This window comes from Dipteris shenzhenensis, chromosome 6 (genome assembly GCF_047967505.1).
Source record: "Dipteris shenzhenensis isolate YYH24624 ecotype China chromosome 6, Dip_SZ_1.0, whole genome shotgun sequence".
Lineage (NCBI taxonomy): Eukaryota > Viridiplantae > Streptophyta > Polypodiopsida > Gleicheniales > Dipteridaceae > Dipteris > Dipteris shenzhenensis.
Window position 1 is genome coordinate 58,100,928 of NC_141601.1, and position 144,179 is coordinate 58,245,106.

At 43.2% G+C, this 144,179-nt stretch overlaps 2 protein-coding genes across 2 annotated transcripts; both read right to left on the reverse strand.

The window, feature by feature from the left end:
• Positions 1–26,655: 26,655 nt before the first annotated feature.
• PDE334 (ATPase, F0 complex, subunit B/B', bacterial/chloroplast) lies at positions 26,656–27,613 on the reverse strand. The gene has a single exon (XM_087375986.1). It carries the CDS (start codon positions 27,537–27,539, stop codon positions 26,826–26,828), a length of 714 nt encoding a protein of 237 aa, XP_087232112.1. The 5' UTR covers positions 27,540–27,613; the 3' UTR covers positions 26,656–26,825.
• A 28,964-nt stretch (positions 27,614–56,577) lies between these two features.
• Positions 56,578–109,666, reverse strand: ILP1 (GC-rich sequence DNA-binding factor-like protein). Its single transcript, XM_087375797.1, has 6 exons — positions 108,191–109,666; positions 96,908–97,075; positions 95,899–96,587; positions 95,496–95,778; positions 87,676–87,959; positions 56,578–56,965 (listed from the first exon to the last, which is right to left on the reverse strand). Exons 1-6 carry the CDS (start codon positions 109,526–109,528, stop codon positions 56,773–56,775), a joined length of 2,955 nt encoding a protein of 984 aa, XP_087231923.1. The 5' UTR covers positions 109,529–109,666; the 3' UTR covers positions 56,578–56,772.
• Positions 109,667–144,179: the final 34,513 nt, after the last annotated feature.

Consider the following 144,179-nt stretch of genomic DNA (forward strand, 5'->3'; position numbering starts at 1 on the left):
AAATTATTTTTGGCAATCCATATAAACCAGATTGCATGTGCCCTAGTTTGAAGACAAATGTCTCTTTTAACTTTGGTAGCATCCCTAGCAGAACAACTTTCCAATTTAAGGGTTCTCCCGTGAGCATGTGGACTAGTTCCTAAACCTTTCGAGCATAAGGACAAGCTACAAAAAGATGGAAGCCGGAGGGGGATTTGCAAGGGGCAACTTATGATGTCATGTGAGTGTACAACAGGTTTTTTTTTATAAGATGAAGCTTAAGATTATACATTAGGGGTAGGGGCCCTTTGTACTTTTTCCCAATCTTAAATTTAAGTTGGGGGGGCTGCATGCCGTTTAGAGAGGGGGGGGGAGTGGGGGTGATGTTTAGAGGGAACTATTAACTTTTACCTTAAAGATTAGAAAAGCATGAAAAGAATACACAAATACACTTTTGAGTAGTTAAAATTGGTCATGTACCAAGTGTATGCATGAACTAAGCCCGAACTATGGCTGGTTTTAGGCCATGGTGGGGCAAAAAATAATTGCAAATATTTGAAGGTGGTCAATATATAAATCAATGAGATGTTATTAGATTTAAGGAAAGGGGGAACATAGTAGACTTTTGGTGGTACCCTTAGAAGCTTAGATAGGGTGTTTTACCATCCAACATGGACCATACATAGGGGGTTTTCTTGAAGTACATGCACACAGGTGAGATCCCCCTTTTATTAAGAGCGAATCCCCCGGGGATGGAAGATGTCTTCTCTAACTTCTAGCATCTCTTACATTGACCATCCCCCTTTTCCTATTCTTATTAGTCCAAACTGCAATATGTAGAATCAGTCAGAGCAGAGTGTTTTTCTGAGATATCTTTTGTCCAGATAATCTCAAATTTGCTCTTCGAACTCTTTGCACTTTCTCTAAGCTTCCATCTTTTGTTAGGTTCTCTATAAAACTCCTCTATTGTGTGGAGTTTGGTGTGGGGATTGGGAAGAAAAGAGAGTTGCCTACCCAAGTGAACTCTCTTGTAGACCACCTAATTTTCCTCCTTCCATTGAGTCCCACCTTGCCAAAGAGCTATCATGTTCATGATTAATTCTTGTTGGTTGTTGGCTAGGGCAAATTCTCTTCTAATTTCAAGCCAGCTCTTCCACTTTAAATTAGTCTCGTCCCACAATTGACCCCAGCTTTGTAGCCCCTTCTTACATAGAAGACTGGCTTTGATAAACTCTTCATCACTCAAAGGGCTCTCTTTGAAAATTAATGAAAGCCATATCAAATCTAAAGCCATAAATGCCCCTTTGCTAGAGAGTCTATTAAGCTGTTATATTCTTCAAAAGCAGTCCAGAGAGATTTCCACAACGGGCTCCCTTTGGTGCTGCATGGTTCCAGGCAACACAAGCTGAGAGTAAAGGGTATCTCCTCCATCTGGGAGCCCTGATGGGTTGGATGCTGCCCTGATGGGTTGGATATGCTCATCATTTTTGGAGCTGGGCCCAATCTTCCAAAGGGTTCAAGACCCAAGAGGTAGAAAGTTTGTGGGAAGCTTGTTCAATGTCCACTACCCCCAGTCTACTCTCTCCTTTGGGTTTGGTACATAAAGTCCATCTCACTTTAGAGATTCTTGAGGGCCCTCCCCACAAAAAGATCTACATAATTTGACAAAATTTTCAAGGCCAGCAGTCCTTAAAGGTGACCAATATGAAAGATACAAAATGGCCACATGGTATAAGTAATGATTTAGCACAAGCTTTCTCCCATCAAGGTTATCTTGATAGCCCCCCCACCTATCAAGATTTTTCTTAAACTTGCAAAGGAACCATTCCCACCTTTGTTTCATAGTAATGTTGAACCCCATTGGTTCCCAAGAGATGAAAAAATGAGTCATTGGGTATTCTGATCCAAGATCTTTTAAAACCTCCTACTCTATGGCACTTAGTCTTGCATAGCCTATTTTTGAGTGATTAATTATAGTCCCAAAGGCCACACAGAATACATTAAGGCATTCAATAACTCTTTATCGACTGTTTCTTAGTGTGAAGTTTGTATCATCTACAAACTGTTGACATATACGTTGTTTGCCTGAGGGAAGCTCTATGCCTGTAAGTGCACCAATCTTCACCTCATTGTGTATGAGCCAACCTAAAGAATCCATAGCAATTGCAAAAAGGAGGAAAGCCTAAGGGAAACCCTATCTTATAGACCTTTTCAAGGCAAAGGGTTACTGATCTCGCCATTTACACAAACTTTAGCTGAAGCATTAGAGAGAAGTAATCTCACAAAAGAAACAAAAGTGGGGGAAAAACCCATATCCAGCAAGGATTGAATTATGAAATCCCAATCTAAGCGGTCATAAGCTTTATCAAAGTCAACCTTTAGGAAATAAATATCTTGTTTAGTTTCCTTTACAAACTCATAGCATTCCCAAATGTTGATAATCACCTCCACTAAGTGCCTTCCTTTGATGAACCCCTTTTATTCTTTCAGCATCCAAGAGTCCACTTTAATCTGAATTTTGAGGGAGAGGGCCTTTGCAAAAAATTTATAGCTACAATTGAGCTGGTGAGTACCCTCCTATTTCTAAGTTCATCCCCAGGTCCCTCCTTAAAAATAAGTTTGTTAATTCAACCATTTATATGAGCAGGGAGGGAGGAAGAGTTGATCCAAATCTGTAGTAATAGACAGGGGCCAACACTTTCCCAAAAGGATTTATAGAACTCCATGTGGGGGTTAAAGGCCACTTTGCCTTAACCCCAGTTATGTGCAATACTCAAACACACATATATATATGGATGACATAGAAGATTAGGGTGTTCTGCACCCACCAAAACTTGTGTGGATCTCTTTTGGCTCTCCCTCTCTCTCACCCTCTTTCGTTCCACTTTTGTTGAGGGCACCCTCAACTGGTATCAGAGCGCGGGTGGTCTATCTGATACTTGTGGGTGGTCTAGCTAAGCTCGTGTGTGTCTCAGAAGCCTAGAGTCTGCTACTGCTACAGCTCTGTGGGAGGACAAGACCACGTTTGTGGGTGCTTGTTTGAGCTACCCAGGTGGTATTGGAACGCTGTAGAATCCTACAATTGGTTTCTAGAAGTCTCTGAGTGGTTTTTTTGCAAGCTTGCAGTGGTTTTGGAGCAAAAAGATGTTTTTTACCGATTCCATTGTTCCTTTCGATGAGACTGAGAGTCCGGAATGAGTTACAGAGGCAACCATTGCCTCCTTTTGGTGTCCATTGCACTTTGGGAGTTTGAAAACCCCTTCATTCTTGAATTTGGGATCATTTTGTTGGATTTCTAACTCACTGTCTCTGCTTCAACGTTTTTCTCCCAGTGTGTTGGAACTCAAGTTTGAAGTGACCATTTGCAGATCTATTAGTTTTGGTGGACTCAAGAGCTCCTAAAACTTCTGTGATGCTCATCATTCACACTCCGATGGTGTTTACAAATAGATTGGTTTGCTGAAACATTTTTCAATCCATGTGTTGAACAAAGGTGATTGGGGCCACGGTTTCTGAAACCGTCTATTCCATTGCATTCCAGAGGCCTAAAAACCCCTCTCTGTCAGCTCTTGCACGATTCGTTGAAGATTTGGAGAATTTTTGTCTCTTTGAGACATCAAATCGTATGTTTCTCTGTCAAAAATTCATTCAAAGATTCAATCCTTTGATTTTTTGACACGTAGCAATTTTTTATTGAACCTTAGGCTTCCAAGGTTTCATTTACAAGCCAATTGCAAGTTTTGACTTGGGTTTACTTCACATCCAGAGTGATTTTTTGAAGTATTCTTCCAGATGCGGAAAGTGTATGTCATGTCATTGATGCTACATATGCAAAGATTGCAGTGGTTTTGAGGCATCTCAAGTTTTATTTATTATTGGCATTGGGCTTGCCATTGTTTTGTCATTGTTTATACTCTTCAAAATCTTTTCTATTACACAATACTTCTATCGAGCCTGATTTTCCTTATTTTGCTAGCCTGATGGGATTCTTTATTTTGAGCCTTAATCCCCTCAACAACCACACCTTTTTAATTCCATCTGAGTAGCATCCAAGATTTTCTACATCTTTGAGGAGCCTTTGTAAATTTGCTGACCAACTACAACCTATTCTACTGGCACCATTTCAACTATATCCCCTTCAGTCTTATTTCTCAACCTTTTTCTTGCCCTCTGAGGGAAGTCCTAGATAAAATGACCCCCCATCCCACATTGAAAGCATGAATTAGGATGCTTTTTAAAGATATATATTGTATCATGACAACCTTGCCCCCTCTCCCCCCCCCCTTTTCTGATCTTCTAATACCAAATCCCCTAGAGGACCTACAATGAGGTCCATGAGCACACAAGCTTGCGACTTACCCCAAGGACTTATAAATCTTATCCATTCAACTCCCAAAATTTGTCTTAAGCCTAGCGCGCAAGGACTCTAATAGTGGGAATATGGCTAAAGGCAAATTCAAAATTTCTTCCCATATGGGAGCCTTAGAGAGGAGAGGTATGTCTAGGGAGAATTCCATATCCCACATGTGCATAAAAGGTGGCTGGTCTCTAATGGTCCATGTGTTGAAGGGAAATGCTATGAAACCATAGAAAAATCTTTATCACATTTCATTACTTCTTGACCTAGTTCAAATAAACCCAACTCTCCAAAAAAGCTACCAGGGGACATCAACCGTGGATGTAGCTAACCACCGCATATGAGTTCAATCACTTTGACAATGGTTTCTTCTCGTAAACTAGTATTAACTCGCATAGTCAGAAGCCTACCTAATATCTTTGCTCAATCTCCTCCATGAGACTAACTAGCTGGTTTGTAGGGGCAATGTCCTCCTTCACCACTTCCTCCCTCTGAATTTATATATCTAAACTAGCGCCTAATCCTTGGAATGCATGTATATTGTTTGCTTTGCACTTTGGTGCATGAGGAACTCTACAGAGAGACTTGGCATAGCTCTCTTGATACTGTTTGTGAGTGCACACCTTGCATGGTGTCCACTCATCCAATGATAGCCTACATTAAGTGAAAATTTTCTCTTTTCGCCTAGGAGCCATTTTGAGCCAGCTTAGAAGATGATGCAGTATTCTGTTATTCACCAGAGTAGGGAAGGAAGCACCACTAAGGGGCTTGGTAATGTGGCTAGTTCACTAGCCTTTCTTGTCTCATCCAAGAAGAAAACGAGTGACTCATGTGAACCATTACTTCTTTTAGTCCTACAACTGAGCCCCAATGCATGTAGCTTAGCCCCACTCCTATACTAAAGTATGCATGTCATTGTCTCCAATCCCATCTCAAAGATCTAGTATCTTGAAAGCTCTTATCTCCACTTAAATGAGGGGCCATCCTTTGCCTTTTTAAATTCATGAGAAGTTATTTTGGGTTATAAAATGAGATACTTGAGTTTTACATTTTAAAATTCAATTCAAAGGATATTTCACATTGCCAATATTTTTATGCTTATGCATAGAAGATCCATAGTCAATTACTTTACTTATCATAGAAATCATGAGGTTATATCGACTCATTTGTAAAAAATGTTTAGGTTATGTTAATGAAGATTTATTTCAAGTTATAATTGTACCATAGAAAGCATGAGATAGTTGAGTCTTGTTTTGAAAAGTTTCATTTGGTATTGCACATTACCTATTTCATGGCTTGTGAAATTATGCCCTTAAATAGCATATTTTTTCCTTGAGTTGTAATTTTATTTTAGTAAATATGAGATAACTAAGACTTTCGTTTGATATCAATTTGACATTGCGAATTGTACAAATTTTCTCATACTATCATTTTAATGTCAATTTCACATTGTACATTATGTTTTTATTCTTTATACATTTGACAATTCACGTTGACATTATTTTATGTTGTTCTTGGAAATAGATAAAATTTCATTTCAGACTCTCTTAATATTCTTTTGGTATATGGAAGAAATAAAATAGTGTTATTTAATAGAATCAAGATAATTCACTACAAGGTATTGGTCGATTTCTGACACTAATATCGATGGAAATAACACCTTTTTTTTAGGTGCAATGCGCCAAAAAATCATCGTTATATGTGTCGATAGATGAGTGTTGGTATATACCGACACTAATAAGCATCAATATATACTGACACTGATAAGGCATCGTTACATACTGACACTTTAGAGAAGCTTAAAAAATATTTACGGGGTAGAATAGGGCTTGTTTCAACCCCATCCTATCCCACTATTGTATGCATTTTTTTAAAGGTTAAGAGTTACAACATGCCTAGGAAAATTTGACTAAAACTCTCAAATCATGATGTCTTATTACAAAATGTCCCTTTCAAGAGGGTAGTACAAAATTTAAAGATGAGATACAAAATGGCGAAATTGCCGAAGGTATGCTAAATACAAATGGTAAAATTTCCAAAGATATGCTAAATGCAAAATGCCAAAACTACTACTAATCAAACTCTAAACTACTAGAGTCGACCCCGCCTCTACCTAATCCCTCAGCCTCTCCATCGCTACCTAATCCCTCGGCCTCTTCACCTCACCTCCTCTCTCTCCCTTAAGTCTCCACCTACAAGCTCCTCCTCCTCTATGTTGCTTGGGGTTTCCAAATTGCCACCCTAAGAATGAAACAATTTAAAAAAAAGATTATAGCTTGGTTGTAAAATCAATGGTGTGATCAAACATGCTCGAGAACAAGTCTGTGTGTTCCTCTCAGGCTCTCACTCTCTCTTGTATTTCGATTCTGTTGTGAGGTCACAACTGGTATCAGAGCACCACGGCATTGGGCCTATGGTGTGTGCGTGGGAGAGGAGCTTCGGATGGAGGTGCTTCTTGAGGTGTACGGGGCTACCATTGCCACATGATAGAGATTGAGCTTGGATCGAATATCAGACGAGCTTTCCTGGTGTGTGAATCCCCTCTTATCCACCACAAGAGGGAGAGCCATTCTTAAATCTGTGAGCTATCTTTGAGGTGAAGAAGCTTCTCTGTAGAAGTCATGCAGAAATGGCAGCTTGACAGTCCTTCACAATGTTTACGGTAACTTTTGCATTCGATATCGGATTTGGGATTTCTAGTGCTCTAATCAAAGAGCACATCAAGCTCTACACACCCAAGTACTTATATTACGCATTCTATAACGTTCACAAGTCTTTGTTTTGTACACAACAAAGTTGATTTGTTTTGGGACAGCAAGTCCAAATTTAATGGAACTTCAGTTTGAAGCACTCATTCATAGATCTGTCAGTTCTGGTGGAGTCAAGACATCCTAAAATCTCTATATTGCTCATCATTTACATTTCAGTGGTGTTTACAAATAGATCTATTTGCTAAAATATTTGTTGATCTGTGTGTTGGACCCGGTGATTAGGACCACGGTTTCTAATTCTCTCTTTAAGACGTCAAATCATCTTCTTTTTTCTCTAGGTCAGAAAACCATTCAAAGTTTCAATTTCAAGTCAACTACAAGGCTTGACTGGCTTTTGCTCCCTCATTAGATAAGATTTTGGAGTTGCGGTAGGAAGGAGAAATATGAAAATTGCATTACTGGGTCTGGATATGTAGTAAGATTCATGTTTTAAGGGATCTCATGATTTTATTTTGCAACATTGATCATTCCTATAAGACCGTGATTTTGGGCATACCTTATGCAAATCACTCTGGTTGCAGTTTGACTCATTCATGGTTTGCATTAGGTCATAGTGGATGCTTTACAGGCCAGTTGGATGGATTGTGATCCTTGTTGGATGCGATGATAGGCCCAAATTGCCTTGTGGGATGCTATTTTGATGGACACTTTGCACATGGACACTATTTTATGCTGAGGGATAGCTTTGACACATTGCAATCGATGTGCTAATAGTGCTATGCTCTCTCGGGGAGATCATTAGGAAATATGTAAGATAGCACATGTGATAAACGGAAGGGTTTTAATATTTCTATGGAGTTACAGAAAATTATAGAAAATATACATACATAATGGGTTTAATAATTCAAAAAGTGAAAGTTTTCATACATAAAGGATACTTTAATCATCTCAAAATTTACAAAAGGGGTGTATATAGGTTATAAAAATCCATTGATAGGGGGTTTTTTTAATTTCCCTTGATCGCACGTACTATCTGGGGCTTTTACATAATGCCCCTGGTGTGCTCTCTTGGATGAGATATTATTGATGCATATGCCCATGGACAGTGTTTATGCTTGAGACATTTGGCACTTATTGGCATTTGGATTACCATTACAATTGGCATTTTCTTTTGGACCACATTTGCTCATATGGATGCATAGTATATGCACATGAGATAGTTGCATTTTGATGCTTTGAGCTTTGAGTGGCATACACATTTGGGTCCACACCTTGTATTTGGTGTGATTCTTTCTTGCAGGCACTAGCATTTGGGATTTTGCTTTATTTGCATCATGGCATTCTTTTCCATGTATGAAAAGGAGTTTTTAGCATTGAAAAGTTTGATGGGACAAACTTTTCTCTGTGGAAAGAATAGATAAGGGACGTGCTTATTCAAAAGAAGTAGATAAATCCCTTGGAAGGGATTGCAGCTAAGCCTACAGCTATGTCTAAGGATGATTGGAATGAGGTGGATGCATGAGCAAAGTTGCAGATAAAGGAACCCATTGCTTCTCACTTGAATGAATTCAATATTATTTTCAACCACCTTCAGGCTCTAAAGCTAAATTTTGATACAAGGACTAAGGCAATATTCCTCTTGTGTTCATTGCCATCCACATTGGATACCTTCCGTACAGCTATCAGCAACTCTGCACCTAGTAGAGTACTGAAGTTTGATGATATTGTGGGTAGCTTATTGACCGAGGAGATTAGACAGAAGTCTATGGATGGCAACAAGCAAGATGCAGCCTTAAATGTGCAAAGGGGTAGATGATAGTTCAGGGGTAAGTCCCAAGAAAGAGGGAAGTCTCACAGCAAATCCAAGGCACAGAACATTGAGTGTTACCATTATGGCAAGAAGGGCAATATGAAAAAGGATTGCTACAAGCTAAAAAGAGAGCAGAAGGATAAGGAAAAGAATGCAAATTTGGGTGCAAATAAGAAGGAAGAGAGTCAAAGGGAGGACAAAGGAAAAGTGAAGATCGAGGAGATCAATGCAGTCACTAAATATAGTGACAATGACATACTCTTCATATCTACTCTACCTGCAAAAAGTTGCTTACCACTTCAGATAATGCATATTCCCAGGATTGAATTTTGGATTACAGTGCTTCATTCCATGTTACTCCACATAGGGAATGGTATTAAATTACATGGCGCAGCAGAACAAAAACTGAATAGGTGAGCTGGGGAGGTTGCCTCTTTATAGCTATGAGGGCAGTAGTCAGATCAACATAGTCAGTGGAGTCGACCTAGTCGGTGGACCCGACCAGTCAACATAGTCGGTGGAACTGACTAGTCGTCCATGGAATATTCAAGGAAGATTCCCTATACCGTCGCCTCAAGGGCTCTCGCCCCTGAACCCCTACCAAAGGGGCCGCTAGTCCCCCTGGGACCCCCCAAGCCCCAGCAAGAATAAGGGGCTCCCACACAATCACCTTTCTACCATCAATAGTCTCATTGATAGACCTCATCTGACATGCAAGTCAGGATCCATCCAGTGTCCCAGGCTCACACATGGCCCTGAAGCTGATCCTTCCCGAGTACCTTGGTGAAGATATCTACTCCATTATATGTTCTGTGCACACATGAAACACTGGATTTTTAGCAATGGCGATGCAACTTTGATTGTCACACCTCAGCACAGTTGCCTCATCCTCTTGCTCTCCCATATGCCATAAGATCCTCCTCATCCACACTCCTTCACATGCAACAAAACCTGCTGCCTTGTACTCAGCCTCGATAGAAGACAATGCCACTGTTGATTGTTTCTTACTGATCCAAGAGAAGATGCCTGAACCTAAAGAGAAATAATATCCAAAAACTGATTTCCTAAAATCAACATCTCCAGCCCAATCTAAGTCACAATGACCAGCCAAGGAAGTGACCGTACCATAGGTGATGCCATAATCAAGAGTGCCCTTCACATACCTAAGCACCCGCATCCCTGCATTCCAATTATTCTCCCAGGGCTTATTGGAGAACTTGCTCAAAACACCAACAGCAAAACGGATATGCAGTCTAGTGTTGCAAAGATAGATGAGACTGTCGATCAACTTTCTGCACCTCTTGATGTTTGCTGGTGGTGAGGGATCCTCCATAGACAACCTCACATTTACCTCCATAGGTGTAGCTATCTCCTTGTACTCAGACATACCAAATGCCTTCAAGATCTCCCTTGCATATTTTTGCTGAGAGATGAAGATCTTGCCTGACTTCAATCCCCAAATAGTAGTGCATCAAGCCTAAGTCTATCATCTCAAACTTAGTGCTCAACGCCTTTCTTGTCTGTTGGATCATGTCTTCATAGTCACCTATAATAAGGAGATCATCCACATATAGAACAATAATAGCAAATTTTTCACCTTTCCTGTACACATACAAGTTAACATCTGAGGCACATCTTTTGAAGTTTAATTTATGAAAGAATTTGTCTATCCATTGGTACCATGCTTTTGGGACCTATTTCAGCCTGTACAGAGCCTTCTTTAGCTTACATACCTTGTTCTCAGAATGGGCGGCCTTAAACCCAGGTGGTTGAGCCACGTACACCTCCTCCTTGAGGTCACCATTCAAGAATGTTGATTTAACATCCATTTGATAAACTGGCCACTTTTTATGAGCAACCACTGATAGTACTATGCGAATAGTGGTCATTCTAGCAGTCGGAGTGAAAGATTCCTAAAAATCAAACCCTTCAACTTACGAAAATCCTTGTGCAACCAATCTGGCTTTGTACTTTACCAAAGTCCCATCAGCCTTGTACTTTACCTTCCAAACCCACTTGGTGCCAATAACCTTTCTGTTAGGTGGTCGATCTACCAGCTCCCAAGTTTCATTCTTCATGATGCTGTCATATTCTACTTGCATAGCATTTTTCCTACCTCGGTCTGCAAGTGCTTCCTCCAAACTTGCAGGCTCCTTTACTTCTACAATTATTTCAGCTATCAAGGCCATATCGACTATGTAAGTAGAAGCCCTCCTTTGCTCCTCGATTCTCTGAGACCACCTTGGTCCATCTGCGTGCTGCTCAACAGACATAGGCATCTGGTTATCATGGTCATAGACCTGCCTTACCCATCGCAACAATGGATTTTCCGATGGTGTAACAATAGGTTGGTGACTTATACATTCATCATCTGATATTTTCTCCTCCTTTATAGCTCATGCAACACATCCATAGTGAATTACCTCTTTGCTTGATGATAAAGTGGAAGAGCTCTTCTCTGCCTCCACTGCATGTGGCTGCTCCCTGAACACCACATCGCGGCTCGCTATGATCTTCTTTGCCCCTCGGTCATACAACTTATAGGCTTTCTTCTCATCACAATAGCCTAAGAAAATATCTTTGGTGCTTTTTGGTTATAGCTTGTTTCTCTCTTTGTCTGGTACATGCACATAGCATTCACACTCAAACGTTCTGAAGTGGGAGAGAGATGGCTTCCGCTGTAAGCCTCATGTGGTGTTTTACCTTTGAGTGCCTTTATATAGCTATGATTAAGGATGTAAACTGCAGTATTGACAACCTTAGCCTAAAAGTGGTTTGGCAGTTCGGCACCTTTTAACATACACCTCCCCATCTCCACAATGGTCCGCATTCGGCATTCAACAACCGAATTTTGCTGAGGCGTATGTGGTGTCATCTCGTTTGTCACTTGATCCCTTTGCTCTTGCAAAAATCTCCAAACTCTGTAGAAACAAACTCACTATCACCATCCGATTTGATTTTCTTCACTTTTCTCCCTGTTTCATTTTCAACAAGTTGTAGCCATTCTTTTAATTTACCAAAAGCTTGAGCCTTTTCGCAAAGAAAGTACACCCACTTCTTCCTACTATAGTTGTCAACATTCAATAAAACATAGAAAGATCCCTCCAAGGCCTATGTAGGCATCTTACCACACAAGTCAACATGCACCAACTCTAGAGGAGCGTTTGCTCTATTCTTGCTTTCTTATGGGAATGCCTTTCTCTGTTGCTTGCCCATCATGCAAGCTTCACACGGTTCTTTGATTTCTGCTACTGCAGGTAAGTGAGCAACCATACCTTGATTCTGCATCTCCTTCAGCACTGTAAATCCGATGTGGCCAAATCTTTCATGCCAAAGTCTGCTTGTGCCCACTCCAGCAGTGGCTATAAGAGCACTTAGCTCATACATGTTGTTCCTCCTTACTCCTGTGCCAACAAGATTGCCTGCACTATCTAAAATTTTTGCTCATGTCTTGTTGAACCTCACCTCATGGTCAAGGTCAGTTATGGAAGCAACTAATAGCAGATTTCTCTTGATTTGTGGAACATATAGCACATTAGATAGTTTCTTAACATCTCCATTTACAGAAACAAATGAAACTGTATCTGTACCCTCAACAGGGAATTTTGCATGATTTCAACCGTCACGGTGATGGGTTCCTATAGAGGCTGCATGGAACAATATAGACCCTTCTTGTAGGTCATGTGACGGGAGGCACCACTATCCAACGCCCATGAATCAGTGGTTGAGGCTTCTTGAACTGAGGAACACTCTTTCTCAATGGCCAGAAATAGATCCACTCTACTTTCGCTGTGTTAGCTGTCTCTTTCCCCTTATCTGTCTTCTTCAGGGTACCATTCTTTTCATCTACTTTCTTGACCCGGCAATATGCAATCACATGGCCCTTCTTCTTGTAGTAGAAGCATTCTCCCTGAAACTTCTTCTTGCTGCCCTTCTTCTTTTTGTCACCACTAGTAGAGGACTCACCTTTGGTGGAGGAACCACCTTTGCCTTTCGCAGTTGGCAGAGAACGTAGCATCCCCATTGCCACCTCCATCTCGAGCTTTAAGTCTCATTTCCTCCTCCATAAGTAAAGCACAGAACTCCTCAAATGACAATGGTTGGGGTCTCACATGAGTGTTAAGCGCTGTTACTAGTCCATCAAACCTTGGTGGACATATTCGGAGACACTGCCGAGCTAGCTCTTCACTAGTCTTTTGTATCCCAGCACCAGCCATCTAGTCATAGATTTTTTATTCAGGTTATGAATATCTCCGCTCTCTCCTTCATTAAACTTCTCAACTGCAAGCTTATTCTCCAGGTTCTGGATCCTTGTCTGATTTTCCGCATCTCATACTGACTCTTTAATATGTTCAAAGCCACAATTGCCTTAGATGTATGCTGAATCAAGGTCAAAATACTATCAGTAGTACTTGTAACCAGGGTACACAGAGCATCTGCATTCCTGCGTTTCCAAGCTCATAGAAGGTTGGCATTAGGAGGTATCGTACTCCCCGGATTTACTGAGTCGGGGGTTCCTTGTGGTTCTGGGTCAATCCCCAGTACTGTCTCCGAAAGCGCAGTACTGTCTCCAAAAGCTCATATGAATTCAGAATAGCAATAATTTTAAACTTCCACAAAATGTAGTTCATACCATCTAGCTTGCCTTCAGTGAAGGCTGGTGGGTGAATCCTCAACGCCTGGATTGTTGGTGCAGCAACAATTGCTGAACTCGAGCTACTTCCTGTTGAGCCGCTTCCTGTTGCCATCACTCCATATGCCATTGAAGCCCTCGCCTCTCTTCTATTCTTCGATCCCTAGAGTCGCTTGGGCTCTGATACCATGTTAAATTACACGGTGCAGCGAAATAGAAACTGAACAAAGAATAGAGAGTACACAGCAAACTGGAGACGAATAAAATTTTCCTTCAATACTGATGTAGTACAGATGATGGCTCCGTCCACTCGTGCATTCCCACAATGGAGCTTAGATGGCCATCTAGACAGATACTAGGTGAAGAACTACTAGCTAGAAGATCTGATCTGATCTTATCTGAATTGATCTGATACTAGGTGAAGAGCTACTAGCTAGAAGATCTGATCTACTATAGCTATGAGGACAGTAGTCGGATCAACATAGTCGGTGGAGTCCACCAGTCGACCTCGTCAGTGGAGCCAACCAGTTAACCTAGTCGGTGGAACCGACTAGTCATTCATGGAATATTCAGGAAATATTTCCTATACTGTCGCCTCAGGAGCTCTCATTCTCGAACCCCCCCCAACTGGGGGCCAACTAGCCCCCAGGCCCCAGCAAGAATAAGGGACTCCCACACAATCACCTTTCTACCATCAACATGTAAGAACAATACAACGTCTATGCTCAACAGATAACAGGATCTCGTACGCAAGAGAGAAAAGTAGATAGTATAGAGAATCAAAATTTTGATTACTGTAGAACTGATATAATAGATGGTGCTGCCTCCCAGGCGTGCACTCCTATGAGAGAAGCTTCGATGGCATGCTAGAAATAGTAGAGGATGGAGGCTGGATGCTAAGGAATCAGGGTTCCTATAGCCAGTGATAAAATGGGCTTCACGGGCTTGCTCTTATATAGGCCACCAACCACACGATAGAACCGGTGCACAAAATAGAGCAACTAACCTATGGTTTTCTGTTTGGCCCATAGCCATCCGGGATCATCTGGGGCTCCAAATGGGCCTTACAATCCAAGAGTGGGCTGCCTCAAGAAATGCCCTGTCTACCCTCAGTGCGATCAGTCATGGGATGCCTTCCCGTACTTGCATATAGCCTAGTTGGCAGTGTGCCAACTCCGTCCCAGCCATCAGGCCACACATGGCCCCTATCTGGTGTCTAAACCAAGACCTACCGGATAACCGAGCTACTCAAATGCCTTCTCCTCATATGGAGGGCTTATAAGTAGAGTTAGCTGGTTCCCGTGTAGTTACACGAGAGTGGAGCATTGATATCTAACACCCCCCCTCAATGTCCACCCATAAGTGAACTTACTTTTTCGGGCCAATGCCAAGTCGATGAAGATGCCTCTCCAGCAAGTCTCTTCCAAGAGCCTTCGTGAAGATGTCCGTAGCATTCTCTGTAGTCGGACAGTACACCAAGTCAACCTCTCCTTTTATGATGAGCTCGCGTACAAAGTGATATTGAATCTCAATGTGTTTTGTGTGAGCATGGAACACAGGCTTCTTTGCAATTGCCATGCAACTCTAATTGTCACATGATAATTACGTAGGCTTGTTCTGCACTGCACCCATGTCTCCTAAAATCCTCCTTAACCACACTACCTCGCAAGAAGCAAAGCATGCTGATTTGTACTCAGCCTCTATAGAAGAAAGAGCAACTGTAGGTTGCTTCTTGCTGACCCATGACACAGCTCCAGATCCAAGTGAGAAACAGTAACCTGTCACTGATCTCCTGCTGTCCACGTCTCCTGCCCAATTCGAGTCACAGAATCTGGTCAAGATATGTTGCCCTTGGTATAGGTGATGCCATAATCAAGTGTGCCTTTGATGTATTTCAGCACCCGCATCCCTACCCTCCAATGGTTCTCCCAGGGCTTATTGGAAAACCTACTTAATACACCAGTTGCAAAGCTGATGTCTGACCGCATGTTGCACAAGTAAATCAAGTTGCCCACAAGCCTTCTGTACTTCGCTTCGTCCACCAGTGGTGATGAATCCTCATTTGAGAGCTTCACGTCAACCTCCATGAGGGTGCCAACTGTCTCGCACTCAGCCATACCAAATGCCTTCAATATCTCTCCAGCATACTTCAACTGTGAGATGAAGATCTGTTTTGGCTCTTGCAAAATTCAATCCACAAACAGAAATGCATCAGTTCGAGGTCTGTCATTTCAAACTCTCTTCCTAGCAAATGCTTTGTCTGCGAGATCTTCTCTTCATGGTCCCCTGTTATAACAAGGTCATCCACATAAAGGATCACGATCATACACCTGCCTTCTTCTCTGAAGATATACAAATTTGCATCAGATGGGCTCCTCCTGAACCCATTTTGCAGAAAGTACGCATCAATCCGTTGGTACCACGCTCGTGGGACCTGTTTCAGCCCGTAAAGTACCTTCTTCAGTTTACAGACTTTACCTTCTGAACCAAGGATCACAAAACCTAGTGGTTGTTCCACGTATACCTCCTCCTTGAGATCTCCATTCAGAAAGGTGGATTTTACATCCATCTGAAACACGAGCCAACTTCCCTGGGCTGCTAAAGCCAAAACACTGCGAATTGTGGTTAGTCGAGCTGTGGGAGCAAAAGTATCATGATAATCAAAACCATGTACCTGTGTGAATCCTTTTGCCATGAGCCGAGCCTTGTACTTATCCAACGTGTCATCGGACTTGTACTTGGTCTTGTACACCCACTTGGTGCCGATTACCTTGCGTTTTGGTGGTCGATCCACAAGGTCTCAAGTATTATTCTTCATTATGGAGCCATACTATGACTGCATAGCCTCCATCCACCTATTATCACCCTGTGCCTCTTTAAGACACTTGGGTTCATCAGCATGGATCACCTTTGTCATCAAAGCATAATTGACCAAGTATTCCAGCATCCTTCTTCGCTCCTCTAATCTCTTGGACCGGCGGTGTTTGGATGGTTCCTCCTCAATGGCTGGAGGTTCTCTGCCATCCAAAAGCTGCTTTACCCACTTCGGGAATGGCCGTTGCCATTGTGGTTCTGTAGGCTCTTCTTCATCTTCTTTATCTTGAATCCTCCCAAGCACCATTGGGGGAGTTCGGTCTGTTGTTGGTGGCTATACTGGATGGATATCCTGGTCTTGGTCATCTGGGAAGGAAGCATTCTCCTCCAATTGATGCGGCTGTTCTGAGAAGACCACATCATGACTTACTATTACCTTCTTAGTAACAGGGTTATAGAGATGGTAACCCTTCGCCTCTTCACCTTCGCCTCTTCACTGTAGTCCAAGAAAATACACTTTCGGCTCTTCGGTTCCCATTTGGTCCTGTTAGCATCAAAGACATGCACAAAACAGTTACATCTAAAAACTTTGAAATGTACAGCTGAAGGTTTCTTACCAGAAAGGCCTGCAGTGGAGTCATCCCGTCCACAACCTTCGTGTAGCTATGATTCAGAATGTAAACTGTCGTGTTACATGCTTCAGTCCAAAAATTCTTTGGCAAATCTTTCCCTTTCATCATACGCCTGCCCATTTCACAGATGACGTCATCTTGCGTTCTGCTACTCCATTTGCTGTGATATATGTGGCGAGGGTTTCTGCCTCTTGATCCCGTGACTTTTGCAATAACTTTCGAATTCACTTGATGTGAACTCACCACCTCTGTCTGATCTCAACTTCTTCACCTTCCTCCCCGTTTCTTTCTCGACCATTACGTGCCATTCTTTGAACTTACTAAAAGCCTTGTCTTTAGTCTTCAGGAAGTATATCCATATCCTTCTACTGTAGTCGTCGATCAGCATCATGAAGTAGTAGGGACCACCCAAAGCTTCCGTCTCCATCTTTTTGTAGAGGTTCGTGTGAATGAGCTCTAGAGGAGCCTTTGCCCTACTAGCCTCTTTAGGAAAGGGCTGCCGATGCTGCTTGCCCATCATGCAAGCTTCACATACATCGGGTAGATCTGTAATTTTTGGTAGGTCTACAATCATTCCACTTTTATGCATCTCCTTTAAAGAACTAAGGTTTAGATGACCAAACCTCTCATGCCATAGCTTAGTGTTCTTCACATCCGCTCGAGCACTGAAAGAAGCTGAGAGTTCGTAGATGTTGTGCCGTGTACCTTTACCAACGACCATCCCTTGAAGATCCAAAATCTGTGCACCACTCTTATCGAATTGAACTTTGAGGTCTCGATCCGTGATCGAAGATACGGACAACAAGTTCCTCTTGATATCTGGCACATAAAGAACATCGGACAACTATTTTACAACTCTATCTGACTTGAGAGCAATCGTACCTTTTCCTTTTGCTCGACATTTTGCATCATTGCCGATTGCTACTAGGACGTCATTCCCTACCGGCTGTAGAGAGGTATACCAATCCTTCTGACTGGTCATGTGGCGCGATGCACCACTATCAATAATCCAAGGTTCATCTGCAGGTACATGAACTGCCTCCGTGCAAATCTCCTCAATTGCTACGAATAGCTCTACTGGTACTGCCTGCGTGCTGTTGCTGGATTCTTTCTTTACTCTGTTCTTCTCATCTGCAACCTTCTTCCGGCACTCATTCTGCTTGTGCCCTACCCTATTGCAATAGAAGCACTTGATCTTCTTCTTTCTCTTTTTATCATCAGAAGAAGATGGGTTACTAGAGTCCTTATCCTTACCTTTCTTTGATCCAGCATAGAAAGCCGAATCTTCTCCAGTCCTCGTCTTTTGACGCATCTCCTCCAAAAGCATTGCACTGAAATCCTTAAAGTTGAGGGTCGGATTTCTGTTCTGCGTATTCAGCGTCGTAACAAGACCATCGTACTTTGGTGCAAGAATCCGTATGCACCTTCCTGCTAGATTCTCGCTAGTGATGGTGATGCCAATCGCACTCATCTGATCATGCAGATTCTTCACCCTGGTGATGAACTTCTCTGCTGCTTCAGACTCAGACAGTTTCTCATTCACGAGTTGAGTCTCCAGATTCTGAATCCGCATCTGATTCATGGTCTCATATCTATTTTTCAAGACCGTCAATGCCTCCTCTGCTGTGGTGACATGTTGAATTGATGCCATGACGGAATCACTTACACTGCAGACAATAGAATACAGTGCATCTGCATTTCTTCTTATCCATGCGAGAATCTCATCCGCAGTTGGTACTCTCTGCTGTCTTGCATTAGCTAGATCCGGTCTCGCAACCGGCTTCACATCCACCCCAGTAGCAGTATCCCAAAGCTCGTATGTGCTTAGGATGGTCTTCATCTTAAACTTCCAGAGTGGATACTTAGTGCCGTCCAACTTTTTGCTTTCGTTGAACGGTGGGATTCGCAGTCTTGCGGGCTGGGCCATCTCTCACAATCTGCTCGCAAACAGAAATACACTACCAAATCTTCTTGCTAGAGTCCAGGCTCTGATACCATGTAAGAAAACAATACAATGTCTATGCTCAATAGATAACAAAATCTCGTACGCAAGAGAGAAAAGCAGATAGTATGGAGAATCAAAAATTTGATTACTGTAGAACTGATACAATAGATGGTACTGCCTCCCAGCCATGAACTCCTGTGAGAGAAGCTTCGATGGCATGCTAGAGACAGTAGAGGACGGAGGCTGGATGCTAAGGAATCAGGGTTGCTGTAGCCAATGATAAAATGGGCTTCACGGGCTTACTCTTATATAGCTACCACTAGTAGTCGGTTAGACCCAATTGGGTGATGATCCAGTCCGTCCAAAACGGTCGACTGGAGGTCGGTCCCGAAATAGGCCACCGACCACACGATAGAACCGGTGCGCAAAATAGAGCAACTAACCTATGGTCTCCATTCGACCCACAACCATCCAAGATCAATCTGGGGCTCCAAACGGGCCCTGCAACTCAAGAGTGGACTGCTTTGGGAAATGCTTCGTCTACCCTCAATGCGATCAGTCATGGGATGCCTTCCCGCACTTGCATGTAGCCTAGTTAGCAGTGTGCCAACTCCGTCCAATCATCAGGCCACACATGGCTCCCATCTGATATCCAAACCAGGACCTACCAGATAACCAAACTACTCAAATGCCTTCTCCTCATATGGGGAGCTTACAAGTAGAGTTAGCTGGTTCCTACGTAGTTACATGAGAGTGGAGCATTGATATCTAACACAATAGTCTCATTGATAGACCTAATCTGACATACAAGTCAAGATCCATCTAGTGTCCCAAGCTCACACATGGCTTCTCATATGGGGGCCTTACAACTTGAGCACCTTGGACCAGTAGTGATTACCAGGAGGGTGGGACATTAAGCATAAATGGTTCTCCACTTATGACAGTGGAAAGACAAGTTGTGTGCATCTTGGAAATAACTATGCATGTGGCATAGTGGAAGTAGGTGACATAAAGTTTTCTTTTGCAAATGGATCTGCTTTTGTTTTGAAAAATGTGAGACATGTGCCTAAGCTGACCAAGAGTCTCATTTCAATGGGTCAGCTAGATGATGCTAGTTTTCATACCATCTTTAGTTTTGGGAGTTGAAAATTTTAAAAGAGCTCTATGCTTTTAGCCAGGAGTGCTAAGTGTGGAACTTTGTATCCCTTACATGTATTAGGGATGCTTGATCATGTTGTTACAAGAACCAAGCAACCAAGTACTTTTTGTGGCATTGCCAGTTAGACTATATGAGCCAAAATGAAATGAAACTCTTATGATGTTTGGGTTATGTACCGCATTTGAGTTTTTCTAACTTTGAATTTTATGAGCATTGTCTCTATGGGAAGCAGACTAAATCAGCCCATAAAAGAAGGGGAAAGAAAGAGATTAAAAAGCTTGATTTGGTACATTCAAATGTATGTAGTCCCATGCTTACACGGTCATTAAGCGGGACGAAATACTATGTGACATTCATTGATGATGCAACTAGGAAAGTGTGGGCTTATGCTATGGCTTAGAAGAGTGATGTGTTTCAAGTACTTCAGAATTAGCTGGCTTACAAGTGTACCGACATTGCATAATCATTCCATGAGTACTATTCAGCTAGCACAGAATTTGGTCTTTCATGCAAATACCAAACACATTGCGGTCAAGTACCATTTCATCAAGGAGGTACTTGAGGACAAGCGCATAGAGCTTGTCAAGATTCTTACAAATGATAACCCTATAGATATGCTGATAACAAAGAGTCCACGTAGTCAGCGATTTAAGTATTATCGTGTCTTGATGAACATTGGATAGTAGGAATTAGTAAAACTTAGAAAGAGAGAGAGAGAGAGAGAGTGAAGACTTGACAAAACCCCATTTCATAGTGAAATGAAAGCAATTTTGGTAATGGACACAAGAGAAAACTACTGTGAAGCATTACAAAAGAATTATGAGGTATACAATTTACAAAAAGTTTACACAATGCTTAACTAAACAAATAAGTTTTGATTTGATAGTCACTTTTGTTGAAGAGGGGAGTCTGCTTACCTACCACCATCCTGTAGGAAAAACGTGTTGAGAACCAGCATAACTTTAGTTGGAAAGACAGGTGTCATAAACATCCCTTCCTCGCTTTATCGAAGTAACATTAAAAATAATCACTTAACTACAAACTTAATATGCAATTGTGAAAGTGATTGGAGTGAGTAAGTGCTTAGGGAAAGGGTATTATAAAAAGGCAAAGAATCTTGGAGCATTATAGAGATAAATTTATGAAAAAGACCTAATTGTGAAATTTTAATAAATGAAAGGTTAATGGTACTAAATGTAAGGAGGTGCGGGAGAGGTATATAGTGTTTGGATCATAAAAGGTGGGGACAGTAAGAAAGAATAAGTGTTCATAATTAATGAGATAAGGGTGAATTAAAAGGGGTTTTAAAAATAAAGATCAAGGGGAAGAGAAAAAAATAAAAGGTATTGAAGAAGAGAAAATAACAAAGGAAAAAAATTAGTTTTAAAGAAAGCGGAATAGAAAAATATAAAGCTAGGATAAAATATAGCCAAAACAGCCAAGAAGCAAGGAGTTTTTTAAGGTGAGTTGGGGGTATTAAATAAAGGGAAGTCAAAGTAGGAGAGGGGACCAAAGATAACAAAAGATGAACAGTCAAGGGATAGTCGAGGGAATGGGGCGGGTTTGGGAGAGAAGTTTAGAGGAGCAGGGGGAGGGGAGAGCAGAAAGAGATGACTAGAGAGAAAAATTAAAGTAGAGATGGGGTTAAGAAAAAATAACTAATGAGAGAAGGTTATTTTTAAGAAAAATAAATTGAGAGGAGTTGCAAAGAGAGAGAGGGGATTGGGACGTGAGTTAAGAAAGGAGAAAAGGGGAGGAGATAAGAGTAGAAAGAGATGACTAGAGAGAAAAATCAAGGTAGAGAGAAGGTTAAGAGAGAATAACTAATAAGAGGATTTTTTTTAAGGAAAATAAATTGAGAGAGAGGTTGGAAAGAGAGAGGGGACTGGGAGGTGAGTTAAGGAAGGGGGGAGGGAAGTAGAGAGAGAGGAGAAGGTAAAGAGGAATGGGAGGGAGAGAGAGAGAAGTAGAGAGAGAGGAAGAGTAGAGAGAGAAGAAGTAGAGAGAGGAAGATAAGAGAGAGAATGAGGTAAAGAGAGATGGTAAACGATCAAGAGGAAGATATTAGGAAAATTATAGAAATTAGACAAAAAATAAAAATAGGAAAACAAGGAAGAAAATAGGAAAAAAAGAGAAAATAAGAAGCATCTAGATAGAATTAAGAAAAATTAGAAAGAATTAGAAGAAATTAGACATAATTAAATAAAATTAAGAGATTATAAAAATTAAGAACAAATAGACAAAAAAATAAGAAGAATAGAAAAAATATGAAGGAATTAGAAAAAATGATACAAATTTTAGGCAAAAAATAGAGAGAAATTAGGAAAAAAGAAGGAAGAGAGGAAAATTAAGAAGGCTTAAATTGAGAGAAGGAATACAACAGAGATCAGGGATAGTCGTTTCAAAAAAACTAAAAAGTTATTTTTAACGCAAAAGAAGAGAGGAATGTATGTGTGTGTGTGTGTTTTTAGATTAAAAAGTCCCATCAATAATTGAGTCATACAATTAATTCCATCAATTGGATAAAAATTTTATTTTAAAAAAACAATGAAAATATATTTAAGACATCTAAGTTATGCAACAACTAAAGTTCGTAAAAAATTTCACCAAAATAAAGAATTTATAATAATATTGAGTTTGACAAACATAATATTGAAAAAAGATGTGGAGTCCTCAGACAATCCAAGTGCCGAGGTCAAGGTCCACTAACCAGACACCATCCAAACAAACAAAGTGTCAAAACACCATAGTTACGTTTGGGTAGACAAGTAATCTCTCTTTTCCCCGGCTTGTTATCGCTTTACCTAAGAATATAGGCAATCATAGAGATTCTTAGATAATTTTTTAAAAAAAGTTAAGTCACAAGTGGAGTAAGAAGCGAATTAGTACATTGATTGAGAAGGGATTAGTAGAGATATGTGAGGATCAGTGTGCTTATATAGGGTGGTTGAAAAGAGAGTGTAGAGGGGAGATTTCACACGGGGTACATAAAAGAATAATTCATAGTTGAAAAAGTCCCACATAACCCAGAATCAGATTAAGTGTTCTAGCATTGGGGTAACCTCAAATCCCAAATAACCCCAAATAACACTCCAAGCTGAGGTAAGAGACTACACCTCAATCTGGTCACAACTCCAAGGCTAAACTGCACCTCAAAATATGTCAAATAGAAGCTGAACTGCACCTCCAAATGTATGCCAAATATGGCTGGACACTGCTCCACTGAATTAATGAGACCAGGGCCAAATGACTATTATAGGGGGACCTGGCAGTAAATTGGTCGACCAGACCAGGTGATCTGCCCGACTGACCTGACCAGGCCTGGTTGGCTGACCCGACCAGGTCTAATTGGCTGACCCGACCTGGCCTGGTCAGGCTGATGCGACCCTGGCTAGGTAGGCGGACCTGACCTGGTCAGGGTCACTTTTGGCTCCAAATCAGCCTGAACCGTCGGCTCTTACAAGGCCTAAATCAGGCGTACTTGCTTGGCTGAATGCCTAACTTACCTGCATAAATACGCTGAGAAAGGACACTATTACAACTCTCTCTGCAGGCACACCCACATAGAGGCCCTGTCTCTCTGATGTACAGATAATAAATTACTAGCTTTTAACAGACTGATGATGCATACCACCTCACCTTACAGAAGGCATACCCCACAAGAGGGTAGGGAGGAGGGTACAACTCATTCTAGAAGACATGCCAGACAGGCAAGGGTTGCACATTGTGCCATCTTGATTATCATGCCTTATTCCATTTTTTCAAGAACTCTGCGCGACACCTTATGTGTAAACCTAGTACACAATAGGCAGATGGAATCCTCAGCCCCTTTCTCAAAGGCTAAAACAACTATCCAACAAGAAAGACCATCAATATATCCACATAGGGCCAGATATACCCTTTAAACTCATTTAAAGATATCTACAGATTTCAACCACTCTATAATCACAGGCGCCTGAAACGTTGCTCTAACAGGCACTCAGCCCCTTTTTCTCCAGGATTCAGCAACAACCAACAAGGGTGACCATACATACATCTGTCCAGTACATAGCTAAGCAAAACACACACATCAGTTTGTAAGCAGTCAGCTTATTTCTCAAAGATACCACAACCACCACAGATTTACTTCACGTTTTCTGAGAGAAGCAGAAGACTTTGTTAGACTCGAGCAACATCAAGGTTCACTCATGCACAAGCATAAACTTGAAGGAAATACTCAGATCTGGAATAGTACACACAACAAATGAGACAGCAGATATATTGCACCAAATGGACCAATCTCTTTACAGAACAGATGCACCCTTTGAGTACCGATGCCTGCAGCTCCTGCTGCTTTCTATGCACCTCAGAGAGCTGCTGATGCTTCACGAATATCTGCCTCTCCTCCTACTCCACCATGTGCCTTTGGCTGGCTGTGGCTCTGCTGTTTGAGGAGACTAAGGCACAAGGTAGCCTTTGTATAGGGGAGAGGCTGGCCTGCTCACTTCCGTAGATGGCCAACTGGGCCTTAAACTGCGCTGACCACAGTTTATAATATGCCGACCTGTCAGAATTGGCCGACCAGGTATCTGGCCCCCATCAACCCCACCTTGTACTGGCTGACTGCTCCTGCAGGCTGAACAGATATAAAGCCCCCCACAAGCCTCCATTTGGCACTTTGCTAAGCACTCCTCAGCCCCAGCCTAGGGGCTACTTTATGCCACAGTTCCCCTTGTAGGCCTTGATCCAGTCCATTTATGCTTACCCAGCCCTCCTTGCTGGGCCTAGGATATAGCTCCATAGAAAGCACACATGGCTGATCAACATGCAACCCATGTAGCAGCCAAGCTGCTGCCCACATGGCAGCCCATGTAGACTATTCTTTCCACCTAGATCTGCCCATGTGGCACCAAGATCCTGTACCAACATGGTAGCCTCTCTCAGAACTATACATTCTACGGGTATCCAGCCCCTGCCTCCCCCCATTTGGAGAGTACAGGTGGGTACTGACCGTTCTACCCCAACAAGAAACTTGTGGTTTCAGCCTACGCTTCCACTTCTATTTCAGTGATTCATCATATGGGAGTGATGTGATCGGCTGTGCACACTTACTGTGCTGCTTCAAAGAAAGTCCGACAACAAACATGACCACAATTAATATCATGCCTAGTATGACTTCTCCATGGAGTTTGAGATCCTTCCTCTATAAGCTGATTGATTACATCGAATAGCACATGGCTGCAAAGAAAGAAGCATTATCTTTAATATATCCAATACTTATATAACCAGAGGTCTACAGAGATAAGGTGGTAACAGATGGAATATTAAAATGAAACAACCACCTAGTTCTACAACATCAATTGCTGTGGTTGCGTAGGAGCTTCAAGCTGCATCCTGTGAAACAATCAATTTTCAAACTGAAAAATGCTTCTACTTACATCCTGCTGCTATATCATTCAACGCATTTCTTATCTGACTTTCCCTTTGTCACATTAATTCCAGGAGCCTTCACCACGAGAAAATTCAAACCAGACTTCATCTCTCTACGTGTGATAAGCACTTTCACACAATGCCATAATGATATATGCTTATGCTTAAAATGTTGATATGCCATTTTAACACAGTTTCCATCCCTTTGTTAAAAAATGGTACCACTCCTCATTCCACCAAGACATGCTCCGTTTCCCTCATCAAATCATCCAACTACCCTTTAAGAAACGCTGCAGTTAAAATGGTCAGAATCCAAAAACATTAAAGTAACACCGTGGAAGTACCTGAATCATTCAAACCCAATAAGCTAGTTTTTGGCCCTCATCTTACATAGATCAAGGGAAATCGTTTCGTTGTAATCTGGATATAAGTTCTTCAATCTCCCACGTGAAGAGTATGTAACAGGAGCCTACAATTCAGTTAATACATAAACGTCACAACCAAAGACAATGCCCATCTCAAACCTCTAAAAAATGTGCTTCAAGAATATCTTATAGAGGGAAAAACAACTGATCTTAAAAGTTCATACCTCAGAGTGAAGTGCAGCTTTTCTCATTTGAAGAGATACGTATACTGGAAAGATTTGAAGGGCTAACAGCCAGAATTTAGACGCATATCATACATGCATGCTGCACAACGGACCAATCGATCATGGCATCACGACATCCCAGGACACGGTAGCTTCCTCGACGGATCCATAACAAAGAAAAATACAACATGATTAACGCTCGAGCGTAGGAAACTGGCTGTTCGGAGCTTGAATTTCAAACCGTGAGGCAGATTTCGCAAAGGGTTTTAAAAATGTAGAACAGCCGTCAATGCAATAGCTGCAGCGAAGAGACGTACTGTCACCTCGCTTGACAAACCAAGGTCAATTATAAAGTGTATGAGTCGACTGAGGACATACACGGGCAGAATCTAATAGTCAGACGGCACGTGCATTCCAATCTCGAAACGAGCACCAAAGACCATCTAAAACCACTCACGTATGAGAGAATTAGGGAGGCAGTACAATATCATGCAGATTCAAAAATGCCACCACAGAACTGAAATCTTCAATCAAAGACGCGCAAAACAATCCTGTTCACGTAAGCGAAAAGAATTCATCAACAGACCCGACGAGCTTATGAGCCGCAAATAAGAAGATAAAGAAAAGCCACATCAATCCCACTCAGATACCAGACGCCGTTTGGCAGTTTACAGAGAGGAGCCTCAAATTGGCAAGAATACTTTATGTTGAAGAACAGGCTGTCATTTCCAGAAGAGCGAACCGGTGTCTATTATCGCCATATCATGATTTAATGACGTCAATTCTCTTAAATCTTGAACGGGATGACTTTCGCGATGATTTGTTCACTCAACTCCTGCACTTGCGTATCCAGACTCTTCAACGTTTCTTCCTTCTGCACTTCCAGATTGGCCAGGGCGTCCGCTAATTCCTTCTCGATCCTTTCTCTGGACTCCTGAAGCTTTGCATCCAGTGCGGCAGCGGTCTCTCTCTTCATGTTGTTCAGCTCAGCAGTGGTCTCCGCTCTTGCAGCCCTGATGACAGCTTCAGCCTCCTCTTGGAGCTGCTTAATCTCCCCCGAATTATCTCGAACTCCCAGCAGTTTTTGCCTGATGGCTTCATCCCGCTCATCCATAACCTTGCCCACGGGCTTGAACCAAATGTTGTCAAGCGCAAGCATAAGCAGGAGGAACTCCGCAGCGATGATAGGCAGAGTGAGGTTGAAGTCGAAGATCTTACCTTTCTCCTCAGCCTCCGCGACCTCCGCAGCGAGGGAGGGAAGGGCGAGGAGGGCGTTCATGGCGAAGAAAGCGGCATGACGGAGGGGTGGGCTGTGGGTGATTGTGGAGGAGAAGCGGCGGAAGGAGTGATGCAAGGATGCGAAGATGGGGGGAGAAGAGAGGTGGTGGTGGAGCTTGAGGGGGGGGGGGGCAAGGCGAGGGCGAGGGCGAGGGGCGGAGGGGGGGGAAGTGAAGGAAGAGCAGAGGGATGCGGGAGCTGGCAAGCTGGCGATTGTGTCCATGGAGGATGAGGAAGAGGAAGAGGAAGAAGACGCAACAGTGGCTATTCCTTCAACACAAACAAATATTTAGCATCCAAGAATGAATGAATGGCTGTGGTATTTCTATTGCTGCACTGCACTATCCCTTTTTCAAAGGATAAGACCTTATACCTTTGGACTAGTCCCCCCACACACTCTTCCTTTTAGGACCCCCCCCTTTTCCCCCACACTTGCATTCATGATTTTGAATGGAGGCAAAGTACTGGAATGATGAAGAAGAAAAAGAAGAAGAAGGCACTCAACAAGTAAGCAAACAAGATACTTGGAAGAAGAAGGTGAGGGGGAAGAAGAATGAGCAGCTCTGGTAATAAGGGACTATCCTCTGCTGCCTCTCTTGCAAAGGATAAGACAAGGTGGACAAACACAACCAGCTATTTCTTAATAAGGCCCTTAACTATGTCAAAAGAAGGTGCAAGGGAAATTTTTTGAGGTGACGATGGTTCCATTGGGGGAAGGTCTTCCTGAAGATTGACATATTATTTTGTATTTTTTGGATGGATTTGCTCAGTGTAATAGAACTATTGGTCCATGTTGGTCGTCACACATGGCTCTAAAACCACAACCCTGTAGTCATGCAATCTTCTTGCATAATTTTGATAACAGAATGCTTTAGCATGATCTAATTGTGGATGCTTGCATGCAATTGACGGGCTAATCTACGAAATGGATTGAAGGCGCCTCTTTTTGCAATAAACCCTTAAGCGAATTGCTTAGACTCTATCATGAGTGGAAATGATTTGTCTCGTGATTCTAAGTGCTTTATGATACATGAAAATCAGTAGAGATTTAGTAAGGATATCCTTGAATGATACACATGAGCACATGCATGCAAACTCCATATAACAGCTATTAAAGCCAGATCTTACATTGTTTGTAATGTCTGCAACAACAAATCGCTTTGCTAGTGTTGTACTTCAGAAGTTATGGCAGGACGTGGGAATTTGGCTAGCTCCATGGGCAGAAGAGCAGTAACGTTAAATGAGGTTCCTTATCCTTGGAATCTGCTTGATAACTTCTATTTCTTTCAATTCATTTGCGTACTTTTTTTTCTAACTTCATACTTCGTACAGAGCAAGCAAAGACTTGTGGAAAGCACATGGATGGATGTATGGATGAAAGTGATTCATTGATTAATAGTATCTACATTTTCTTTGATTCACTTATAAGTTAGATGCTACAATTTTGCATGCATGCTACATTACCCAGCATGAAAGATTTTTGCCTCTCTATGCATACTCATCGACTCGGTTGTTTGTTTTCATGCTATACATGCAACGATTTTTTGGTATGTAGTGAAAGTGAAAGGCAAAAAGACAGAGAAAATGAGATGCAAAGAGGGGATTCGATTATTTACGAGTTTGCTATTCTAACTTGGCTTTATTGTAGATCTTTCCAAATGGATTACTTCTCCATTGAAGGGCAAAGCAAGTTTGGTTCAAGGCAGCCTGCATCGTCCAACACCCCTATCCTTCTCACAATGTCTACAAAGGTACCGAAAGACGGGCGAACTCTTGAAACACATATCACATAGAATGGTTTCAAAACCTTAGTGAATTTATTGTACATTTACTGTGAATACATGCTTGAAAACGTATGTGTTCTCATGCAACAGTCCCAATGTGTCTAATCATACAACGTTTTGTAGTTGAAGGATGGCTAGGTTTTGTAGTATCACTTGAGCCTATTGACATTGATTATTGAAGGGAATTGGAAAGTGCATAATGTCAAGTTAGTACATATTGTATGCTTATGATAAAACTACACATGACGTTGAACCCTATGTGGTTTTAATATACATTGTATTATGAATGCATGCTTGAAAAGGTATGGATCCGCTCACGAAACAATCCCCGTGTGTGTAATTTTGCAAGGTTTATTTAGTTGGAGGGTGGGTAGACTTCATAGTATCACTTGATTTTATTTCCATTAATCATTGAAGTGAATTGGGAACCATCCAAGGTCTCCAAAAGTACTACATTGATAGGAGTTATCTTTTTCCCTTCGTATGTTAAATCCTTGTTTGAGGTATTTTAGTTTTCCTCTGCATGCCTTACTGTTGTACAACAATACTAGGTTGCCCCATTATATCTCCTTATCCTAAAAATTTAACTTTCTTATCAAATCATTCTTACCATCTTGTCTTTTGCGTTGTCGTAGCATGATAGGCCCTATGCCTTGTTGGTATGTCTTTCTCTATGCCATTTGTAATGCCTTGCATAGAGTTCATACATTGAAGAGAACACTCTTTTGTTCAAGAATTGTTCTACCTTTGAGCAAGTAGTGAATTGTGCACTTGAATTCCATTGTCCATTGTTCTTCCTTCCATGAATGTACTACATATTGAAGGGTTGTGAGAATTCCTAGTCCATGACTCACTAAATGAATGCTTTTGATAGGCATCTCCAAATAGCTATAGTACTTCCAAAAAATCCAACGTGCAGACATTCAAAATCTATGTCCAAAAAAATTCAATCTACATGTTACAAGCACATGATACATAGCTAACATTTTGCTTATCCTGTTAGGAGTGTCTACATCAAATATGCCAATGAAGATGGAGGATGAAAGAATGGCAAAGAAACCCTGAGATAGATGAAGGAGCATGTTGGTAGGAAGGTGATGCTATCAACAAATTCTAGAAAAGATACAATTCTACATCAGTGCCAAGGTATAGTAAGTGGTAATGCAAATTCTAGAAAATATACAATTCTTGGTATGGTCTTTGTAGCTACTTTGCAATAAAGTATTGCATTAGTTTAAATTTGGTTCTTACATATTCTCATTGCATATGTGCTTGTAGTGGTAGATCTAGATTTCATAATTGGTATCAGAGATGTTATCTTAACCTGACGGCTGAGAATTTTCAAGCATGGCAACTTGTAGTGCCCCTATACTTCATGGAGAAAGGACTCTAATCTATTGTTTTGGGCACTGAGAAAAAACCCATGGGAAAGACAAAGCAAGAAACGTCTGACATAATAAGTAAATGGGAGAATAAAAATTAGAAGGTATCCAAAATTCTTGGTAGAGCTTTGGAAAGTAAGTATAATCATCACTTGGATTTTGGAAAGTCAGTACATGACAATTGGGTCGAGACGTTGTTTGGCTCATGCTAAAAAAATTTGAAAGTTGTGCTTAAACAGCAATTCTTCAATCTGTCCATGAAGCAAGGAAGAACTAGGGGTAAGTGAGAGTGCTCTCAACGGAAGCAAGAACGGAAGAAGGAGAGAGAGAGACAGAGAGCCATACAAGTTTGGTGGGTGCAGAACCACCCTAATGTTCTTTTTCATTCATTTATATATGTGTTTGAGTATTGTACATAACCGGGGTTAAGGCACAGTGACCTTTAACCCCCACAACCTCCCACTTAAAGGACAATGTGTCTTTAAGGGAGAATAACTAGTGAGCATACTATCCAATGCCCATCAATACACGACAATACTCAAACTGCTGACTAGGTAGACTCTTCGTCAGCATATCTGCAGGGTTATCATCTGTATGAACCTTGACAAGCTCTATGCGCTTGTCCTCAAGTACCTCCCTGATGAAATGGTACCTGACCTCAATGTGTTTGGTCTTTGCATGAAAGACCGGATTCCGTGCTAGCTGAATAGCACTCATGGAATCACTATGCAATGTCGGTACACCTGTATGAATCCCCAAATCTCCCACTAGCGGATCAAGCCATATAGCCTCCTTGCAACCCTTTGTGGCTGCAACATACTGAGCCTCTGTGGTAGACAAAGCAACGCACTTCTGTGCACGAGACATCCACGACACTGCACCACCTGCAAAGGTGAACACAAAACCAAAAGTGGATCTCCTACTATCCACATGCCCTGCATAGTCTGAATCTGTGTACCCAAGTACACGCATGTCTCCTTTACCAAACCAAATGCACATCTCCTTGGTACCCTTCATGTACCTCATGATGCACTTAACTGCCTCCCAATGCCTTTTTCCTGGATTAGCCATACACCGGCTAACAACGCCCACTGCAAATGCAATGTCTGGTCTAGTAGTTATCATAGCATACATAAGACTCCCAACCGCTGATGCATAAGGAACCTTAGCCATCATGGCCCTCTCCTCTTCTGATTTGGGACTATCTATATGACTCAGTTTCACATATGGAGGCAATGGAGTACTCACTGCCTTCCCCCCCTCCATATTGAAACGCTGCAATACTTTTGTAACATACTCTTTTTGTGAAAGCCAAAGGAGTTTCCTACTCCGATCACGCGTGATGCGCATACCAAGAATATGACTTGCAAATCCCAAATCCTTCGTATCAAAGGCCTCATGCAACTTGGCCTTTAATGCATCTAGCTCATAAGTATTCTTGCTAGCCAATAGCATATCATCCACATATAGTGCCAAGATTATCAGGCTATTATCCTTAGCCCTTTTAGTGTAGAGGCAGTGATCAATTTCACTCCTTCTAAAACCCTGGGACCGAATGAAAGCATCAAACTTCTGATACCATTCTCTAGGCGCTTGCTTAAGACCATAGAGACTCTTCTTTAGCTTGCAAACTAAATGCTCTTTGCCCTTTTCTTCAAAGCCTTCCGGCTGCACCATGTAAATTTCCTCATGCAAATCCCCATGCAAGAAAGCTGTCTTGACATCCATCTGCATAAGCTCCATATCCTCTGATGCCACTAGTCCAAGCATGCATCTAAGTGTGGTCATCTTCACAACCGGAGAGAATATCTCATCAAAGTCCACACCCTTCTCTTACTTGAACCCTTTAGCAACCAAACGGGCCTTGTACCTAGGCACATCATCACCTGTGACCTTCATTTTGTAGACCCATTTACATGGCAATGCTTTCTTTCCATGTGGCAAAGAAACCAAGTCCCAAGTCTTATTCTTCATAAGTGAACTCATCTCTGATTGCATAGCATACTCCCACTTGCATTGATCCTCACGCATCATAGCCTCTTTGTAGCAAGAAGGCTCCCCGCAATCAGTAAGCATCACATAGTCTACCTCTGGAACAAACCTATCAGGCGGTCTAGACACTCTAGATGATCTTCCCAATGGCATTTCAGCTTGTTGTCCCACCTGCATATCAGCCACATTTGGCTCATCATTTCCACCAATAGATGATCCATCATCTACCCTTGATTGTATATTTGTGGGAGTACTTGGTGGTACCATTTCTTGCACATTTGGTGCATGGACAGCTTGCTGTCTATCAACATATGCAGGTGGATTCACATCCTGGAAAGATTCTCCTCATTTCCACATCCCTCATGGGTGCCTTATGCATCTTCTTCTCATTGAAGACCACATCATGGCTGCATATGATCTTCTTTGCTTCTGGATCCCAGAGACGATAGCCCATCTCTCCACTTTCACCATAACCTAGAAAGATGCATTTCCTAGACTTAGGATCTAGCTTCTTTCGAAGCTCTTTTGGCACATGTGCATATGCCTCACACCCAAATATACGCAAATGAGAGTAAGAGGGCTTCTTTCCACTCCATGCCTCTTCAAGAATACCACCATCCAAACTCTTACTAGGTGATCTATTGATCACATGCACTGCAGTCTTCATTGCCTCAGCCCAAAAACCACCAGAAAGACTTGCATTGGAAAGCATGCATTGCAACCTTTCTTGAATGGTACGGTTCATCTTTTCTGCAACTGGATTTTGCTCTAGAGTACGAGGGGATGTGAGCTCCCTCTTAATCCCACGTGTATCACAGAAATGCTGAAAATCATGAGAGAGATACTCTCCACCATTGTCAGTCCGTAGGCATTTAAGCGTTCTACCTGACTGATTCTCAACCAAGGCCAGCCATTTCTGAAATACCTAGAACACATCACTCTTCCGAGCTATAGCATAAGCCCACACTTTCCTAGTTGCATCATCAATGAATGTCACATAGTATTCAGCCCCGCCTAATGACTGTGTAGGCATGGGACCACATACATCTGAATGCACCAAATCAAGCATTTCAAACTCTTTCTTTCCCCTTCTTTTATGGGCTGATTTAGTCTGCTTCCCATAGAGACAGTGCTCACAAAATTCAAAATCAGAGAAACTCAAATGCGGTACATAACCCAAACGGCATAAGAGTTTCATTCCATTCTGGCTCATGTGCCCCAACCTGCAATGCCACAAAGAAGTGCTTGGCTGCTCGGTTATTGCAACAACATGATCAAATACCCCTGATACATGTAAGGGATACAAAGTCCCACACTTGGCACCCCTAGCCAAAAGCATAGAGCCCTTTTGAATTTTCCAACTTTGAAAGCCAAAAGTGGTGTGAAAACCAGCATCATCTAGCTGACCCACTGAAATAAGACTCTTGGTCAACTTAGGCACATGTCTCACATGTTTCAAAACAAATGCAGACCCATTTGCAAAAGAAAACTTTATGTCACCTGCTCCCACTATGTCACATGCATAGTCATTTCCAAGATGCACACAACCTGTCTTTCCACTATCATAAGTGGAGAACCATTCCCTATGGGGAGTAACATGGAATGAAGCACCAGAATCCAAAATCCAATCCTGGGAATATGCATCATCTGAAGTGGTAAGCAACTCTGCAGATAAACTAGACATGAAGAGAACATCATTGTCACTATCATGTGTGACTGCATTGATCTCCTCGATCTTCACTTTTCCTTTGTCCTCCCTTGGACTCTCTTCCTTTTGATTTGCACTCCAATTTGCATTCTTTTTCTTATCCTTTTGCTCTCTTTTCAGCTTGTAGCAATCCTTTTTCATATGGCCCTTCTTGCCACAATGGTAACACTCAATGTTCTGTGCCCTGGATTTGCTACGAGACTTCCCTCTTTCTTGGGACTTCCCCCTGAACTGTGATCTACCCCTTTGCACATTTAAGGCTGCATCCTGCTTGTTGCCATCCATAGACTTCCGTCTAATCTCCTCGGCCAACAAGCTACCCACAACATCATCAAATTTCAGTACTCCACCAGGTGCAAAGTTACTGACAGCTGTACGGAAGGTATCCCATGAGGATGGCAATGAACATAAGAGAAATATTGCCTTAGTCTCCGCATCAAAATTCATTTTCTGAGCCTGAAGCTGGCTGAAAATAATATTGAATTCATTCAAGTGAGAAGCAATGGAGACCCCTTCCTTCATCTGCAGCTCAAACAACCTCTTCATGAGGTAAACTTTATTAGAGGCAGTTTCCTTCTCATAAGTGGCACACAGTTTCTTCCACAAATCTTCCGTAGTCTGCTCATTTACTACTGTGAAATAAACTGACTCTGCAAGATGAAGTCTAATAGTAGACTTTGCTAATGCATCCAACTCATTCCAATCATCCTCAGACATATCCGCAGGCTTAGCTTCAATCCCTGCCAAGGGTTTAATCTGCTTCTTTTGAATAAGCACATCCCTTATTTGTTCTTTCCACAAAGAAAAGTTTGTCCCATCAAACTTTTTAATGCTGAAAAACTCCTTTTCAGACATGGAAGAGGATGCCATGATGCAAATAAAGCAAAATCCCAAATGCTAGTGCCTGTAAGAGAGAATCACAACAAATACCAGGTGCACCCAAATGTGTATGCCACAATAGCGTGAAATATCACCAAAACTCAAAGCTCAAAGCATCTGACTCATGTACATATACTATGCATCCATATGAGCAAATCTGGCCCAAAAGAAAATGCCAATAAGTGTCAAATGACTCAAGCATAAACACCGTCCACTGGCATATGCATCAATAATATCTCATCCAAGAGAGCATAGCACTATCAGTGCATAACCTGCAATGTGTCAAAGCTGTCCCTCAGCTTAAAATAGCATCCATGTGCAAAGCGTCCATAAAAAATAGCATCCCACAAGGCAATTTGGGCCTATCAGCGCATCCAACAAGGACCGCAATGCATCCAAATGGCCTATAAATCATCCACTGCAACCCAATGCATACCACAAATGAGCGCACACTGCTCAAACTGCAACCAGAGTGATCTGCATAAGGTATGCTCAAGAAATCATAGTCCCACGGTAATGAGCGCTATTGAAAATAGAACCTCAGATGCCTCAAAACATGGGCGCCATCGCATAATTGGACTCGGCAAGAAAATCTGCAAATATCTCTCTTCTGCCAAAACTCCAAAATCCCAACCGATGAGTGAGAAATGGGAGTCAATACTTATCCACTGCCATGTGGCATAAATCTAAGGTTTCAAAACCTTAGAATGAAAAATGCATAACAGAGAGACGAAATCGAATACACAGAGATCTATAACTCTGAGAATGAAAAATGCATAACAGAGAGACGAAATCGAATACACAAAGATCTATACCTCTGAAAATCCTCCACCGAATCGTGCAAGAACTGACAGGTAGGGGTTTTTGGGCGTCCGGAACGCAATGGGACAGACGGTTTTGGAAACCGTGGTCTCAATCACTGGGTCCAACACACAGACTGAAAAACGTTTTTGGAAACAGAGCTGTTTGTAAACTCAACCGGAGTGCGAATGATGAGCAACATAGAAGTTTTAGGACCTCCTGAGTCCACCGGAACTGACAGATCTGCAAATGGTTGCTCCAAACTTGAGTTCCAACACCCGGGCAAAAAACGCAGGAACTGACACAGTGAGTCAGAAATCCAATGAAATGATCCCAGATTCAAGAATGAAGGTGTTTCCAAGCTCTTGAAGTGAAGTGGATACCAAAAGCAAGCAATAGTTGCCTCTACAAGTCAATACGGAGTCTCTGTCATCGAACGGAACAGGGAAAAGCTCAAAAAACGACTTTTTCTTTGAAAGCTCTTAACAGGCTCTCAAAACCACTTCGCAAAGCCAAAGTGACTTTTCCAAAGGTTCCTTCAAGGTCTCTGCACACTCGGATGCAAGTAAAGTCGCCCACAAAGCTTCCCACAGAGCTTCTGCTTCCTCTCACAGAGCTGCTGAGCTTCAAGCATTCACGCACGCTCAGCTAGATCACCCGAGCTCTGATACTAGTTGAGAGTGCTCTCAACGGAAGCAAGAACGGAAGAAGGAGAGAGAGAGACAGAGAGCCACACAAGTTTGGTGGGTGCAGAACCACCCTAATCTTCTTTTTCATTCATTTATATATGTGTTTGAGTATTGTACATAACTGGGGTTAAGGCACAGTGACCTTTAACCCCCACAGTAAGCATCTGAATTGCATGCATTCAATTCTTCACCAAATATCTAATCTAGGTGTTAGGGTTGATGGCGATTCAAAAGCAATTCTATTATCAAGCTAACCTCCAATTTATAATGACGTAGTTAAAATCCTTCGGGTGAACGCAAACATGTGTTCGGATGAGATGATACCTACCTTACTAGATGAAGAGTGTTGCCAAGTATCATATGTGGAAGAAGAACGTGCATATTCTATAACAGATAAAAAGAAAGGTTCAAAGAAAGGTGAGTGGAGGAAACTACAGACTAGGCCAGACCTGAAGACTTATGATACAAGACACATGACCATGTAGCTTCCAAGAAAAAGGTCAACAAGGAGACTGTGCATACTGTAGGTGACATTGCAGGTCTGTGCATTGATAGCTCAAGCTCAATCGATGATGACGAATGGGCCTTTTAGGTTGTGTTTGCAGTTTGATTTTGAATAAGAGACTCTTGGAAATCCTTGCAATAGTCTTGATTATCCTTGGACTTTGGTTTTGGGTGTTTCTCCTTCTATGACAATAAATGCCAAATTTTCATGACTTTTTAATGACTCGACTCTCATTTGCTTTTGTTTGGGGGGGGGGGATCTCTTTTTGGGTCTTTTATGCTTTTCTTTTAGCAAGATCACTTTGTTTTGTGATACCTCAGATTTGGTAAAGGTTTTTTAATCAAAGTTTGTCTATCTTTTGCCCCCAACTTCAATTTGAGGGGGTTGTTGGAAATACAACCCTTGCATGGTGCCTATCCTTTACATGGAGGGCAACATTTTGTTGGTGAGATCAACGACACATTATAGTGCAACATTTTTCATGGAGGTGTGCCTAGCTCTAGTATTTCACCTTCATTCCACCAAAATCTTTGGGTTGACAGAGTTGTAATCGGAAAATGCGGGTGGATTATATACATGGCTCATTGCATGGTTCATCTAGAACATCTCGGTAGTGGTGTCTATGTGTGTGTTGTTTTTCCTTGTAATGCTTTCTTTGTAAGCTTTAGGTCCTCCAACAAGTGCCATAGGGATGAGGAGGACCAGGATGGTCTTTGTAGCTAAAGTTCTCTACTTGCAATAAAGTGTTTTATTAGTATAAGTTTGGTTCTATCTTCTTACATATTCTCATTGTAGTGGTAGATCTAGATTTCATAGAAGATGTTCTCAAAATGCAAAGAGACTTGAATCTCCCTCAACCCATACAAATGTGTATTTTGTGTCATTGTAGAAGTTTTGTCAATGGCCATATAGTTTCAGATACATGCCTAACGTCTACTTTAAATGGAAGTAAATATAATTTCTTTCAAATATTTCATTTAGATTTGAAATATAACAAGATATTATGAAGTAACTAGCCTCATTTAAATGTTTTGTAGAAAGCAACATGAAGAAAATAAGAGACTTGTCATTGTAAGCTGAGAGAGAGAGAGAGAGAGAGAGAGAGAGATATGAAGTGCTTGTATTAAAGTCCACAAGACACCCATATGCATACACAAGACTAGGAAAGTATTCAAGGATTAATAACAAAATCTAGAGAGTTCTATACACAACTCACCTAGACATAGAAAGTAAGACAATTAGCAAACTACGTATCTAAACTTACACAAGATCAGTTTAAAGCTACTGAGATACTAGAAAATGTTATAAAGACTTCCATATATCTAAAATGAGGAACCAAAGAATGAGAGGAATGTACTAAAACAAATGAGGACAATATACATTTTTTTGTCTTTCCTTACATTAAAGAGGATTCTATTTTTGAGAGAAAAGTTCTTCCCCTTCCAGAGGTAGCATCCTAGTTTCTATTAACAATATAGGGTAAGGAGTTTTCACTCTTACCCCGAGCTCTTCTACCAAAAAACTTTTTTTTATTCTTTCAATTTCTTTTCCACATTTCCTTTTCCAAATTAGTGCCCTACATTGAACATCCATATAAAAATCTTCAGCATCTAAACTCTTTTGCCTGAGCGAACAACAGCTTCTACAATGCCTTCAGCCAACTCTTCATACTTTGTGTGCCAATCCTCCCCAGTAGGTATCGGCCCAAAAACTGTTTGCATCTGAGGACCACTTTGCAGTCTAGAGCCCACACCAGCACCCATATCACCATCTATTTTGGGTCGGCGTTGCTGTGAAACTATCTCCTGACATGTTTGCAAAACCATTGCATCGCGCCAGCCTGCCAATTGCCTATCCTATTCCACATGAACATCCCCTTGGAGAGCATCCAGGAGAAAACCCATCTGCTCCATATTGACACTGACTGTGCCAGGAAATGCCCGCAAATACTCAGCCAGTCCATCGGTAGAATGTCAGTGTAACAATTCCTTCTGAATGTCAGAAACATACTCTGAATGTAACTATTGAGTGGCCTCCAAGTGTGCTTCTGCAACCTGAACCTATGCTTCCAGGACCACAACTCTTCGAGTTGCTGCATCCATGCTTGCTAACTCCGTAGGGCTTCATTCTCATTCCATAACTGAATGACTTCAGATTCCAAACTCGCAACTCTTTAAGAATTGGTCCCTGTAGAACATAGTCAAGGCAAGCGAGAAAGTGCGCACAAAACTGCAGTTGCACATGCATTGGTTGCAAACTAAAGGAAATCCCAGTTGAGGGTGTTGAAAAGACCACCCCAGGCTCAGATACCACCGCAAGATCTTATGTTATTTACACTCAAATTGCTTCAGTCATGGCTCCCACCATAGTGGAGGTTGCCATTGTGGCAGCTACTATGCGCTAAAGTTGCTCCAACCATCTCTGAGTGAGTGAGCCACCAACTAGCAGACTTTCTCCAAAAATACCCATCTCGGTGGACATAGGTGCTACCGACACCATCACATGTTCTGCTATTACCAGTGGGGGAGGCGGATGCATTACACTGATCTAGGTTGAAGACACCTCATTGTGGAACAATCTCTCCATCCCACTTCCATGAGAAGGAGTAAGGGAAGCAAGAGAAGAAACTACTCCTTGCATGATACGAGGCCCTTAACACTTTTGCTTCTTGGACGCTTGACCAGATGAACCTTTAGCCTCATCCTGCAGAGGTCCTTTGGGCTTAAGAGTAAGAATTAATGTAGTATTCCGTTGAGGTGCAGTAGACTCAAGCTGTAAAGGGAATAAAATCTCCAAATTTTGGCCAATCTTTGAGTTCACGGCTTGCTTCTTATCTACTGTCGTTGCCATCCTCTGAGCCTCTGCATGTATGCACTCCTTCAAAACACATGCCCAAGGCACTGCTCATTGCTCAGCTACCACAATCATCCCTGGAGACCTGGAGTGATCGCGTAGGTCTCTGCTTGTACAAACAAACTAACTCAAGGATCCAATGATATAGGTCCCAAACTTAAACATCCTTGCATGAACTAAGCTTGTACTCTCCTCTAGAAGGATTTCCAAACTCAGCCATCATCGCCTCTGCTGAACAAGCCGGTTGCACAAACAAGCCGCCATCCATCGATAAATACAATCGTTGATAAATCAACTGAATGGTCAACTCCCGATGCTCACCCAAAAACTCCACAACTGATCCCATCACCAGCTATGCTGCTACTGGTGACAGAGCACTAACGCTGCTAGGTGAATGTTCACCCTCTACCAATCGATGCTGCTAAAGCTTTGGATTCGCAGACATTGGAGACGTGCATCGATGGATTGAGAATCAATGTAAACCAACAGAATGCCAAAGGACACCAAGAGAAATGAGAGTGCGATGAGGAATACTAAGTAGGCAACTGGTACATGCAAAGAAATGACCAAGGATTGCAATCTAAATTGCCAATACCCTGCCTTGACAATAGGTTGTTGCATGGTGGCAGCTGGGATAGGACCTTGCAGAAGGTGGTTGTCATCATGCATCTTACCCTTATGCCACATGTCCTCATGTGATTGCTCCACCACCTCCACCTCAACCCAGGAAAGTTGCGCATCATTATATATCGAAAAGGGGCACTAAAGACTACCATCATGATGATATGGACGCAGCTAAAAACCATTTAACTAGATGTGGAAGTACACTCCCTTGCAAGTCCGCAAGATAGAATAATGTAGACCCGCAGTCATGAAAGATCTAGAATGGACGCGACCATTGCAACTTCAGCTTTCCTAGCATCCGCCCTAAACGAGTGTTGAACAACAGCACCAATTGCCCACACTCAAACGATTTTTTCTTCAAAGCCAAATCCACCCTCTGCTTCAGCCCTGCTTGAACCTCCAGAGTCAGATAGTATCTCTCCAACTGCATATCATCCAAGTGGAACACCATGGACTCCAGTGGAAGAAGCATGTCCTCCACCGCAATCTGCAAACTAGGAACTATATGCTCGATTGGTGTAATTTCTTCTAGCCCAAATGCCAACTTGAAAGGAGTAAACCAAGTTGCCACCTTGAAAGATATGCAGTAAGCCCATAATGCTGCCAGCAACTTATCATCCCAATCCGTGTGGTGCTCATTCACTAACAGCGAAATAATCTGCTTGAATGTATGATTTGTTAATTCAGCCAACCCATTAGCCTGCAGATAGTAGGGAGAAGACTTCTTGTGAATCACTATATAAAAAGAATTCATCTGCTTAATGACTTTGTTGACAAAGTGGGTACCCCTGCCACTGATGATTCCAATTGGGCAACCAAACCGGGTGAACACATCTCGGTATAGGCATTTTGCAACCAAATTTGCGGTATTATCCCCTAAAGCCTAGCCTTCCACCCATTTGGTATAGTAATCAATTGCTATCAACACGTAACAATTCCATGTGCAGGTAGCCTCGCTGGCCTAAATGGATCCATGAAGTCTAAACCCCACTTCTGAAATGGCTCTAGTGGGGTAAGATGGGGTTGAGCGGCATTCGATCGCAATCTGTGGGTTGGCCCAACAGTTGGTAGAGGTTGCAACTCTTTGCAAACCACCTACCATCCTTCTGCATGGTTGGCCACCATAAGCTTGCTTGTAGAATTTTCTTTGCTGTTATTTCCCCCGCAAAATGACCACCGGCAACCCCTCAATGGTCTTCCATCAACATTGCCTCCTGCTCATGAGGCTGAACATACCGCAATAAGGCCTCCGTCAGATGCCGTCAATACAACTAGCCTAATACTACTTCAAAAGATCGGCTCCGCAGTGCCAATCACTTCCTTTGGTCTCGATTCATGTACTTGGTCATTATGCCAGTAGTCAGGAATGAGAGCATCTTATCATACCATGACCACGGACCTTCCGAAACCACTTCTGACTCCACCTTGATCGGATCCACCCTGAAAATAGCCACCAGCTTTGCATCAAAAAATTCATCTTCCACTCCCATTGGCAGCTCCCTAGACGCTAGTTGAGATATGTAATCTGCTACCGCATGCTGCAAGCTCAGCCACCGATGAATAACATCAAAGTCATATTCTTATAGGTAACAACACCCAATGTGCCAATCAACCCGTAAGACTTTGCTGTTTTACTAAGTACAACGATGCGGAATGATCAACATGGAACACAAATGGTTGGCCCAACAAGTAATGCCAAAATTTTTTGACTAAATAAGTCATGCCCAATCCTTCTCTTTCTGTGACAGAGTTATTCTTTTCAGTAGTCGAGAGCTAGTACCATGGGATCTTGTACCGTGGCCACATTCAACTGCTGGCAGTAATCCACACAAATCTATAATTTCTTATTCTTCTTTGGCACAATGACAATAGGTGAAATCCATTCTAGATTCTTGATCGGTGCTATGAATCCCACCCATAGTAAGCGCTCTAGCTCCTCTCGCACTTACTTGGCTGCATGCGGATTCATGTGATAGCATTGTATCTTTGTCAGAGTCGCATCTGGCTTCAGATTAACCCAATACTAGCAAAATTTTGGATTCAATCCTTTCATGTCCGCATAGTCCCACGCGAACACATCGGAGAAATCCCTGAGCAGAGTTATTAGTTCGCTTCGGAATCCGGCCATCAGCAACAACGTGCTTTTTTTTTTTTTTGGACAAAGAAAAGTTGATTATATTCTAATCATATGCTTTGTACAATGGTGTCAAAATTTGACAAGATGTTCTCCTCTAGAGAGGAATGACTATCATGCATACTAGAAATCCACTGTCTAAAAGTGGAAGGCATCAAAACTAGTGCCAAAATAATATATGAGCCTAAAATCAAATTGACAGCTTTCAACAGTAAAATCTGCTCAAGTGTTGATATGCTTGTTGAAGGCTAGCTGTGCCACATAATCCGAACCTAGGCCGCAACTTTGTCTATCCAAAAAAAAGACAGTGTGCTACAGTTGACTTTATCCTCCACAAAACTGCTACTGTTCTGGCAACTAGGAGGGTTGCAGCACTCCTGGTATCCAACATTAGTGCAGAAGACCTTGGAAGAGAGAGAAAACAGATGAGCAATAACATAAACACAATAGCCAGTAGAGGAACTCTTATCAGCAAGTTATAATTTAACTGGGAAGAGGGATGGAAGGAGTTGAGCTTGCATATCCAATCGTGAGTTGGAGCATCTCCTTGCCTCCTGTATGTGTTCTTCCAGCTCTGCCTAGAGTTGAGATAATTGGTCATTATAATTGTGATATTCTTGGTCCAATAAAAATTTGACTTGGACCACAGCACATATTGATAAGTTAGTAAGAACATAGCATTCGTACCAATTAGCAAAGATCTGTTCAGCATGCATAACCTCATCATTAAATTGAAAGGCATTTTTGGATATCCAAATAAACCATAGTGCATAAGCCTTGATGAGTGCCCATGTAGCATAAGGTATTTTGAGAGCATATCCCAAGAGAATAGACTTCCAATTTATAGGTTCACTTATTCCTAATTACACATATTTCCAAATTTTTCTTGCTCTGGGGCACACTATAAAAAGATGGAAGATGTCTTCCTTAGTGCCCACACATTGTTTGGAAGTGCCATCTCCCTTACCAATGCTGAAACTTCTGCAGTTGGTCTAGACAGCCTTGTGTAGAATTAACCATAACAATGTGGACATTTTCTCAGGAATTCTTCTGTCCCAAATCAGCTCAAGTCTGATAACCCATTTTCTGTCATTGACAGAATTGTTCCACTTGTAGTTAAGTTTAGCAACAATCTCCTCTATGCCTTCTGATGGAGTGGGTATAGGTAAGAAGGTTGAGCTGCCTACCAATCCAAACTCTCTATTGAAGTTAAGAATTCTTCCCCCTTTCCAAGTGATGTCCCCCTCCCACAGCTGAATTCTGCCCATTATCAACTCTTGGTCTACATTGTAGAGTCTTAATTTTCTTCTTATCTCCAACCAATTCTTCCATCTGAGATTTCTTATCCCATAAATCACCCCAACAAGAAGTGCCATGCCCTCAAAAATTCATTGTCACTTAGCTGTTGTTTTGTGAAAAAGGTAGAAACCCAGATTGAATCTAACGCCATATAGCTTCCTTTCCTAGAGAGAGTGATGTGGCTTTTTATCTATTCAAAGGCCACCCATAGGGTTTTCCACAGCTGGCTCACTTTAGTGGTGCAAGGTTTTGGGTTCCCAATAACTACTAAAAGGGGATAATCCTTTCATTTAGGAGCTCTGTGAGGCCTTACATGCTTGAAGTTCCTGAGAAGGAGGTTAGCCCAATCACTTTCAAGAGTAGTGAAGGCTTTAATTATCCACGTAGCTACTAATTTATAGGTTGCCAGTTGTATATTTATGACACCCAAGCCTTCTTCCTTCCTTGGTCTAGTGCAGAAAGCCCATTTAACCTTAGCTATCCTTCTCCTAGTGTCACTCGCACCCCATAAGAAGGATCTGCAGAGCCTTATGAACTTTTCTAGACTTGCTCTAGAAGGACACCAGCATGAGAGATAAATTATGGCAATTGGATAAATGCAGTGGTTTAGTACTACCCTTCTTCCTGCCAAGTTTGCCTACAATCTCCTAAGATTGTCTATTTTCTTTTTGAACTTTTTTAGGAACCGCTCCCATATGTCTATCATCTTAACATTGAAACCCATTGGAATACCTAGCAATCTGAATATATGCCCATGGGGAGTTTTCTTATAACCAAGCTGGTTCAGAAGGATTTGGTTGTCACCAGATAATAATCCATACCCTGTTTTGGTGTGATTTATTTTTGACCCAAATGAATTACAGAATATATCCATATAATCCATAGCTCTTTGTATGTCTACATCACACAGAAATGTAGGAGATAGAGAACTGTCTCTCGACCACTTGGCTAGTCCCTGACTCCTCCAAGGGTCAGTTAGTCCACATACATTAAGAGTAAGAAAAGTGAATGGTTTATTTACCATTCTTACTCTTCCCCTTTTTAGCCTTGGGGGTTGGGCTTTTGGGTGGGGCACTCTAACCCTTTACTTGGGAGATCCTTCTCTTAATTAGAGTAGTGACTTGAGATTGGGCAGGGGGGGCAGTAGGAGTACTCTATTTTTGAGCCAAGGGGAGCTCTTCCTCTGAGTTTCCGAACTTTGATTCACTCATACTGGCATCTACTTGATTCACATCTTCCTCAAACTCTCTAGACCACCCACATTTGATTTCATCTTCATCCATTTATGCATCTTGTATCCACTTCTCAGTTTCTTGGTCAATAAGGGCCTCAAAAGTGTTTTTGGTTGCCAGAGGGAATGCTACCCTCTCCTTTTCTTGATGTATAACAGGCTTCTTCTAGTCATCTCTGAATTGATATCTTCCACTGTTTCTGCAATTTTTCCCAAGTCCTAGTTTTTTGGCCTGCCTTTGACAGTCCACTTTGGTTTAGGAGGGAGATTGGTCTACTATTTAGAACCATTTCTCTTTAGAGCATAGCTTTTGACTATGTGAGTTGATAACCCACACAAAAAACATGAGGTAGGAAGTTTCTTGTATACCAGGGGCCGTTCCATATAAACACTCCCATTCCTGCTGAATATCACCAGAGTCTCTAGGAGCTCCTCAACAACATCCAATCTCACATACACCTAGGGGTGGCCTCTAGGATTAATGAATTGCTCCTTTTCCACATCTATCACTTGCCCTAAGCTTTTGTAGAGATTAGGAGCTTGGTTTACTAGAGAAAAGGGAAGATCAGGGAGCTCCACCCAAACAGGTACAAAGATGGATCTGGGCTTATCAGGGTTGAAGTCTTGGGACCAAAACTCTAGATATAGAGGTTGATGCCTTATGGTCCAAAGGGCATGGTGAAGAGCCTTCCAGACCATATCCTCAATTTCAAAAAGGAAAAAGAAGAGCCCTCTTCTTAAGAATCTAACACTAGTGACCACTAGCCCTTTCCTTATCTAGTTGTTTATAAGCCATCCCGCTAGAAAAGCAGCTAGAGGTCTAGGACCAAAAAGATATCCTATTAAGGCATGGGATTCAAGCTAGTCTATAGATTGTTCAAGCCTGTCCTTGTCAAGAAAAGCAGCCACTTCACCTTTAGGAGGTGGCTTCTCCTCAACTTTAGGCTATTGAGTCTCCGATTGATGTTATCATGTGTTTTCTGGTGCAACGCCTTCAGCTTCTCTTCTGTGGTCTAGTGTCTTGGTTCCTCCACTTGTGTTTGCTCCCTTGGTGCCTCTACCTGCTCCATCCTTGGGTTGAGAGTTGGGTGTCCTACCTCTTGCATCTCTGTCTGTTGTAAAGGGCCCATCCATGAAGCGGGGAGGGGAGCTCTTGATGGGTGCCTATAGATTCTCTTTTTTTTGGCTGGAAGGATCCTAGCACCCATTGCATCGGTATCAAGATTTCCTGCCCTTCGTTCAAAGATTCCTCTTGGTTCACCTGCAGATCCTCCATCATCTCCATTGCATGCACTTCATAGTCTGGGGGAGCTATGAGCTTCTCTTGATCTTTCATGTTCGTCTTTGTAAATGGATTGATAGAGCTTAAAATCTTATAAAGAGATGCATCAATGTACAACCCATTCAAGAACAACAGAGAGATATGATGTATTTAAAGAAATTTAATACAAAATTCAAAGTTTACTATCTTTTGTCATAGTCCTTTGTATCAATCGAAAATACAGCAGCAGTAGTAAATATTTACTCTTTTGCTTCTTTCTCATCGATTTGCCATCCTATCCATTTAGCCTTTGGAGTTCAAACTGACTCTCTAAACCTTATAAGATGGTGCTTCCCATAACCATCGAGATGTATAGGATTTTTAATTCCATGTGCTAGAGCATACACCGTGTAGGTCAAAAAGTAACTTGCCCTTGAGCAAATTGGCCTAGACAGTACCCAAAAATATCCAAGGCATATAACTTCTCAATTGATATCAATTGGGCTTTTTTCCAGTTCACCTGGTAGCCACCAAGAAACGTTGACAAATATTTGAAAAATAGACAACAGCCTCTCCATCGTTGCTTAACTATCTATAGTAAATTAAAATCTTGGTAGAAGACATCTTTTTGATATAGTGTGAAGGGAATACAATTGTCCTAGTCCCCTTTCTCTACTCCCCATCGATCTTTAAAGAAAATTGTAATCTTCAATGTACAGATACAATATCAAACAAACAATAATGAGAACAAAATGATTTAGCAAAGAAAAGAGTGATAGTGTAACTTAATATTCTCATCATCCTCCGAAATTTTATCTTTTCGAAGATTCGTGCTTCTTTCCAAGCTACTCTCTACTTTTCTCTATTCTTGTACCTTTGGATGAATATTCATCTGTGTTTTGACTTGATTAAAGGTCTCATCATCTATCTCATTGAATATTCATATGCTTTTTGACCTGATTAAAGGTCTCATCATCTATCTCATCGATATCTGTGGCTTTTGAAAAACACATGGATAGGACTCCCTTGGGGTTAAATTTATCTTCAAGAATCATCAATTCATCATCCTCAATTCCAACCTCTTTGTCTAAACTACAAGCTCGAGCAATCAATGCAATGGCATAATCTTCTCTCAAGTCAAAGAGAATGAGTATGTCTAACAAACAGTAGTTAATACTCTTGATCTTGAATAGTAAAGGATGGAAGCATGGGGATAGTAGGACTACATGTCTCAAAATCAAAGTATTTCTAAATTCAAAGCTATAAGATCCAAAGATGCAGCCTCTTTGCTCTCTTCTTCAAGATTAATATGTTGCTCTTCTAATTCATGTGCCTCTTCAATGCTCTCTTGCTCTTCTAATTCATGTGCCCCTTCAATGCGATAGTCTTTTTCTTCAAAAAATGTTTCTTCCTGAGCATCTTCCTTAGCCTCTTCTGGTATGTCTTCAAGACCTCCATAATAAACATGTAGGAACATAACAAAAGAAAGACTCTCTTCTAAGAGCGTGCATCTTTTAGCATGATCGGTGCAATTGGCCTTGTATATTTGGGGTAGGGTATCAAATCCCTTATTCACAGGGAATCTAATATTTTGTTCCTTTAATAGATCCTTTACATGAATGTAATCCTTGTCCTCTATGACTACCCTACCGTTCTTTTAAGTTTTGCTAGCTCTTCTGCTAAAAAATCTATGTGCATCTCCAATATGGCAACATAATCTAGCTCTTTGTTCCACATCTCATAGAAAAGATCAAAATCTTGTTGAGCATCAAACTTCTTTAGAAATTCAAAAAGCATCAAATCTCATGGCTTCTGAGTCCTTTTCTTAAAATGGGATTGTCTTTTTTGCAAAAGGCATCCCTTTCATACTTGCTTTCTGCTTTTCATCTTTCATCTCTTTCATGCATGTACTTTGCTCTCTTTGTTTCTACAATCCCCTCTTCTTTAACAGAATTTGGGATCTTTCTTCTAACACTTTGCATCAACAATTGAAATGCTTCATCTACACCTTGCATTAAGAATTGAAATGCTGCTCTCTCTCTCTCTCTCTCTCTCTCTCTCTCTCTCTCTCTCTCTCTCTCTCTCTCTCTCTCTCTCTCTCTCTCTCTCTCTCTCTCTCTCTCTCTCTCTCTCTCTCTCGTGCGTGCGCACGTGCCTATGCTAATGTTTTTAGCCCTTCCTTGGACAACAGAAAATCAGTAAAATTTTAAAATTTTATGATCGCACATAATGCCCCTCCCCCCCCCTCTCTCTCTCTCTCTCTCTCTCTCTCTCTCTCATGCTTTAATCCCTTCCTTGGACAACCAAAGTTCAGCAAAAAAGAAAATTTTATGATCCCATAGAATGCCCCTCTCTCTCTCTCTCTCTCTCTCTCTCTCTCTCTCTCTCTCTCTCTCTCTCTCTATGTATGTATGTATGTATGGCATCCCTATGGCATCTTACTATCAAAAAAGCTTTGAAGAATCCTTGCATCCAAATTAGGCACTAAAAGAAATTGAGCAACAAAATGTGATTTAGAGGGTTGATAAGTTCCCATTCCTCCAAATTGCATTCAATTGCACACTTTTATGGTTGGTTGCAACAATTAAAACCCACGGTTGGTAAGAGAGAGAGAGAGAGAGAGAGAGAGAGAGAGAGAGAGAGAGAGAGAGCATATAGTCTAGGCATTGAGAAAGCACAATTAAACAAAAGACTCCTCACAATGAAAATTCCCATCTGAATTTTAGGAAATGTAAACAGAGAGTAAATCCCATGTGAATTTCAAGAAATGTAAACATAGAGTAAATCCATGAATCTGGAAAGAAACAAAGACTATACGTGAACTAAGAAGCACTAATTAGAATGAATGAAGATGAATGCTAAGGCAAATCAGTGAATATGTACATAACAAAGACTATGGATAAATAGAGCACGATTATGATGTCAATGAACTTCCGATTCCTCAACTAAGTATCTCTCTCTCTCTCTCTCTCTCTCTCTCTCTCTCTCTCTCTCGCTTTCAACTCCATTCTAACTATTCTTGACCCACCAAATTTGCAGTAAACTAATTGTGCACCAGAATGCAATTTGGAGGATTGGGAATTTCCAACCCTCCAAATCACATTCTAGTGCTGTACAATTCTTTAATTGTATATTTGGAAGGCAAGGAGTAGCCAAAAGGGAGTTGAAAGCATGAGAGAGAGAGAGAGGGAGATTGGTATAAATTTATATTTGCTTGTATTTTCAGCTCTTCAAGCCCACTTGCTAATTCTAGTTTTTCTCCCCCCTTCTTATGATGACACATAAGGGAGGGTAAGGCTCAATTCCTAATTCTAATTTTTTCTCTTCCCTTCAACTCTATCTCTCTCTCTCTCTCTCTCTCTCTCTCTCTCTCTCTCTCTCTCTCTCTCTCTCTCTCTCTCTCTCTCTCTCTCTCCAACCATGCCCTCACTAAGATAAAATTAAAAAAATGTGTAGAAGAATGCGATTTTGAGAGTTCGAAAATTCCCAACTTTTAAAATCGCATTCTACTGTACATTTCCCAATCTATTGGATTAGGGGGGTGCATGCATGCTTGCGTCTGCATGTGTGTGTGTGTGTGTGTGTGTGTGTGAGAGAGAGAGAGAGAGAGAGAGCATGCAATAACGATAAGAGAGGTTAGCATAAAAATAGGGGTCAGTGTCAAAATGAATGAGAGAGAGAGAGAGAGAGAGAGAGAGAGAGAGAGAGAGAGAGAGAGAGCACTAAAAATAAGAGAGGTTAGCAAAAAAATAGGGGGCAATGTCAAAATGAGAGAGAGAGAGAGAAAGAGAGAGAGAGAGAGCAATAATAGTAAAAGGGGTTAGCACAAAAATAGGGTCACTGTCAATATGTGAGAGAGAGAGAGAGAGAGAGAGAGAGAGAGAGAGAGAGAGAGAGAGAGAGAGAGAGAGAGGGAGGGAGGGGGGGAGAGAGAGAGAGAGCACTAACAATAAGAGAGGTTAGCACAAAAAAAGGGGGCTGTGTTAAAAATGGAGAGAGAGAGAGCACTAACGGAAAGAGAGTTAGCACAAAAATAGGGGGAAATGTACAAAACATACACATGGCCTACATCATAAGGTGACCAGAGGTGTTTACGAAACACACAAAACACAATAGTTTATTTTCATTCATTTTGGAGGACTATCCAGGCTGAGTACCTTGATATAAAAGGAGAGATCTGGAGCATACATAGAGATGATTTAAAATGCATAATCTTCAAAGGATGCCTCATCTTGTGGAGGCTCATTCACTGTAAGTAGATTTGCATTTTCTGTCTTTGCTTTGGCTCTGCAAAACTTCTCACTATGGTTGTTTTTGCCACAGTGCTTGCATGGATTGGTTGTTTTTGCCACAGTGCTTGCATGGATTTACTTTGAAGCAGTCCTTTGAAAGGTGATTTGTCTTTCCACAGTGATTGCAAGGAGTATACTTGCCCTTCTGGAATTTCATAACATAAGCAGTGTCATTGCCTTTCCTTAGCTCCATATGTCTTTCTTCTTCTTGGAGAGCTGAGATGATGCCTTCAAGGTTAGGATTGGGAAGATTCTTCAAAGTGCTTACAATGTGATCAAAACTTTCAGGCATACTCTTAAGTAACACTGCCATAGCATCATCAGGGGTGATAGGAGAGTTGATAGAAGCTAATTGAGTCATAAGACTCCACATATAGTTGACATGAGCAGCTAAAGTAGTATCACTTGCCATCTTTAATTCAAAGAAAGAGATTTTAAGTGATAGTTTAGATATGTGAGAGCTTGTACCAAAAATCAAGTCTAGCTTCTGCCAAGCTTCCGAAGGAGAAACCAAGTCAGATATATGATGTATGTAATCATCACCCAAAGCTAAAGCAATTATACCATATGCTTTTTCTTCTCTTGCTGGATCCCTTGTCGGTCGTGTCGGAGTTGAAGATTGTCCAGCATGTGAGGCCGTAGAAGAAGCGGTAGGAGTAGGTTTGACAAGTCCCCATAAGTTCTCCCGCATCAATGCAAATTTCACCTTCATTTGCCATGTATGGAAGCCCTTTCCATTGAACTTCTCAAGATTATATAAGGTAGCCATGAGAGGGTCTAACCCAGATATTGGGCAGTGTCTATCTCTCTTACAAGGCAAAAATAACTGAAATACTTTCAAAGTATGAGCACTTGATGTAGCAAATAGTAGTGACTAGATTTCAAACAATGATGCTTCTTTTTACATGCTTCATAGAAGTGGATGAAATAAACACTTTCCAATCACAACCAGGTCTAGCAAGTCAAAACAAAACTGAAGCAACACTTGTAGTGAAGTTATTGAAAACTTCAAAAGACCAGAAATGCTAGAGTAGCATTTTATGTAGCATCATTTTCAAAAGCATGTCAAAACTGTCAAAACTAGAGAGCTGAACTTGGAGGGCTCATAGCACACTCTTCAAAGCAAAAGAAAGGGGGCTTTCTGAGGCAAAAGAAAGCTGGTATACCACAGTAGATCCTCTGGGAAGAAGAGGCGAAAAAACGCGTCAGGTCGCCTTCACCTTCTTGAACAAAGTCGACTGGTTTTTCTCTGTTTTCTCCTTCAATATGCAGCCATTGCTGCTCAGATTTCAGCACAAGGTAGCTCTAGGTATGAGAAGCTTGCCCTGAAAGGAATTAGACAAAGATGGAGCAGGCGCAGAGAAATCGCAGGAAGAAGAATCGACGACTTTCGTGCAATGGCGACCAGCAGTGTGCGTAGTTCTTCAATTGCTTGCAGCCCGAAATTCGCCCCAACAAGAGGGATCTCCAGCAGAAAGGGCGTGGGAAATGGGTGAGAATCGACGGAGGAGAACAAGCTCAAGCAAATTTTTGGAAGAAGAGGGAGAGATGGTGAAGAAGAAGAAGAGGAAGAAGATGATGATGTGGCAGAAATGGGCTCAAGGGGGATCAAATGGCTCTGATACCATGTTGGAACACTAAAAGGAAAGAGTAGAGTGGACACAAAATCAGAATACTTGCTTATAGAATGAAGAAGAAAGAGGTCCTTAAGTAGGCACCTCATACAAGGTCACTGACATCACTGATGACCTCAAAGCTCCACAATCATCTCCTCAATCTGCTCCTAGATTCACTCAATCATCCTATGTGGCTTTTCCACCACCTAACTGTGCTTGTGGACACCTAACTATGCCTCTAGCGCTCACACATAGAAACATAAGGTGTGCCTAAGGCATACACCTTGAGATATCCCAACAAGAAGTATGTACGGACGGTAGAGTAAGTAGGTGAGTGATCGCGATCAAAGCGTATATCATAGTAGGTGAAGTAAGAACTCAGCGGGGTGGAAAGTGCTACGCAACGGGGAGTAGAAATGCTAAAGAAAAGATAGGTATGATCAGCCCCTAGAGGGAGAGGTGCTACAGTAAAGTCAATGATACGAGATGTGAAGGCAGAGGATCCCATGAGGTAGTCCACAACATTGGAGCCTCCCCCATGTGGAAAGCACATGAAACCACCTGATGCGGGCCATCTGTCAAGACCATTATAAATAATGAGATCATGCATCCTACCAAGGTCTAATAGGGCTTGCCCATAGATGTGAACGGTCCTCGTCTATTAGCCGAAACCCGTAGCATACCTACCTCCTCAAGGTCAATGTCTAGCAGTAGAGTGGAATCATCCCTGAAGTCAAGGAGTGGTGCCTGACGAGCGCTGCCTGACGAGCGCCTGTCCTCGTGTTGAAGTCCCCAACTAGGAGGACTTCTCTGTGACTAGAGAAATCAACAATGGTGGACAGATAAAGAGCAGTAAATGGAGATGTCTCATGAAGGTTTCAGGGGGGAAGTAGCAAACTACAATAAACAGATCCCAGCTTTCTATGTGCCGAATCCGGATCCAAAGAAACCTAGAATGTGCATCTCTCTGCTCCATTGAGATGACCCCAAAAGTGTGAATTTGTAAAGGATTGTGACTCCTCTTGACCCTCGAACCCCTCCTATATCCCTCGTCTCATCTCTGTAGGCAGACTCCCATGTATACCCGTTGACTACTGGTAGTGGGCGCTTTAGACTCGAATGTGTCTGTATAAAAGACTATGTCGTGACCTGTATAGGATTCCGAGAACTTCCTTGGTTGTACCATAAGGTACCATTGCAGTTCCAGATGGTACAGGATAGGGTCTCGAATATCTGAGTCTCATAGAACCCGCCCCCTATGTGGGAGGGGAGGTGGGTGCCCGACGGGGGCTTATAAGGAGTCGTCCATCTCGTACTACTACCCACTTCCCCTCCTTGTGGACCTGATCCTGCTGCTGCAACTAAAAACCTCTCCTCGACCTGTTCTGGAGTGAGGTCCCCATCCATGGAGATCATTAACTGGTCTCGTAAGGCTGACCTATGACGTAAAGCCGAAAGTCGTGCCTGAGCATCATGGAACCGTATGATAAGAGGCTGCTCTCGGTTGGGGTCCCTCCCTACCCGCCATGCTCTCTCAACAGTCGCCCCTAGAGTAGTGGCCACGAAGGCCGTCACATCTACCATCGGTGTAGCCTCAATGCATGGGATCCCACATACTCTGATGTTGAGAGCCTTACTGGCTCTCTACTCTTGCTTCAGGAGGGTAACCGAAACGGTTACCCCTGCAGGTTCCCGTTTGGCTACGTCGACCCATCTGGATGTCTCCTCGATAACAGATAGCATGCTCGCAATCTGTGCCTCCACAACTGGGGTGCTCCTTGGGACAGTACGTATAGCAGAGACCTCCTGTCGGAGTTGTGAGATCTCCTATCTGAGTCTCTAAATAAGATCAGCCTGATCTCGGATAGCCTGAGCCTGCTCCTGTATGAGACACGCTTGCTCGTGGGTGAAGCGTGTCTACTCCTATGCGAAGCGTGACAACTCCATCTCTCGCTCTCGAATGCTATGTACCTCCATGAGCAAGTTCTGTGGCATAAAAGTGGGGGTGAGACTGGAGGCTGGGTGATGACTGGGTGAGATGGGTGCGATATGGAGATGATAGTGGCCTGGAGGAGTCGATCCCAGCAGGGTGTGGGAACGTGGGCTGACTGAGAGGCAGAGGGGAGAGAAAGGTCGAGGCATAGTGCGGAACAGTGTATGACCCCTCCAAAGTAGGTGTCATAATCGAAGAGAAACTTGTAGCAGGAGAAGGAGAGATAGAAGCGATGATGCCAGTGAAGATTAGAGCAATCGATGTCATGGGTAGGGGTATATCAGTGCCAGTAGCTGTAGCTGTGGATGTAGAGGCTGTTGATGGAAGTGGAGCTAAAACTAAAACCGAGGTTGACGCTAAGACTAAAGCTGAGGCTGGTGTTGAAGCTGAGGATGAGGAGAGCTGAGACTTAATCTGAAACCTAAGCTGAAGTTGAAGCTGAGGCTGTGGACCCCGCCTTTGCTTTGTTGGTCAACTCCGAGTTCACTGCGGTTGTAGCATGTATTCACATCCTCGAGTTTCAGTTGTGTTTGTTTCTTGGTTTTGTTGTCGTCTTTCTTGGCGGCTTTATCTGTATCTTTGCCACCTTTCCCCTTCTTTTAGATGATCCCGTGTTTGGTGCAGGTCTTACTGCATGAGCGGAAGCGGGAACGGGAGCGGGAGGGGAGCCCCCCCCCCTCCCATGGCGAGAGGCACACCCCGTCCTGGGGACTAAAAATGACGGGGAGCGAGAGAGCTCGATGCAGGGGGCTGAAGGGGGACTGAAGGCGGGGCCGTAGGTCAGAACGAAGGAGAATGGATGAGGGTGGAGGAGAATGGAGGAGTGGCACAGGTGCCACGATGGGGAGGGGACAGCCAAGTGACGCAACGAGATAAGATAGGGCGGGGAGGGCTAAGGAGTGGTGAAGCTAGACTGAGGGTAGGCAGAGGAGGGCTAAGGGGTAACGAGGCTAGGCTAAGGGTAGGCGAGAGGGTGGCGTTACACGGGCAAAGAGGTGGAACCATCGACGAGAGGGAGGAGCTCCCGAGGTGATGGAGACAACAGGAGGATAGAGCAACCAACGAGAGGGAGAAACTACGAGGAGCTGCGAGAGGCGAGGGGCTGCGAGGACGAAGCAACCAAAGAGATAGCGGACCAACCAACGGGAAGCAACAAGAGGACAGAACAACCAACAAGATAGCGGAGCAACCAACGGAAGGCAACGAGAGAACGAAACAATGAGGGATGCAACGGGAAACAGTGGGCTAGGCAACGGGAGAGAGCCAACGCGGAGAGAGAGAGAGAGAGAGAGAGATGAGTAAAATCCTGTGAGGATCTCGAAAAGATTTTTTTATTTATAAGTGAGTTGTTTATGCATAAAATAATATTTCTTGTTCTAACATTACCTAATTTCTTGTCTTTTTTCTAATTTTCTCAACATAACGTTAGCCCTCTTGTCATTGGTTGAGAGCTATTTTTCATTTTTTGCCAAGATGCCCCAAAATGAGCTCCCTTTTTTCCTAATACACGCAATTTCCAAAAGAAAGTCTAGGAGAGAAATTGGTGATCACTAACTACATTTTTCTTGTCCATATCTCAAGAAATGTTGATGAACCACAAAGGCCTAGAAATGTGTATGGATATTAAAGGCCTCACAATGCAACAAGTAATTTTTGCATTGGTTGACCACCATTTTCACAAAAACATGTGGCACAACCAAGGTCTCTTCTTGCTTAAAAATATAACTTCATAAGACTAGAATATAACCAATCTTACAAATTATAATTTTTAATAAAACAAGCGAGTGAACAAAGGAGAAGAAGGGAGTTTGCAAGCAGCAAATGAGCAAAAAAAATAAAGAAAGAAAAATAAACAATTACAATAAGAATAAAATAAAAATAGAAAGTAAAAAACAATAAAAATGATTTAGTGAGTAAAGATCCGCTTATGTTCTTGTAGTACCCAAGCATACGCTGCCTCTTCTTGCTTAAAGAGACTAGACACCATATCTAGAATGCCAATTTTGGAAGCATTGCGTCTTTGCTAGATGAGTCAAATGCCAACGATCCTGCTGCTGCATCTTTCTTTGCAAGCACAAGAGAGATGAAAATTATTTCACTTTTTATACTTTCAACATATTCATCTGAACTCAATCTCTAAGTTTGTGCATACATAGAAAAAAATCGACCACTATATATTATTTCCAACATAAAGCACCAATTTTTCTCGTCGGCAATTAGCAATTTGACATTAATATTTTTAAGAATTGCACATATGATATCAGAGATCTTGAGCTTTTGTATTGTAACTCAGCTTTTTGTTGGTCCACAATGCAATTTCTATTTTGATAACAAATAAAGATACAGACAGTACTAGTTAGAACTTGGTTTCTAAATTTTGGAAACTACTGCTCACTTTGCCAGTCAAAAATAGCTACAATGCCTCTTTCAGCTGGAAAGTCTTTGATAACCATCTAGCTTTGTCATATTCATTAAGTTCAACCAACATGCGCTTCAGACGCCTTGCAAGCCCTAGAACATCATCTACACTAGCTCCTCCTCCTCTTCGTTTTTCAACCGTTCTCCCAATACTCATCAGCAAATCCACCAAAGGTTCAAGCTTTGGCCTACAAATCCACACACAAGAAGAAACACTCAGCAATCTAAAAACCAATATCTAGCCACTTGAAACCTTCTGTGGCAGCTTTTATCGTTCACATTGGAAACCAACTGTATTCAACAACCAAAGTTATTTGTACGTCGGAGAAACTCATGGAGTGCAGTCCAGAGCATTATGAAAATTTCAATATTTGGTTTGTCACAGAAATAACTCATGTAAATGGGGGGGAAAGGGTTACTGCATCCAAAAAAGTTTTCCATGCCTCATAAGTGCAAAAAAATGAATCAAGTATATTTTCTGCTTCTGCACAGAAGTTGAAGAGTGCCTGAAGCTTGACCAGCTACAAGGTACAAAACTCTCATTGAATTATACAACCTTATGAGCCGAGCTTCCTTAAGATTTGAAGCACCAGTTCCAGGTTCTTGAAAGCTTTCAAGTAATCTACCTATTCTGGAAAGTAAAACATGAGAAGATCCTTCTGATGAATCCTTATCTCGAAGAAACTCCCACAGAGATGCCCTCGCTGAGGGGGGGGAGGAACTTCAATGTGGTAGCCCACTGTACGCTAAAATTAGGCTAGATCTGATCTTTGTGACATAGCTATTGCAAAAAAAGAAAATCCATGAAGAGTTCACCTTGCTCCAGTAGGAAAGGTAGTAGTGTCTGCTGAAAATAGTTGAGATGCACCTAGAGGTATGTGCCTAGGGGCAAGCGTTAGTTTAATGAATTACCGAAGACCCGAAAAAGTCTTAATTAATTAAATGCACGGGGGAAGGTACTAAGGCTTAGCAAGCATCTTAAGTTAGTAACGAGTCTTCTAGGGAACTCGGGGTATGAGCCTATAGAGTGCCTGAGGTTACGTGAGAAATTGAGATACCCAAGCGGGGTGATTTTGTACTTGTAACTTTTAATTTAGATTTCGATGTCCCTGTATGCTTTCCGCCTATATGTTGCATTAACTTCTGAGGGAAATTGTATGAGACTCATACATTTGGCTGGGTAGAGAGTTTTCTCTTGAACACTTGTGGGTTCTTTGCAAGGGAAAAACTTGTGGGTGAATGAATCAGCCCAGAAATTGTGGCCACCGAAGTGGCTGAATGACCGCTCGCACCTCCATCAAATTGCACGCATGAACCCTCAAGGTGGTGAAATGGGCACCTGGGTGCTCGCACTTCACCCTTGCGGAAACAAGCCCTAAGAGAGGAAAAGCAAGGTAGAAATGAAAGTCATCCGTTGTGAATGACTGACATACGCATGGAACCACGTACAAATTCCAGTGTGCGGATTTGTATGTGCGCAAAATACGTACATACGGAATCATTGACCCACTATTAAAGGCGCTCTCCTCTATTCCACTCAATCACACCATTTCATCTCTTTTACTTGGACCTCTGCTGCGGATCATCCACAGTTTTCTCACTTTCATGGCTTCCAAGCACATCTTGAAGGAGCTCAAGGACCTCCAAAAGGATCCCCCCACATCTTGCAATGCAGGTAGTGGCCCGCACTCTCTCAATTCATTTTTCTGTGAGCTGTAAGGGCACGGAAAACCCGCAGATTTTGCACACAGGATGACCATCGCCCAAGCCCTTGCTTGTGCTCCGAACCTGTATGCACTACACCTCCCAAAATTGAATGGTTACTTCCATTAACATTCGAAAGCAGCTTCTGAATGACTCTCGGAGAATGGAATTCGTCAAGGAAATTTTATGAAAAGGCCTGGATCCGTTTCCAAACAGAACTTGCCCAAGCAAACATCGTTTTTTAACATGCTTAGCACTAAGGTGGTTGTGACAGTCAAGGAATTGTCATCTGTCTGTGATTAGCGCTTGTGAAGGGGCCTTGCAACGTGTTGCCGTCTAGGGTTAGTTTGAGACTCAGCTCATCTTGTGGTGCTTTCTGGAAATGCTCCTCGGAAAGACGGTATTTTGTATCTTATATCTTCTTGTTCTATACAACAATAGTTTATGTCAATCACAGATTGAAGCTCTAAGGTAGAAGAGTGTTTGTTCTTACACTTACTGGAACTTTCTCAACACTTTCCATAACCGTTTTGCATTGACAAATTGGCTTCTGATGTGAGGCACGATGTCAACTTAACTTCTTGTGAGATGGAGGAACTAGACTTTTGTCCTGTGCATTTGCAGTTCTAGAAACAGGTAAATTTTGTCTAGACAAACATGACTAGCCATGAGATGATAGGGCGGTTTTTTACTAGTACTCCGGTGTTTTTCATCTGAAATGGATCCTTTGATTAGAAACATTGAGTGAATGGGCAGCTCTCGTATGACTGGACATATAACTTTTGAAAGCTTAGCAAAGCTTCATAGAAAATTGATCGTGTATGGGTTGCCACATGTGACTAAAAATTCGTCAACCCTGTTCTTACGCCAACAACATAGAGATCACCTTTCCAGAGGATCAAGCACACAGAAAAAGACGTCCTTGAATCAGTGCATACAGATTTGGGATGCATTGAGGTCAATCTCTAGATGGTGCTCAATACTTCATAAACCTCTCAACAAAAGAGGGTGGCTGAAAGAAGAGGACTATACTGGAATCTGTTAGAGCTTTGCTACATCCAAAGATCCTGAGATGTTATAACTGTTGGTTTCCTTCCTGTGAAAGCCTCTTCAGGAATCAAATTTGTGACAATTTGACTAGGTGATGTATTCGGTAGATACACAGCTGTATTTAAAACCTTTTGCTCATGTTCGAGATGAGAAGAGGAGACAGATGCTAAATCAGTCAAATGCATCATTTGGTTGGTTATGAAGATGAATGGAATGCAATAGGCTGTATGAGATGCAAGTCAGGAACCTGATAATCAAGGATGTCATTGTTTAAGCCTGGTATACAGCAGCAAAAGCAGCAGCCAATTACTTTGGATGCTGACGAGGAAGAAAGATAGCAAGAGATTTTCCAACAGCCTAAACAGCCTGACAAGGATAAAGTCAAGCCAGTAGAAACGGAAGAACAGCTTGGCAAGGCTAAGCAAAATAAGGTTGAGGAGGAACTTCCCCTGCTACTCAAGAAAGAAGCTTGCAAATTGGACCTTAATAAAACATTCTGAAATACAGGAAACTCCAGAGAACACCATCAGAGAAGATCTCAGAGAGTGAAAAAGCTCATTGAGAGATATTCTAGCTTTTACAGATGAGATGCAGCATGCATCATTTGTGGGAGAGATGTGATTGGACAGGCAAGAACCAGTGTCTTTTATAGAAGCTGCCAAAAGCTAAGAATGGCAGGATGCCATGGAACCTGAATATAACTCCATCATGAAGAATCAAACATGGGAGTTTTGTGAGTTACAACATGGTAAATCAGCAATAGGCAGTAAAAGGGTTTACAGGTTCAAGAGGGATTCTGATGCTAAAATACAAAAATACAGAGCAAGGCTTGCTGCAAAGGTTACAAACTAGTTGAAGGTATTAATTATTCACAAAGCTTTCACATGTGGCAAAACTCACTACCATCCATGGGAGAGGTCAGCGACGACTGAACTCTCTGTGTAGTGGGATCCTCCTTAAAATATAGGATCTCTACCTGCATGTCACCAGTCCTAGCATTAAAATCCCATGAGTAGGACCTCTTTGTGCTTGTACCACTGGATGTCCTCATAGAGAGTCAAAAATGGTCGGGTCAGCCCACTCCAAGAGGGCCAAAAAGGTCATTATTGGTGGCAGTTTCCCTAAAGGAACGGTAAGGGGCCCAGTAACCAGTTGGCCAATGTTACCACCACGACAATGTACACTCCAGCCTTCTAGTAGCACACGGCAAGATGTGCTGCTGGACGGCTTTCTGGATCCAGACTGAGGATCACCTGCTTGTTTGTGGCAGTGGTAGCTACCAGACAGGTGCAAGGGAAAGGGAGTCATTCATCGAGGCATGATTTCAGGCAGGAGCTCGAGCCACGAGGAGTTGTTCCGGCTAACTCAGGTGGCAGTTTGTTCTCAGTATGTATTTTGTTTGGGCATTACGACCTAGCAAATCCAGAGCGGGTCTCCTAGTGTTCTACTGAAGCTCTTGTCTAATGAGCTGCTGGAGATCCGGATGGGTCGACCGATTGCTAGTGTGGGAATCCAAACACAGTTGATTGATCCTTGTGAGCTGTTATATGCCATAGTCATTGAAGCACTGAAGTTCATCGATCTGGCAACAGTGTACCAGTTTGGACTTGAGAGAGGCCTTTAGAGGGGGCTATCTAGCTTTGCAATACAGGTGCCCATGCAAGGAAGCAGACCTTGCACCGGTGGCAGTATCAGGCGGATTATTGCTTGAGTACCTGTTGTTGGAGTGATGTGCCAGTACAAACAGTTGGATTGTTGAAACAGATGAACCATTGTACCAGTACTATACCAAAGGAGTGTACCTAGCACCTGTGGCCTAGGAGCAACAGTTCTAGGTTTCCAGTGATCGTGCAGAGGCAGTTCACGCCAAGAGGGGACTTCTCTGACAGTACTTCTAGCGGTCTTCAGCAATGAAGTATCACACGGTGGATTCCTCCAGTTGTTCCAGCAGCACACCCAGCTCCCTAGCGTCTTGTTCCATCTAGAAGCTGAGAGGAGATGTTGGAGTCATCTCCTGATGTCACCTAGAGAGAGAGGGCCTTGCTTGTGGATGTGCCCACCCAGTGTGAGGCTAGGGTAGATGAGTGAGGGCCTATGTTGTAGGTGTTCCTGTCCCCTACGAGGGTAGTGTAGATAGGCCACTGTGACAGGTCCTTTTGAGGCACCCTGGTCAAGCCTGTGTAGGGAGCTTGTATCCCCACCCTTTGGTCCTGCTGTCCCACCCTTGGCACGCTGCTTGAGGCAAGAGGTAAGCCCTTATAGGGCTGTGTGCTCAGCCTCTCAAAGGGTATGTCAAGGCGGCCCTGTAGTGGGAGATAGACTATCCTCACTCTCTCTCCTGCCCAATACTAACTGCAACTATAAGATGATGCACTCAATACACAAAGTGAGCTGTGGATGTGAGTGAGAGAATCAGAGCGAGAGAATGTAGTGGACCTCCGAAGAGGAAAATAGATACAACTAAATAATGAATGCCCAAAGGGCTGAATACAACTGTATGGAGGGGCTGAAACCCTCACTGCAAAACTAGAAGACTAGACTACCAAGAGGAGGTGAATCCTCACTAGATCCCTGAAGAGGCTGAGGCCACCCTGCTGGTCTGCTGCAGGGAGGCCTGACTCTTGCTGCTCTGAAGGCCTGAAGGCCTGAGGAGTGGATGAAGAATGCGGGCCAAAGGCTGCCCTTTTATAGACTGATAGGTCAGCCTGGCCGGCTTGGTCAACGCCGACCGTTGACCTGGCCGGTGAAAAAGTCAACGCGTTGACTTTTGGCAAAAAGTCAACTATGTGTTCTTTGACCTGCGATGACATGGCGCTGACTGCCTGTTGACTGTGGTGATTGCTGATTGCACAGGGCTGCCTGAATGATTGTACGGACGTCTATGTGGCCGTTGACTTGGATGCCTGCACTGGCACTAGCTAGCATGGCCACAGGCGTGTGGATGCTCGTGACAAGCCCATATAGGGCAAGGGTTCGGCCACTAATGGCTTCAAGTCGGCCCTGTAGGCAGGTAGGTACAACCCCCTTGAGAGGCCATGGGCAGTCCTTTATAAGGCAAGGCCTAGAGATGGGTCGGCCCACCCTCCATGCTGGTCGGTTGCATAGGGAAAGGAGTTGGCCATAGGCCTCCCTCTTGGTGGGCTGGAGCGCAAAGGGCACAGCCCTCCTTATAGGGCTTGTGCACCCTCTTATGTAGGGCAGAGAGGGGTTGGCCCCTACGGCTATTGCTCAACCCAAAGTGCAGGCTAGTTGGCCTTGCTAGTTGTCAACCGACTAGGGGGACAAGGGCTATATATAGGCCAATTTCTCTCCTTTCTTCTTTGGTGTGTGAGGTTGGCTCTCTCTCTCTCTCTCTCTCTCTCTCTCTCTCTCTCTCTCTCTCTCACACACACATTCAGTTCTCTTGCACTTCTCACAGTTCTCTCTCTAGCAAACTGTCACCAGGGGATGAAGGTGAAAGGGAAGAAGTAAAGGTGCGAGGGTTGGAGCGCTAATACCAATGTAGAAAAGGGGGTAGGGGGCTGATTAGAGAAAGGGCAATAGAACAACGAAATGGAGAGAGGAGGGGGAGAAGAAAGGAGAAGGGGTAGAAGAGAAAAACAAAGAAAGAAAGATGTATTAACGTCCACGAGAGGCCTCACGGGCTTATGGGACAAAGTGCAAAAAAAAAGACTCATACAAGCCTCAATGAGCTGGAGCGGGGCCCTTGCTGAGAATAATCTATGCTGATCTACTTAGCTCAAGAGCTCTAGCATAATCACAACTGATCAAATCACTGTGAGCTGGACTCAGTAACCAAAGCCCAGCACAGTGGTGGCTCTCGGTGAGCTGTGAAGATATCTCGGACGTGCATCTATCAAGCTGTCTCACACTGTGGCAGGGGATGCGGTCTCTTCAATCTCTGAACCCGCTAAGCTATGTCCAGAGTGACCCCTCGTCTCTGTTGGTCTCCCTTGAGGAAAACTGTGATAGATCGGACCTCAATAGAATGTGCTCTAGGGCTCTCTGTCTCGTGCGTGGTCTCTGCATCCCTCTCTCGATGACACCGTGCCAGCTCTCTCTGCTAATCCAAGGCTGCCCACATATCAGCTAACTCCTCTACTCCACTGTGTCCTAGAGCTGAATCACATGTATAGAGGTATGTGACGTGTCGCTGTGTCCGGTCAGCCTCTATATCATGTGGCCTAGTCGCCTCCAATTGCTCTCAGCCCTGTCGTAGTAGTGTCAACGCATCTCCATCAAATAGAGCCCAATGCTGACCTGGTCAAGGAAGTGGATCAGTCACGAGAGAGGGCCAAAGCCGCTCCCCTCCAAGTAGACAGCGGTAGCATCCCCAAATTTCGTAGTAGCTTGGGCAGGCACAAAGAAAAGGCTCCTCTGTCTCAATCACCCCCAATGTGCATAACATGCAAGGTATACCTGTGGCTCTCCTCGCCTCAATCCTCAACTGATGGGACGAAACCCACATCTGTCCAAAGGCAATTCTCAGTGCATGTGAGACTCCTCCGTCCTCGAGATACTGGGGTCTAATGATGAATCCCTCCTGGCCGCATAGAACTAGATCTTGGTGGGAGCCCCGGGCTCCTCCCCAAGTCTGAGATGTATGGAGCTAGAGAAGATCTAACCGTATGATATGGTTGATCTCATCTCATGGGATCGACTCAGGTGACGCATCCATGCTATACTAAAAGGGGGAAGGCCTGTCCATCTGGATACTGTACATGGCAAGCCATGCGGATATACATGCATACCATGTATCTGCCCTGCTCTCTGCTAGTCGTCTGGATGACTCCAGGGCCAACCTCGGAAGTCTCCACTGAGGTAAGTCCCAACCTCTGTGGATGAATGTCACTATCTAAAAGATGGCATCAACCTAGAGAGGTGTCATGGCGAACTCTTCTTGTACTATCTCATGTGGGACTCAGGGCTTACTTTGAATCATCCTAGATAACATAGTCACATGTAGCCGCTCGAATCTCCTTCACTCTGTCCTCGAGAGATCACCCCCCAGAAGGGTGCTACATAAATGGCAGTGGGCCACACTAAAGTGTCGAAGAGCCAGCCCTTCATCTGTGGATCCTGAATATGTCCCTGGAAACACAGTCTCTCTAGATGGGCCAAAGCACTCTGCTCCCGTGTGAGTCATGGTGTGGCTGCCTGAGTCATCGTGAAGATGGGTCCTATGAAGACTGCTCCCAAGTATGTGTAGGACTGCACTATCTCCACTAGCTCACCTCAGTAAGTGAAGCTATGTCGGTGAAGGACTGCACGTGAGGTGTTGGGGATCATAGCCTTGGTCTTCCCAAGGTTGATTGTCAGGTCTCTCTCTGCAGAAAACCTTTAAGGCCTCCAATGCCTCTGCAATCCCTCCACTAAAGATTATATGAGGACTATGCCATCAGTATCTATATCATGAAGTCAGCCAGTAGTGACCCCTCGCCCCATAGGTGGTCTACGAAAGATGTGATCTCATCAATGTAGAGTCCAAAAAGAGTCGGTGAGAGGGAGCAGCCCTATTTCACCCCTTTCATGCTCACAACCTGGAGCACGAACTCTCCTCTAACGAACTCATATAGACTCGTCACACCCCAAATCAAAGTCTCTGATCTACATCTCTTGACCATGGGATCACTGTTCCGAAGGGCTACAAAGCAAGCGTAGACTTTCTAGTATCTGGACTTCGCCTCCTTAATGATGGCCCTCAAAGTGAAGATGTAATCTAGAGTGGGATCCTGCCTCTGGAATCCTGCTTGCCCTAGTGCCCGCTGCCCCCGTGCCTGTAAATTGGCACTCGAAAATATGTACACCTCTAGAGATACGTGTTGGAGCTGTGGAAGTTGAATCACCAATTAGATAGAGTACAGGAAGAGAAGGATAAGGAGCAAAACACAGCACTAGGGCCCAGAAATAAGGGCTGGACCCCCCTGAAGGTCTTTATTGCAATACAATAATCTTTGTACAACTAGATCTTGAAAGAGCATAGAACTAAGTACAATTTGGGAGGCCAAAGGCCTTTCTTTTATAGACTAGGCCTAGCAAAAAGCTAGGGCCTACTTTCTAAAAGCTACTTTTTCATTAAGGCTAAGCTTTCAGGCTTTTCTTCCTAAATTGGAAGCTTTAGGTGCCTTTTTAGTCTTGTGGTCCCTCTTTTAAAGAGGTGCCCCCTTGTCCTTGCTTACGAGCCTTGTGGGACCTGATTTTTGTGTTTTTCTCCCCAATCTTGAGTCCTTTTTGCACTCTCTTTGGTCCTACACATTGCACAAACACATTCCAACACTTTAACCCATTAGAGGTTAGCGAAATGCATGCATTCCTAGTTCTTGGACTATTCCTAGTCCTTTGTGGGCGTCCACACACTTCTCTTTTTACCAATGCAGGGCAAAAGAACAATAAAACTTATTCCTAGTTAACCAACTACACCATTCTTTGACCAAAGTCAATTCTAATAAAGATTACTCTTTATTTTCTTAGGAGAAGTCCCAAATGGTGACATCCCCTCAGCTTCTAAACAGTTGTCCTCAACTGAAAAGCTTCTTGATACAACTGTAAAACTTGAGGATACTCTGAGAAGAATTCCTCATCTACCCACTAGATATCAAGTGCCGAAAATTCTTAAAACTTGACTAGGTATCTATGGATAACCTTGCCTCTAGGTCCTTTCTTCTCTGTATGATATACAATTTGTTAGGTTAAAGGATCTCCTCCATCTCTTCTACCTCAGGTTGCTCTTCTTGAACTAAATCTGTGGATTTTGGTCCTTGATTCCTCTTTAGAAGACTCACATGAAAAGCACTGCGAATCTTCCAAGTCAGCTCTAGTCAAAAAGCGACTTCATTTATGGCCTCACTAACTCTGAATGGTCCATAATACCTAGGAGACAACTTTGGGTATACTTTCTCTTTTCCTTTCATCTTTCTGAGTCGTGCTTTTTCAAACTTTAGTAACACCCACTCTCCTTCTTAGAGATTTATCTCCCTCCAGTGCTTGTCTACTGCCTTCTTTTGCTTTTGTTGAGATCTTTCAATTGCTGTCCGTACTTGAGAGAAAGTTGGATCTAAGTCTCCGACATACTGGTCGGCTGCAAATATCTCGTCCTTTGTTCTGAGAATAGGTGGTAGAATCGCCTTTCCATAAATAACTTCGAATGGGGCTTTTCGTATGGAGCTATGAACAGTGTTATTGTATGCAAATTCCACAAGAGGAAGATCCTTTTCCCATTCGACCTTCTGCTCGGACGCATAACACTTGAGAAGATCCAATACTGTGGAATTGGCATTCTCACCTTGTCTGTCTGACTAAGGATGAAAAAAAGATGAAAAGTCCAGCTTCATCCGCACATTATCAAATAATGCTCTCCAGAATAAACTAGTCATCCTGGGGTCTCAATCACTAACAATCGACTTAGGCATCCCATGGTGCTTGAAGATCTATGAACAAAACAATCGGGTCATGTAATCTACCTTAATAGTTTTTCTCACTGGAATGAAATGGGCCTGCTTGTTGAACCTGTCAATGATGGTCCATATCCCATCATTCCCGTATCTGGATCTAGGAAGATCAACGATGAAATCCATGGCGATGCTTTCCCATGGTCCTTGCGGTATGGGCAACGGCATGAGAAGTCCTGGGGTCTTGTGCCTATCATACTTTTCCTTTGGGCGCGTAAGACATTCAGTTACAAACTTGTGAATGTCTTTCCGCATCCCTAGCCAAAAGAAATATCTCTCAATGGCATGTGTAGTAGATAGAATACCTCGATGCCCTGCATAAGGAGGAGCATGACATTCTTCCAAAACTTTGGCTCGCATGTCTTGGGTCACACAAAGATGATCATCTTTCATGAGAAATCAATCTTTCAGTGTATACTAGCTAGATGATACTCCCTATTGAATATTTATCATGGTCTCTCCGAAATCTGGATCCTGTAAATAAAGCTCTGCCATGGCCTCCAAGTCCCGATGATATGCTATGGTGACATTATTCACTTTAAGCCTTCTAGATAAAGCATCTGCAACCTTGTTCCGAGCTCCTAGAGTATAAACAATTTGAAAATGAAACATGGACAGGAAATTTGCCCACTTCATCTACTTTTCAGAGATCTTGGTCTGAGTCAAGAAATACTTGAGACTCTAGTGGTCAGTCTTGACTTTAAGGTCAGCTCCAAGAAGATAATGCTTCCAAGTATTTAAAGCATGAATAACTGCTAGCATCTCTTTCTCATAAACACCCAAAAGCATCTTGGCATCACGTAGCCTCCTGCTTTCATAAGCTATAACCCAACCTTCTTCATGGAGGGCAGCTCCTACACACTCTCCACATGCATCACAATCCACATCAAACGGTTTCTGTAAATCTTGAACAATAAGAATAGGCTCGGTCCTTAGCTTTTCTTTGAGGGCATTAAAAGCTGTCCTTTGTCCTTCTCCCCACCTAAAAACTACATTTTTCTTGGTCGTCATGTAAGGGGGCTGCTATATCAGCAAAGTGTCGGATGAGGCGTCTGTAATAGGAACAAAGCCCAAGAAAGCTGCATACTTCATGTACCGAGATGAGCTCTGGCCATTCCTGTATAGCTTGAATCTTGGCTGGATCCATCCTAATCCCATCCTTGGAAATAGTGTGTCCAAGATAATGAATCTCGTCAAGTAAGAATTCAATCTTTTTGGCATTGATAAAAAGTTTATGATTTCTTAGTTCTTGAAACACAGTAGCCAAGTGCTCTTTGTGCTCTTCTTCTGTCTTAGAAAAGACCAAAATATCATCAAAGAAAGTGCCTGTAGGATCTGAAAATTCTGTCCATCATACAATTGAAAGTGGCTGGTGCATTGGTAAGCCCAAAAGGCATCACCAAAAACTCAAAGTCCAAAAGTGGTCCAAAAAGCTGTCGACATCTTGTGGGTAGATCCTTATTTGATGATATCCACTTTTTAAATAAATACGGCTGAAAATCGTGGCCCCTTTCAATCTATCCAAAATATCATCTATGTGAGGGATTGGAAACATGTTCTTGACTGTCATTCTATTAAGAGCTCTATAATCCACACACATACGATAAGAGCCATCCTTCTTTTGAACTAAGACCATTGGTGAACAAAAGGGTGAGGAACTGGGCCTAAGAGAAAATCATGTACCTATGCCATAATTTCTTCAGTCTGGGCTGCGCTCACATGATAAGGTGGTCGATTCAGGGGCTCAGTTCCTAGAAGGAGCTTTATAACATGATCTTCACGTCGTTTTGGAGGAAGCTCTCCTAGTAGAGAATCGGAAAAACAATCTTTGAAAGATTCTAGAAACTGAAATTTTTCTTTTCTAAAGGACTTATTCCCACTTGAGGTTCACCCTCTTTCTCTTTAACAAAGACCATAAATAAATAAGGCAGCCCACAGCTTGCTAATAAAGGGTGGCATCAAAGGGTGCACTCGAAACTAGCTTGCAATCTTCAATCTGGAAGCAGGCTAAGGACTATCCAATGTACTTGGACTGGCTCATCATCATAAACCCTTAACATATGCAAAACTGGATGCCCAAGTAATAGTGCAACCAGGCCATGTTTGTCATTGCAAATGATTTCTGCAAATCAGCTTTGAAATCTGCAGTTTTGTCCATATCTGATCTAGCCCAATAGCAAGCACGTCATCCACATAAAGAATGAGAAATAAAAATTATGCAGCATTGTTTCAGACATCAAGAGTTGCTTCTATACGGCTGTTGTGAAAGCCACGGGCTTTCAAATATGCATGTATCTTGGCATACCATGCCCGGGGTGCCTACTTCAATCCATAAAGGACCTTAATGAGCCAGCAAACCTGATTTTCAGAACCTTTTTTTTCAAAGCCAGGAGGCTGAGTGACATAGACCTCTTCCTGTAAATCACCATGAAGGAAGGCGGTCTTAATGTCCAACTAATGCACCTCCCAATGGGGATGCAAGAGCAATGATGCACTGTATGGTCGTGATGCTTGAGGTGGGAGCAAAGGTCTCTTCAAAATCAATGCCATGTTGATGTGCATAACCCTTTGCAACAAGATGAGCTTTGAAGTCGTCAACGCTGCCATCAGCTTTCCGTTTGACCTTGTAAACCCATTTTGTGCCTATAGCACGCTTGCTTGCAGGCAAGTCACACAATTCTTAAGTGCTTTTTGCATGAATGGACTCAAGTTCAGCATTCATAGCATCCATCCATTCTTTGCTGTCAAAAGCATCCTTATGACATAGTGGCTCTTCATTACAGGCAGTGGCAATCAAAACTACAGCCAAAAAATTGCCTTGCATCTGTTTGTGCGCACCTCTAGAGCAGGAAAGCAAAGGCTCAGCCTGCTTGTTGTCCCTGAGGGTATTCAAAAAGCCAACAAGGGACTGATTTTTGCTGTCTCATGACAGCCCTCTCCTCTTGAACTGCTTGCTCGATAGCATGGCCATCTGGCGGTTAAAAATCAGGCTGAGCAAGAGCAACGGGCATGGTTGTAAGACACGTTAAGACACAACACGTTAGACACGCTTGAGACATGAGTGTCTAAAGTGTCTTAAAGGTTATGCCTCAACCGACAGGGTACATGCACATACGCAAGAGACCCAAACACCCGCATGTGAGAAATGAAAGGCTTACAACCTGTCCATGCTTCATAGGGAGTCATGGTCTTCAATGCCCAAGTGGGTGCTCGGTTGAGCACATAGTTGGCACACATTATTGCATCCAACCAGAATTTATCGGGCAAAGACTTTCCCTTAAGCATGCACCGGCCCATTTCTGTTTCTATTCTATTTTTCTGCTCTACAAGCCCATTCTGTTGCACAGTGTATGGCACTGTGCACTGATGAATGATACCTCGGGCTGCTAAAAAATCAGAAAATTATAGGGACATGTACTCACCCCCCTGTCAGTGTGGAAGGTCAAGAGTTTCTCCCTTATTCTCTGCCAAGGCAGTCCAATGCTTGAAGCAAGAGAAGACATCTGCCTTCAGCTGCATGGGATATATCCAAGTGAACCTGGTGAGTACCCCCCATAACAGTAGCCTAACACGCACAAGCAATCTGCCCCTGGCTGATGTACCTGGCTACTCCCGCTGCCCCCCTCCTGCCATCTCCTCCTTCCCGCAGCCCCTTCCGCCTCGCTCCCCCTCGCCGCCTCCTCCCTCGACCTCCACCTCTCCGCCCCCCCCTTCCCGTCTCCCCTCGCCTACCCTCCCCGCTTCTCCCGCCTCATCTCCCCATGCTGCCCCCCCACCTCCCCTCTCCACTTCCCCGCTCCCCCTCCTCCCCTCCCCGCTGCTGCTCCTGCCTCCCCCGCTGCCCCCTCCCGCGTCCTTCAGCCGCCTCTACCACCTCCCCCCTCCCCCACCTCCGCCTCCTGCCACCCCCACCTCCGCCTTCTGCCGCCCCCACCTCCTCCCTCCTCTGCCTTCTCCGCCTCCTTCTCTCCTCCCCCCCCCCTGCCGGCTTCCTTCTCCCGCCTCCTCTTCACCTCTTGCCCTTGCCTTCTCTCCCTCCTCGCCTTCTCGTCCCCCCCCCCTCCTCCTTCTCCGCCTTCCGTCCTCCTTGCCTTCCTCTTTCCTCTTCCCTCCTTACCCCCCCTCACTTTGCCTCATCTACGCCTCCCCCTCTGACGCTTTTTCCCCCTTTCTCTTCTTCCTCCTTGCAGCAGGAGCATCTGCGCTTGTTAAGGCGAAAGAAACCTTGGTGGTGACCCTTGGTCTGGCCAGAGGGGCTCTATGGCAGCACCCTCGAATCCCACGACCGTTAAGGTTCTTCTTTCCCCAGCTGACAAGCAATAGGTACAGCAGGCAGTTCAGTCCCTCCAAGACAAGGCGCTTGTGGGTAGAATTGTGGGCCTCATGCCTACACGGAGACAGGTGCGAGAGTGGATCCAAGCGAGCTTGGCATTAGAAGGAGACCACATCCAAGAGGTCACCATCTATGGACGAGGTGTTTTCCTCATTCATCTAAGCTCCCCCGACACTGCCTCGACACTTGTGGAGCAGAGCCCCATCCTCCTCAGCCCACATCTTGTTTACCTCTTTCCTTGGTATCATGGGTTCACAGTGGAGGACATGGATACGACACCATGTTCCACGTTTCCTGATTACACTTCCCTTCCCAAGGCTCCCTAAGGAGTATCGAGCCATCCTCCCTTCCATTGGTCGGCATTTGGCACAGTGCTCGAGTCCCCGCCAGAGTCGGCCGCCTCAGTTTTAGCAGATGATTGAGTCCCCAAGATCAGAGACTTGTGGTTGAGAGCCCAGAGTCCCTCCCAAAGTTGATCCTTCTCGAGACCCTTGAAGAGGGCACACTTTGCCAGAGGGTGGAGATTTCGGGGTTACCAGGCCAGTGTCTTCAGTGCAGACAGATGGGTCACCTCACTAGAGATTGCCCCCATGGCCTCCCTCGTGCGCCTCTCCCCCCCCCCCTTCGCAAAGTAGACAGAGTCAACAGACCTGAGCCCAACGGCCTCTCAGGCAGGAGCAACAGGAGTCCTAGACCCCTTGGGTTAACCCCTCAGAAGGGGAATGGACCCAAGTTTTTAAAAAAAAGAAAACAAGCAAGCAAGTCCGCAAGCACCGCAAGCAGAGGGCCAATCGTAGAGAGAGGGACAGGATTGACCGAAAGGCCTCGAAGGAGGAACAGCAGGAGCCACCTCCTCCAACGGCAAGGGCCACCACCCATCCAGACGATCCTTCAGCCTTGGAGGTTCAGCCTCCGAATCCACCCTTGCAGCAGTAGTGAGCCCCAGAAGCCCCAGATGCGGCGATGGCAGAAGCCGCAGACGCTAGCCCGATGGGGGCTGCAGAGGAGCTGATTCAGAGCCCCGGCAAGCATGATCAACAGAGGGACCCTGTGTTCCTCGTCCCTCCTCCTCCCCCTCCCCCCTAGACCCTTCCCCCTCTTCCTCCTCACTTCCCCCTCCCCCTCCAGGGTTCCCCCCGCCCCCTCCCCCCCCCCTCAACCCCCCCTCCTATGGTCACCCTCACCACCCACACCCCTCCCTCTATCCCCCGCGCCCCTACCACTCCCTCTCTTGCTGCCCCCCTCTCCACTTCAGCAGCAGGTTCTTCCACTTTGAAACCCTTACCAGCTAGCAGGGGAACGATAACGCCCCCTTCTACTTCCTCATCGCAGCAACAGGTTCGCTTAGGGAGGGATCTTGAGAAACAAGGCTCGTCTTCCCAGTCAGCGGCTCCCAACATCCCTTACCATGGAATTCTAGAGGTTAGGACCCTGGAACTATCTGGAGATTCCAAACTCTTAACCTCTACCATTGGAGGTAACACCCATGGTCCTTTAGCCCCGAAAAGGGGGTTTAATCAGTGCAACAGGTTCGCTCAGGGAGGGATCCTGAGAAACAAGGCTCATCTTCCCAGTCAACGGCTCCCAACCTTCGGCCTGGGCGTCCCTTACCATGGAATTCTAGAGGTTAGGACCCTGGAACTATCTGGAGACTCCAAACTCTTAACCTCTACCATTGGAGGTAACACCCATGGTCCTTCAGCCCCGAAAAGGGGGTTTGATCAGTGCAGTGGGATCTCCAACACACCCCGTTTGGAGATTTCCGTTTGCCTCCACAGGGTTGGAGAAATGGTCCCCAGAGGTGTTTGATGCCATTTTGGGGAATCAGATTACACTCATGATGGATGAGTGAATGGGGCCACATGGACTGGACCTTTGGTACGCCCATGGTGCGGCGGTGAACTTTCAGTTGAGCTTCACGCGCAAGGAGCCGGTGTGTGGTTTGGCGGCATGAGTTATCAGATTGCCGCTAGAGGCAAAGGTGGAGCAGGCACACTTTTGGCCCCTCCAGAAGTATGCGGAGCTGTTCGGGGTGGAAGCCTCCTTCATGATGAAGTGGGCACGGAAAATCGGCATTGAGCTGGTATCCACACTAGTACGGCGTCGCACAAATACTGACTACTCGCCCTCTAAACGCCCAGTAAAATCACACAAAGCAGTCTTTCTGGGACAGCAGGCACCCACTCACAGGAGAGCCTTGTTCCCGACTCCCCCATCATGAGCTCGACCATAGTGAGTTGGAACGTACACGGGCTCCACGACCGTGTTCATAGCCAATCGAACTACCTGATACTCCGACAGGAGTTGCAAAGGGCAGTGGTAGGGTGCGCAGTGGGCATCCTTATGATTCAGGAGCACATGTTTTCAACTTTAGACATCAGAGGACGTCATCACCTTCTCCCAGGGAGAGGTCCAGAGGAGTGGTCCCCTGCGGTAGAACGGAGTGGGGGGGTCTACATCTCAGTCTCACAAACTTTGGCCCCAAAAGTCTACGATCACGGCGAACTCATTCCAGGATGGGCAATTTGGATGGGAGTTCGGAAGGGAGAGTCCAAGATCGGGATCTTGAACGTGTATGCCCCAACGTGTAGACAGCACCGCCCACCTTTTGGAGGAGGCTGTCAGAGTGTCGTCCGGATGTAGACTCTTGGATTGTTGGAGGTGACTTCAACAACCTAGAGTTTGGAGAAGACAAGCAGGGCAGAGCCTCTTTTTCTGAGATGCCAGCAGTAGAGCGTAGCACCTGGAAGTAGTTCATTTTCATGATCAGTGGCAGAGACCCGTGGAGAGAGACAAATTTCAGCATAACACCTGGCAACCTTCTCTTCTCCTTTGGACACAGGAGACAATGGTTTGCTAGAGAGACTAGAGCGTTTCTATGTTGGGGACTGGGCATTACACAGAGGCGGATCTACCGAGATTCTGGCAGGAACCACGATGTCAGACTACTCTCCAGTGGTACTTCACTTGGATCAGCCCCGCTGAGGTCTTCCCCAGAAGGAGGTCCGCATTCCAGAGGACCTCCTGCAAGACGAGGAGATTCAACAAGTCATGGCAAGGATTTGGGAGCAGTCAAAGACAGCAACGTGTGAGGGCTGGGCTGCGTGGGTGGCCAATGCGATTCAGAGGAGCAGTGAGGAGCTACAAGCTCATGCCCTTAGGCGAACGAGTACCCTTCAGGAGCGTGAGCGGGCTTTGAGGAGAGACCTCGCCTCCATCGAGAGGCTCAGGGAGCAGGACCCAGTGTCTCAAAGGCTTAGCGACACATTCGATAGCACTCGTCTCGAGCTCCAGGACACGAAGGTGCGACGGGCTGAGTTCTCCTATCATTCCTCCCTGGCCCGATGGGTGCAACAGGGGGACAGGATGACGAAGCAATTCTTTCAAACCACTGGGCCCCGATCGGTAGGCACACAGCTACAGCGTCTCCGGGACTCGCAGAGCATCATCCACACTGACCCGCGGGAGATTCTAGACATGACCACCGGCTTTTACAGCCAGCTCTTTCAGACGGAGAGGATGACCCTAACTGGTCTTGTGGCCCAAGAGCTAGTTTGGGATCACGTTCCTAAAGTAGTCTCGCAAGACTTGTGCAGCAGACTTGAGGAGCCTTTCACAGATGAGAAGCTCTAGGAAGCCCTCAAAACTCTCCCAACCCAGAAGTGTCCAAGTGAGGATGACTTGACTCCGGCCTTCTTCCGGAACTTCTGGGAGATTATCTCCACCCCTTTTCGTCTAGCTTGCCAAAAGATTTTTGACACAGGCTTTCTCCCTAAGTCTTTGAGCAGGGGGTGGATTTGTTTGATCCCGAAAGGGGGAGATAAGTCACACATCCGACAGTGGAGGCCGATCACTCTGCTTGATACTGCATACAAGATCCTCGCCAAGGTCTTGAGTTTGCGGTTACGGCCCCATCTTACCGACATCATCCATGACACACAGACTGGATTTGTCCAGGAACGTAGCATCCTGGACAACATCTTCACGTTCTGGGAGGCAGTGAATTGGTCCAAGGAGGAGTCACAGCCATTGGCCGTCCTTCTCTTGGACTTTGAGAAGGCCTACGACAAGGTGGAGTGGTCTTTCTTGGAGGGCACTATGAGGAGATTGGGTTTCTCAGACAGATAGGTCAAAGGAGTTTTAGCACTATATGCAAGGAGCTCTAGCCAGATGCTTATCGGGGTACACATAGGCGAGGCCTTTCCTCTCTCTCGCTCAGTCCGCCAAGGCTGCCCACTCGCTCTCGCTTCCTTCCTCTTCCTGTTTGTGGCAGAGGCTTTAGGCTACTATTTGAGATCACAGGTGGCAGGTCTCACAGGGCTGAAGCTCCCAATCAGACAGGAGGAGCTACTTGGCTCGGAGTTTGCAAACTACACGGCCTTGTATGTTGAGGGCACCACACCGAGTCTGGAGAGAGTCAGGGGTGCCCTGGCTATTTATTGTGAGGCCTCGGGGACACGGAGCAACTGGACGAAATCTATAGGTTTCTTCACTGGCTTTGTGGAGACACAGGAGATGCGTGAGTGGGGGAGTGACTTTGGCTTCAAATGGATACCGCGAGGCCAGACAGCAGGATATCTCAAATGCCAGGTGGGTATTGACATTACAACAGATCAGCAGATTGCTCCAGTCCTTGAGAGTGTTCGGCGCAAGCTTCTCTATTGGAGCTCGGCCAAACTCTCCCTAGTAGGTCACGCCTTAGTGGCAAACCAAGTCCTTCTTGCCAAGGCCTGGGGATATCGCCTCTTGTTGGTGCTTTCATAGAGGTTGCATTGGGCAGCTCCGACAGTTGGTACGAAACTTCATGTGGGCAGGTTCAGATGGCACGAGGAACACTAGGGCTCGAGTAGCTTGGCAGATAGTGATCATGCCGCAGGCACTGGGTGTCATTGATCTGGAACACCCCTCGCACTGGAGGACACTGGCAGCCTTCACATCGACGGATCTTCTCAGAGGCCCCCTTTACGGGGAAGGCCTCCCACTGATGAGGAGTCCTCACAGGTATGGCAGAGACTGACAGGGGGTCTCACCCAAGATGCAGAGAGGAGTTTGAGCACCAGCCCCTTATGTGGCACCCAGAGATCAAAGATCAGGAGGGCCATATGCTCGGACAGCGGACTCACATTGGTTGGGCACAGTGGGACAGTGGTCCAGCAGGGTCCTTTGGCCGTTGGAGCAGACTACCTATAGAGACAGAGGCGAGGCTTGATGCCCTAGCACATCTGCGAGGGGCAGGGCAGCGGATGGGCGAGATTGACTTAGCCATTCCGAAGTCCTCGTGGGAAGGACTTCACGTGTGGAGAGTTTTCCTGTACGGGTGTTCCCTTGCGGATGTTGATGCAGCGCGGCAGCACACACCCCGGCTTCTTCCGTGTAGTACCTGGAGGCCTACTTCAGCCACTCACTGAGAGTGACCCTAAGATGGATGGGAGTCTTGATGGGATACACTGGCAGATGATCAGAGTGGTGGGACGTTTAGGCAAGGAGTGGCACATTGACCCTTCCAGTATTCAGAGCAGGACACCTCTAAATGGCGCCTTTGGCTGTGGGAGGGTAGACCCCTGAAGGAGGTCCAGTGGGATCCGAGAGAGTGGTTCTGGCCCTCCAAGGGTGGCCTAGCTGAGCAGGTGGATGAGGTGCCCTTCTTTTCCTACACCACACGGATTGGCAGGAGGCTTCAGATGGACTCGTCGAGGTGGACCCCTTCGAGGGAGAGACATTGGGTGACCCAAAGAGTGCCCGAGGATGTGTGCTCTAGGTTTTGGACACGGTTGTGGTCCAGCTTGCAGCCGAGAAAGATCTCTTACTTCTTCTAGCTAGCCGCCCATGGAGGCTTTCCCATCGGACCGTGGTTGGAGCAGATGCGAGTGGACAGGTAGTGCCATTGTTGCTCCGATGGTGTCCTGGAGACTATCCCGCATTGCCTGTGGAGCTGTCGTAGTGTAGTGAGGATCTGGATGGGAGCCCTTAGGATCATGACACGTATGCAAAGTCTTCATAGAGACTACACTTGGGGGATGGTGGCTTGGTTGACAGAGGAAGGACACGTGTTTCATATATCCCCAGCCTATCGGATACAGGGTTAGAGCATCCCGAGGATCGCACTCCACGAGGCAATCCCCCTTGACAATCTAGCTCCTCCTCCTCCTCCTAAGGAGGAGACAGTGTTTGGGAGGTAGAAGCCAGCATCACGGCTTGGAACATTTGGGTGGCTCGCTGCAGTCTTGTGATAGGTGAGCACCCGGTTCCACATGCAGCTACCCTAGTTGCCATATGGCAGGATATCGTCTACACTCTACGGTCCACCTAGGAGCGCAAAACTCTAGGCTCCAAGGCGACTATCGACAGGCATGCTCGTTTCTGCAAGGCTTGGCTTGCAGGTGTTTTCTACATCTTCACTCCGTGAGAGATTTGCTGGCTGTATAGTCCCCCCCACTTGGCTGTTAGCCCCAGTTCCAGAGATCCCCTAGGCAATGAGCTGAGGTTTCTCAGGAATAGGCCGGTTTTTCTTTCAGCCTTTTCCGGTTTGTTCCATACTCAGCACCTTAGGGGCTGCTGTCTTGTATGAACTCTTTCAAGCATTAATAGAAGATTCCTTTCTTTGGGGAAAAAAAAAAAAGAGTACCCCCCCCCATGTGATGCTGTCCGCATCGGTTTGCACACATCACTATGTACACGATGCAACTTCTTGGATACACCAAGAGTCACGTCATTGGGAAATGGGATGTCCCAATTTCTCATGCATCAGAAATTACAGATTCAGCCACGGTATTAGCTTCTATAGCATCCTGTTGTGCATATATGTCAAGATGATATAGCCCTCTATCAAGTGTTCCAATAAGCACAATATAGTTATCATACCGATTATCATTAACGGCACAGCAATAACCATAAAAAAGAACTCTGAAGCCATGTGTGGAGATGGCTGAGATAGAAATCAGATTCTTTTTTATACCTGAAACATATAAATCTTTGCACTAGTGACAGTGCCCCCTTTTGGTATGCCACTCAATGTGTGAAAGAGATTTTTGCAGGAATTGATGTGCTTTGAAGCACCAATATCAAGGTCCAGTCTGAGGCAGAATCTGAGGCTGCAAAAGCTGAATCATGCAGAGTAGGAATATAATGACATGCCACAATTAATGCCCACTCATCATGAGCAAGATTGGCTGCCTCTATATTTGTGACATTAGTAGCTGGAGCATGAAGTAACTCAAAGGAAGACATGATGAGATCAACAATGAAGGAGAAAGTGTAATCTATTCATGAGATGAAGTACCAATATATAGGCTAGTGATACATTGTATGTGAGCTCAAGAGAGAGCATCATAGATCCACAAATCACTCCACTGATCTCTCCATGAATCTCTCAATCATACACTAGAACCTTCCACACTCACACCTACTGACTGACACATCATCAATCACACCTACTAACACCTATCCAGGCACACCATGTGTTCACACTCACAACCTTAGACCTTAGGACTCTAGGTATGATCCCATTACATCAATTTGTCCTTCATTCCCCCCCACAAATTGATGACCTCAACCCTAGTAGTACTCCATGGGAAACTTCATGGTTTGCCCACCTCTAGTGGCAACACACATGATCCACAACCTAGTACTCAACTCTAGTTGCATCAGCACTAGACTCATTTGGGCATCCTCATCCCAACATGATCTTACTCTGACTTTGGTTTGTTGGTTTACAATTGGGAGATAGACAACGACTATGCATGGGAATACTCTTGGGTCCAACAAGGTAACCCATAAGCCTAACAATCATTTGAGGGAGACATCCCAAGGCACAGAACCCTTATTGACCACACACACAAAAATTCTAAATTGAAGATGTGGGGAAATACCCCCCTCTGATGGCATGTCTTGTCCATTTCCTTCTTCTCTTCCAAGCTACCATAGTGTGGGGTACATTGTCATTGGAGAGGTTCATGGTATAGCCAATCTTGTAACTCCTTTGCTCTTTGTCCTTCTCTACACTCTTTGATGTATCTTGTCCATATTCTGCAATACAAGATCCTTGTAGTTCTTCACCTTCTTTGAGTGTCCAAGCCTTAAAAACATTTTGTGAATCATATGGACTGAAGAGGGTCTTACCACTTGTCATGCAAGGGCAGTGTCTACTCTTGTAGTGGTCATCATCGTATGGCAAGGTATAGTCATTCAAATACAAGTACATTTCATACATCATGAAAGATACTGAAACCATAACTAAGGCATCTTCAACAATCATCTTGGTCTTCAGATATTTCCCTTGATTTGTGAGTAATGAAACCAATAATGGATTACCTCCAACAATCATAGGGAAGGTCTTACCTTTGTAGGCAGTGTCTACTCCCTTTACAAGTGGCACAAATGCCATGATTATGTCATCCATATAATGACATTCATTTCAAGCAACAATGGAAAATGATCAAAGAAACATTCATTTAAGATAGTCATGAGGACAAACTTGATTCTAGTTTGCCAATCTACAAGTGTCCAAGCTACAAGTGTCCCTCTCTCTAACTTATCAAGTTTTGAGTAGAAGTATCTTGAACATAATGATGATTCTAGACTTGTCATGCATCAACAATTGCTTCAGGCAACACAAATACTCAGTACACTTCTAGAAAACAGTAAAAGCCCCAATTTTTGTTGACTAGTCAACACCTTTTGCAACAGATTTTGACCAAAATCAGAGAAGAAATTGTAGGAGTCCTTACACCATGAGATTCGACCTGATGGAGCAAGATCCCAGAGGGCTTTTGCAGCAGAAATAAGTTCTAGGGGTCGCCTATCAGCAGCTACAAGCAGAGGCGAAATTCTTGCACAGGTCGTCAGATTGAAGCAATAGAAGGCCGAGACAAAAAACGGCCAGATCTCTTCGAATACTCCAGCATTGCTCACCAAAACTGACAGGGAGGCTCCTTGTGATGTTGTCCAGCTGATCCTAGAAGGGTTTTGCAAGATAGACTTCCATCGGAGAGAACTAAGACAAAGTGGCGAAATTTCGGCGACTTTTGAGAGACAATGTCGGGCAAAATACGTCGAATTAGGCTGAGCCCTTCGTGGTGTGGATTCGCCCTAATATGAAGTATCTCCAGCTGAAAGGATGGAGCAAACGAAGCTGTGGATGAGGAGAACTAAGCTTAAAGAAAAATGGCATAAGAGAGAAGAAGATGAAGGTGAGTTTGAAGAAAATGAAGGAGATGATGACACGTGGCATCTAACTAGGCTCATGGTGGATCATATGGCTCTAATACCAAATGAAGTAACTCAAAGGAAGACATGATGAGATCAACAATGAAGGAGAAAGTGTAATCTATTCATGAGATGAAGTACCAATATATAGGCTAGTGATACATTGTATGTGAGCTCAAGAGAGAGCATCATAGATCCACAAATCACTCCACTGATCTCTCCATGACTATGTGCGTGACTGACTGAGGAGAACCTTCCACACTCACACCTACTGACTGACACATCATCAATCACACCTACTAACACCTATCTAGGCACACCATGTGTTCACACACTCACAACCTTAGACCTTAGGACTCTGGGTATGATCCCATTACATCAATTTGTCCTTCAAAGCATTTGTGACAACAAGACCTTGCTGTCCTAGCTGTCCCTGCTGCTTCTCCTCGGAAGCAATATGCTTCCGGCACTCAAAGATATCATGACCTGGTTTCCTGCAATAATTGCAGCGTTTCTTCTTCTTCCCATCAGCAGGAGAGGAAGAGGATGAGGTACCAAATGTAGGTATGGGCTTGCTGTAAACCCCCCCCCCCCTTCCCCCCTTTTCCTTTGCCCCTATGATCAGTAGCAAAGGCTTGATCTGCATGAGTAAAAGCTTGAAATCATAAGCGCATTTGACAATCGTTGCATCTAACCCTATTTAGGGCTTTTGGTCGACCTTGCTTCACCTTTGCACCCCATTCGCTCACATTTGCGGGTTTGCAGTTATATTGTCAAGGACAGTTGAAATATGGGGCTTTTGTGTCACATTTGCAGGTTTTGCAGTGACATTTGCTCCTTTGATCACATTTTGGGGCTCTTTGCAGTACTAGTTCTTTTGGATCACCAAAATTGGGGATTTTGGGTCTATTGCAAGCTACCTTCACATTTGCAGGTTAGTTTGTCACATTTGCACATATTGTAGTGACATTTGGTGCTTTGATCTGAAATTGGGGGTTTCTCATTGACATTCGCTTGAAATTGCCGTACATTGAGTCACATTTGCAAGTTGCAGCAGAATTTGGGGCTTTTTCCAATTTACCCTCTTTTTGGCATATTTGCCCTCTCAAAAATTGGGCTTTTGCCAGATTTTCTGTCAGTAGCACTGACATTTGCTTGGTACAGCTCAATTTGGGATACTCTTGCACTTGCCCTTTGATTTGGGCTGCTCATTTGCAAAACAGCTATTTGCAGCGGGATCCTTTGATTGGACAGACATTTTCTTGTGGGTTATTTTTGGGGATAAGTTGTGCATTTTGCTCAGTGTTCGAGCAGCCATCTTGGCACTCAAAGGTTGTGTCTACCACACTCGATGGACTCCCTGACTCATATGAGGGATCTGCTACAACACTTAGACTAGTGGCCATGGGTAACCCCAACCACTATTATTTTGATCGGCTTGTTTCCCTACTGTACTACAAATTTGTGAGGACAACGCAAATCATACGATGGAATTTTGCAAGTTGTACGACACTACGCAAGTTGTACAGATGAATGCCCAAATCTGACACAAGTTGTACGGTAAATTTCTTGATGCTGATGCAAGTTGTATGGAAGACAGAACGAACAAGTCGTACGATTACCGCGTAACCTGACACAGATTGTACGAATAAGACCGTACAGTCGATGTTGTTGCGTGGGTACTGTATGCTTGAGGACATACTGATGACGCTAATTACGTTGTTGCACGCTGTTATGCATAGGACGCTGAAGCAAACCTGCAAACAGCACTGTAGGACGCTGCAACTGGCGTTGATCGTTGCTGCTGAAACTTCACCAACAAAGGGCAACACAATAGGGTGAACGGCAGAAGTGCAAGTCAGGGAAGCAGTCCGAAGCAAGAACTTGCTCTGATACTACTGTTGGGTGCGGGAAGCTATGGAATGAGATTGAGTGCAAGGGAGCAAACAACAAGCTGAAGGAACACAGACTACTTATGTCATACCCGGCCTGATCTTCAGTATGCTGTCTCAGGTACATGCACATGCCTAGTACATAGCATTGGCAAGCAGTGAAGCGGGTCTCCCGTTACTTTAAGGCCACACAAAATTTGGGACTGTTCTATGGTGATGAGTCTCCACTATCTTGCATGCTTTCACGGACAATGACTGGGCAAGTTGTTATGACATGAGAGCATCTCACAATGGCAACTATTTCATGATTTGATCTTCATGCATTTCATGGTTCAGCAAGAAGCATCCTATAGTTGCTACTTCCAGTTGTGAAGCTGACTACAGGTCAGCTTCACAACTATAGTAGAGTGTGTCTGGCTGGCTCCGTAAGCTACTCGCAATTCTTGACATCAGCCAGCCAGCTTCTACTACCATCTACACTAATAAGCCAGAGTGCTTTGGCTATTGCGAGAAACCCAGTGTTTCAAGCACGCACAAAGCACATTGAGGTTCATTATCATTATGTTCGAGAGCGACTGTCAGCTGGAGACATACAATTGTCCCATGTTCCCACGGAGGACAACTTAGTAGATCTCTTCATGAAGGCTCTACCACGGCCCAAGTTTGAGGCTTTTTGGCATGCCTTACACTTGGCTCCATTTGTTACGTGATGTTGATCTCCTTGTACTGTCATAGGTTGCTATATCCCATCTTGGACCAATATGTGTATACTTGAGATTATCAAGGATACTTCATCCATATACCATGGAGGGGAGGTTGTTAGCACTTAGCCATGGTATGGCTTTGTAGACTTGCCTTTGGACTCAATCAACCCTTAGGTTGACTTCACTGGTCAACCATATGGTTGACTTTGGGGCCATATAGTACTTTCTCATTATCCATTTGCAAGTACTTCGTGTTCATTCAGCTTGTTGTTTGCTCCCTTGCACTCCACTCCCATTCCATAGCTTCCTGCACCAAACATTGATATAGTCTCCCTCCACTATCTCCTTTTTGCCCCTCTCTAGGCCTAAACATCCCCTAGCCGAACTAGGCCTAACCATCACAAACCTGGCCCAATCCTAGCCTTCATTACATGGTATACTTCCCATTCACCCTTTTCCCTTTCCTCCATAACCCTCTTGATGCCCTCCTTCCTTTGCTCAATTTGTATGTGAGTGAGATCCTCATTGATGAAGATGGCAGTCCCTTTCAAGGTTGGCCCTCTCAACTTTCACGCTATCTTTATTGGGCTAATATGGGAGTCCCTTTCAAGTCTTGCCCTTTCATGAGGACATTTCGTCTTGCTTTGGCATCTCTAAACTCGTTGATGAGTGGCTTCTCATGTGATTCATCTTTATGCATTCTCAACATTGGATTGCTCCGACACAAACTTTTCAACTTTCAGGCTGTCTCTAGTGGGCTAAAGGTTTCTTCTTTCACTCCCAACATCTTGAGGTTAAGAACCTTGTCTCTCCATCTACTTTCCTCATCACAAGTTTCCTGAATAACTTTCAAGAGTTTATGCCCTTTCACATGTGTAACCATAGTTAGGCATCCTTGGCATGCACCTCCCCCCTGGCCTCAATCTTCCTAGATTCGGCGCACAAAGACTAAGTCCCTCGTAGCTCAAGAAAAGAAACCCTTGGCTGATGTTGCATGAACTTTTCTTCCACTTTGGTTTAGTCTTAGCACTACTGATTCATTAGCTATGGAGTAGAAATAGGCCCTCCTAGCCCTTTTTAGGTCAATGTAGTGTGAGTCATCATCCACTTAAACTCTTCTTCCAATGGGTGCCTTTAATGAAGGCTAGAATCCCTCAATGGGGTGCTGGTTCTTTGAATCTCATGCGAATCAAGTTGGCTCCTCTTGGTCATTTGGGTGGCTATAGCCATGGGGTCATAACTGCCCCATTGAGCAGAGCCCCAAGATTCATGGTGGATTTCCCCACAAGCCATGGCAATTGATTTAAACCCTCAGTAGCATGTATGTGTGCCCCCAGCGGTCGGCAAGTGTATGTCTTCCCCCACTTGCAAAGGTACCCTTTTTAACACTCTAGGCATCTCTTGGAAAGCACCTCATGGCCCCTATGATGTAATGCCCTTTTAAAGGGAACACCGGCACTACATTAGAGGTGATGTAACCTCTACTAATGTGGCAAGAATGGCACATGTGGCATGCTGCCCTAGCAAGGTCCAATATACTTAATGGTGCATCAATACTAACCAAGATAAAACCTAAAAATTGGGCTGCAACCGTAAGGTACAAAACTAGCACACTATTAGATTATGTGCCTGGTTAGGGCACGCTCTCATGGGGGGACCTTTGCTACACTATGGACAGCTTATTGATTGATTGTAGTTGCTGGTGGACTCGTAGGGATTGGTCCATGCTCAATGGAGACATGTGATTGGGTGGTTCAATTGTTGGTTCATGCATGGACGACGTTTGTCCAAAGGAATGCGTGTGGTGGATGGCGGTGAACATTCTGGTGGAGACTCCTATGAAGGTGGTGAGGCGACATTCTACAAACTCTCTTTCTGAAAGGCCGAGACGTCCAAAGCTCTCTTATGAGAGTCGTTCTCTCTCTCAAGCATGTCGGTTTTTAGCTATAGGTTTGTTAGAGCAACTCCTCATTACTAGCGTCGCTAGCCGAGTCGATCCTCTAGATCTTTTTGATTTTGTATCGCAGCAAAAACCCCCGTAGGGATGAGCTGCTGTCGTCTAATAGAATGCTTTCAATAAAGAGCTTTTTGGTTATTGCTATCATCTTGTGTTCTCTGAAGAAGAGTCCTTCCTACATTTCGTATCAAAGCCACTTTTCTTCGAGCCTGTTAAGTCTTGTTCGAAGTCAGGAGGTCTATAGTGTTCTTGTCAATTCATCAGTCGTTGTGGAAATGGTGTCCGTCAAGAAGAAGAAAGTTTTTGAGAGCACCATTGTTAAATTCAATGGCAAAAAATTTTCATCTTGGCAATTAGCTACACGATTACTCTTCATGCAAAAAGGATTATGGAGCATGGTTGCAAGTACCGAGAAGAAACCCAAAGGTAGTGGTCATGAAGCATATCGAATACTTGCATGGGAAAACAAGAATGAGAAGGATATTGGTCTGATGAGTCGAGCACTAGGAGCTGATTACTTCCATCACATCGACACTGGCAAAACTGCAGCTGAGACCTAGAGACGTTATTTGGGGTACGAATGAAACACTCGAAAGCCATGCTAAAGCACGAACTCTATAGCCTAAAGATGGAGGAAGCTAATAGTCTTGGCATCTTTCTCAATCGGATGCAAGCACTTTTAAATCAAATTAATGAGCTTGGGACAAGAATCGAAGAGGATGATAAGAAGGCCATCTTGCTTAAGAGCCTACCTCTGAGGTATGACGATATTAGCAGAATCTTACGCAGTGAGGGCATAGAGGAGGGACTCGAGGAGGGATGCGAGGGCACTAAGAAGGAACGCAAGGGCTGAGAGCATAAGGAGGTGGATGATGACGCTGATTATTTGGATTGTGTGGCTTTGTTACTTAGTGGGGAAAAACAAGAAGAAGATCTTCTACCGTTAGGTGAACATGCATACACCGCCAGAGAAAAGAAGCGGGCCTCAAACAAAGGACGTGCTGAAGACCGTGTTTGTCACTATTGTGGTCGAGAAGGTCACATTGAGAAGCATTGTTATAAGAAACAAAAAGATGATCAGCTCAAAGGTGATTCGAAGGATAAAGTGTGTGTAGTGGAGGATCTCTCAACCTCATCATTTGCGGGATCTTCTGAAGTAAATATGAGTGATGATGATTGGGCTTTTTTATAGAGCAATATTTCCAGAGTTGGTCTGGCTTTTCGTAAGTGTCCAACTATCTTAGATGACTTTCGCTTTTCGTAAGTAGGTTATTTTCTAGATACTAGTTCAAGTCGATGTGCAGCACAGTATATCAAAGTTTTGCTTCAGAATTCAATTGGTTCACGCCATTTCAGTCGTGGGGGGGATTGTTGGATTATGAGCCTGGTTAGGACACGCCCTCATGGGGGGGACCTGTGCTACACTATGGACAGCTTATTGATTGGTAGTAGTTGCTGGTGAACTTGTAGGGATTGGTCCATGCTCAATGGAGACATGTGATTCAGTCGTTGGCTCATGCATGGACAATATTTGTCCAAAGGAATACGTGTGGTGGATAGCGGTGAATATTCTAGTGGAGAGGTGGTGAGGCGACGTTCTACAGACCCTCTTTCTGGAAGGCCGAGACGTCCACAGCTCTCTTATGAGAGTCGTTCTCTCTCTCAAGCATATCGCGGTCTTTAGCTGTGGGTTTGTAAAAGCAGCTGCTCATTACTAGAGTCGCTAGCCAAGTCAATCCTCTGGATCTTTTTGATTTTGTATCGCAGCAAAAAGCCCCCTAATAATAAGCTGCTGTCGTCTAATAGAATGCTTTCAATAAAGAGCTTTTTAGTTATTACTATCATCTTGAGTTCTCTAAAGAAGAGTTCTTCCTACACACACATGTAAATTATCACCCTTACTGTGATTTGTATCAGGTTTTCTTTCAGTCTCATAGACCATCGATCTTCCGAAGACTCTAATAAAATTTCTTTCTTTCACTAAATGGTGGGGATTATCGCCAACTCAACCATAGAATATGTCACATGTGACTAGCAGATTGTTGTCATGATATTTATGTTTATTGATCTATGATGATTGGTATATAATCTATGTAGGCCTCTAGGCTCTTGTTAAGTTGTTTATCTTGATTTTTGAATATCAAGATTCAATTTTCAGTTTAAACCTTTAAAGTTGTGTCGTGACTTGCAAGCTCTTGAGCCATGAATCTTAACTTTACCTTTTAAGTCTTGAGTACATTGTACGAGGGCATTGTTTAAGTGTAGCTTATTGTGCTTCTAGAATCTAGCAGCTAGCTATGCTAGCAAGTTGTACACTTGTATTCTTATACATATATTAATTATATATTTATTATTACAATGGCATATCTTACGTGTATTCTTTTTAAGACACTTTCGACACTCGTGTCTGAAGCAACGTGTCATGTCTTAACATGTCTTACAACCATGTTGAAAAGGTTTGCAACCAACAGAACATTGGCAGCTTATATCACAAGCAGAATAAAGTTCCCAGTTCGTCTTCTATCAAAAGTGTTGGCAGAAAATAGTTCCAAATTGTGAAATAACAGATTCAATCAAAAGAAAAAACATGTATACACAATGCATACCTGCTTGCAAAGTTAGGACCAACCCAAACACCAGACATTGCAGCAACAACTCGCTCTGTTCGGCTTATTGCATCATAGGGGGAATGGAGAAGGTTCCGTAGATGTGGTAACATCTTCCCACAAAAAAGTTCATCCAACGCAATGTCCTCCAGCACAAGCATTGAGAGCACATCCTTCCACAAAGCAATGTTTCTTAACAAGCGAACGGAAGTGCCAAATCGATATGCTGCAATGCGAGCTGCTTGAGGCACAATATTCATCACTTGATAACTCCATGTCGGTACCTGTGCACCCCCACACAAAAAAAAGGAGCAGAAGATTTGCTTTATTTAGATATGAACAGGATTAAAGTGCAATCTCCATAAATGTATCAGCCTATTTCAATCAGTGCAGGTCTATGACAATTCTGATAGCTAGATATAAATTTGTAGCTCCTACAAAGACCCTGTGCCATAAAGACACTCTAAGATTGTGAAAACAAAAGAAACACAAGCAACAGTTGAAAGCTGTGAACAATGAAGAACATGTAAGTTGCAGTTCCAATAAAGAATGTTCCATGAAGAAATGAAAACAACAGCTCACATGCACAGTGATGCAAAACTTCATTGAAAGCTGCAAACAAAGAATCTCATGGACATCACAACAGTTCAGTGAATACATTCATGTACCACAAACTTAACTTCAATTAGAATTGATGTAGTTTGGACTTTAAATTTATATAGGGTAAGTGGATTACCATTGCTATTTATAGGTCCCGGAATAAATTCAAGGACAGTTTTAAACTCATCACATAAAAGCGAAAAGGACCAGGCACTTTACAACTTCTGAAGTCAACTCTAGTACAAGTGTAGGCACCTCGGACCACTCTTCCTAGGATATTTTAGAAGACGTACCTGCTCCGTACAGCTTCCATACAGCGTACCTGTTCCGTACAGAGTATCTGCTTTGTATAGCATACCAGATCCGTACAGGTTGTAACTGCTCCAAGTATTCCGTACAGTTTCACACGTGTGAAACTGTTGTCAAAATCCGTACTTGCTGGCATTGGCTGTGAATCAAGACATTGGCATTTTTTGGGGCTTTCAGTTCTTTTCACCTCCTGTGGTTGCAATTTCTTGCAAGAACATTGGGGCTTTGGGATTTGGGCTGCAATCTCTTGTTTGTTTGCAGTACATTTGGGTCAGATTGCAAGACATTGAGTCACTTTTGCAAGACATTGAGTCAGATTCTCATACATTGGGTCACATTTGCAAAAAAAAATCTCAACAAAATTTGGGGCTTTTCTGTATTTGCCCTCTTTTTTGCCTATTTGCCCTCATTAAATTTGGGGCTTCTGCCAAATTTGATGTTTTTGCAGTGAACATTGCCTGACACAGTCACATTTGGGTCAGATCTGCATTTGCCCTTTGATTTGGGTTGGAAATTTGCACAATATTTATTTGCAGATATTTGCTGTCATTTTTGGACAGCCAACTCTTTGCAGTGATAGCCTTGAGGCCTTTGGGTTTTCAGGTCTTTTTCAGGGTATCACATTTGCAATGGCTGGAAACAATCAAGATCTATTTGGCATTCTTTGTGAAGATGATAAGTTGGATGGCACCAACTATCCGATGTGGTCTTATCCCATGAAACATATTCTTGTTGCAAAGCATTTGTGGAATATTGTTTCTGGGGTTGATCTGAGGCCAACCAATGCTACAGTGGTTGCCTCTACTGCTGGTCCCTCTGCAGGGGGTACTCCTCCTGATGCCTTATCTTCTAGCACTCCTGCTACTGCTCCCCCAACTCAGGAACAATCAAGATGGGATGCAAGAGATGCGAATGCACATTCCTGTATTGCTTTATCATGCAAGAGAATCATTATTCCACACATCTGGTCTTGCAGGACAGCAAAGGATGCTTGGGACAAATTGACTTCTCTTTATCACATTCGCAATGAGGCACGTGTTGAATTTTTAAGAAGACAGTTGCAGGAAGTCAGTATGAATGAAGCTAATTCTATGGATGCATATTTGACAAAGGTAAAGGACCTCATGGAACAACTTGCCAATATTGATGAGGTGGTGCCAAATTCTCAGCTTGTCAGTACCACATTGAATGGATTGCCAGATACATATCAAGAATTTGCTACAACCCTTCGGTTGGTGGCCATGGGTAATCCAGATCACTACTCTTTTGATCAGCTAGTTACTTTGCTTTTGCAGGAAGAGCAAAGTCGAGCTACTAGACAAGCCATTATTCCTGATCATGCATTCGCATCACAGCAGACAGGAAGAGGCAAGGCTTCCAAGCCTATGGGCAAACCTAAATCTGCGCATAGCAGCTGCAATTCCTCCCAATCTAAAAATACAGCAGATAAGTCAAAGAAGAAAAGATGCAACTATTGTCGCAAGCCTGGACATGACATTTCAGAATGCAGGAAGCGCATTGCTTCGGAGAAAAAGAAAGCAAGATTGACAGTTAATACCTCAAATGCTATTGAATCCCATGAGCCAGCAGACGCTTCACATGCACATGCTCTCCAGGATGATTAGGCGTGGCCTGTCCATTGCTCATTTGATCCCTCCAAAGCTGATGCACTCTTTACTGCTAATGATGCTCAGTCTTGGTATTTTGATAGTGGTGCTTCCAAGCACGTCACATCTTGCAGACAGTTGTTTCATTCTTTAGCTGATGCACCTCGAGGGGGGACTGTCACATGTGCTAACAATGCTTCATATGCTGTAAAAGGAATTGGAGATGTGCAGCTCACATCCATTTCAAGCGATCCTGTCACTTTAACAAATGTTCTTTTTGTGCCTGGAATTGAAGTCAACTTGATTTCAATTTCAACAATTGCCACTTCAGGTTTCAGAGTGATTTTTGATGGCTACAGATGCCTAGTTTATGATCTTTGTGATGATAATGCCATAGTTCTCACTGGTACTTTGCAAAAGGGGCTTTATCATATAAATCATCACTCAGCTGCACTTTCTATTGAAGCATTTGCTATTTCAGATTCACAGCTTGCTGAAACTCATCTTTGGCCACAGTCCCATACAGTTCCTGCAGCCAGGTAAACCTCTTGGATGTGCTGCCCACATGGCAGCCTATGTGCTGCCCATGTGGCAATCCCATTCCCCTTGTTTTCTTTGTGAGCTTGCTGCCCACATACTAGCTCACGTGCTGACCATGTGGCAGCCTTACCATCCTACCCTGGCCCACCTCCTCCATGCTCTCCTGAGTCCTCATATGACGGCTTCAAATACGCAAAGAAAACTCTGACTACTAGAGGCTCAAGAAGCCAGGGAGCGTCAAGATCGTGGGCATAGTGCCCAAAAACGGCATTTCTGGGCACCCAAAACAGTTCATCATTTCAGCACCATTTTCGAAACCAGAAACGGCGTTTCAGGCAGGCCAGATTTTTTTTTTTTTAAATTGCAATGCCTCTGAAGCCTAGCCAAGGAAACGTATATATAGAGCAGCAATGTAAGAGCTTGTAGAAACCAATGCTCAGCTATAGAAGCAAAAGTACCAGCATACACACATCACTTACACACCCGCCTCATCCACCGAGTAAGAACCCCATTGGCGGGTAGGGCAGGCTATACTATCTTCACATGGATTTGTGGAGCCTTTATAGAAGCCATACCACTCTTCACATTAGATGTAAAGCGAATGATTAAAGAGATAGTTAATACAACCATGCTCTCCTCTCCAACATCTCCTCCTTGCTCTCCTCAGCCATTGCCGGACAGGCCGGATTCCGACGTGATCATGGAACCATGGACCACATTCTCACACTCAGATGTATTATCAAGGAGGCGAGGTCACGGAAGCAGAGGGTTTATTGTTGCTTTGTGGATTTCCGCAAGGCATTTGACACGGTTCCAAGAGCCCGCCTCATACAGTGCCTACAAGACTTGGGTTATGACTAGGAGATCATTTGGGCTGTCATGGCACTTTACGACAGAGTTTCACGTAGAGTTCGAGCAGGATCCGGGTGGACAAACGAGATCATGAGCACCATCGGGGTCAAACAAGGGTATCCTTTATCGCCTACCTTGTTTGGCCTCTACATTAACGAGCTTGAGACAGTGATGCAGACACAGGGGGGTGTAGGTTGCTCTCTTGCGGGCACGCTGATCCAAATTTTGCTCTACGCAAATGACGTGGCTCTCTTGTCTTCCTCAGCAGAGGGGCTTCAGAGACACCTAGACGCACTACAGTCCTTTTGTGAGTCTCATGATTTGAAGGTCAACCTAGGTAAAACCAAGGTCATGATCTTCAATACATCTCGAACCATCATGTGTCAAGAGCAGTTCACATTTGCATCTGTTGAGATAGTTTCATCATACACTTACCTTGGGGTTATCTTCTCCGAACCCAGCTTCACTATGAGACCCGCGATGCAGGCACGCTTGAGTAGAGGGTATGCTTCATTGGCCAGACTAGAGAGGCAGTGCTTCCGCTCGCACTTTCAAGATCCACACACCAAGGGGTTGCTTTTTTACTCCTTGGTTCGCCCAGCAGGGATGTATGGCAGCCCTTGTTGGGAGCCAGACTTGTCGGATACAGAGTGGGCCCGTGTGGAGCGGCTACAGGTTCTCCTGTTATCACGAATGATTTGTGGTAAGTCATTTGTTCCTCACCAGATCATTCACGCTCAGTTTGGATCACCCCCTTTATAGCTACATGCTGCATTTCAGGTCATCACGTATCTGTACCAAGTTAGGGAATATGTGGATTATACCTCGGGGCATAGCAAGCTACCATGGATAGCTCTATCCTCTTCTATGGCACTTGCAGCAAGAGGAGACCAGAGGTGCTAGTATGCACGTACAGAGAGATGGTTTGAGCGATTGGGGCTCCACATGGATCGACTACCTTCCTTCCAGTACAACATGGATGCTCCGTTTTCTCCCCTCTTATCACACGAGGTCAACCAGGTCCGTGAGGATCTACTACAGCTACACACATTTCGTACCTGGTTGGGACCGAGTGAACTCCCAGTGAAGCTTAGCTTCTACACAGATCACTTCTTACATATCACAGCGGAGGGTTTCATTGACCCACCAGGATACACGCAGATTCACCTACCCCACTCGCTGAGGATCTCTTTTCGGCAATTCCAGATCTCTTCACACAGACTTCCCATCGAGAGCGGCAAAGCAGAGCGGCTACCCAGGGAGAGGCACATATGCACACTGTATGACATGCAGGAGTTTGAGACAGAGGAGCATTTCATCTTCAGGTGTCCTGTGTACTATGAGATCCGAGGGCGTTTCCACGGCCTCTTCAGGGATAGTTATGGGATTTTGGCTTGTTTCCTCTCCTACCCAGACCAACGGTGTTTGGCAGGTTTCATTCATGAGAGACTTAGATAACGTGAGAGGATACTCCGAGCACAGAGATAGGAGCAGACTTCTTCCTCGGCTGATCCCTCTCAGAGCTCTATCACGGAGTTCTTTCAGCTAGATCACATGGACCCCCACGAGACGAGGCCTCGACATGACCGTGACCCAGAGCCTGTGACCCAACAACTCAGACAGAGGGTCGACACACAGATCACACTTGGGGACATCCCCTCCTTGTTTAGAGTCAGAGCCCGACCGACGGGGGGTCACGATAGCCCTGGTCAGACGCATAGCTACGACCAGGAGACGTGCCAGGAACGCACCTCTGAGTGGCCGACAGCACTCTATTGCCGACTTCATGCCTCCACTGCCTCATCCAACCTGATATCTTGCTGCTGCTGATGATGATGATGATATTGATGACGATGCTGAGATTGATATATAGTTGACCATCAACATGACTATGTTGTACTTAGGACTTAGTACTGCCATTCTGCATTTTTGCATTTTGCATTGGTATGGACGCTTGTTTAGTAGCTCCACTACCACAACTTGTTGTATCAAGATTTTCACAGTCTCATAGATCCATCGGTCTTCCGAAGACTTTAATAAACTTTCTTTCTTTCTTTCTTTCTCCTCCTTGCTCTCCTCTCCAACCTCTCCTTCTTGCTCTCCTCTCCTCCTCACTCTCCTCAGCCCTTGCCCTCTCCTCTCCTCCTTGTCCTCTCAAGCCTTGCTGTATGACATATATATATCTATATATATATATATATATATATATATATATATAATTTTTTATTAACCTTAAAAACCAAAACTCCGTTTCCACTGTTTCTTCCGGTGACCAAAAACTTCGAAACACCACTTCTCGGCCCGTTTCCGTTTCCCCGTTTCCGAAACTCATGGGAACTATAACCGCGGGGCTCAGGAGGTCAGATTGCTCAGAGAGCGTACCGCTCGGGAGGAGAAAGAAGAACGGGACCAGCAACTCCTCATTTCTCTACTCCATCCACATGGAGAGGAAGGAAGGGAGAGAATCAACCCTTGTGGATAGCTCCCCTTGTAACTGGTCCTTTCCAAGGTTACAGCAAAACGTCTTATTTTTGCAGACAGAAACTCCAATGTGGTGATTTCACATGTGCTTAGTGATTTCAGCCCACTAATAACAGAAACCTTGAACCCAATGATTATGTTACACCGAAGTTTGAAGCTCCAATCCTATTTTAGGACCTTGTAAACATCTCCACCTTGTCCTAAAAGCAAAGTTCAAATTACAGTCCTGCTGCAAACCCAAATTACAGTCCTGCTGCAATCCTATCCTAGGACCTTGTAAACATCCCCACCTTGTCCTAAAAGCAAATTTCAAATTACAGTCCTGCTGCAAGCTCGAACCAATCTAAGCCTGACACTTGTTATGGCTGTAAATGTGGAAGAAATTAGAAGTCTCAGGACACAAGCACATATGCAGAAAAAACAAGAACGTGTTTACATCATACAAGCATTTGTATGCATACAACTAGATGAATACAGGAACATGCCCAAACTCATTGTCTAATCTTAGAGAGTCACAGGTTGAAAACTATGAACTTTATCATGCACAATAGGGGCTAGCTACTATGACATCCCCACCAATGTCATCAATGCCCAATGAAGGGTTAGGCCATAGTATAAACACATGCTCTCAAACATACATATCGGCATACCTACACATACTTGAACATCCATTTACACAAAGGTCTTCGTACGAAGTTGTTGGAGCTCCTACAAATCTTTCATCAAACCTAGCCACCTTACTACTTCTGTGTGCTGCTTGCTTGAGTGCAACTTACCTCAGCTCTCGTAGTCATTGCTAGAGCTAGCACATGATCCACTAAGGCTTGATTGAAACTTACCTTGTAGCCATTGCTAGAGCTAGTGCATTGAGCCACTAAGGCTTGAATGCAGCTTTACCTTGGTCCTCATAGTCAATGCTAGAACCAAAGCATGAGCTACTAGTGGTTGTCTCATGGCTACTTTTAGCAACCCATTGTGCCTAGTCTTTGCAAGATTTGATCTGTGTGGTCCTTTACTTGCTATTCGAGATCATCACTCATTGATAGGACTCCATGACAACGGCTAGCATTAAAGGAGAATGTTAATAAAAAGTATTGCAAATTCTCTTCATTCAAGCTACAACTGCTTGTGAAGACTATACAATTTCATTTAGTCTGTCCCAAACACTTAGACAAGCTATCTGATAGGGCAACGTACCAATTAAGATAGAGAGTACTTAATGCAGTATCAGGAAGCCGCCACATAAACGAAATTTTCACACGGTGAAATTTGCATGAATACGGCCAGAACATATAACAAGATGAATCCAGGACCACTCCCAAACTCATACAGGAACAGGCACTTGCATGCATACCTATTTCTGTGCATGTGCAGTTTATATGTAATTATAGCTGGTAAAAATAAAAGAGCCTGCAGCAATGCATGATGTACCTCAAGATCTGCAACCGCTTCAGACAATTGCAACCGTACAGCGGAAAGCAATTCTTGCAGAGCATCACTGGAGGCAGGTACATAATTCAAAACAACTTGGACTGCAGCAACAATATTTTTTGTACTTCTTGTGCTCAGTCTATCCCAGCAGTGAGCAACCTCATGATGGAGGACCGGAAGTGCTACTTTATCAACTATTTTTGGCACCAGGTCCATGTCTGCATCGTCAGGACTCACATCTTTGCCATTCTCTGGCATCCCATAATCAAACAAAAGGGAATGCCTTCAAAAACAAAGAATAATTAGCAGTCAGTGAGTCTTCCATTCGTAAAGACACTCTTCGAGTATTTGGTTTGCAAAACTGTTACACAGTTTCCCTCTTCAGGAAAATCTAATTTCTCACCATTTCATATTATTAAAGTCAGCGTCACCATAAAGAGGATCCCATTTTAAAAGCTCAAGCCGCACATAAGGAGAAAAAAGTGCTGGTGCACTCAACGATACATAAGCATCCCTGTATGCTGTGGAATATATTTTTTTCCAGCTTTCAAGCCTTCCCTTCACCAGAGCTAGTTGTGAAAACTCTTCAGCAGCATCTCCAAAAACCCTTTCTGCAGTCTCTAAAACTTCTGCACACCCGGATCGGAAGGCCCTTTGTTCACTTTCACTCTCATCACTACTAGATTCACCTTCAATTTGTGCACCACCAAGGGCATCGCTATGATTAGCCACAATTGAAGCTGCTCTCTTCTTGGCTGCACGAGCCCTCCTGCGTTCTCGGGCTTGTGCACGTTGCTTTACCTCCATTCGTTTCTGAAGATTCACATCTCGACCAAATTCATCTAGTTGAGGTGCCAGATTCGACCCCTCTCGTGCAGATAAAGCACTGGCAGCAGCCGTAGCAGCAGCTGCTGCTGCAGCTGAGCTGTTAGCTCCCTTGCTTAGGGAGGACATAGCAGCATTGATGGCTGCTTCAGCTTCCAACATTTCATCTGATATATCAGCCAACCTCCTCTCACTCACAGCAGTTGCTCGTTCTTCATGAAGCCTCTGCATATGTTCTTCTAGCTCTTCAATCAAGGGACCTTTACTCTGGAAAGAAAATTGAAATTAACTCTTATTCTCCGAATTGTGAGCAACATATTATGTAAACTTTGCAAGATGATATACTGAACCTACAAAGATAATAAATATGTTCAAAAGATTACTTTAAAAGAATAGGAATGACTTTTGACATGGAAATAAGAACAGAAAAAATTACAGTCTCCTTGAAAGCTGCACTTTTGACCTCTGTAATGACTCAAATATTTATCATTGAGGGTTGCTTGTCTCACTTTTAGGATGGATTTTTGAGCTTTGGGAAACGACCAACAGAGAGAAATACAGCCCAACATGTCACAGATCCAAGCTACCTTCAAAAAATCACAGAGGACAGCAATATAGTCACGGAGCCTTTGCATGTACACATATTTTTCGCCCGTAGCAACAAGGGACTCCTCAAGAGTAGAGACATTAAGTAATGACGCAGATAAATTCTCCTCGGTCCTGTGAAGCTCTGATTTAGTCCAGGTATAGGTTTCCTGCCCCCAAAAAAACAAAGGTCTGCAGTCAATGAGAAAAGCCCTTTAAATAATGTCATTTAAAGTAGAGCTAGACATACATGAAGCTGCAATACTAAAGTATATAGAAAGCACAAAGAATAATTTAATATTGTATCAATGTCTGAAACCTGGGATTTTCAAAAAGAACATTACCGATAAGTTCCATACAGACGATTTCGTTATAAAGAAAGGCCATCGACAGAAAATTCACAAAAGGGAACTACTGAGACCAAACGCAATATCTAACTGTCAAAACTCTTCCCCTATTTGGGGACATGTACCAAGCAATCCCTAAAATTAGGCATTCCGAGCAATGCCCTCTATCATATCTGAACTGAAAGGAATGTGTTCCCCAGGTAGTAACTGATGTCAAAGTGATGTACCTAGGCACCCACAGCCTAGCCTTCCCCTTGGTGGGGTGAAAATTTGATTCAGCACCTTGGAAGTGTTACTGATGTAACATCTCCGATTGAAAAGGTAGATCAAACTGCCAACCAACCTCCAATACGAGCCATATTGACGCTCATCAGAGGCTTGCATTCCTCAAGCTTGAAAGTCTCCAATATTCCCTGGCATATTCTCTGGTAAGAAATGAAGATGCAAATACTAACGTTGCCACACCTGCAGCCCAAGGAGCTAATAGTAGAGATTGGATTTGTATTTGTGATTCAATATGAGGATGAGATAGTTTACATACAGATTGAGTATCATATGCTTTCCCTTCTCTGTAGACATGGAGGCATACAAAGGGCTCTGTGTCACACTAATCTATCAACATACTGCACACCTTATTTTACCTCCAAAAAAGGTGCCTCTTCCACTCCTTAACATCACCATTCAAGAAAGCAGACCTTGTATCCATACAAATCATCAAAAGTATGCTGTCAACCGACCTCCCATGCAACATGGCAGTGTTCTTTTTGGACATATTGACACTCATCCCCATGAGAGTACAATAGGCCTGCATTCATCGAGCTTGAAAGTCTGCAATATTTCCCTGCATCTTCTCTGCTAAGAAATGAAGATGTAAATACTAATGTTGCCACACTTGTAGCCCAAGGAAACAGTAGTAAAGATTGGATTTGTATTTGTGATCAATGTGAGGATGAGATAGCTAACATATCGGTTGAGTATCATGTACTTCCCCATCTCGCTATAGACATAGAGGTTACCATATAAAGGGCCCTATGCCACACCAATCTCTCAAAGTACTTATCTTCCACTTCTTAACATCACCATTCAAGAAACCAGACTAATATCATACAAATCATCAAAAGTGTGCTGCCAACCAACCTCCGACTTGACATGGCAGTGTCCTCATTGGACATACTGATACTCCTCCCCATGGGAGTAGCAGTAGGCTTGCAATCCTCAAGCTTAAGAGTCTCCAATATTTCCCTGGCACATTCTCTGCTAAGAAATGAATATGCAAATCCTAATCTTGTCACACCAGTAGCACAAGGAAATAGTAGTAAAGATTGGATTTGTGTGTAATCCAATGTGAGGATGATAGTTAACATATAGCTTGAGAATCATTTGCTTCCCTTCTCTCTGTGGACATAGAGGTTAGCATATAAGAGGATTCTGTGTCACACAAATCTATCAAAGTGTTGGAAATGAGGATAAAATCACTCACACCTCACACTCCTGATCTAGCTCAAAAAATGCTCAAAGAGACACAGAGAGAGAGATAGCAAAAACTCAGATATATTCCTCCACAATAGTGGGCAGACAAAAGCTCAAGAGATGATCGTACACAACAGCCAACAGATGCTGTCCAAGATCCTGAGTCTACTCCTCTCCCTGCGCGCTTGCCTGTGCAAGGCTTGTCTGCGCAGGTGATAAGAAATGAGGGGGGGAGAGGGGGACTTTTATAGGCCCATTGCTGGGCTGTAAAAACCAACCAGCAGGGGGTTGGCCCCTGCTGCAGCACCGACCTTCTAAGCCCCACCACTGACCAGGCTGGTCGGCCTTTTGGAGGCTGAACTGGCCGACTTGGGCCAGGCCTATATATAGGCCTGTTGAAACGGTCACCTCCCCATCTGTAAGCCCCCCTATGAGGAGAGCTTTGGGAAGGGGCGCGGGGGGGGGGGGGGGGGGGGGGGTGAACCTAGGAAAAGAAAGAGGCAGGGGGCTGCCACATGGGCAGCACCTCACACAAAGCAAGAAGGGTACCTGGCAAGTCGTGGAGCTCCTGATGTACAGGGCAGACATGTGGACATCAGGGACCTGCAGCAGCCTGACTGCGGAGGGATTTCCAGCAAGGACAGACGGCGCTTCAGTACGGAGAAGGTATGGAATGCATACGTGGCTGTACTGGGCTGGTATAGGCCTGGCAGGAGGCAAGGATGCTGCAGCAGGAAGGCGCCAGCATGAAGAAAGATGCGGGGCAGATGGCAGAGGCTATGGGCAGGTGCGAGGCCTGCAAAAGGCCCTCAATCTAGGACAGTAGGGCCCTGGCCAGTGGCACAAATCCACGTGGCAGGTCGGCCTGCAAATGGCCCTTAAGGGACCTAGTTTTGTGAGCCCATGGGGAGGGCTGCTGGGTCGGTCAGTGGATCCCACAATGGGTCGGTTTTGAGCAGACTGGTCAGGCACTAAGGGGCTGCCAGTCGGCTACTTCAAGGAACCTGCTTGTATTCAATGGCTGCTCCAGAAGGTATGATGATCACAGCACCTTGCTGCCCTAGAAGACAGCCAAGGTCCAGCCCTTCTTGGCTAAGTATGCAGCCTTTGTTGCACTCTCTCACCTCTTGTAGATAGGCCCAGAGAGTAGGCTTCCTGCTGCTCCTTTCTGCCCTGGAACTGCTGGCTGCTGGATGATGAAATGAGGCAAGTGCCTCTCCTTTTATAGGCCCCAAGGGGCTGGCAAAACCTACCGACCCAGGCCCCTAGATCTGGCCGACCTGGTCAGTTCTTCCTACCCCCCCTGGCCGACTTTTCTGGCCCCTCCTGGGCCTCACAAAATCGCCCTCCTAGGCTCTCTTTTCCAGGGCTTGCTGGCCCACGATTCCATGCAAGGGCTGAGCCCTTGGCCAGCCCAAGATAGGGCCTGGTTGACTGGCTTTGCCCAGCCCAACCAGCCCTCCATATGGGCTGCCATGTGCTGCTCCATCCCCCACCATGTCAGCGCCTATTCACCCTGCTTCTGCTGCGCCAACCTATGCACCATCATCAGGGTCTGTTGCAGGCCCTTTGCCTGCCCACTACCCTCGCCATATGGCTCGCCATGCTGATGCCATCTGCTGGTGTCTGTTGCAGGTCGCAATCCTGCCCACAGTCCAGCCATGACTCCACGCCTTGTGTCATCCTGAAGCTGTCCTCTGAGTGCCTCATGCCAGGCCTGATCCAAGACAATGTGTCCCCGCCATCTTCCTGCACATGAGCTGCTCTTGATGCAGTCTTTCATCCTTGGGACACCCCACCCACCATGAATGCTCCAGATCTGTCCCAGATCCCCAGATCCACACATCCAGGTAATCTCTCTTTGGGCACATCCTGCCCTAGGTCTCCCTTCCCCACGCTCTCCTCATTTGGGGGCTTACAAATGGGGAGGTGACCTTTCCAACACCCCCTCTCACCGACACATCCAGGCCTAATGCCAACACGTCGATGAAGATGCTCCAATAATTGACTAGTCGTAGTCCTTTGGAACTTTTCGATGTCGAAATCTTTTCCTGGCTTTTCATCCAGCGGCTCCTGCTCCACCAGGTCTTGTTCCGCTTCCGCACACCATCCTGGTACACAGGTCCATCTTTGGTAGCACCTCCTGGCACCACCCCCTTCAGTCACGTTCCCGCCTTCGAACTCGAGCAACCCATCCTCTACGATCTTCATGTTGTCCCCCTCATAATGAGTGAACAACCTGGAGTCTTCCAAGCACCATGCTCTGAGGGTCTGTTTCAACTCGTCCTTCCTTTGGCAAGGTCTGCAACAAAAGTACATCTCCAGATAACTTGGACCGCGAACTTTAAACGCACCTGACTGAACCTGAGTCACCCTCCTTATCGCAAGGGTACAATCCTCCAGTCGTGGAAGTCGATTCCCTAGAGCTTCTGAATCAGGGTCGTCCTTCAACAAGCTCCCTGCCTTCAAACTCCCACACCTCTGAGCCTCCTACTTGGGCTCTGATACCAAGTTAGAAATGACCCAACAGAGGGTACGCATAGTGGAAGACTTATAGTAATGCCCAGGAGCTCACACAGTGTGCGTGTGGGGTCACAAACTTCTTTACTTAATGTGCGTCACATAGATTAGATGTGCAAACTCATCAATAGACAATGAACCAACCAGATAGAGAAACCACCAAAATATATTTCCCTCCAAAACTATGGACACAATACAAAAGAGATAGATCCAGAGTCCCACCAATGGTGTGGTCCTCTGATCTTACCACAAGGTACTTCTCCTATCTGCTGGCTATCTCTAGACTCCAGTCCGCGTGCTCCACCTCGAGCGTCTGTAGACTTTTCGTCCAGTGTGTTCTTCTCCACCTTACTGCCTGTGAATCAGTCTAGGTGGGCAGCCCCTGCCAAGCTTTGTCTGCAGCACACAGGTCCCCTTGGTCCTCCTGAATGTAGGCCCCAAGATAGCTGTTCCACTGCTCCAACCTGCTTGTGAATGGCTGCTCCAGAAGGTATGATGATCACAGCACCTTGCTGCCCTAGAAGACAGCCAAGGTCCAGCCCTTCCTAGCTAAGTCTGCAGCCCTTGTTGCACTCTCTCACCTCCTGTAGATAGGCCCAGAGAGTAGGCTTCCTGCTGCTCCTTTCTGCCCTGGAACTGCTGGCTGCTGGATGATGAAATGAGGCAAGTGCCTCTCCTTTTATAGGCCCCAAGGGGCTGGCGAAACCTACCGACCCAGGCCAGGCCCCTAGATCTGGTCGACCTGGTCCCTCTGGCCGACTTTTCTGGCCCCTCCTGGGCCTCACAAAATCGCCCTCCTGGGCTCTCTTTTCCAGGGCTTGCTGGCCCACGATTCCATGCAAGGGCTGAGCCCTTGGCCAGCCCAAGATAGGGCCTGGTTGACTGGCTTTGCCCAGCCCAACCAGCCCTCCATATGAGCTGCCATGTGCTGCTCCATCCCCCACCATGTCAGCACCTGTTCACCCTGCTTCTGCTGCGCCAACCTATGCACCATCATCAGGGTCTGTTGCAGGCCCTTGGCCTGCCCACTACCCTCGCCATATGGCTCGCCATGCTGACGCCATCTGCTGGTGTCTGTTGCAGGTCGCAATCCTGCCCACAATCCAGCCATGACTCAACGCCTTGTGTCATCCTGAAGCTGTCCTCCGAGTGCCTCATGCCAGGCCTGATCCAAGACAATGTGTCCCCACCATCTTCCTGCACATGAGCTGCCCCTGATGCAGCCTTTCATCCTTGGGATACCCCACCAACCATGAATGCTCCAGATCAGAGGGGTCTAAAAGTGGGCCCAAGAACAACCAATGTTGTCCTTGGTATGGGGGTTAAACCTTTAAAGAAGGGGCAAATGGCAAGGAGGAGGTGCCATTTGTCATGCATGTGTATGCATGCCCTTCCCCCACCTTCCATCTCTCTCCCCTCACTCTCCCAGAGGTGTTGGACGTTTTCAGTTGTTCTTGTGCAGTTTTTGAGCTGTTTGAGTTGTTTCAAGCCCATTTTAAGTTGTTTTAAGCCTGTTTTGACTGTTCCAAGGCTAGTACGCACTTCTAGGAAGTGCCAGAAGTAATTTCTGAACTTTCTGAAAATTTTCGTGCGGACATCCGTACGGCTGTACGGAATCCGTGCAGACGTGTTCACCTGCCTCCTACAGGTGCGCCCGGGGTTGTCTTTTGCTGTGCTGGACCTTTGAGCACATGTTTCTGGCTGTGTGGTGGCTTCTAGAGCTGTTCTAGAGCTGTTTTGGACCAGTGCAGGCTGCAAGAGAAACTTTCCCTGCTGCTTTTGGCACCCTCTCTTAGGACGACTCGGGCACAAATCCCAAGGCAATCATTTCGGGACAAATCTGTGAGCCATCTTTCCTCTACAGCTCTTTCTTGTTCACCCTCGCTCTCTACCTTCATTTCTCTCCTCCTAATTGCTGGAAGACACCTGCACCCTACGGGGAGCATGGACAGAGGATAGCTGCGAGAAAGGAGCTCGCCCCTCTACCACAAACAGCGGGAGTTGGTTCCAGGTTCTGTTTTTCCTTGTTCTTTCTTGCTTTGCAGCTTTTTGCAGTGCATGCATGTTGTGTGCAGTCCTTTCAGGACTCCTACAGGTTCTAGCAAGCACCCAAAGGCAAGCGTGATCCTGTGGGAGGCCTAAGGACAGTGTGGATGCATGTGATAGCCTTGAGGCTTCCTTGAGCTCAGTTTGCCAGTGGTTTGGATGCCTGAATGCCTCTAAGTTGTGTCTTGCCAGTGGAAATTCTAGTGGTGCACTTGGATTAGATGCTTTGAAGACAAGTAGAGGATTTGCAAAGAGAAACACTGCAGGGTTGAACCCTTGTTGTAAAGCATTTCCATTCAGAAGCATTAAATAAATACCGTAAGGGCGCCAAGGCATTCTAGCCTCACCTTTGTTGTTGTTGAAGCTTGTTTCTAAGTTGTGCTAAGTGATTGAAGTGACTGAAGCTTGCATTGTGGCCATTTATGAAGTTTATGACTGAGTAGAAGATCACTACCCTTTTGTTTATCGAAGGCCAGTTTCACCACCTCTTGGATGGTGACCTTAGGTGGGGGTAATGACAGAACTTCATGAACTTCTTCTGCAAGCTGTGGCTCTGACTCCTCAAAGATCACATCCCTGCAGATAAGGATCTTCTTCTTTTCCGGGTCAAAAAGGCAATAGGCCTTGGATTCTTCACTCTATCCCACAAAGATAAATCTCCAGCTATGGGAATCAAGCTTTGCCCGCTCATCTTTATGCACATGAACAAATGCATTAGAACCGAACCCGTAAATGAGATATCGTGGGTTTCTTACCATAGTAAGCCTCATATGGAGTCTTGTCATCAACAACCTTGGTCTTGGTTATGTTGAGGATGTGAACGGCAGTGTTCACGGCTTCACCCTAATAAGCTTTCGAGAGATTCGTCCCTCGCAACATGGTCAAACTTATCTCCGTGACAATCCTGTGCTTCCTCTCAGCAACTCTGTTCTACTGAGATGTGCAAGTTGTAGTGAGCTGTCTCTTGATCTCGTGCTTCTTGCAAAATCCATTGAACTCGGTAGATGTGAACTCTCCCCCTCTATTGGTGCGGAAGGCTTTGATTACCTCCCCGCTCTCCTTCTCTACCTGGGCCTTCAAGTCTTTGAATTTCTCATAAGCCTGAGACTTCTTGGCCAGGCACAATACCCATGTCATGCGAATGAAATCATCCACAAATAAAAGAGAATACTGCAAACTACGAATAAATTTGTCGACATTGGACCGCAGATGTTGGCATGAGCCAACTCGAGCGGCTTCTTGGCATGTGATGAGGCCTCCTGTGGGAACTTGTCCTTGTGTTGCTTGCCCTCTAAGCAAGCCCTGCAAACACGATCATTGCTTGAAATCGATGGAAGTCCATCCACCATCTTTGTCTTCTACATCTCGGTGAGAGTGCCATAGTTGACGTGACCAACTCGCTCATGCCACAATTTGGTTCTGCCACGGTCCCCGTGCACCAACAGAGCATTGAGATGATATAGCCCATGCTCCTCGACTCCTTGAGCCACCACCTTTCCGTTTGCCTTGGATGTGACAGTGCCTTTGTTGTTGTCGAATAAGACCGACATATTGTGCTTGTCCATATGACTGACTGACAAAAGGTTCTTGCACAAGGTCGGTACATACAATACACCCGAAATCAGCTCCTCGTTTCCTGCAGTCGGGATGAATGGAATACTACCAACACCCTTCATAGGGCATGTCCGGTTATCCCCCACAGTAACCTTGGAATCGGGATGCGTACCTTCCATGGTTTTGAACCACTCCTTCTAGTTGGACATGTGCTAGCTTCATTGTCCACGCACCAACCTTCCTTTCCTTCACTAACTGCATAAGCAAAGCACTACTCAGTGATGATGAAGAGAGCACCGGTTGTGACGTTTGTCGATTTGGTCTTTGGCTCTTCCTTGGACTTGGACTCCTTTGGCTTGAGATCCACCTTCTTCTTGTGGCACTCTTTAGCAGAATGACCAAGCTCCTCACAGTAGAAGCACTTCATCTGCCTCTTTTTCTCTGCATCGTCGGTCTTGCCGTTGTTCTTGGAGTCTTTGAACTTACCCTTGCCGAGCTTGTCTCTTGCCACGAGAGCCTTCTCGTCTGATTGAGTTAATAGCTTTTCCTAAGCCTCTCCTGCACTTGGTCAGATGATAGACTCAAGTCATCTAGCATTGCTGACATTACACAAGCTACCTCGTAGTTTCAAGAGTTTCGTGACTACGGTTACTGCAAGACAGAGGACCAAGCCTCTCACCTTCGAGGAGCTTGGCCCCTTACCACCTTGACTTTTGTCAGATGGTCATGAACATTGTCCGGCTCATTCATGTCCAAATTGTAGAGTTGATGTTAAAGAAGCAAAATACGAGATGTGTTGTCTGTTTCATACAGATCCTTCAGAATAGCCCACGCCTCTACAGACGTCTCAGCCATCTAGATGTGCGGAAGAACAGAGTCCGCTATGGTCCCGATAATTAATGCTAGGGAGTGGGCATCTATGTCTTCCCAATTCTCAAGCTCCTCTCCATCTACTGGAATGAGAATCTTCCCCTTGCTGTCCAGCATATCTTCTGGCTTTGCCTCAACCCCCGTTGCCAACTTCCGAGCCACTAAATGGCTCCGAATTTTCACCTTCCAGATCAGGTAGTTCGACCCATCTAGCTTCCCTGACTCTCCAAAGTTCAAGATGGTGAATGAGAGAAATCTGGAGGAGGAAGAAGGAAGAGAAGGGGCTAAAGAGGCAACAGTAGAATCCTTGTCCTCCATCCTTGCTGTAATAGCAAACAGCAAACTGAAAAATGAATTTGCAGTAGAGAACTTAACCACGCAGCAAACCTGAGTGTTGGTTGGAGTCACCTTCTTGCTGAGGTACTCCGTTCTAGAGCTGAAAACCTTGCTCTGATACCATGCTGGAAATGAGGATAGAATCACTCATACCTCACACTCCCGATCTAGCTCAAACAACACTCAAAAAGTAAAAAACGACCAGCAGGGGGTCAGCCCCTTGCTGCAGCACCGACCTTATGGGCCCCACCACCGACCAGGCTGGTCGGCCTTTTGGAGGCTGAACTGGCCGACTTGGGCAAGGCCTATATATAGGCCCATGTGCCCAGCACATGGGCTGCTGACGCAGTCCTCAGGGCCCCGCCTATTGCTGCTCCAGGAGTCGCCTAGGATGCCACGCCATTCTCTCTTGCTGCAGGTTCCAGCCAGGTAGGTGCTCTGCCCTCTTCTTCCCCTACCCCCCTATAGTCTCCTGCCCTCTTGTCCCCTCGAATAGGGGGCTCACAGGTGGGGCAGTGATACAAAGTACTCATCAAGTCTGCACACCTTCCTTTCTGAACCAGGAACCTCCAAAAAATGGCACCTCTTCCACTCCTTAACATCACCATTCAACCTAATATGCAGTAAATCATCAAAGCAAGAACTGAAATCAGCAGAAGTCGCCTGACAAAAACCTTCAGCATGAGCGTACTTGCTCATCCTCCAAAGTACTATCAGACCTTTACTTCACTTCGAAGACCCACTTGGCCACAATAATCTCATGCTTCACTAACCTAGCCGCAAGATGATTCCACAGTGCAGGATCAAACTCCTACTTCATAGCCTCCTCTAAACTGCGTACCTGATTGAGATCTAGACTCCTCTAAAACTTCAAGTCCCCATTTCCACTTGAGCTTTGGAATTGTCAACTATGCCCTTCTATTTGCACACAAGAACCACCCAAGACTTTCTTTCAATGATAATGTTTCTATTTTTATGGTCCTTGGGGTTACATGCAAGCTTTCAACTTCCTTGTGCCATTCCACTCAATGACTGCATTCAAATTATTCAAACGTCTGTATGTTGAAGCTGTCCATCAAAAGTATGGCTACAAACAAAATCCTGTAGAGTCGCCGAGTAATGGAATTGAAAGTCTCTTCTTCGGCCTCTCTTCTACTTCCTGATGCAAACATCTCTATTGAATTAACTATTGCCAGTAGTAGTTTATCTGTGAACCCACAAATGCCACATAGGAACAGGAAATTACCTTTGGTGGTTTTTACAGTTTGTTTCCCGCTTCCCACAAACTGTTTTGTCAGACATTCAGTTTTGCCACATTCCAAACTTGGTCAGGGCTGCAATATCTAGACTCCTCTAAAACTTCGAGTCCCTATTTCCACTTGAGCTTTGGAATTGTCAACTATGCCCTTATATTCGCAGGCAAGAACCACCCAAGGCTTTCTTTCAATGATGATGTTTCTATTTCTATGGTCCTTGGGGTGACGTGCAAGCTTTCAACTTCCTTGTGCCATTCCACTCAATGACTGCGCTCAATTTACTCAAACCTCTGTATGTTGAAGCTGTCGATCAAAAGTATGGCTAGAGGCGTCGAGTAGAGGAATTGAAAGTCTCTTCTTTGGTCTTTCTTTCTACTTTCTGATGCAAACATCCGTATTGAATTAGCTATCAGTTTATCCGTGGACCCCCAAATGCCACATAGGGACTGGAAATTACCTTCATCAATGCCTCTTAAACTTCTTGGTGGTTGTACATTTATTTCCCGACCAGAAAGATTCCTACGACCTTATTATGTTTTAGGACCTTATTATGTTTCCAAGCATGCAAACATGCTAAAAGCACGGACATCTAGATGCTTCCACTTTTGCCGAATGAGCCTTCAAATAACAGGCACTATATTTGGGTACTACCCCCTTTTATCCGAGGAGCAATTGATTTTGGCAGTAAAGGGGTGCTCCAAGAAGGTTGACTTAGACTCCTCATGGGCTTGGAGGTGTCTATTAATGAAAGATGGGAGTTGTCTATTCCGTAACAAGTTTAAATTGAAGTTGGATGCCTTCCTACTTGAACTGCTACCTAACTCCAGGTGTCAATGTTTGAAACGAGGAAAAGAGATAAAGACAGCAAAAATGGCATAGAGCTTACCCTTGCCCTGCTTAGAGTGTCTTGTAAGGTGCGCATGGCAGCTTCAGCTTTTTGAGAGACTGTCATGGCTTCAATGCTCGACCCATTGAATCCCCATCCTGCACTGGGAAGGGGAACTGAAGGCAAGGCGGGTGAGAAGTATCCAGTAGGGTTAACCTCTTGACGAGGAGGCAAAGGAGTTGGCCCAGGCCTGTTTGCAGTATCATCTACCCTCTTCCCAAAACCCTTTCTTAATTGTTCTTCCTCCCATCTGCGTTCTTCATCTTCTTCATCTTCGTCTCTGTGACTTATAGAGATTCTGTCCCTGAACTTCTCTTCAACGGAGTCGAATACTCCCCCTTTGATCTTCTCGCTAGGCTTTTCTCCCAGCATAGCCAGTCTGCCCTGAATTTCACCTTCATCGTCACTCGACAAGTCTTCTCCTTTCCCCTGCACACTGGTTTCACGAAGCTTCCCTCGCAAGTCAATCGAATCAGCGTTTCCTAATGGAATATAGTCGGATGTTGCCTGTGCCTGCCGTAGCCTTTCACGCATTGCTTTGGCCGCAGCAATTGCTGCTGCATCAGGAATGTGAGTGATACCGCCACCTTCTGCTCCTACTCCTATCCCCATCAACCCAAGCCGACTTTCTGCATCGTCTTTATCAAGCTTCAAACGATCTCTGGATTCCCTTGCCCTCATATCGCCAAACTTTTCATCAGCAGGCTGAGCGACTGACAGGGACTCTCTGTCCAATGGATTATCTACATCCGCTGCACTAGTTCCAAGGGCAGACGGCTTTACCAAGCCTTTCAAAACCACAACGGGCTCCAAGGGTTTGCTATCAGAAGAAGGTTTAGAACCACCCAGACGAATTGTATTCTTCTGGAGCTCCAGAAGTTTCTCTTTTGTATACTCACCCGCCTGTGGTTGGAAGTTGGACGGTACCGCAGCACTTTTCTCCTTGACAGCTGAGATTTTATGACCAGAACCCTGCAATGCCCCAAATCCAGGAGCTTTCTTTTTCGACCTGGAAGAAAGGCTTTCATCACCAACCTGCTCATCTTTCTCAAAGCTTGACAAGACGAACCTGTTAGCAGAAAGCTTCTCTTTCGATGCATCTTTTCTAGAGCTGGATCTACCGGAGGACTTGATATAACCGCCATCGATGGTATCCTCATCCTCAGCGAAGCTAAGCAATTTGGGGCCAGAGGGTTTGAGGGATCCCTTGTCTTTCAATTTATCTTTCTTGGAAGACGATTTCAGAGCCTTGCTATCGACTTGAGGCTTTGCTGCTGCTGCATCGTCGCCCTCGCCGTCATCGTCAGCTCTACGGCGGAAATTCTTTGTTTTCATCATGATGTAATTGTGAGGCAGGTCATAGCGATGCGCAAGGGCGGGAGCGCCCTGGCATGCGTGAATGGGAGAAGCGAATTAGCCCGAATGCGAAGCTCCGTGTGTTGTGTTGTTGTCCGTCTCCCTTTGAAGTTGGGAAGAAAAGAGTTCCAAGCGCCAAGGACGAATTGAACTTTTGTGTTAAAACTTTGTCGCCAGCTCAGACCCCGCCACCTCACACTCTGTCTACCCTTCTTTCTTTTTTTTTGGGGGGGCGGGGGGAGAGTACACACCTTCCATAGATTCTCCAAACAAGTGGAAAAGCTATTTAGGCAATCAAAGCAGGCAAAAATATAACTAAAAATCCAAATTCCTGATCAGCTAGAAATTCAGCTCAATCAAAAGAATTGATGTGTTTTAAATTTGAAGAGATTGTCCACAAAGAGAGAGAGAGAGAGAAAGAGACCTAATAGAGAGCCGATATCTAATGAATGTAAGACTTCACCTGATGCTTATATCAACATTTATATAACATCAACACTCAGCTCAATCTAAATACATCTTCCATAGATTGTCCAAATCCCCTAAAATAATGAACAACGTGACAAAAAAGGAGTTGGTAGCTATAGTTCAAGCCTTTAACAAGCTACATGCTTATCTTCATGGGACAAAAGTCATTCTTCAATGGAGCAAACTCAAGGGAAGACTCTCACACAATGGGTTTTAGCACTCAAGATTGTGCATTCACAATTCAATATCAGAAAAACCAAATCAACTAAGTCATTGATTCACTCTCTAGAATTCATCAAACAAACAACTTTCCAATACAATGCAAATTTGTAAGTCTCACTTCCATAAGAATGTTGCCACAATTTCACTTGCAAGCCCATGATTTGCTTCAATCATTAACTAGCTCAGCCCAACGAATAAGAGTTGTCCAAAACTACTCCTAGTTAGTAAACAACAGCCTTTATAAAATCCAAAGGAATGGAACCCTCAACTTTGCATTCCCGCATCATTTCAATACCAATTCACTAGACACCATCATGATTATCTTGTTTGCATGGTCCTCTAAGATTTCAATGTCTCTACACACACTTAGACTACATTACTACTAACCAAAATTGAGAGCATCAATTTCACAATACATTACAAAATGTTAAATTTGTGAACAACAAAAGCCATCCCCAATTGAAAGGTAAGGACAACTTGGACCAATAAAAGGTAGCGCCCCTTTTGAGTAAGCAACATATGACATCATTAGCCCATTACACATATCAGAGAGTGGAAATAGGTATATCAATATTGATGCCCCAATTATGGTCTTGCTTGCATGCTCTTTGGTTCATCCTGTCGTGCTTTACCCTTCTCTTTCACTCATGTGGGCCAAAGTGCCATTTCCAGATGGCCAGACGATGGTGTGCGTTTTAGCAAATGAGTGTGAAGGAATGCAAAATATCACCCTTGTCTTGTAGCACAATAGCTATCTTGGATTCAACATAGTAAAGGCCACGTTGACTTCTAGGAAGGGGTCCCCGCCCACTTCACTGTGATGCCCTATCCCAGATTCATTATAATACAAGCTGTGTTGACTTTGTGAGAAGAGGTCACCTCACACTTCCCCCAGATGTCCTGTGAGTTGCTACCACCTCTTGAATTTTCTTTGCCTTTTGGTGCACTACTTTAATGCCTTTTGCCATGCTTGCTCGATGTTTAATGGGATGGTGAGGGAGATCGAGGAAAATAGGCCCCTCATTTAAACTTTGCATTGCCCCAACTAATGAGTAGTGATTAGGGTTGCTAGCAAGTCTGCGGCACAGGGGGACATCATTGGCGATGAGCTCCTCCTTTGGGGACACCCGACTTCACTCTTGCTCTTGGAGCTCTTGAGCTTTGTGGTGCTCCATTTGAAGCTTGACTTCAATCCATTTCTTGATCCTTCCCTCCACCTTGACTCGTTCTCATACTTGGCAAATGTCAGGGGTGGTGATTTATTATTGATTTCGTGATGTCCATATTTTGGAAGCTAGGGGTGGTCTTTGATCGTTGATGCAGATGCCTCTCGTTCTTGCACTACCTTTTCCTTTGGGATCAACTTTCCTTATGGGTTTCAGGTTAGTGGGCTCCATTGACTGAGTCAATAGTTGTAAGAGTTATTCCACCTTTGCCTATAGTTCATCTTGTTGATTGTTGGATTCCCTCAAGGAGGATTGACCCTTCATGTGTCAATTGGGCTCGGAGATCTTTGAGTTTTGTTTTGGATAATGTAACCTTGTCCTCAATCCTCCAACACAGCTTCCATATGATTGAGATGAGTGCCCAAGTTTTCCCCTTGATGACCAAACAAACCTTACTTCAAAACTACCTTAGGCTGCTTCATTTTTGCTCTAAACAAAGTCTCGATCGTGTTCCTATTCTCTGCTATTGACTTTGTGTTATCAACATGATGGAAATAGTTGTTTACATGATAGAAATAGTTGTCTTTATGGCATCAACATGACAGAAATAGTTGTTTCCATGATGGAAATAGTTGTCTTTATGGCATCAACATAATAGAAATAGTTGTTTCCCAAAGCTCTACAAAGCATGCTCACTAACCTCTCACTTTTCTACTCCTAGGTTGATGTCTTTTCTCTTCCTTGATTATTGGTCGATTTCTACTCTACGCTAGAGGCCATGCCCCAAAGTCCTTTCTCTGTGACTATGAGTTGCACTCCCAATTGCCAAGATGAAAAGTTCTTCCATCGAATTTTCTGATGAACAGGTCCATCATAGTAGACATCTCCATCTCAAAGAATAGAACCATGCTCTAATACCAATTATAAGAATCGAAAATGAAATCTAGCTTGCATGCTATGGTTCTCCTTCTCTGACAATGTGTTTGAAAATTAAATATAAATGAAGCACATATTCATGGAATTATAAAGAAGAATACCTTAGCCTATTAGTAGGGAGACAAAGAATCCAAGAAGTCATCCACAGAAAGTCTTCGTTCTAAGAAGTCCGAAATGTCACGAGGCTGACCAAGCTATGAGCGCGGTTCTCAAAGCCAACACTATGAATCAAGATCTGAGGTTGGATATGTTTCCAGCAGATAACAATGACAAAGTTCCATATATGTGCTAGAAGCAGAAGACCGCTGACATAGTCATGGTTGAACTTTCAATTTGGATTTAGAGTAGAGTCATGTTCGTAGATCATCGTGGCAATTGTCACTGTTGGGACTGCATAGTACAGTTAGCCTTGCTCTGTTGTCTAGATACCGAACATCAAGTCCAAGACTGGTACAAAAGGCATCATCATGACAACCATCATTGCGGGACAATGGATGATCAATCCTGCCTCAATCCTGCCCCACCACCCAGACATCAAACACAATGTTTGGCATTGGTATGAGCATGTGGCCATACACATCACCAATGACCCAAGCAAACAATATCAAAAAGCTGCAGCGGCTACCCAATGAGTGCCAGCTACTTTAGCAACAAGGGGACACTACCATGAGCATGCCCATACATGGGAGTGTCACCGTGAAGATGATAGTCGAGCAGAGCTCGCCAAGTTGCCAACTTTCAAGACAAAGCCAGCTACTCCCATCAAGGTTGAATTCCATGATTTCAAGGATACTAAAGATGAGGATTCCTATAGTCATTTGCAAAGCTTATAGCAAGTTTGTCACATCAGTGCCGAGGAGGAGTATATGAATCACTTCCCATGCACATTGTCCAAGATAGCTCAACGTTGGCTCAACTAGTTCCCTATTGGAACTAGTCACATCAGTGCCGAGGAGGAGTATATGAATCACTTCCCATGCACATTGTCCAAGATAGCTCAACGTTGGCTCAACTAGTTCCCTATTGGAGGCATTTTTGAAAAGAATTTTGACAAGAGACCATTGAGGAAGATGTCACCACAAAAAACAACGATTTGAAACATAAGGAAAATGACTCCATCTAGGATTTTGTGCTCTGACAGTGAGCTTTTATTAACTAGCTTAGTACACCTCCAGATGACAAATCACTATGAGCTTGGTTGATTGTGAGCTATACCCACATTGATCTTAAATCCCCCAAAATAGTCAATCCTACAAAGACATATGAATATTTATTGAACCATTGCATTGGATAAAATTGCACCCTCCAAGAAGAAGCCCAAGAAGAATGTAGAAGTGATTGAAAGTACTATACCAAATTAAGTCAAAAGAGTGCTCATCACTATTAAGGGTTTGAAATGGCTTGGAAATTGTGTAAGGTTAAAACTAGTTGGACATGCTCAAATTGATTTTTGGACTAGCAAATGCAAAACTATTGTTCATGGTTGATTGGAAATGAAGACGATCTTCTCTATCACTAATGTAGAAAGAAGTTAACATTCACTCATCTTTAAGCTCATTCAATACAACAAAGCATCATCTATGATTTGGAAAGACGAAGTACATGAACAATAGGCAATGGTATTCATTGATTCATCACAAAAGTATAGATCCTCAAAATATCTCTATCTACGACATGCACATTACATTACAAGAGATAATGACGATCTATCTATTAATCCCTAGACATAACTTGTCTAGTATACCCATAAAAAAGAAATAGTTCATCAAAATTGAGTGCTAAAAAAGCAAAAATTGGAATTGAAATATATGAAAATATTTGCTATGTTTAAAAACACAATTAACAAAGCATGATATGTTTAACATTTGTGTAGAAACAAGATTGCTTCACATCGGTAATCTATTATCTTGTATTCAAATTCATGAAGTTAAAGCATCTAAGCGTGCCAATCTCCCTGGGTTGTGGCTTGTTGCTTGGTGATCCACATTGAACATTATTTTATTTCCCAATAGATAGTGTCAAAAAATTTTGGATCGAATATATCATGTCCAGACACACTCGTTTTGTGATTGAAGAAATTATTTCTACCACTGGCGATAGTGTTTGGTTGCATAATAAATTGGTTGAAACCAGCCCTTCTTCCTTGTCTACATAGATATTACTCCAATTGCAATGTCAGAGGCATCTACAAATACATGGAAGTCTAGCGATAGTGGGATGGTTGTTACAACAAGCATCTTTTTCAACAAGTTGAATGCCCATTTTTTCTCTTTCCCTCAATCGTACTAAGCATCATTGTTTGTTAACTTGGTAAGTGGCTAATAGACATAAGATAAATGCCTTAAAAACTTGTTGTGCCACTTGATCTGGACAATGAACCTCATCAATTCCTTTATATTTCAAGGTGCCTTAGTGCTTTGAATAGATTCTACCTTTTTTGGGTCAATTTCCATGCCTTCCTTCGAAATGACATTTCGCAATAGTATTCCACTTCAAATTGCAAAGGTGTACATTGTCGGATTTAAGCTCAATCTAGCCATTCTACATTTCTCAAAACATAGCTGAAGGTGTTGAACATGCTCACTAATTTTTTCAAAGAGGTTAAAATAATCCAAGAACACCCTCATGAATGTGGTCAGGTATGGCACGAACACCTGTTGAATCCACGATTGAAATGTAGATGGTGCATCCTTTAGCCCAAATGTCATGACATTGCTTGCAAAAACTCCCCAGTCAATCATGAAGCCCTCAACCATTCGAATTTGATTATAACCATTGAAGCCATCTAGAAAGCTATACACTTCATGCCTTCAAACAACATCCAACACAATGTCATAGAATGGTAAGGGAAATGGGTTGGTGATGTTGGCTGCATTCAGTTTCCTATAATCTATGCAAATCTATAGCTTTCTATACTTTTTCAAAATAATCACAATGGGTGATAGCCATGTAATTTTCTATAGTGAGTGTATGAACCCAACTTTCAGCATCTCTTGTTTCATTATTTGGCAAAATTTGGGATTCATTTGGTATCTTTGCTGGACCACCGATCTTGTATCCTTTTTTATATTAATCCTATGAACACACAACTTTGGGTTTACTCCTCACATGTCAGCGTATTCCTAACAAAAAACATCTTGGAATTCCATAGGTAATTGAATCAACTCTTCCCTTGGATTTTCCATTTGCATGGACACTTATTTTTTCTTTTTGCAGCTTTTCTGCCAAGCCGAACTAAACTCCGAGGTCATCTTCCTTGACCTTCAAGGCTTATTTGCATATTTGTTCTTTTTTATCACATCTTTGTTCCACTCTTGTTGATGGGAACTTTACTTTGGATTGAATTATAGCTCTGACTATTGTGCATGTACTATGGACTCCATCCAGGAAGATTTTCTAGTTTGAAACTCTCTACGAAAGCTGCACATACCAAAACCATCAACAATTTTGATTGGATATATTGCTGAACAATTTGGGTGACATTTACATCAAAGATTTGTGCTATAGAAGGGTTTGCATCCAAAAACTCTTGCTCCTCATCGTCAACCAATTAGACAACATATTCATGCACTATGCTATGAGCAAATGATTTCCCTTCTTCAAAATCACTTTTGGAATCATATCCAACTTCAAATTTTATTTTTTCCACTCTGAACTATGAGTTTTGATGCCCCCTAATCCTACTTATCTTTGGTTGTCTTAAACTATGCATAGTCTTCCCAATAGCATTGGGTATGGCATTTCCCCTTCTTCCATCGCAAGGACTACAAAATTCACTTGGAAAGTCAAACCTTGTACCATGATTTGCTCGTTTCAAATAATGCCAGGTCATTGTACCTTCTTTCGTTAAATATCTTGACCTAGAATGATGCTGGATCCAAATCTATCAAGCCCATCCTGTCATACATGAAATGAGGCAAAATATTCACCCTTGATCCTCCATCCACCAAAATACCTAGTAACTCCTGTCCATTGCACTGTACCTTTAACATTAGAACCTTGTAGTCTACATCCTTTGGTTCCACTTGAAGAACTACTAGATTCTCATGTTGTTTTCTTGTTTGGTTTCAGAAACTCTTTATTCTTCTTTCTCCATCTCCCTTTCTTTTAAGAGCTCTTTAATTAAATTTTTGCAAAACTCTAGGGCCATGCACAACAATTGGTCTAGCAAGATTTGGATCTGTGCCTTCTCTAAGGCCTTAAATAATGCATTCAATATATTCTCTTATTCAGATGGCTTACCTTTTAATTTTTCTTATGGGGTCTCTTCGGTCTCACTATTTGATGTTGGATTGGTCACCTTGTTAGACTTTGGAACTTTTTTCATTGATGCCATCACCAGTTGCCAAGCTGTGGGCTAGGATTTTCTTTTGCCTAGAGCTGTTGGATTTCTCTCAGCTACCTGTTTGTATTTGCTCTTGATCCTTTCATCGAAATTATTTGTCTTGTTTGACTAGTATTCTCCCAGCTTGGCCCTTTGATTGGATAACTAATAGAACACCAACCTTCTCTGCATCATGTTGCACCTTTTCAATTCTAGTACATCCGAAGCACTTACAATGCTCATATGGGTCCTTTTGGGTGTTGATTGGATGAATTAATATCTTGTCCTAAATGTACCATACAATTTATTTACCACATGGGCCCATGACAGTTACTGCACCTATGGCGTTTACTGTACCTATGGCAGTTATTATACCTATGGCCCATGGCGGTTACTGTACTTGTGGCGGTTGGTCTTGGCCTTCTTGGTTATTTCCAAATCAGACAATATAGAGGCCTCTCTCCAAATGTCACTTCACCCACAACACATAATTTGGTTCATTCCCATGTTTGTTTGTTCCTAGGCAATAGTTACAGTCTTTGGAGTTCTACCCCCATCCACTTCTTCCCTGGTTCTAGTTCCTTTGTTGGTTCTAGTTTCTCTATTGATTCTAATTCTTTTGCTTTTATTGTAATTGTTGTTTAATTTTTGCTACACTTTGCAAGGACTTACATTAAGGCATATGCAAAGTATTATACCTATCCAAAAGACAAGAAGCATGTTTTATGTTTTTAATACTTATGCATGATGCATGGTTTCAAGTAAGTGAATAAGGAAATATGCATGTCCAACTGTGCAAATGATATTCTAGGTGTATGATACTTTGCACAGACCTTAATCTTATTAGAGTAAGGCTTGTGCAAAGCATCATGTCCATCAAAGATACATACAGAGGTTGGAAATACACCCTTGCATGATTCATGGGAAGAAAGACGAGTAGTAGGACCTGTCTCCTTTTATCTCACAAACACTTCCTAATTTTTCCAGATTCCTCCTTTTTTTTTTCAATTTCTTTCTTAAATCTCTCTCTCTCTCTCTCTCTCCCCCCCCCCTGCATCTTTGACCAATTTTCTCCATTTTCCTCTTTCTTCCCCATAATTTTTCCTAATTTCACTTGATTTCCCCCCAAATATTTTTATTAATTTTTTAAAACTAACTTTAAAATCCTTTTTTCCCAATTCTCTCTAGGCTCCTTTTTTTCAAATTCTCTCTAGGCCCCTTTTTTTACACCTTGAAAGTCTACATCGAGCTGTTTAAATCTATGGTTAAGCCACTATTTTATTGTGACCCTGATAACAAGGGAGGGGTGTTTATGACACTTGTCTTCCCTATTAAAGTTAAGCTAGTTCTTACCACGTTTTTTTTATACATGGTCGCTCTCCTCTTCAACAAAAGAGATGCTTATTAGGACTTCACCAAGCTCCTTTTTTTTTTGCAATTTTTTTTTTCAAAAACATTATTGTCATTTCTTATCAAAGCTCTTATATACTTTTTATGCAATTTCGTAGGTGCTTTACCTACATATTCAAACTCTTCCTTAATTCTATAATGTTCTCATGCTATTCTTTACCATGACTCTTTTGTATTTTCAGTATGCAAAAGGGGTTGTTGTCTTGTATTCCACACACATGTCCTTTCCCCTGCAACTTTGGATGGTTGCATTTAGTACATTTAAGTCATTGAGGTCTTTTTTGGCTTCTTGACTCCTTTCTCTAACTTGTGTCCTGTTTTTCTTTCAAAAAAATTCATGGGATGTTTCAATCCAATCAGAAGCTCTCAACAACCCTCTTCTAGCTCCTTCTCCATCATCCTAAGCATTTTTTGATGGTTGCACTTATTACATTTAAGTCATCATGGCGTTGCCTTTTGACTCACTTCATTGCTTGCCGAGAAATTTTCTCTTTCTTTTGGTTTTTTCTTCTTTCTAAGAAGTCTTCCACCCCAAACAATTCCCAGATTAGCCCACTCCATCCCTGTTATGGCTATCATATAAACTCTTTTTTCCTTGGTTACTTGCAAAACCAACAGCTCCCATTGCTCCAAAATCGCATGTCTTACTCAAGCACTTCTCTTACTCCTTTTCACTACTTATCTGACACTTCTAAAACATTATTAGTTCTTTTCGGGTAGACAGTAGGTCATCACATTAGGTGATGATCTATTGTCTCACCTAGTGTGTTGTATCCTATTGGGGCAAAGGTGGGTACACACATACACACACACTTACTATTCTCCTTTTTCTTTTGCATCCACTTAATTTCTTAAATTTTCTTTTTCCTATTTTTGCTAATTCCTTTTCCTTCTATCTCACAAACTTGATTCATCCTTTTTTTTTCCAATTTATTTCTTAAAGATCTCAATTTCTCTCTCTGTCTCTCTCCCCCCCCCCCCCCCCCGCATCTTTAACCAATTTTCTCCTATTTTCGTCCCTATTTTTTCCTCTTCCTTCCCCATAATTTTTCCTAATTTCACTTGATTTCCCCCCAATTATTTTCATTAAAATTTTAAAACTAACTTTTTAAAACCTTTTTACTTTTTTTTTTCTTTTTTTTCATTTCATATCAAAGCTCTTATTTACTTTTTATGCAATTCCATAGGTGCTTTATCTACATACTTAAACTCTTCCTTAATTCTACAATGTTCTCTTTCTATCCTTTACCATGACTCTTTTGTCTTTTCACTATGCAAAAGGGGTTACTGTCTTGTCTTCCACACACACAAATATATATAATTTTTAAATATGTATATTATATATTTAAAAAAAATGTAATAGTTTATAATAGATTATATAATCGTCTCTCCTCCCCCCCTTGTGTGTGTGTGTGTGTGGGCCAAAATATACAGCTGTAGAGTGTTAGAGTTCCAAATGGATGCTTTAAATCTTAATATGTGCTAATATATTGAAGTATTAATATATTTGAAAATAAATATCCCTATTTAATACTATATAAATATATTTAAATCTTAATTTATATGAGTTTTTTTGAAAATATGCTATATATTTTGGATCTTAATATATCTTAATATATTAAAATATTAAAATATTTTAATTAAAGTGTAATAAATATTATATTTAATGGCAACATGATTCTCTCTTCTTGCCAAAATCCTCTATACTCATTGGGCCTAATGCATACGTGCATTGGGGTTATATTAACATAACGTAGTTGGATGGTTATTTTGACAAATTATGCACTGCAACAACTGTGGACAATGTAGAAGCCTTTTTTTACTTTGGTTTCTCCTTCTTTGCTTTCTTCTTCTCTTTATTGGTGGACTTCTTCTTCTTCTTCTTCTTCTTTCTTTTCTTCTTTCTATCATCATCATTGGAAGCATTGTTAGATGCATCACTGATGGAATTAGACTTTGTGTGTTAGATTTACTATCTCTATCTTTGGAATCGGATTTAAAATCATTGTCAAAGTTCATCTTTACTTTCATTATCTTCCTTTGGGTTGTGTTGATTCTTTTTTCAACTCTCTTGGCTGAATCTATCAAAGAATTGAATTTGCAACTACTAGCTGGTCTATGTCCTCAACGACACTTTGAATCTTGGGTTTGAGTTTCTTAGAAGTACTCCACCAACCTTTTGTTGGTCTGTCTTTGTCTACATTCAATCTTGTATTTAGATTGCAAAAATGTTGAGCATAAACTTCCATTGAAAGATTTTTTTGCCTCACCTCCCAAAACTTCATTAGTCTTCTCTAAAACATGCCAAGAATGATGTCTTCAGCTCGCCATAATTGGTGAAATGTTTGATACCATACGGCATGAACCAGCTCATTGCCTTTCCTATGAGTGTTCACACAAATTGCTAGACTTTATCTACATCTCCAAGCAGGGTGTCAAAACTGCTTGCCCTCCATTGGGTTTTTAAATTGGGCTACATGATCATCCAAATCTTCTGTGTCTTTACCCCAAAAGTTGTATTTTAGGTTTGCTACCTATGGATGTATTGCCATGATTGGTAGTGTAAAATTTGATGTCTATTGTGTCCTTAGATTGGGTGTTTGTTGTGGTGTTCGATTGGGTATTTGTTGTGGAAATGCCTTGAGTGGTGTTCCAAGCCTTTCTTGTCCCTATGAAATCACACCTCTTGAGCCATTTGGCAAGGTAAGATAAGCTTCTTTGTCTTCTGACAAACTTTTTAGATATGTTGGTTTCACTTTGTAGGGCTCAGTCTTGATGTCTTCACCATCATCCTTCTCTTGTTGATTGAATGAATGTTCTTTTTGCTTCGCCCATTAGTTTGGAGAGAGTCAAACTATAGCTTGCCATTGGCCTACCATTAGACTAAGGCAATAGTTTGAACATGCCCTAAAACTTAGATCCCCTATCAATTTGGCTCCCAAACTCACTATAGACTTTCCATGTCCGGTGTTTTGGGTCATTGTTTAATTTAATGCCTCCACCATGTAAGAAAATAGTACGCAGCGGAAGATAACAACAAAACGCAAGTACACGATGGAAAGCTGGAGAGAATACAAAAATTCTGATATACCAAACTGCTGATACAACTGATGGTTGGCTGTCCACCCGTGCGCTCTACAGACAGAGCTTCGATGGTGATCTAGACAGATGCTGGACGGAGGACTATGAGCGTGAAGAACTGGTGATCTGATGATAGGGGGTGGCCACTTATATAGTGTAAGTGGTTGACGGTCGGCCCTGTAATAGGCAGTCGGCCTAATAGACAGTCGGCCTGGAAGACCACCGACCCTTTAGAAAACATGCCGTCGGGCAGATGAAGGATCGCGCATAGGTCATACCGTCGGGCCTGGGGCTACCGGCAGCCCCCGGACCCTGCCGCTGGGGGCTTTGCCCCCAGACCCCCACCGGGGGCCTGCGCCCCCCGGACCCCCTGCTATCGGGGGGGCTATCGCCCCCCCGAACCCCCCCTTTGTGCAGACGGGTATCTACTCTTGGCTCCTAAGCCGTCTCATAACCATCTGGTCTACTCTAAGACCCCTTCCAGTGTCTAAACTGGGGATCCCTCCCAATATCTGATACCCATCATGGCTTCTCCTCATATGGGGGCCTTACAACATTGGGTACACAGAATATTGGTGGGTTACATGAGAGGTGGACATTTGAGCTAACTCTAACACACCATTGGTGGGTCTTTGGACTAGAGTCCGGTGTATTGATTGATCGACATGGTTTTGTTGCTAGAGACACTCCAGTTTGAGCCATGCTTAAAGTATTATATTGTAGATTCTACCACCTTGGGCATCTTTGTTTGACATGAAGCCCCAATGTTAAAAAGATTAGTGTGGAGCAAAGAAAATGAGGATGGTACCTAATTCCGCACTTGTATGGAACTATCATAACACTGATTAGGGTGATATGTACTCTAAACTAGAATCAATTTGGTCTCTTCTTGATCATTAAAGCATTGATCTAGGAGGATGATAAATTCATATTCTCATTCTCATCACCCCCATTGTTTCATTTGGACCCATCTTTCCAGCCCCTTGCTCCTTAGTCCAAAAGCATTGTTGTTGGCTTTGAACTTCCATTTTTTAATGCATTGAGTTCATTCTTCTAATCTTGGTCTCCAAACTTGATTAGATCTTTCAAACACGGGGTTGAAATGGCTTGGAAATCATGTAAGGTTAAAATTGGTCCGACATGCTAGCACTAATATTAGGAATGGCAAATGTAGAATTATTATTCACAATTGGTTGAAAACAAAGACAATCTTCTCTATTATTACGAATGCAAATAGAAGTTGACATTCACTCATCTTTAAGGTTATTCAATACAATAATGCATCATCAATGATCCAAAAAGATAAAGTACGCGAATAGTAGGCAACAAAATTCATTTATTTACATCACAATAGTATATATTTTAAAAATTTCTCTGTCTACAATACGTGCATTACATTAGAAGAGACAATGATGATCTATCTATAGTCAAGATATCAAAATCATACAAGTGATAATCCAAAAGGTGCACCTCTTAAGAGATGACTCTTCATATTACATTGAATATAATCTGAGACTTAATTACACTTCATGAATGAAATATGAATTAGATAAATGCCTTATTATCAATCATGATCAAGCTTATCGCTAACACACAACTCTTACTATTGCTACATACAACCATGCAAACCTATATGCAAAACACTCAACCACCCTTTCAATGACTAACTCTATTAATGCTCCTTAAGTCTCATTGAGAACCACCTATAAAACCATGCATTCTTGTAGAGAAAGAGAGTGGTTGTGGTTGACAAAACCATCATCATCTTATATTGGCTAGCCATGACCATTGCGTGAACAAACATTGCCACGTTGCACTGCATGGCCATCCCTAAGATTTCTTAAGCCCTCAAATGAGGTTTAAGACCCCAATAGTCATAGCACATCAAGAAAGAGGCAAGGCCTGGTGATTAGACATCAAGAAAGAGGCAAGGTTAGGTGATCAGATATTAGTGAATTAGGTCATCCTTTTGCTATGAAAGGAGTCCAAATTTACCCTAGCATCCATCAACATCCATAAGCTAGATGAGATGATCAAAGCCACGATAAAGTTTGAGCATATGAAAGCCCCTTAAGGAGAAAAAGAAGAAGAAAGAAAGTGAAAACACATCTGAAAGTGGAATGAAAGAATTTGATTTGGATTCCATTAAGGATTCATCATTAGAAGAAGAAAAGAAACCCTAAAAGGATTCCATTAAGGATTTGTCATTAGAAGAAGAATCTGACTTGGATTCCATTAAGGATTCATCATTAGAAGAAGAAAAGAAACCCTAAAAGAAGGGACAAGAATATGTCCATGAAGATGATGGTAGCTTTGGATTAAATGGCTACCCTATAAGGAGGTACAATAAAATTTTGGTAGGGTGTTGTGTAGTACATGTAATAACCATGGCCATACTCAAGAGAAGTGCTAGTTGAATCAAAGCAATGCACTATATGTATCACCACTCAAATCACATTATAGAAGATTGGTACTATAACGGAAAAAATTGCAAGGCACCAACAATTTTGACACTAACACTTATGGTCGATACAATCCAAGTAACTCCTAGGCAGATGTGCAACATCCCAAAAGGAGTTCTATCGACCCCAATGTGACAATTTGCTATTACTGTCGAGTAAAGGGGCATTGTCACAATGAGGATCCCTTGTGATATGACATCAAGCCCTATAGTAATTGTGGCCCCAAAACTAGTAGAGGTGCAAGGCATTGTTTCACTTTTACTCCTTCCCTCTCGTTAGCTATCCATCCTCCTTCTCTCCTATCCTTTTGCCCTCCTATCCTCTACCCTCCCACATCCTCCTACCCTCCTACCCCCCCTCTCTCTCTCTCTCTCTCTCTCTCTCTCTCTCAGCTCTCTCTCTCTCATCAAATCTTGGCTCTCTCTTGTTGATACCATCTTCCCTATCTCTCAATCAAATCATCGTCCCTCATGCGATCCCGTGTGGAGCAAGGCAAGCTATCATCCAATGATAGCTTGACAGGGGTCCGGTTTTTTTCTGTTTTTGGGGCTCAAATTGGGTGGATTTATGACAAAGGGCCCAGAAGTTGAAACCATCACAATGAAGCTATTGCAGGTGAGAGCTTTTGGATGCTACACAAGACGAAATTGGACCACGAGGGTCTGGCTCTAGAAGCCATTGTGAAGCTATCATTCAACGATAGCTTCATAGGGCTGCTCCCTAAACAATCACATGGTGAGCTGTGCATGATGCTCACCCTCCTGCTGGCACTTGTCCGGTTTGGTTGAAGCGACAAAAGGGCTATGGAAGGTTGAGGGGTTGAGGAGCTGATAGCATGACAGAGAGGGGAGAACCACAGAGGCAAGGCAAGGAGGACACCCCCAAGTAGCTCCCTTGCATTCGACGACTATAAATAAATTTTAAATAAAAAAAGGCCTCTTTCTCATTCACTATTATTCCATGGAACTATGGAGAACTCACGGGTAGAAGTTTCATAAAAAACCACATGGTTAAGTGCGTATCGTTGGGACGAAACTAGAATGGGGGACCTCCTAGGAGATTTTCTTTTGACATAGTTTGGCAATTTTTAGCTTGATCTCAATTAAAAAAGGGGGGATGAGTGTTGTACAAGCCCCATCTAGGACCTTGTCATAGTTAAGTGGTGACTATCGAGACAACGGGGACCTCCCGAGAGGTTTCCTTTTCTAGCTTTAATCTCAAAATTTTTAGACCATTTGATAGGACTTCAAGTGATGAGATAATTTGTTGAAATTCTATGTCAAGGCATGTTTTCTTCCGTATCCAAACATCCAAGCACTAGTTAGCATTAGTTAGTCTTGAGATTATTAGTTGCTATTGATCATTAGTGTTATTGTAATTAGTAATTGTTGGAAGGGTTTTCATTTTACTAATATGAATTTCATGCCTGATACTTGTGTGGTCTTGTAGGATTATTAGAGGTATACATCATGCTGATGCATTACCCTATGTGCTCTTTGACATGTCATGCCGACACTGGGGATGCTGCCTCTTGTGTGGCAACCACAAGTGTGACCATACTACCGGCGTCTCAAGTGATTGAAGCTAGTGAGGTAGAAGCAACAGCTCATGATGTGGCACAACCATCTTAGGATGTGGATAGACCGTCTCATGATGTGGCAGGACCATCTCATGATGTCACAAGACCATCTTATGATGCACCAGTTGACTCCAAGGTTCCAAGTGATGCACTGTAGGGGTCAGCAGAGAAAGGTGCTAAATGGGTGGAGGTTGCAAAGTACAGAAAGGTGATTCAGGTAGATATCTTACAAGAATTTATGTCATGGGTCTACATGAAGACATCCACAACACCCCCTCATATCCCTCTCTACGGGTTGCTGGCCAATGAGTTGATTCAAACTGTAGCAAATAATGTGATGGACCTCTATAAGAGCTTCCAACAACAAGGTTATTTAGTTGGGAGAGGGGATTTCCTTGTGTCCCTTAATAGACCTGGAGAGGACCCCTTGGAGCTCTTGGATGATGATGTACAGCCATGGGATCCCATATGGAGCACAGTGTGATGAATTTGAGGCCAATCTAGATATAAACCCTCAATGGTAGTTTTTAAGTAGGAAGAGATTTATTGTATGGGATGGGAATCATAGGCTAAAAGCATGGCTTGAACTTGTAAGGATAGGTAAACAAATACAAGCTTGCTTCTCCCTTCTCATTTAGTGAAATTGATTGGTTTGTATACTTAACCACACACCGACTATTTTGCAGTTTATCCAACCCATCCAAAGAGGCATGTTAGGGTGCGATGCACATTTCTTTCATTTAATCATGCCCAAGAAGGGAAGGTGTTGCTAGCATTGGCAGAGATGAATAGGTAAGAGCTTAAAAAAGGGGGAATTTTGCTTCATGGATGCTGTATGAATTGCTATCAGTTAATGCAATGTGTAAAATTTTATGTCCGGGCTCACTCATGTTCACATGCCGCACACCATTGCCCATAATGTCTTCCTCATGAACAAGTTTGGCCAGTCAAACGTGGACACGCTGCTAAGGTACTTTGATGATAAGGACAAACAGTGGATCCAAATTACTATGACAAGTGATAAGAAGGCTCCAATAAAGCCTTGGTATGATCTACCAATGTCAATCCTCTTGCAGTTTGTTTTCAAGATCTATATCAAACTTATTACTAGTTTCACTCACATTACCAAGTTCAAAAAACCTCTTTGCTATAACTATTTAGGATCCATTTTGATGACTGCAACATTACTCTCTATGTATAAACATGTTTTGTTACTAGAGAATTTTAGAAAGAAGTATGACGAAGAGATGGCAAGGGTGGATACCAACAACTAGCTGAGCTTGGAGCAATGTGAGGCCATGCATGAGGCCACTGTAAGAAAGGCAGAGAGAAGGTGAAGGCCAAGGGCTACTAGATTGGCTACATAGCTAATCCTGCCAATAGGGTTGAGTTTTTCCAGGTTAGGTATTTCTTTTGACACACATGTCATGGATTAAGGTTTTGAGGCTTGAACTCCCATCCTGAAAACTTCTAGTTATGAATGATGGTCATGAATGTAGGTGTTTTACTCAATCAACTTTGCAGTGAAGGGCAAGATCATTATTACTGAAGACAAGTTGGGCATGCCCTACACTGCAAAAATCCTGCAAAAAATGTAGGTAAAGTTGTTTCCATTGATATATTATCCATCCATGATCTGCATACCTATAATAATGTTTGCTATCTTGAATCTTCTCTAGGAAAAAAGTGGTTTGGCCAACAATCCTAGCAGGTGATGAGGGTGTGCAAGCAGGGCTGGGCATGCCAAAAGACAACAAAGAGTGTAGAAGGTACATAGCGAAGGAGATGTACTAGACAAATTGATGGCACATGTGTTGGACATAGCAAATGCCATGGATGTTGAGGTTGCAGAGGGTGTGGACATGCATGTTGAGTGTGTGAAATACCTTCAGGCCTGTCGCAATATGCATTTTTAGTATGCCTTCATTTCCTTGTAGCCAGACATGAAAAATTCCCTCACTAAAGATAAAAAACTAGAACATGGCAAATCAACCGCCGTGAGAAGGGTTGCTTATGATGGTAAGAGAGTTATCTTTGTGGTTTGTCATCCTTGTTATTTTGTAGAAATTTGCAGTCCTTGTTTAAAGCTAACATGTTTTGTTGCAAACGTTCTTTGTCCAAATGCTGAGGGAGAAGAAGAAATTGGAAGCCCCAATGGAGACAAATATTTGGCTTGAAGAGGATAGTCCTTCTTGCATGTATCCAAAATGATGGCACTCTCATGGCATGATGTAGTGGGAAAAGAAAGTTTGTCCATTGCTAGACTACCCTGGATGTGGGCGTATCAGTTCAGAGGAAGCTTTGGACAAGGGTGACGTTTTTTTCCTTTTGAAGGATTTGTGATGGGTGTTTTTGTGCTCTATATTCTAAGCAAGCTTGGATGTACCGTCTGTAGAGTTTGAGACAAGAAAGGAACAAATTGAGGACCAAGGATCTACAAAGAGGAAGATTAAGGGCAATGAAAAGATGCATGATGTGGTGGACCCCTTAATGAAAAGAAAACTAAAATTGGGTGGCACATCCAGACCTTAGCGAAAGAAAAAGGAGGTGGAAGAGCAAGAAGAAGTTGAGCCCACCATGTACCATCGAGTGATGAAGTTGGATTGGGTGGCTATGGGAAAGGACCTACGAGAAGGTCAAGATCACAGGTGAGTGTGTTTCAAACCCCATTATCATGAAAGATGGGGGGTTGGAAATAGGATGGGCATGGCAATGATTCTATTCAGTTATGTATAGTTTTGCAGAAGGTGAGGAACTTCTTGCTAAGAGTGAATCTTGAGGAGTTTTTGATTGGGCCCTTGGCCTCACTGGAATATTTTTACCAAGGAGCTAATAGAGGGGGTCAGCACATTTGTGAGCTCCGTGCTTATAGATGGAGGCTAGTATGTTACCACATGCATTGCTGATCATGTAGCTATCATCCAATCAGTAACATAGGATGCGGGGTTTTGTCTAATCAAAACAATGCTAGTGCTCATTGACTTTGGATATCTATGCACCATGCCATCAGAGAAAGCAAGCATAAGATCAATGTTGCACCAATTAAAATCTTGTTTATCTCTAGATGTCATTCTATCAGTAACAACTAATTGTTAAACTCTAGATAGTTACAGAGAATGCAATTACATTAGAAACTATTTGTAAAGTAATTGTTAGAAAGTCAAGACTACTACTATAGTTATTTACTAATAGTTAAATTTAGTCAGTCATCAATATAATTAGTTGTAATTAAAAGTTGTTTATTTAGTGACCGTTAGTTTACAATTCTTGGTAATTTAGTGCACAACTATTATAGTTGCTTGGTACTAACACTTGTATAGTGCACAACTATTATAGTTGCCTAGTACTAACACTTGTATAACAAATGGTTGGATTAGTAACTGTTAGTTATTAATTATTTAGTAAGTTTACATTTGGCCTACAATTGTCTTACTAACAATTTGAAGTTAGTAGTGTACATCTAGATTGGTACCAGGTAGGTTGCTAAAAATTAAATAGCTAACAACAACTGAGTGTATGTGTCTTCCACGTAATGGATGCAGGTAATGTTCTTGGTGTTGTGTATGTTTCTTTGCAAGAATTGTGTGGCCCACACATTTACCTTGAGGAAAGTAGAGAGGATCATGGGAGAGGACATCTACCATCCTGGTTTTGGTTGGATATGTGAATGCAAGTGGGGAGAAAACGTGCTTTCAACAACACATGGTGGTGGATACATTCGGGGTGGTGCGGAGAGGTAAGTTGGTCTCGATAGGTACTACATGACATCTTTCTTCATGTCCATTAATAATGTGGGGAACATGCAATCTAATCTAAGACTTGTTGCTTATTGTTGTAATGCAAGTTTTTGTTACATGCATTCACAAAGAAAGGAGATGTGGTCATCGATGCCATGGCTGGACTAGAAATACGTGGGGTGCATGTGCAGAATTGAAGAGACATTATGTCTCACTTGAGAGGGATGACACTCTGTTTGATGCATTTCTACAGCCCATGTCTAGGGCAATTGTAGGGAACGAGGGTGAGGGAGAGGAGTAGGCTGTGAATTTTAGCTTTTTACATCTTGAACTTACCCTAGACATGTTTTTATGTGGTCCATGATGGCCAGACGACATCCATGAATGACACTTTGATGTGAAAGAGTTATGCAATCCAATGATGATTTTGGTTTTCTAAGAGTATTATGCCCTCAAGCAATGCAATGTCCATCGTGAATTTATTACTTTCTAAAACTATTATGCTCTCAAGCTAAGGGATAAAAAAGAAGGGGTGCATTTTTTTGAAGTAAAGGATATATCTCAAAGGTAGTGGTAGGAATTTTAGATGATGTTGTTTGCAATACATTATTTTCATAAGTGGGTTGACAAACGATACTGTAATACTTTATGTTGGTTTACTACACGTTTCCAAGCTATCCAACATTGATACGAATGATATTAATGAATGATTGCATCTATGGTAGATAAATTTGTACCTGTGTGTGTTCTTATTGATCCAACAGAAACATATGCATGAAGAGTTCAAAAAATGTCTGCTCATGGAAATGTGAGAAAATCATGAATCTTTGGTGAGGCTTTGTGAATTCCTTCTCAACTTTTCTTGATGAGCTTTTGTTGTTGTTGCATAAGTGCAAGGTAGGATGAATAGGTCATCTGGACAAAGCAAGCCCAAATGGCGACAGGTCAGAGGATAGGTGGGAGCTTGGGAACAGCCCCACACCACAGGTGGGTGCACTTTGGTGTGGAGAGAGAGAGAGAGAGAGAGAGAGAGAGAGAGAGAGAGATGTAGTCCATTAGAGACTGATAAGTCTATGGGGTAGGGAAAAATCCATCTAGTACATCTACTGAGGGAGGGCACATGGAAGCTCCCAAGAGTGCAAAAAGCTACTCCAATTATTTAGAGTACCTACATAGTATTCTAATAAACCATGCTTGGCCATACATCAATTTAAGCTTGAGAGTCTTTGGATTTAGATTTAAACTCTTTGATGATTGTTATGCCTTCATGGTATACTGTCCATTTTCCATCTTTCCTAGAAGTCTTGAATTTGGCTAATTTTGTTGCCTTATTCTTCAATTGAGCTCACATGAGTTCCTTAGCTATCCATACCTTAGTCCATGTCAACTTTTAAGATTGGCAGAGAAGCTTTACATGTAGATCTTGTAATTTAATCGTGTAGCATGTTCTCTAGAGTGTCAGACATTAGTTGCTCCATCATCATCATCATGGTCCTGCTTTGATAGAACTAAAATCTTTCTAAAATCCATGACTAAAAGAGCTAATAGGGCGTAGACCAATAGGAGGAAAATCCTTGAGGATTGTATCCAAGATTCAGAAAGTGAATCCTACATGGAAGGACATGCAAAGCTAATCGAATTCAGTTAAGATTAGAAGCGTCAATTGAAGGTCAATAGGACCAAATTTACACCAGAGACTGCTAGTGGGCTAGCAGAGGGGACAAAGAAAATGAGGACATGTTCAAGGTGCTCAGAAAAAACATGCTCAAGAGAGCATTATGGTTCTTCTCACTAAGGGGATGGTAGCCAGGGAAGAAGCAAATCTTTTGAGGCTTATGTCAAATCATATTTAGGGTACCGCATAAATTGGTTGCAAGGAGACTTTGTGACAAAGCGAGACCTAAGACAGTCTCTAGCTTTGACTCCCTCTTTCTTGACAAAGACTTATCTCTAGAAGAACTGGATGGTGTAGTTAAGGACATGGCTAAAGGAAATCTGAAAAACCCCTAGAGAAGACAACTACCCATAGAGTTTTACTAGGTCTTTTGGAAATTGGTAGGGCCCTATCTTTTGCTACTATGGCAAGAGTAGAAAAAGGACACCTTGGACCAAGAATAAATACAAGCATGATCAAGCTCATACCTAAAGGGGGGAAGAAGGAGGACTTAAAAAATAGAAGGCCCCTTACAATGTTGAACATGTGCTATAAAATTTTTGGTAAGGCCTTAGCACTCAGGTTAAAGGCTAAAATGTAGGATTGGATTACAGAGGAGCAGAAGGGTTGTATCACAGGAAGACACATTTTGGAAGCAATCCTCACACTCTAGGAAGGGCTTGAATATGCTGAGGAGCAGGGGCAAGACATCTAGACTTTGACAACGCCTATGATAGGATGGAATGGGGATTCATTCAAAACACCCTAGAGAAGATGGGAGTGGGGCCTAGGTTCATGATTTTTGTGGATGTGTTGATTGTCCAAGCAAGAGAAAAAATTGAAATTAATGGTACCTCATCTCCACCTTTCCAACTCAGAAGATCGATTAGGCAAGGGTGCCCTTTATCCCCTTTGCTCATTGCCATAGTTGTTGATGTCTTGGGGGAGGGGCTGAATGAAGGCCGGGGAAGTGGGATGGCTATCCAAGAAGGAATAGACACAAGATAAATCCAAGGCATTGAGTTGCAGGGGAGGAAACAGATTGTTAGCTAGCAATTCACAAATGATACAAACCTCACCCCTCGGAATGACCCTCAATCATTTGATACAGCTCTCCAATGTTTAGAGACTTTCTACCTTTTTTAAGGATCTATGACAAATCACAAGAAATCTGGTTTTTATGGAATAAGGAGTAATTCCCTAGACCTTATGGCTGCAAAAGTGTGTAAACAGATCAAAGGAGAGGTTTTAGGCTCCTCGCAATCCCCATGGGCTTCAAATGTGCTAGCAAAAGTACATTGGATTGGGTACTTTAGAAAATTTAGGATAAGGTCTCCAAATGGCAAGGACTATAGCCTTCATTGGCTTGAAGGAAATTCATCCTAAATCACTTCTTGTATCCCTTGGTTATTTGCTTCATCTCCTATTGGTTTTCCTCCAAAAAGGTTATGGGAAAATCAATGTAGTGTTTTGTACCTTCCTTTGGGGGGGAGCTTGGACAAAGAAATCTAGCAAAGGTCAAATGGGATTTCTACACCATGCCTAAAGAAGGGGCCCAACAGAATGAAGGGGTGGAAGTGGAGGAAGGAGAATAGGGGCACAATGAGTATGGAGAAGCACAATCACTACATTAGACATGTGTTGCTTGTTTGTGTGCATGTTTTTGTGAATGTTGTGTATTGTGTTCATAGAGTGACAAGGCAGTGCACAGCTCCCAAGAAGTCATAATAGTGAATGCAAGGATGGGCATGGATGGCAAGGGGGAAGCAGTTGGAGGGGGCAGCACATGGTGTCTGTGAGGGGGGAAACTATGAGGGCGAGAACAATGAGGCTACAATGGGACATTTTTTAGGGTGAAGCATTGCATGCAACATATCCAAGGAAAAGGGGAAGGCTATGAATGGTAAAGGCACCATCAAAGAGGGCGGGAGGCACTTTTGAGGAGAGGAGGGGGCAGGCAAGAGGAAAGTGATTGAAGGAGGAGGAAAATTTTTAAGGGATGGTGGGGGAAATGAGAAAAAGGGTGATAGCTTTGCAAAAGGAGAGCGAGTGGCACAATAGAACACTAGATGGGGGAAAGGGGGGCAATGTGGTCGGGGTGGACACCAGGGGGTGGGCAAACTATGAAGGGTGAGAGTAAAGGTGATTAATGGGGTGGGGGGGTAACAAGTAGGATGAATGGAATGAGTCTTAGGTTGGCATCATGCTAGTGTTACACACACAAGATTATGTACCATGGGCTTAAAACACACAAATTATGAGGAGGCATGCAACGGATGGGATGGGGATGGATGGGCACAGTGAGGGGGGGAAATTTGAGGTGTTGTTGGGCAAGACAATGATTTGAGGCAAGACAATGACCTTTAGGCAAAGAGTCGGTGGCATGAGATAAAGGGAAATTAGGGAAGGATGGGTTAGATGAGGTGACTGTGGAGGGCTAGGCATGGGCTATAGGGATTAGCACAAATGAGGTGATTGTATAGGGCTAGGCATGGGCTATACACAACTGAGGTGATTGTGGAGGGGTAGGCATGGGCTATAGAGAGCAAGGTAGTAGGAAGTAGCATCATGTTAAATTAGTGGGAGAAGACAGAAGGAGGCTGATAAAATGAAGGGGGCATTCAATAGAATAAAGAGGTAGTGATGACAAAACATAGGAGATATATAGAATGAGGGGGGGAAAGTGACATAAGTAAGAGGAAGAGGAGACGCTAAATAGATGGGGACATGAATTAAAAGGAGGGAAGGGTGATGGAAAACTTTTAAAAACTTGATAGAATAGAAAAGTTAATTGAAAATAAAGCGGAAGGGGGAGATGAACCTTCAAATGCTTTAGAAAAACAAAAACTCCATCAATACTTGGGGATGCTTGTGGAAGGTGATGATAAATTTCAGGGTGAGGATTGTTGGAGAAGGGGGAGGGTAGGTGAGTATTGCTAGAGAATGGGGAGGGTAGATGGCAAGGTGCTTGAAGCAAGAAGGGCTTGACGCATAAGCCATGTGAAGTGGATGCTTGTGTGATGATAAATTTGAGGGTGAGGATGGGGAGGGTAGATGGCAAGGTAGTTGAAGCAAGCAAGGCTTGACACATAATCCATGTGAAGTGGAAGGGAGTGAAATGGTGTTCGATGTAGAGGGAGGGAGCTTGACTTGTGTGGGGATTGAGAAATTAGAGGAGAGAGGCCAGATGTGGCAGAAGAAGAATGAGGGCATGGATGTATTTTTCTTAGAAAGGAGGTGGGAGGTGTGGAATTAGTCAACATTTGTGCACCCAACAACTATCAACTTTTGGATTTTCAAAATCCCTTTTTTTGGATATGCATTAAGTGCATTTACAATCCTTAACCTTCCATCACCCATAAGTCTTCATTGTTGGTATGTTGGATTACTCCTCAATAAAGATGAAAAGTCCTCAAATTTTTAAGTGCTATGCAAGAATACTCATATCATAGCCTGATTTATCTGCTTGATCAAAAAATATCAAATCCTAAGCCAGTAAACAAAGGTTTTAACTTAGGAGTAACTCAAGATTATAGTCTTTGGCCTGATAACAAACACAGGCTCAAGTGTGTAAAGTAAAGGTTGTGACACTCGTATGAAGAATCAATTGTGAGCATGGATGCAGTAAAGAAGGTTTTCACCCCTATTGGGAGTTTCTAGGGTAATAAGGAGGTTCCAGGGTCCACAAGGGGTTCCAAGGTTTAGAACAGAGTACATGGCAGAGAACTCAACTCACACATAGATGTTGGAGTGTAAAGGATGAGAAACTAATATAGGAGCATAAGGGTTTAGTGGAAAAATAGGAGTGGGAGAGAAGGAATCAATAAGAGCAAAAAGTTTGGGGAAAGAAGAAGGAAGGAAGAAAGGGGGGAGGAAGAGTTGCAATGTTGGAGAAGGGGGAAGTGGGAGACAAGGGTAAGGGATGCTCTTGAATGTTGATAGTGCAAGGAAGAATGGACAGTTGGAGTCAATTAGACAACAACAACAAAGTTGAGGCAAACACTATGCCACTAAAGAGTGTGGGTTTCATTCCATTATCAGATAGTTATACAAGTTTTGAGATCTTCTCTCTTTGCATGTAGAAATTGCATGTAGCTTTTTCTCCCTGCATGTAAAACTCACATTTAGAAATTGCACATAGGAATCACATTTAGGAATTGCATGCAGGACTATGTAGGATTTGCATGATTTTCTCTCTCTACATGTAGGAAATCACATGTAGTATTCATGTGAATTTCTCTCTTCACATGTAGGAATCACATGTTTATTTCCCAATTGGGAAGATGAATTCAACTATCAATAATTTACCAATCTCTTCCTTCATATGTTGTGCATGGTTGGGATTCATCTAGTACCACTATTGTCAAATTGAGATAGCCTCTTTCTTCATAGTAATTTGATGTTGGAAGAACTGAGGGTCCAATCCTTTAGTAATTCCAAGCAAACACATCCTTAAAAGAGTTCAAGAGTGCCACTAGTTCCCCTTTGAGCTCTAGATCCAAGTCGGCACCAAAATCACAACCTTTATCTGAGATTGAATTCTTTAAGCGCATTTCTTTTACCCTTTGTACTTAATCCATCTCATCTACAGGTAGAACTCCATCAACTATGATGTCCATCAGGCCTTCCTCATCATGCACCACATCTGGTTCCTCCTTGACCCTAAACACATTGATCACATTTGTCTACTATTTTGCCTCATTGTGGTACTGATCCATGATTTTTAACACATAAATTTCAAACATAGATATACGGGATGGATTACATTTCATAGCCATATCCTCATCATCGTCCCCAATACTTTCTACGTATGCCTTCCATATATCCTAGTTTTGCGACTTGATTCACTTTTCCTAGTGTTGGAAACTTGCATTTTCCATTTCTTCTTATCATATATTATCATGATTTGGTTATTAGCCTAGTTATGCTTCCTAATTTCCTATCAAAGCATAGCTAGCCCTAGGGCATCAAGCATAACCCAACATTTATTCCATCTTTGTCATGGTAAAAAATGTGAGAAATATCATCCCTATTAGCTAGATATCTAGTCTTAGCATCAACCCCATAGGCTTGAACCTTCTTTGATTTTCAATCTTGATAGAGAATTCAAAAAGTTCCATGTTTATAATGCCCAATTCCTTTTGGGCAACATTAGAGAGGATGTCGACCTTGAATCCTCCATTGAGCACTACACTTGGAATATTTTGGCCCTGGATCTAGATGCTAATTTTCAAAATCAACTTTTCCCAATCTACGCTTGGTTGTACATGATAGGCAATAATGTGTTCATTCACTACTCTGATTTGAGATCCCTATAACTCATATTCCTTGTGAGTCTACTCTTTGAAGTTTGCAACTTGATCCAAGTGGGCATCTTGGAGATATCATACCAATGATTCCTTATACCCAGGTACTAACAAAAGTAATTGACCCATTGTCATATTGATCTTCATTCATTGAAGATCATTCTAGGGATCATATGCCTCTTCTTTATGCCTATAAAGATATCTATGGGATAAGTCTAGCAAGGGTAGGTTTTGGTCTATACTTGGCAAGTAAGATAGTTATGGCACCTCTGGATAATTTTTGCTCACTCTATGTCCCCATGCCCTCTGTGTTTGATTTTTCACATCTAAGTCGTGCAATTTGGACCAACTTTTCCACATCATCCCTTGTAGATTTCTTTGCTCCCTAGTCTAGAACCTTTGCTTTCTTCTTCCTAGTTGCATGCAATGGTGGCAAGAATCATACCATTAGCTTTAATGCGAGCACATCACATCCCATTTCGGGAGGGCTATTGATGTTGAGGTTTAAGCTATTTGGCATTATGTTGCTTTGCCGATGGTCTAGTAGGCCTTTTTCCCATCTTATTGAGCTATTGTCTTTAGCCTAGCATTTCACACATGAATTAGCTTCCAATTTAGTAGTACCATCTAGCAATAGTGTCATGTGAGAAGAGTACCATGTGCAATCAGTGCATGTTTCTTTTGTGAGTGGGTGAACAATTTAGTTTCTTGTATGGAGATGAAAGAAAAGTGTTTCTTGGGGCTTTAATTTGTGCAATTTATTGGCATGGTGCTTGAAACTTGTGAGTGCTCTAGCCTCTATGCATGACTAGTGACGTGGGAATAACTCCTATATGCTTAAGTTTCTAAGGAGTTCATAGGGCAACTAGGACTCAGTCATCTCTTTTGAGCCCTAGGTTGGAGCCCTGGGTTAATATTGATTCAATCAACCTGTATGTGCAAAAGCATACATATGCTGGTGGTGGGTGCTCATGATACAATCTAGTGCTAACTAGGAGAGGTTTGGGGTTCCCAAATCCTCATTATTGTCAGGGATGTCTCATGTGTTGATGTAGTAACGCTTTAATTGTCAAAGAGATTCTATACTCCCTACATTTTTTTAGTACTTCTTCAAGGCATTTCAAGTTATCTTTATTTCCTGAATGTATGCACAAGTCATCGAGGAAGACTTGTAGGAATTTGTTCAAGAATTCTTTGAAGATGGTGTACATGACCCTTTGAAAATTTGTTGGGGCATTGCATAATCCAAATGGCATGACTCTGTATGCAAAAATTCCCCCCTCAATGGCAAATGCTATCTTTGCTTGATCTTTAGACTTGGTTGTACCTACTAAACCATCCAAGAAGCTTTATACTTCAAACCTAGCTACCCTTTCTAAAACATTTTTAGTCAATGGTAGGGGGTAGTGATCTCTGATTGTTGCTATATTGACATTCTTGAGATTCATACATATTCTGAGCTTCTTGTTTTCCTTAGGAATAATCACAATTGGTGACACCCAATCGGTATGCTTGATCTCATAACTGAAACTGGCATCCAGTAATTTTTCTAGTTCTTCATAGACATGGGTGCCATATTTTGGATTTGTCTTGTAGGGTCCACATACCTTAGGTTTGGATCCTTCCCTAATTGGTATGGTATGTACTGCAACTTTAGGTTAAATCCCTTTCATTTCCTTGTAGGGCCAAACCATGCAATCTCTATATTCCATCAACAATGTTTTTAATTCTTTTTCTTCTTCTAGAGTGATCTATTCACTAATGTATATAGGCTTTTCTTCTTCTCCATCCAAGGCAAGATTCAATTTTCTTATCTTGGCTAGTCCTTCATACACTAAGGTATCGTCAATAATCTATGCTTGTGTGAGCTCTCATTCCCTGACTCTCTTGGACATTGCTATTGTTGCTTCTCCCCTGGTGTAGTTTTTGAAGTAATCGAGAACTTCGCTTAGGCCATCATGGCAGTTTGAGGTGCTTTCTCGGCTGCTAGCTCCACTGGATGTTGTGGAAGATGTTTTGTCCTATTTAGGTGTGTTCACTTGCTCTTCTGTTTTATGAGTATTCACCATTTCACTTTGCATTCTCACATTGGATTTGAACTTGTGAAGTTTTTTGCTTTGGGAGACTAGTGATGGATTTTCAATAGGAGTCTCACTCTCAAGGAGTGATTCTTTGGCCATACATGCACTTTCAAGTCCCTTAGGATCCCATTCAAAATTTGGGGGTTCAGGTGCTTTTGTGGGCTTTTTCAAATACAATTCCACCACTCTGGTGTGCATTCTTTCAAATTCATTAAAGTACTCTAGCTTGGCCTTTTGGCATTACACACCCTCCTCCTTTTTGTTTGCTATTGGCTAGTGCTGGAGGGTCTATCTTGGGGTATTCTATGGCCATGAGTGCCTACAAGATTGCTAAGTCATTGTCAAAAACTTGGCCTTCCAATATGGCATTATTGACTTCTATTTCTAGGTCCTAATCAAAGTCCATAGTGTGACCTTCAAATATGGCCTCTTCAAGATCAATATCCCATTTGACACTTGCCATGAAGAATGGCATGTCCACTTCTTCTAATTATTCATCCTAAATTGGTGCTTCTAGTTGGATAATTTGTGCATCCACATCTGGTAACATTGGATGTGTTGTTTTACAATTATCAATTATGGCCAATGCCCGTATCCAATTATTGATGTCACTTTGTGTATCCCCTTATATTGGGTTTAGTACATTTGTAGGTTAAGGGGATGGATGATTATTGGCTATAGTGGAAGAAGTGTCTTCAATATTTTGGGGAATAGTAGGTTTGATTTCCCCTATTCCCAAATTAATATTGATAGTGGTTTCTGTGTTTTGGATTGTGATCCGATCAATGCCCCAATCATGGAGTACCAAAGCTTCTTGAAGCCATGGTCTTCCAACGCATTGCCACAACCGATACAAGCCATGAGTTACAATAAAGCATCACAGAATTAAAATGCCAAGTTCAGAGACTAGAGCAAGAAGGTTTAGCATCCATGGAACATGTCATGAATGCCAATGCTAGACTAGATTCCCAAGAACAAGAGTTACTCCAACTTCACATCCTTAATGCTCAATTGTTGGGATCATCAAAAGTAACTCAACAATTCAACGTTCTAAAGCTTGCCTACACCACATGACTTAGTAAGTGTAATAAACAGAGCACAGAGCAGTAAAATCAAAAGGCAAGAATTTTTGAATCGGAACTTCAACTTCAGAACCAATCTGATGATGACATGGAGGAATCAACACAAGATTTGTTGCTTCAAAGCATCACAATAGTATACCAAGATCTTGTTGCAATATTTAAGCAAGTAGATCATCTACAAGGACAAGCTCACATTTAGTGCAATGACTTGCAGCTCAAAATGCTACATGCAGTCACTAGTCTTGATTGGACTAGGCCACTAAGACATAATACCCTCCAAGAATTATGCCAAAAAGTGGATGAGGATGAGAAGAATTATGTTATCTATCAATTTATACAAACCTCATACGGTTAAGACCGCGAATACCATACTTATGTATGAATGCTTAATGGGTAGTCCTCCTCTTTGAGTAATATCAAGACACTTACCCCTACTACAACAAGCACCATCAATCTCCCTAGTATATCCTCCCATGGTTCCCACATTGAAGCTAACAATGCCTTCGACAAAATTTGATAAAGACCTACCTGAGGAATATGTGATCTACCTTCAATCCAATCTTCCCTATCTCATCACCCTCTGCTCTGATCTTCTCACCTCCCTCCCTAACTCTAGTAACATCCTTTGAACATTTCTTGAAATCCATGCTAACTACTATTCCTTACCATGCCTCTTCACCCATGCCTCACAACTCTTATTTCTAATCCAAGAATCCCAATGTTACCATCTAGTAACACCAAACTTTTTCCCACCACTTGAAAATCCTTCTCTTGAGGATTATCAAATTGCTAAATCCATTTATCCTACCAATTGGGCATCTAGTAGTTGGACTCATATCCTCATATGTCATGCATGCTCCTCTCTTTGTTTCACAAATATGAGTGGTCTTAAGTGTGATTTGAAGAGGCCCAATAGGTCCATACCCCTCTATCTCTCCTCAGTTCCCTCCTATAAGCTGACTCCCACATGTATCCTATCACTATGGGTAGTTCTCTATCTGAGCTCTCATGTGTCTCTAAAGGTGTAGAAGATAATGTCTCTATCAGTGTATGTTTCTAGGAACTGTGCCATTACAATTCCACACTACCATTTTTAGTCCACTGTGGACACTCATCCTATGGGCTTGACACTGTCATAACTCCCCATCTTCTCTTCGTTGTCCTCCATATCCTCTTTCTCTCAAATGGTCACTTTACCCTCCTTGTATGCAACCCATTTCCCTACTTCTCTTGCTACCATTACCTATATCATGCCCTCCCTCCTATGTTCCCACTGTAGGAGAGTGAGATCGTCATCCAAATAGATCCTAGTCCCCTAAGGTTTTTGTCATGCTCATGAGGGTGGATCTATCCAATACCCTCACTAATGGACTTACTAGTGCTTCCACCTTGCCCACTCTCCACCAAGCTATATCACAAGTGAAATTGACCCCCATTTTATTGAACAAGACCTTGGCATCCACCATTGGAGTGTCTCCCATCGGTAGGCCTCTTACCAAGAGATTTAGTGCCTTGCCAACCCTTCTCTTTTCCTCCTCTAAATATTATGGCATAAACTCTTTCGTCAGGGCAGTTTTGCCCTTTTTAACCACATCTTAACCAAGCAGGTAGAAAGATCAAAGTCATGAAATTAGATAGAGGAGGTGAATACATGTCTTCAACATTCATGAACTTTTGCAAAAGTCATAGCATTTGAAGACAATTCACTTGTGCAAATACTCCTCAACAGAATGCAAGGGCTGAAAGGAAGAATGGGACTTTAGCAAACAGTGCTAGAGCAATGCTTAGTGAGAAGCATCTTCCAAATTAATATCAAGTAGAAGCAATAGCCACTACAAACTACTTGCTTAATCAGCTTCCTACCGAACTGATACAAGGTATGACTCCTTATGAAGCATTCACTATACACAAGCCACACATTGGGCATCTTCGCATATTTGGTTGCATAGCATATGCCTATATACATGATGATCATTGTAGAAAATTGGATGCAAAGCCATGCAAATGCATCATGGTTGGCTACAGTGAAGATATCAAAGCATACAAGTTGTATGATCCCATCAACCACAAGGTTATTATCTCCAAAGATGTAATCTTTGATGAGGAATCAGAATGGAAAACCTCAAACACACAAGAGATAGAAGCATCGACTTCACAATCATCTATAGAACAAGTTGATGAAGAAGAGCAAGAATTGCCAACAACACCCCAAGTAGAGCCACAACAGCTCAAATGGTCTACTAGGGAAAGCAGACCTCTAGCTAGATTGACATATGCTCAGAAAGGCAAAGCGATTCAAGTTGAAACCACTGACTATGCTCTTATGACTACCATCATGGCTACGGAAGAGCTAGTGTACTTTGAAGACATAGTAAACAAGCCAGAATGGCAAACTGCATGAATGAAGAAATGGATGCTTTGTATAAGAATAATACTTGGGAATTATGCAACCTTCCACCATGAAAGAAGGCCATAGCAAACAAATGTGTATACAAAGTGAAATACAATCCAAATGGAAGTATTCAAAGATACAAAAGTAGACTAGTTGCAAAAGGATTTTCACAAGAATATGGTCGAGACTATGATGAACTTATGCTCCAATAGCAATGTTGGATTCCATACGGTTCTTGATATCACTAGCGACACTAGTAGATGGAATGTGTACCAGCTTGATGTCAAGAATGCATTTCTCAATGGTTACCTAGAGGAAGAAGTCTACATGCAACAACCAGTAGGTTATGTTGAACTAGGAAAGGAGAATAAGGTTTGCCATCTCAAGAAAATTCTATACGGCTTAAAGCAAGCACCCAGAAGTTGGTACAACACAATCAACAAGTATTTTGTTGATCTGGGATACATGAAATCCAATGTAGATCATACTCTCTACTACAAAGTTCAAGGGGAAGACATTACTATTGCACTTTTATACCTAGATGATTTGATTATGACAGGAAGCAAGGATAGCTTCATCAGAAAACTAAAACAAGACTTATCTATAGAGTTTGACATGAAAGATCTTGGACTTATGCACTATTGTCTTGGAATTGAGTTCTAGAGAGATTCAGATTGCACATTCATGAGTCAGCTCGAGTATGTTGATAGTCTCCTAAAGAAGTTTCATATGGCAGATTACATGATTGTAGCCACTCCCATGGAACAAAGTTTGAAACTTACTAAAGATTCAAAAAAGCCTACAGTCAATGACAGGTACTACAGGCAACTCATTGGATCTCTTATATATATCTAACTATCACATGACTAGATATCTCTTATGCGGTAAGTTCACTAGCACAATTTATGGCCACACTCTCACTGGAATGCAGCCAAAAGTGTCTTGAGATACATTCGAGATACAAGATAGTTTGGGATAGAATACAGAGGAGGTCATCCACGGTTGCATGGATATTGTGACAGTGACTATGCCAGAGATCATGAGACCAGGAGATTGACACAAGGATATACATTTTTCCTTGGTCAAGGTGCTATATCATGGTTGTCAAATAAACAACCAACTGCTTCTTTGTCTTTGACTAAATCAAAATATAGAGCACTCACTATAGGTGCATGTGAAGCTATATGGCTCAGAAGACTATTGTCAAAAATAGATTACTTTGATGAGTCAAAGCCAACAACAATATACTATGATAATCAATCGGCTCAAGCGTTCACCAAGAATCTAGTATATCACTCCGGGACAAAGCACATTGATGTCAAAGAACACTTCATCAGAGAAAGAGTGTTACTTGGTGACATCACAATGCAGCATGTGATAGCAAAGAGAATGTTGCAGACATCTTTACCAAACCACTCGGTAAAGAGCTTTTCGAGAAACACTGACTAGCTCTTGGTTTGACACAGAGGAAGGGTATTCCCATTAAAGGGGTGTGATGGAATTGGAATGTAATGCTTAGTCCTCCTTCCATTCCCCAAAATCATCATCTTGAGGGAAGGCCTACTTCATGATATTGATCTTGAGGGAAGGCGTCAAGAGTTCACATTCAACATCATGTGATCATGTGTGAATAGCACCATCATGTGATCATATGTGCATAGCACTAACCAAATAGAGTGCTATAAAGGAAAGGCTTAGATGCCCTAACCCTTACCCTAAATGGGTTTGTATGTATTCTACATTTTCAACTAAATCTAGTCTAGAGGAGGGGAGGAGGGAGGAGGAGGAGAACAGAGGAGGAGGGAGGAGGAGGAGGGAGGAGGGAAGAGAAGAGAGAGGAGGAGGGAGGAGGAGGAGGAGGAGGAGGAGGAGGAGGAGGAGGAGAAGGGATAGGATGGGTTGCAAGGATGGAGGAGAGGGGAGGAGGAGTTTCAAGGTTAGGACATGCTTTTGGACATGGAGTGCAAGGAAGCATGGACACTTGAGACAATTTCTTAGAATACCAAAGTAGAACTCAATACAATGCCCCAAAGAGTGTGGGCTTCATTCCATTATGGGGTATTCATACAAGTTGGATAGCTTCTCTCTCTACATGTAGGAATTGTAATACATTCTCTCTCTAAAATTAGAACTTGCACATAGAAGTTGCATGTAGGAGTTGCAAGTTGCATGTTTCATGTAGGAGTTGCATGTTGCATATAGGAGTTGCATGTAGAACTCACATGTTGCATGTTGCATGTAGGAGTTGCAACTCGCATGTTGCATGTTGCATGTAGGAGTTGCATGTAGAACTCGCATGTAGGCATCACATGTAGGACTTGCATGTAGAACATGCATGTAGGAGTTGCAAGTAGAACTTGCATGTTGCATGTAGGAATCCTATGTAGAACATGCATGTAGGAGTTGCAAGTAGAACTTGCATGTTGCATGTAGGAATCCTATGTAAAACTTGCATGTAGAACATGCAAGTTGGATTCCTAAGAGGGATTATTCCTAGCCTTATACAAGTACAAGCGGAGCTTTACCGCTATTCTACACACACATTCTATGCTACCTAAGTCCTTGTTGGCACAGAGACAACATACTCCTGAATCCATTTTATTATCCATCCTTGGGTTATGGCTTATTTTGATGTTGGAGTTGGGATGCTTGTGCATAACCTAGTGGCTATTAAGCTTGTGGCATGCCAGTCACTCCTGTTGTAATGCTTTTACACCATACAATTTGTGGTAT

What these genes read in the sequence shown, in the direction of transcription:
- PDE334 (XM_087375986.1), bottom strand. Translation starts at nt 27,539, where the DNA reads ATGGACACAATCGCCAGCTTGCCAGCTCCCGCATCCCTCTGCTCTTCC.
- ILP1 (XM_087375797.1), bottom strand. Translation starts at nt 109,528, where the DNA reads ATGATGAAAACAAAGAATTTCCGCCGTAGAGCTGACGATGACGGCGAG. An exon ending in TCCTCTGTGATTTTTTGAAG is followed by an intron (nt 96,588 to 96,907) that starts GTAGCTTGGATC and finishes TTTTCTTTCCAG; the next exon opens with AGTAAAGGTCCCTTGATTGA. An exon ending in GGTCCTAACTTTGCAAGCAG is followed by an intron (nt 56,966 to 87,675) that starts GTATGCATTGTG and finishes GTGGATTTGTAG; the next exon opens with GCCAAAGCTTGAACCTTTGG.